Raw genomic sequence first — 144,179 nt, 5'->3', positions numbered from 1 at the left:
GTGTGAAATCCTAAAGGACATCCATCTTTGCTCATGAGATTTCCATGTGCTAAGCACAGGGCTTGTAGATAGTATTCAGTAGATACTAGTGAATAGATAAATTGATTGACAAAGGAATGAATGAAGCTGACTTCCTCTTTTGGATGATAACCCTCTCTTTTGCTTTCTTCTCTATTTATCAGCTTTTTGGATGCTTTTTGATCCCATTCTGTCCAATGGAATCTCTTTCCTTCTTTCTGGCTTCCTCGAATGACATTTTCCATCGTATGACTCCTACATCACGGTGGTTAACAAGCCAGGAGTTTATAGAGACATTCTTCAAGAGCTTGTTCTTGAGAGTAGGGACCAGCCTGCTTCTGTAACAACATATGACTCTCAAGAGCCTCAGGGAAAGAGAAGAACACAGGAGGTATTTAGATCACGGCTCCCTTATGTCCTCTTCCTGGGTATCAGGAGGAAACACTGGTGACATAGTGATTTTTCATTCTCTTGAAAAGTTCCATGGCCAATTTCCCATTGTCCTTGTGCAATATCTCATGACTTTGTCTTATGCTATTTAGGTTAATGAAGACTTTTTAGTAATCTTGCAGATTTTTCCATTGGGTCATTTAATTAGCCACTCCTACCTGTTGCCACATAGATTGTTGAGGAACCAGGGCCCAAAAGCAATGTGATGAAAAAAGGCTAAACTTGAGTGGTAGAGAAACTGTTTGGAACCTAAGAAATTTTAGAACATTGAAGGCACTAGGCAGAGGGGTTTGGATTCCTGCTTAAATCTAGAACTAACTCTATCTAATGGGCTAGGCAGTAGAATTCTAGTGAGTGCTCTGCTTTCCAGAAGTTTGTGGGTGTGGAGGTGTGTGTATGCATTAGGAGTTCCTGTTGTGGTGCAAAAGAAATGAATCTGACTAGTATCCATGAGGATGAGGGTTCGATCCCTGGTCTCACTCAGTGGGTCAGGGATCCAGTGTTGCTGTGGCTGTGGTGTCATTCACAGGCGCTGCTCAGATCTCGTATTGCTGTGGCTGTGGTGTAGGCCGGCAGCTGTAGCTCCGATTTGACCCTCTAGTCTGGGAACTTCCATATGCTATGGGTGTAGCCGTAAAAAAGCAAAAAAAAAAAAAAAAAAAAAGGCTGGGATCTACTATCTTCGAAATAGTGTTCAAGGCCCTGGGATTATAGCAATGAATGAGATGACAAAATCCCTGCTCCCAAGGAGAATTCCAAGGCGTGAGTGAGTGCGCCTTTGGCCCACACACATCTCCAACCCTGAGACTTGCAGCTCTCTAAATCTGCTCCTGAAACACTCATATTCACCTGGATTTCCGCAGCCTCTCCTTCTACACATCAGGGCAGCATGCTGTCTGGGACAGGATGAGGCCAGGCATGAAAAGAGCTGGCATCTATTCTAGGCTCTGCACAGCTCAGCTGGGTCACCTTGAGAACCATGCTTACTTCCTGAGCCCCTGGTTCTTCATTTATGAAACAAAAGGGTTGGAACAAATGGCCTTCAGCTGTTGAGTTCTTTGGATACCTTTGCTATCTGTCTGCTGTGTCCCAGGCACCTTGTGGTATCTCATTAGAGTTCATTTTCTCATTGAATTCCCTGGGGAGCTGGTGTTGCCCTTGATTTGTAGATGAGGAGACGGAAGCCAGAGAAGTTGAGTGACTGGCTGAAAGCGACTTAGCAAATGAGTGTCAGAGCTGGGGTAAGACCCCCTAGACCGACTCCCCCGTTCAGTGCTCCTTGTAGTCAGCACAACAGACCCTGCACTGTTTTTTAGCCCTTGACCCACCATTCCTCTGCTCTTCACCTTGCTCCTGTGCCTGCCATTGGGGACCACGAGGTGGGTGGCTTTGCTGAAGAGCCAGGAGTGGAGGGAGATCCCATCAGCATTGGCTCTGAGACTCCTCCTGCCGTCGTGTTCCAATGCCTGTCTCTCCGCCTCATCTCACGCTGGTCACAGTGGGTCAGCAGTATCCATGGGGAAGGGAGAGCCCCAAGTAGGAACAGGATTTGGTGTTGTAAGCGAATCTGACACACACCCAATGACGTGCACCTTAGCTCTGCTCTGTAGTAATGAAGAATAATAGTAAGTTGTTACATAATTATGATTAGTGTTAGATTTTAACGGTTAAGCTAAGTACTGGTAACTTTAGAAAAAGAGCACCTGGCACACTAGGCAATTCTAATTGTACCCCCAAAACTCAAATACCTGGGACTACACCTGACCAAGGAGGTAAAAGACTTATATGCCGAGAACGATTAAACATTAATCAAGGAAATTAAAGAAGATGTAAAGAAATGGAAAGATATTCCATGCTCCTGGGTTGGAAAAATTAATATTGTAAAAATGGCCATACTGCCCAAGGCAATCTACAGATTCAATGCAATCCCTATCAAATTACCCATGACATTTTTCACAGAACTAGAACAAACAATCCAAAAATGTATATGGAACCACAAAAGACCCAGAACTGCCAAAGCAATTCTGAGGAACAAAAACCAAGCAGGAGGCATAACTCTCCCAGACTTCAGGCAATATTACAAAGCCACAGTCATCAAGACAGTGTGGTACTGGTACCAAAACAGACGTATAGACCAATGGAACAGAATAGAGAACCCAGAAATAAACCCAGACACCTACAGTCAATTAATCTTTGACAAAGGAGGCAAGAACATAAAGTGGGAAAAAGACAGTCTTTTCAGCAAGCATTGCTGGGAAACCTGGACAGCTGCATGCAAATCAGTGAAACAAGAACACACCCTCATACCATGCGCCAAAATAAACTCAAAATGGCTTAAAGACTTAAATGTAAGACAAGACACCATCAAACTCCTGGAAGAGAACATAGACAAAACATTCTCTGACATCAGCCTTACAAATGTTTTCTCAGGTCAGTCTCCCAAAGCAACAGAAATAAAAGCAAAAATAAACCAATGGGAACTAATCAAATTGACAAGCTTTTGCACAGCAAGGGAAACCAAAAAGCAAACAAAGAGACAACAAAATGGGAGAAAATAGTTTCACATGATGCAACTGACAAGGGCTTAATCTCTAAAGTATACAAGCAACTTATACAATTCAACAGCAAAAAAGCCAACAACCCAATTGCAAAATGGGCAAAAGACATGAACAGACATTTCTCCAAGGAAGATATACAGATGGCTGACAAGCACATGAAAAAATGCTCAACATCCCAGATTATTAGAGAAATGTAAATCAAAACTACCACAAGATACCACCTCACACCAGTCGGAATGGCCATCATGAATAAGTCCACAAATAACAAGTGCTGGAGGGGGTATGGAGAAAAGGGAACCCTCCTGCACGGTTGGTGGGAATGTAAGCTGGTACAACCACTGTGGAGAACTATATGGAGGTACCTTAGAAATCTATACATAGAACTACCATATGACCCAGCAATCCCACCCTTGGGCATATACCCAGATAAAACTTTCCTTTAAAAAGACACATGTACCCATATGTTCACAGCAGCACTATTTTTTTTTTTTTTTCTTTTTAAGGTGCACTTTCAGCATATGGACGTTCCCAGGCTAGGGGTCAAATCAGAGCTGCAGCTGCCGACCTATACCACAGCCACAACAACACAGAGTCTAAGCTGTATCTGTGACCTATGCCACAGCTTGTGGCAACACTGGATCCTTAACCCACTGAGCAAGGCCAAGGATAGAACCCACATCCTCATGGATACTAGTCGGGCTCTTAACCCACTGAGCCACACCAGCAACTCCTAGGAAATTCTTTACATTCCTCTTTCTCCTCAAGTTTCTTTCTTATTAGGTCACACCTTTCCTGATTGTGTGTTCTTCGGTGGTAGTTCATTCTGTTCCCTGACTGGCTGTTTCATGACCTGTAAAATGGGTACCACAATGCGTTTTCCTGGGATTTTGGTAAAAATTAGATCGCATCTGTGGAAACACTTTGTAGACAGGGAAGTGCCGAATGCATGTTAGTTATGGCAGGAGACATATGTGCTGTGCTGTGCTGGAACATGAGAATGACGAGGACATGCGCCTGGCCTGGAAAATGCTCTTGTCTCGAAGCCCCTGTCGTTGTGGCCAGGCTATCTTTGACTTGAGTGTTTTAGTTGCCTCAGGTCACATAGTTTCCTATTTCTCTCACCTCCCTTGGTTAAGGTTACACGAAGAGCAGATGGAGCTGATTTAAGGGAATATCTTCTTTCCTCCTGTGCAAAACTCCAATCTTCTAGGGTAGATTTTCCTAAGAGCAGCGATTGAGGGTACAGCACAGAAGCACAAGCAGAGGGGATGTGGATGTGAGCCGCAGAGGGGGAGGAGGAGCCCCTGGCCTGGCCCAGGGGACATATGAGCAACCAGGGACCTTGACTCACTTTGCCCAGATGTAAGGGGTGAGACGGCCCACTGTCCACTCATAACCACCTCCCTTCTTCTATTATTCAGAAAGCGTTCGATCTGAGCTGAGCTCTGTTACACCCCAGTGTGGCTTTTCAACCGAGTTCTGGGATGTGATCAGCAGGGATGGGGCGACTTCTGGATTGTATCCTTAAAGGGACGAGGTCTTGACTCAGTCTCTTCCCCTTTCCATGTGCTGGAAGGTTGGCATCCTGGTTGGATCTGTAATGGTGAACTTGGATGATAAAATGGAAGCTGCCTGCTGAGAATGGCCGAACAGGATCAAAAGGGCCCGTGTTTCCAACACCACAGGGACATCGTTATTAGCAAGGGACCGCTTACACATGGCCCATCACACAGGGGAGAAATATATCCCATTTTGTTTAAGCCTCTGTTATTTTGGCGTTGGTTGCAGCAGCTGTCTCTTAATCAGTCCAGTGAGAAAGGGAACGTGTGCCCCGCTGAAGAGAGGCACGTCCAGACACCATGAGAACCACTCGATGAGGTCGTTGTAACTTTGGTGGAAGAAGCTCAGATGCTGATATTGAAAGATATTCTGTCACTGCCACAAAATAATTGTTGGGGAAGTTGGTAACCTCTCTATGCCTGTTTCTTCATCTGTAAAAGACCAACAATAACAGACAGAATGATACTAGCTTCTGACATTTTATTGAGCACCCAGCTTGGTTTGAGTTTGATCAAGTGGAATAAGAGAGTTTAATACATAATACAAAGGTGAGTTACTTTCAACTTTGTTAGACATACAGAAGCATTATCATTTGATTTTTCCCATACTGATTTCTTGTTTGCTTCAACTACGTAGGGGCATTGACTTTTTCTGAGGTTTTGAAACTCCTGTAAGACCTAGTTCAAAACTGAGCACATAATGGATACTTAATGAATACGTGTTGAAGGCCTAGCTTCTTTTTAAGTGGGTTACTTCTAGTCACAGAATGACGTTTAATCTTGATTTAAACAATTTTAATTGTTATATACATCACATAAAATTTGCCATTTTAATATTTTTTTTGTCCTTTTTTTTTTTTTTTTAAGGGCCGTACCTATGGCATATGGAAGTTTCCAGGGTAGGAGTTGAATTGGAGCTGTTGCTGCCAACCTACGCCACAGCCACAACCACACCAGATCCAAACTGCACCTACACAACAACTCGTGGCAATGCTGGATCCTTAACCCACTGAGCAAGGCCAGGGATTGATTCTGAGTCCTCATGTACAATAGTTGGGTTTGTTACTGCTGAGTCACAATGGGAACTCCCCATTTTAATCATTTTTAAGTGTACAATTCAATGGCATTACATCCATTCACATTATGTAACCATCACCACTCTTCATTTCCAGAATTTTCCTATCTTTCTAGATAGACACTCCATGCCCACTGAACGTAACTCCTCCCTTCTCCCTCTTCCAAGTCTCCAGTGAATTAACCCTTTCTGTGTCTATGATATTGCCTACTCTAGGTACCCCATATTATTAGTGGGATTGTGCAGCTTTTGTCCTTTTGCGTCTGGCTTATTTCACTCAGCATAATTATCTCAGGGTTCATCCGTATTATGGTACATGGCAGAATTTCTTTTTTAAGGCTGAATAATATTTTTTCCCATGTAGATGCCACATTTCGTTTATCCATTCATACATTGACGGACACTTGGGTCCCTTCCACCGTTGGGCTGTTGTGAATGGTACTGCTGCAAACACAAGTGTGCGAGTCTTCATTTGATGTTAAGGCAGAACCGGGACCTCACATCGGGAGTGGACCCTGGTGTTTCTCTGGAAGTGCTGCTGCACTGGCACCTGGCCCCGGTGTTCCTGTTGGAGGCATGCTTGGAATATTGGAAATGCCTTGTGGATGCCTAGGCATAACATCTAGTCCCTGGCACAGCTGTGAGAGTGTTCAGTGTGCTGCTGTCTCCCTACTTTGCACGGAGGGACTCAAAGGGATGGAGGGAGGAACACGGGGAGGGTGACATTGGCAGGTGAGGGCTCAATGCGTGTTTATGCAAGCTGTTTTCTCTCTGTCCATTCCTGGCTTTGACGTCTCTAATCCCATCTTGGTGCCTCAGTTGGCTCAAGAGTCAGAGGTTGGTGACTTGGAACCAGAGGTCAGGCTTCCATCCCCTGGTACTGGAAGTGCTGGATGTGTTTGGCTGATAATCCTTGGGCCGCTGGCTCCCTGCTGTAGAAGCAGATGCTGATGACTGAAGCTGTGTTACGGCAGAAGAATGCCTGGGGAATGTGGCCATTACTCTGACTTCTGAGAAATGCAATCGGGAGGATTCTCACTTGGGTTGTTGAGCTCCAAAGACACAGCTCCCCAGGCCTGTGGGTTGTACACTGGCTGCCAGTGAATTTTAGAATCCATGTCAACAGCAAAAGCACTGCTCGGCCCTGGAGTCTCTCAGTTGATCCTGCTGTCTGTGAGATCAGATTCCAGGATGATGGGATTTTGAACATCTCTAAGTCTCACACAAAGTCAGATGAGGACAGTACAGGCAGATGTTCTCATATGTCCTTGGTTTGGGGATCTGTCCCTTTGAGTTTCAATCATCTAGTAAAAATTCAGATCCTTTTATGCATTGTGGTTGTAAACTTTCTGTGTTGTTGGCTTGCTTGAATGTGGAAAAGGCCTAATAGGATACCTTAAGAAGAATAAGGATGGTGGGCTACTAGGGAAAAAAAGGATTTAAATTTCATTTTTTGGTTAACTGTAGAAATATGACATTTTATGGAATAGTATAGCAACAAACCCAGTACCTGGGCTCCAGTGCCCTCATTTGTTTTGCTTGCTGGGTTTCTAAAAAATTAGCTGGCTAGCTCTTTCCCTCCCTCTCTTTTAATGTTTTAATACTTTTTTAAATTGAATTTTACTTGAGTAGAGTTCATGTACAATGTTGTATTAGTTTCAAGTGTACAGCAAAGTGAATCAGTCATACATATAAACATATCCATTCTTTTTTCTCACAGAAGTTATTACAAACTATTGAGATTTTCCTGTGCTATAAAGTCGATTCTCATTAATTATCTATTTTATACAGTAGTATGTATGTGTTATTCCCACCCTCCCAATTCTTCCCTCTTCCCCCCCCTTTTTTTTGTCTTTTTTTTCTGTCTTTTTAGGGCCACACCTGCGGCATATGGAGGTTCCCAGGCTAGGGGTCCAATTGCAGCTATTGCCTTCGGCCTACACTATAGCCACAGCAACGCAGATCTCCAACTGCACCACAGCTCACAGCAACGCTGGATCCTTAACCCACTTTGCAAGGCCAGGGATTGAACCTGCAACCTCATGGTTCCTAGTGGGATTCATTAACCACTGAGCCATGACGGGAACTCCAGTTTGTACCTCTTAATCCCCTACTCCTCTACTGCCCATGGCCACTTCCTTCTCTCATATTTCTCTTTCTCGTTTTTAATTGACAAAGATATGCATGTTGCCTTAGCCTGGAAACAGTGTTTGAAGAAAAGCTTAAGTGCTCCTGGTTCATTGGGCGGTAGGATGACAAGGTGGCCAGAGTGAGGGAATTGGAAGTGTGGAGGTTGGGAGGAATGGGAAGCAAATGTAAGTGTTGTGATTTCCCATGGACACAGAAGGTGGCTGCTGCATCAGGACTGGACCTAGCCAATTTCTCAGCCCCACGTGGTAGCTCTGGACAAGATGGGCAGAAACACCACACCCTGGAGCCGTCCCTTGGGGCATGAATGAGGAATACATTGATTTGTTGGCTCTCTTCCATTTCCTGTCTTCCTACATGGTGAAGTTCACCTGTATGACATGATTTTTGCTGGACTTACAATGGGCATCTCCTGACCCCTTAGTAGTTGCAGAGAAGGCAGCCCTGGGGTGTGGTACTTGGTCTGGAGCTAGAGATGCTGGCCATTTACTTCCTCTGGTGGAAGCAGCATGTCACAAGGGCAACAGGTGAAGGGGGCAAGCATCAGAGTCTGGGAGAGAGCTGGAGCTGGAGAATCCAAGGCAGCCCCTAAGTTGTGTCAATTTAGCCTCCATAAACTTTGACGCGATACCAAAGAGTATGCAATAAATAAGTTTCCCTTCCATGGCAGACCTTCAAGTCACGTCTGTAGTTGGCCACGACATGGTACATGTACCCAACTTTCATCTACGTTGGTAAGATTGTATCCATTAGGATAAGATTTTGCTGCTTATGGTAAACTCCTCAAAGGTCTGGCTTAAATAAGGTAGAGAATTATTGTTCTCTGTCTTATCAAAGTCAGAGAAAGGTGGGAAGGCAGGAGGAAGAGAGACATAGAGCAGGTTCCTGGTTATCATTCTGTTCCATCATACTTAGCATATCTTCTAGCCTCAAAGTTGCTGGATGTTTTCAAAATAATTACTGGAACTCCAGCCAGTACCGGACCCAAAAGAAAAAAGAAAGAACGAAAAGGCTGTGATCTCCTAGCTGTGTTAACCTCACAGAAGCTTTTTCTCAGAAGCCCTGCACATCATATGCAGCTGTAGCAATGCCAGATCCATTAACCCCCTGTGCTGGGCTGGGGATCAAACCTGCATCTCCACTGTGACCTGAGCCACTGCAGTCAGGTTCTTAACCCACTGTGCAACAGTGGGAACTCAATTCTTCCACTTTCTTGATAGTTTCCATGAAGCACAAAAGGTTTTAATTTTGATGACGTCTAAGTTACTTAGTTTTTCTTTTTGTTGCTTTTGCTTTTGGTGTCAGATTTAAGAAACCATTGTTTAATCCAAGATCATGAAAATCTATTCCCATGTTTTATTCTAAAATTTCATAGTTTTAGCTTTTGTATTTAGGTTTCTAAATCATGTTGAGTTAATTTTTATATATGATGTAAGGTTGTGGTGAAACATTTTAAAAGTCATTTTTTTTAGAAAACAAGACTTTTTTCATTACATTTAAGTGTTATACATCTTCTCTTAATTTTAGTTCCTTTTCCTTCAGGAGAGATTTCTTCATTCATTCATTCATTCACTCACGTATTTAGCAAGTATTTATTGAACAGCTGCTTTGTGACAGGCTCCAGTCTAGAGGAACGCAAAAAGGAATCAGGAATAGCCTCTATTTCCAATGAGCTAACAGTGAAGAAGGAATGAAAACAAGGCCACCAACAATTAGTAGCTGCTATGGCAAAGGAGGGACACTTAATTCATCCTGAGGAGCTCTGGGGAATGTTTCTCTGGAGAAAGAATGGTTGACTTGAGCACTGACGAATGAGGTCAAGTTTGTCAGATGGAAAAGTGCCTTGGGAGAGAGATGACGTTCTAGGTAGGGTGAAAACACCTGTAAAGAAGGTCTTGGAGGAGTTCCCATCGTGGCTCAGTGGTTAACGAATCTGACTAGGAACCATGAGGTTACAGGTTCGATCCCTGGCCTTGCTCAGTGGGTTAAGGATCCGGTGTTGCCGTGAACTGTGGTGTAGGTTGCAGACTGGGCTCGGATTCTGCGTGGCTGTGGCTGTGGCATAGGCCTGCAGCTACAGCTTCAATTGGACCCCTAGCTTAGTAGACAAGAACTTGAGGTTGTCATTATGTGAAGTAGCATGTTGGGGGGACTCTTACAATTCTGGCAGCAAAAGCCAAAGGTGAGTAGACCCTGTTCCTGAAGGCCTTTGCTGTTATGCAGATGAGAAGTTATGAGAGGTTCAGTTAATTCAGAAGCAATGCTCTTTGCCTTCGAATGAATGAAAACTGGCATTCACGACAATAACTGTGACGATACAAATACCTGTGTTTGCTTTAAAGTCTTCATTATCCGGAATAAAAAAGACAGAAATCCTCTGGGATACAACAGAGTTCTTTATGTGGAAACATTATTGCACCACAAGGGAACTTCTAGGCTTCTATCTTTAACTAGTTTTGCTCCCAAAAGGTCATTTAGGTTTCCTGACATCCCAGAAAACCCACAAGCTGACCTGTGTCCAAAATGTCTGAGTGGGAGTGGAAAACATGATTAAGAACATAGAGTCAGGAGTTCCTGCTGTGGCTCAGCAGGTTAAGGACCTGACGTTATCTCCGTGAGGATTCGGGTTTGACCCCTGGCCATGCTCAGTGGGTTAAGGATCTGGCATTTCCACAAGCTCCAACATAGTTCATGTACGTGGCTCAGATCCAGCATTGCTGAGGCTGTGGCATAGGCCAGCAGCTGTAGCTCCAATTCGACCCCTAGCCTGGGACCTTCCATACGATGCAGGTGCGGCTATAAAAATAATAATTAAAAAAAGAATATAGAAACAAACAAAACCCTAAACGCTTCCAAAATGTATAGAGACAAGGAAAAGTTAATACTTAAGCATTTGCTACAACCCCCCGCCCCCCCAGTAAAAAACCAAAAAACCCAAAATCATGAAATCCCTGGGATATATGTATAAGGCTGTAAAAGGCTTAACGGCTCAAGCAGCCCCACTGGGTGAAATTGGAGCAGGGGCGTGGGAGAACTCACAAGATGCCCCTCGTGTTTTACACCACGAAGCTCCATCTCAGCTAGTGATTCTCTCCATTCCCAAGGAACACTTGCTTCCTTTTCAATCTTCAAAGTATTTATTTATTTTTGTCTTTTCAGGGCCATACCAGTGGCATATGGAGGTTCCTCGGCTAGGGGTGTAATCGGAGCTGTAGCCGCTGGCCTACGTCCCAGCCACAGCAACACCAGATCCGAGCCACATCTGCAACCTATACCACAGCTCACGGCAACGCCGGATTGTTAACCCACTGAGCAAGGGCAGGGATCCAACCCGCAACCTCATGGTTCTTAGTCGGATTCATTTCCACTGCACCATGATGGGAACGCCCTTAAAAGTATTTTAAAGAGAGAGAGACTCAAGGAATATTTCAGAATGTTGAATTGATGAGCATTGATGATGGATTAGACTTGACCAGTGAAAAGGAAGAGAGGCCTAGGGTTATGGCTTCAGGGAACTGAGAAGACAGGGGTGCAGTTTGCTGAGATGAATTCCATTAGGGGCATAAATGAGGTTTGTAAACATCCATCACATCTTAGGTAAACTTGGGCCAAAGCTTCCAAAAGTTTCAGAGAAGTTTGAGTGTACGACTCTCCCTACAAAGTCCAATTCAGCTTCTATTTGAGCTCTTCAATAAGCAGTTTCTTCTCCTATTGCTAACATGTTATGAGATCAGGCTCCTGTTCCTTTCCCTTCCTTCCTCCATCCATCCCTCCCTTCCCTAGCCCTTCCCCTATTCCTTACATTTTCCAATACTCTTGCAAATCTGTGTTGAACCAGCCTATTGCAAGCCAAGCCAGAGAAAGAAGGAACCCAGGACTTCCCAACACTGAGTTTTTCCTCCGTGTGCGGTGGTTCCTCTATGTGTTGCAGAGTTTACCAGGAGATATAACGGAATTTGCTTTCCTGCTGGTTCCCTTGCTAAGAGCACTGCATGGAACAAGCAGACGCCTCACAAGGAGGAAAAGCTGTTGTCAGAATAGGAAATGGGGATAATTGGCAGGCTTCCTCCATCTGCCAATGCTGCCCTGAAAACAAGCCTCCTTAGAGCGCAGCTTTTCCTGCAGTGCAGCTGTGGCTCCCAGCACGCTGAGTCTGTTTTCTGGGAATTAGAAACACGTTGATCTGAGCCGTAAATGCTGATGGCTAAAAACAGTCCAATTGCATTTGTCATCTGATGGTTCAGTTGGTGGTGCAGTTGGGGTGGGGTGTGAGCCAGCCATTTGCTGTTGCTTTTGCTTAGCTGTGACCCCACTTTTCAACAGCAAGATAATGGGCACATGCGTTTTATCCTCGGGGGATGGGAGAGTTGGTGCATGTCTGCCTCCTTGGCCAAATGCAAGCTGTTTGAGGCCAAGGAGTGGAATTCACCTTTTTTTTTTTTTTTTTTTTTTTTTTTTTGGTCTTTTTAGGGCCGCAACTGCAGCACATCGAAGTTCCCAGGCTAGGGGTTGAATTGGAGCTGCAGCTGCTGGCCTACTCCACAGCCACAGCAATGCCAGATCTGAGCCGTGTCTGTGACCTACACCACAGCTTATGGCAATGCTGGACCCTTAACCCACAGAGCAAGGCCAGGGATTGAACCCAAGTCCTCATGGATACTAGTCAGTTTTGTTACCACTGAGCCACCATGGGAACTCCAGGAATTAACTTTTGTGTTTCCCATAGCACCTGAGAAAGAGTAGTTCAAGTTATTCACCTAAGTGCCTCTGGGAAGGCAGAATCTGGGCTGCATCCTGGACCCTCTTTCCCAGCTCGCTCTCAGGTGAGCTCATGGGGTTTGGGGGCGGGCCTCTTGGCCACCACTTTCCCAGGATCCCTTGAGAGAGCAGACAGAGAACTGCCTCCTCCTTGGTATCTGAGGGGTAGGGCTGAGGGTGGCTACACCGGGGAGAGCCTGCCTCTCCTGGGGGCCTGGGACAAATGCTGACATTTTGTAGTTGCCCAGAGGCTGGAGTTGGAGAACGCCTGCCTATAGGTATCGGACTCCCACCTGGCGATCCCAATGATGCCAGAGGGAACACCCCCCGCGAGTGGTCCTGATTTGCTGGCTTGCTCACTGAAGGCCCACCTTCAACCCTTTAGTGGTTTGCTCATGTGCCGGAACCCACAGAAACCTGACTTGTCTGCTAGCAGGGCTGGGGTGGAAACACGGGGCTTAAATTCATGAACAGCAAAGAAAGAACCCCAGCTCTGGATACAAAAGCCAAGATAATTGGCCCAGGTGACTCTCTCCTAAGCAAAGCTTTACCTTTGAGACAAGGTAAGAAAGAACTTTAACCAAAAAAAGGGGGGGGGGGGAGTTCCTGACGTGGTGCAGCGGAAATGAATCCGACAGGAACCATGAGGTTTCGGGTTCAATCCCTGGCCTCACTCAGTGGGTTACGGATCTGTGTTGCTGTGAGCTGTGGTGTAAGTCACAGTCGTGGCTTGGATCCTGTGTTGCTGTAGCTGTGGCATAGGCTGGCAGCTGTAGCTCCGATTAGACCCCTAGCCTGGGAACCTCCATGTGCTGCAGGTATGGCCCTAAAAGTTTGAATAAAAAAATTAAGAAAATTCTTGATTATCCTTAGATGTATACATTGCAGTTACAGTTTCTTGCTGTACAGTGGGAAAAAAAAAAGACAAAAAAAATGAATATATAACAGATAATGTTTTATCAATATCAATTACCAATATTACATTCCTTTGGCTTGAAAGCTTGGTTGTAACAGAGATTTTCTTTGTAGGAGATATTTACTGAATAGCACAGATAAAGCTAAATGGAAAGAAAAAGAATTGGTTAATCTAGATGACGTATATACTAATATTTCTTGTACTATCATTGTAACTGTTATGAAGGTTTTATGTTTAAAAATAAGAAGTCAATGAAAAACTTGGATTAAATAAAACATCTTCACACACACACAAAAAAAGAAAATTCTTGAGATGAAATTAGAGCTTTAAGAAGGCTTTCTGGAACTAAAGAACTGTGGTTTAAGAAGAAATTTAGAGAGTTCCCAATGTAGCTCAGGAGTTAACGAATCCGACTAGGAACCATGAGGTTGCAGGTTCGATGCCTGGCCTTGCTCGGTGGCTTAAGGATCTGGTGTTGCCGTGTGCTGTGGTGTAGGTCACAGATGTGGCTCGGATCCCATGTTGCTGTGGCTCTAGCGTAGGCCAGCAGCTACAGCTCCAATTAGACCCCTAGCCTGGGCATCTCCATATGCTGCGGTGCGGCCATAGAAAAGACCAAAAAAGACAAAAAAAAAAAAAAAAAAGAAAGAAAGAAATTTAGTAGATGCATTTAGAGCACCTATTACTGTTTAAAAGAACTTGGGCTGGGAGTTCCCACTGTGACTCAGCAGGTTAAGAACTCGGTATAGTGTCCATGAGAATTTTGGTTAGATCCCTGGCCTATCTCAGGAGATTAAGGATCCGGCATTGCCAGAAGCTGCAGCGTAGGTCACAGATGTGTCTTGGATCTGGTGTTGCTGTGGCTGTGGTGTAGGCTGGCAGCTGCAGCTCTGATTCCACCCCTAGCCTGGGAACTTCCACATGCCACAGGTGTGGCCATAAAAAGGGGGGAAAAAGATTGTTTAAAAAAATTAAAATCTTATGCTGAGTGTGACAAGGGATGCAGTGATAACTGAGACTGTCCTTTGTTCAAGGAGTTAACAATCTATTAAAAGAGGTTTCTACATAACTAGACACAGTGCCGATGAGGATGATAGAGGAACTTATATGAAGTAGAAATAAAGTGTTTTCACACTTTAGAAGGAGCCATTAGTTCTAAAGGGCAGATGGGCAAAGCTTTGAGGAAGGAGTGCTCTCAGCTGGGTGGTGTCATGTGGGAGGTCTCAGCTGGGGAGGCTCAGGGGATGGGCCAGCAGGACAGTGGGGACTGAGCTCTGGCAGCAGAGCCGTGAGGCTGGAGGGGTGCCATGGCGATGAGATTGGGAAGCAGTGACGAGTCAAATCAAGGGTCTTGGATGTGACAGCTGTGGTGGTAGATGAACAAAGCAAAACGTTGGCCACCCCTGAGCTGTTCCAGAGAGCGAGAAGCAGCAGCAGGACCTGAGTTTGGCTCAGGCATATTCAGGGTTAAAGGCTTGTGGTCTCTCTCACTGCTGTGAGACCTGGGAGGCATCACTGCTGGTGGCCCTTCTGTACTGGCTTGGCCAGAAGACAAATGTCCTCAAGACTAGGAATCATATACAAAAAGGGTGTTTGGTACATCATGGTCTCTCAGTGCAGGTCTGCTGCCTGAAGAAATGACCCAGAGGAAGGCTTGGGTATGACAGAGTCAGGGTGGAGTGGAGATGGTTGAGGCTGAAAGTAGCTCGTCTAAGCTTCCTGAGTCAGCAAGAATTCCAGTCCGGATTTGAGCCTAGAGCCCTTTTTGTTTGTTTATTTGTTTCTTTTTAGGGCTGCACCTGTGGCACATGGAAGATTTCAGCCTAGGGGTTGTAGGTCTGAGCTGCAGGTCTATACCACAGCCATAGCAACTCGGGATCCAAGCCGAGTCTGAAACCTTCACCACAGCTCATGGCAACCATCTTTAACTCACTGAGCAAGGCCAGGGATTGAACCTGCATCCTTATGGATACTAATCAGGTTCTTAACCTGCTGAGCCACAACGGAAACTCCCAGAGCCCACATTCTTTCTTTGAAATGCCCTTCTCCATGGAGAGCAAGGCCACCACAGAGGGCTTGTAAAACCGGCCTGTGTCACTGCCTTCAAGGAGTTTACCATCTGGCCTCTTAAAACTGGAAGTTGGCATTCAAAGCAAAAGCTGCCACAGGGCTGTGATGCTCATGGGTTCAGAACAAGAGCAATCCCTGAGACAGAGGCTGTGGTGATGGGGGGGCTTCCTGGAGGAAGCTGACCTCCCTGTGGACTTGGCTGGAGAGGGAGTTTCAGGGTGGTGGATGCCATGAGGTGCACCCAGAACCCCCTTTAGGAGCAAGGGCCTTACTCCTCCAGCTGCTGGACGAGCTGTAGGAAGATGGCTCTTGGCAGTTGCCTCTCGGTCCTCTTCCCCAACTTGGACATCTCGGAAAGTTATCTCTAGCCCTCAAGCTCCCTATGGGGTCCGCTGAGGACCTCCTGGGGCTGCATCACAGCTCAGCTTCCCCCTCTCCTGTTCCCCTCCTTCCACAGAGTACTTCCTAAGAGACATCTGCATGCTCATCCTTGTCTCCGTTGGCTTCTTGAAGAGCCCCACCGGTGACATTTGGGTTCAGATGATGCCTTGTAGTTTGGGGCTGCAGCTGAGTCTACATGATTTAGCCCATGCTCTGGGTACCATGTGAAACTGAGACTCCCTATTGGAAGTGCTATCTTAGAGGCTGTGTTGATGGGAACCTGGAATATAAGGTTGGCTGGGGCTTTAGTTGCCCCTTTAGTGCTGTACAAACACACACAAGGGTGAGGTTTGGTTTTGGTTTTGGTTTTTTTGTTTTTTTTTGTTTTTTTTTTTTTGTCTTTTGTCTTTTGTCTTTTGCTGTTGTTGTTGTTGTTGCTATTTCCTGGGCCGCTCCCGCGGCATATGGAGGTTCCCAGGCTAGGGGTTGAATCGGAGCTGTAGCCAGCGGCCTACGCCAGAGCCACAGCAACGCGGGATCTGAGCCACGTCTGCAACCTACACCACAGCTCACGGCAACGCCAGATCATTAACCCACTGAGCAAGGGCAGGGACCGAACCCGCAACCTCATGGTTCGTAGTCGGATTCGCTAACCACTGTGCCACGACGGGAACTCCTCCTGGTTTTGGTTTTTGTGGCTGTGTCTGAGGCATATGGAAGTTCCCAGGCTAGGGGTTGAATCAGTACTACAGCTTCCAGCCTATGCCACAGCCACTGCCACACCAGATCTGAGCCACATCTGTGACTTACACCACAGCTCACAGCATTGCTGGATCCTTAACCCACTGAGCAAGGCCAGGGATTGAACCCACATCCTCATGGATCCTAGTTGGGTTCATTACTGTTGAGCCACAGTAGGAAATCCCCAGTGAGTTTTCTGAGGGGCTCTCTGCCCCTTCCCTGGCTAGGTGTTGGCCAGCTGGAAGGCCACAATCTAGCAGAGGACAAGCTCCTACAGCAGAGGACACTCTGACCGTCCTTCTGTAGACACTGAGAATTTTGTGCTGGAAAGGATCTGGCCTGGTCTCATGGAGGCAGGGGGCTTGTTTCCCTATTTCTTCTGATTTTTAGGGCAGTGAAGGAACTGGTGTGCAGCCTTTAATAAGGAAGTCACAGGTTCAAAGCTAAGTTTTAGAAGATGGGCTGTGTGTCTCTGGCGCGTCCTAGCAGCAATGTTAGAAAGGGCAGACTGGGGGCTGGGAGACCCATTTGGATGCTCTTGTGATCTATCCAACCAACCAGTGGTGGTGAGGAGCCGAGCTGGAAGGGAGGCAGCAGGACTGGGAAAGCAGGGATCAATTGAGACACATGGGAGGCAGCGCCTGTGGGAGGTAACAGTGGCTGCAGGAGAGGGAAGTCCAGTTTCAGCCCCAAGGGAATGGTGGCTGATAATACCATGATAAGAAGCTAGGAAGTCGGTTCTCACAAACCCTATGAGACAGGTTTCAAAAATAGATCTGGTTTCAAATTCTAGCTCTGTTACAACTAGCCATGGGGGAGCCACTGCATAGGCAAGCCACCTCATGGGGACTTCTTTGTTGTTTTTCCAAAATCTAAGATGACAACAACTACGTCATAGTTTCTTCATTGCAGAGTATAAATTCAATGAGAAAATATCAGAAAGTGTTTATAATAGGCGAGCACATATCACTCTCCAATGGTGGTGACTGGGTAGAGACTGATTAGCACCATTTACAAGGTTGTAGCTCGGAGATGGTCCTGTGGACGCATCACCTGGAGCCCAGTTCTAGTTGAGCTGCTCCATAGGGAAGACCTATGGACACCTCACCTTTTCACAGGTCACTCTTCAGTCTTTTGATGTTTTAGAAATCTGTGTATCCCCAGCACAGAAATGAACCAACTTAGAAAACAGTCTCTCGTTTTTCAGAGTTGATGCAAAGGACAAACCTGAATCCTATTGTATGCTCTTTCATAGTTAAATAAGAAAGAGAAAAAAATCTTACATACTCACATGCATACATACATATTTACATAAGAGAAAAAAATTCTTTCATACTTACATAAGGTTGAAACTATTTTATTACCATTCTAATAAAAGCTGAGATTTTAGTTATTTATTGAAGTATCATTGACATAGAACATTAGCTTCAGGTTTACAGTGGAATGATTTGATCGCTGTATGTATTGTGAAATCATCACCACAATTTTTCTAGTTCACATTCATCACCATGAATAGTTATATGTGGTTTTTTTCTTCTAAGAACTTTTAAGATTTACTTTTCCCAACCTTCACATATGTAAGACAGTATTCTTTTTTCTTTTGTCTTTTTGCATTTTCTTGGGCTGCTTCTGGGGCATATGGAGGTTCCCAGGCTAGGGGTCTAATCAGAGCTGTAGCCGACGGCCTACGCCAGAGACACAGCAATGCCAGATCCGAGCTGCGTCTGCAACCTACACCACAGCAATGCCAGATCCCCAACCCACTGAGCAAGGCCAGGGATCGAACCGCAACCTCATGGTTCCTAGTCCGATTCGTTAACCACTGTGCCACGACGGGAACTCCAAGACAGTGTTCTTAACTATAGTCATCATGTTGTACATAACATTCCCCCTGACTTAGTTACTTTTTAACAGGAAAATTGTGCTTTTGACCCCTTTCACTCATGTTACCCACCCTTACCTCTGGCAACCATCCATCTGTTCTGTTTCTATGAGGTTCTTGTTTTTGTCTTTTTAAGATTCCACATATGTGAAATCATATGGTATTTGTTTTTCTCTGTCTGCCTTATTTCACTGAGCATAATGTCTTAAGGTCCATCCATATTGCTGCAAATGGCGACATTCCACTCTTTTTTACAGCTGAAAAATATTCCATGGTGTGTGTAAGCATAGGAATAAATATACCACATCTTCTTTATTCATTCCTAGGACTCTTAGCTTATTTCCATGTCTTAGCTACTGTAAATAATGCTGCATTGAACATAGGATGCATGTATCTTTTTGAGTTAGTGTTTTTGTTTTCTTTGAATAAATACCCAGAAGTGGAATTGCTATATCATATAGTAACTCTATTTTTAATTTTTTGAGAAGCCTCCGTATCGTTTTCCACAGTGGCTACACCCATTTACATTCCCCACAAACCGCGTGAGGGTTCCCTTTTCTCTACATCATCGTTGACTTGCTATTTCTTGTCTTTTTGGTAATAGCCATTCTAACAGGTGTGAGGTGATAATCTCCTTGTGGTTTTGATTTGCATTTCCCTGATGATTAGTGCTATTGAGCATCTTCTCATGTACCTGTTGACTACCTATATGTCATCTTAGGAAAAATGTTCAGATCCTCTGCCCATGTTTTAAATCAGATTGTGGGTTTTTGTTTTTGTTTTTTTTTTTTGGTTTCTTTGGCTACTATGTTGTATTGATATCTTTACATTTTTTGGATATTAGCCCCTTAGTTATATGATTTGCAAATGTTTTTTCTTATTCAGTAGGTTGCATTTTCACTTTGTTGATGATTTCTTTTGCTGTGCAGAAACTTCTTGGTTTGATATAGTCCCACTTGTTTAGTTTTGCTTTTGGTGCCAGATTCAAAAGATCATTGGCAAGACTGATGTCAAGGAGCTTACCCCCTATATTTTCTCCTAGGAGTTTTATGGTTTCAGGTCTTACATTCAAGTCTTCAATGCATTTTGAGTTAATTTTTGTGTATGGTGAAGATGATGGTCCAGTTTCATTCTTTTGCATGTGGTTGTCCAGTTTTCCCAATACTATTTATTGAAAAAAACTATTCTTTCCTCAGCATATATTCTTGGCTGCTCTGTCTCAAACTAATTGATCATATAATCAGTTTATGTGTTGATCTAAATATCTATTTTTATGCCATAAAATGCTATTTTGTTTACAACAGTTTTGTAATACAGTTTGAAATTGGGGCACGTGATGTCTCCAGCTTTGTTTTTCCTAAGATTGCTTTGGCCATCCAGAGTAGATTGTAGTTCCATACAAATTTTAGGATTGCTTGTTTTATTTCTGTGAAAAATGCCATTGGAATTTTGATAGAGAATCTATTGAATTTGTAGATTTGGGTAGTGTGGACATTTTAATACTTATTCTTCCAATCCATAAATAAGTAAAATCTTTGCATTTATTTGCATCTTCTTCAGTTTCCTTCATCAGTATCTTAGAGTTTTCAGTGTACTGCTCTTTTACCTCCTTGGTTAAATTTATTCCCAAGTATTTTATTCTTGTTCTTTCTTTCTTTCTTTTTTGCTTTTTTCACTTTTTTTTTTTTTTTTAGGACCACACCCGAGGCATATGGAAGTTCCCAGGCTAGGGGTCCAATCAGAGCTACGGCTGCCAGCCTATGCCACAGCCACAGCAATGCCAGATCTGAGCTGCCAACCTACACCGCAGCTCATGGCAACTCTGGATCCTTAACCCACTGAATGAGGCCAGGGATCAAATCCAAGTCCTCATGGATGCTAGTTGGGTTTGCTAATCACTGAGCCACGACAGGAACTCCTATTCTTTTTTAAGTACTTGCAAATGAGATTGTTTTCTTAATTTCTCGTTCTGAGGGTTCATTATTAGTGTATAGAAATGCAGTTTTCATTTTTGTACATTGATTTTTGTATTCTGCAACTTTACTGAATTAATTTGTTCTAACAGTTTTTTTTGGTGGAGGCTGTAGGGTTTTCTATGTATGTCATTTGTAGACAGTTTTACTTTCCAATTTCGATGCCTTTTCTTTTTCTTGTCTAATTGCTATGTGGATTAAAAAGTGGCAAGAAGTGGGCATTCTGGTCTTGTTCCTGATCTTAGAGAAACATATTTCAGCCTTTCAATATTGAGCATGATATTAACTATGGGCTTGTCACATATAAAGCCTTGTAGTATGGTGGGGTACGTTCCCTCTAAACCCACTTTGTTGAGAGTTTTATCAAAATGGATGTTGAAATTTGTCGTATGCTTTTTCTGCATCTATTGTGATTATATGATTTTTATACTTCATTTTGTTAATGTGGTGTATCACTTATTTGCGGATGTTGAATCATCCTTGCATCCCTGGAGTAAATCCCACTTGATCAATGTGTATGATCCTTTTAATGTATCATTGAATTCTGTTGGCTAGTACTTTGTTGAGGATTTTTGTGTCTATGTTCATAAGAGATAAGGACCTATAATTTTCTTTTCTTCAGGTGTCCTTGTCTGGTTTTGGTATCAGAGTAATGCTGGCCTCCTAAAAATGAGTTTGGAAGTGTTCCCTCCACTTTTCCTTCTCAAGCTCTTTTTTTTTTGGAAGAGTTTGAGAAGGATTGATATTATTTCTCCTTTGAATGTTTGATAGAATTCCTCTGTGAAGCTACCTGATCCTGGACTTTGGCTTGTTGGGAAGTTTTTCATTACTGATTCAATCTTGTTACTAGTAATCAGTCTATTCAAATTAATTTTCTAATTCTACATGATTCATTCTTGGTAAGTTGTATGTTTCTAGGAATTTATCCATTTCTTCTAGGCTGTCAAATCTGTTGACATAATTTTCATAGCTGGCATATAACATATCTTTCATGATCATTTGTATTTCTGTGGTGTCAGCTGGTCTTCTCTTTTCTGATTTTGAGTCCTCTTTCTTCGTGAGTCTAACTAAAGGTTTGTCAACTTTACATTTTCATATGTAAGGTTGAAATTATTTTTGTTATTTTAATAGCAGCTGAGATTTTTAAAAGGGGGTTAAATGATGATGACATTTAACATGATTAATGACATTTATTGTTTACTTAACAAGAAAAGTTCAACAATGTTATTAAGGATCAAAGCTCTTTCCAACTTTCTGCTGTCCTATTCTTGTTGGGTTTTTGTTCTTAGGCTTGTTGCCTCATGGTTGCAATAGGGTTGCCATAGCATAAAGCATCACATCTACACCCAAGATAACAAAATGGCATGTTGCAGCACCATTGAATTCTCAGCTAGATATCTTTTTTATCAGGAAAGCAGAAAGTTTTCTAGAAGTTTTAGCAGGGTTTTATTGGCCAAAATTAGATCACACAGTGACCTTTAGGGATTAAAAAAGGCCAAGAAAGCAAAAATTTAGCAATGAGGAACAAGATTGCCTGATAACCAGTGGGAGATTTTAAGCAGTTGAGATTTTGAAATAACATTTTTGGCAACTTAGAGTCCTGGTTTAATCTGGTGATTTATCATTTAACTATAGATCAGTAGACATTTTCATGGATAAGCAGACAGTCTTTCTCTGTTTTCTAGCTGATAAGAGAACTGAAAGACTGTTTTAGAAGAAGACATGTTTTTGCCTTTTTGTTTTCTGAGGACCTACAGAAGCTTTCATTCCCTTGCTTTTCATTCCTTTTTCCCTCTGTTTTTTTTTTAATTTATTATTATTTTTTGTCTATTGTTTTGTTTTTTTAGGACTGTACCCATGCATATAGTGGTTCCCAGGCTAGAGGACTAATTGGAGCTGTGGCTGCCGGCCTATGCCAGAACCTCAGCAATGCCAGATCCAAGCCTCATCCACGACCTACACCACAGCTCACAGCAGTGCCAGATCCTTAACTCACTAAGCGAGGCCAGGGATCGAACCTGCAACCTCTTGGTTCCTAGTCACATTTGTTTCTACTGTGCCATGATGGGAACTCCCTTTTCCTCTCTTTTTAAATTTCCATTAATAAATAGTAGATCTCTCCAACTACATAATGACTAAAAATGACTGGTGGACTTGAAGATTAGACTTTGTTGTTGCTTTTTAAATTTATCTGTGAGTGCAGCAGTGAGCTCAGTTGCACAGGAAACTGAAACAACAGGAAGGAGGACAAAGAAGCCAACTCCACTTTGTGCAGGAAGGGGCTTATACAATCATGATTAGCAGCTGCCCCTTCACTGCCCTTGGGCCTGATGGCACAGCCTAGGATCCTTCTTGTGAAGAAAAACTTTCTTGACCCTTCATGGAAGATAAATATTCACAGATATTTACAGTAGTTTAATCATCAAATTCCTTGTTATAACATGAATTTAAAAATTGTACATTTGGGAGTTCCCGTCGTGGCGCAGTGGTTAACGAATCCGACTAGGAACCATGAGGTTGCGGGTTCGGTCCCTGCCCTTGCTCAGTGGGTTAACGATCCGGCGTTGCCGTGAGCTGTGGTGTAGGTTGCAGACGCGGCTCGGATCCTGCGTTGCTGTGGCTCTGGTGTAGGCCGGTGGCTACAGCTCCGATTCAACCCCTAGCCTGGGAACCTCCATATGCCGCGGGAGCGGCCCAAGAAATAGCAACAACAACAACAACAACAAAAAGACAAAAGACAAAAAAATAAAAAAAATAAAAAAAAAATAAAAATAAAAATTGTACATTTGATGTGAGATTCAGACTGAGCAGAAAAAAAAGCTCTTAGAGTAACTTCAAACACCTCTGTATTAAAAAAAAACTAGTGAAATTAATGACAAAAGTTTTTTTTTTTTAGAGAGAGTCACATTTTAAATATCTCAATTCAAATAATCTACTGAAGATGGATAGTGGTGATGGGTGTACAATGATGTGAATGTGCTTAACGCCACTCGATTGTACACTTAAAACATGGGTGAAATGGTAAATTTATGTTATGTATATTTTTCCATAATAAAAAAAATCAGAGTTCCTGTCATGGCTCAGCAGAAGTGAATCTGACTAGTATCCATGAGGACGCAGGTTTGATCCCTGGCCTCGCTCAGTGGCTTAAGGATCTGGCATTGCCATGAACTATAGTGAAGGTCACAGATGCGGCTTGGATCTGGCATTGCTGTGGCTGTGGTATAGGCCAGCGGCTACAGCTCTGATTTGACCCCTAGCCTGGGAACCTCCATGTGCTGCAGGTATGGCCCAAAAACAATAGAGGAAAAAAAAATCTGTAGTCTTGTTGATGGACCCACTCCAGTGAATGAAAGAGTTGTAAAAAGAAGAGCAAATAATTGTGTGTCAGTGGATGTTTTCTCTTTCCACTCAGTACAGAGCTTGACCACAAAGTGTTCTCCTCCTGCCCTGTGGAGCTGGGTACCCAATGGCATTCTCTCCATTTGGCCCATCTCCCCAGCACCTTGGGTCTCAAACAGAATTCAGTGCCTTCAGTTCACCTGTGCACACCTCTTCCTCCTCCCACCTTCCCTGTCTTAGAAGCCCTAACAAGCACCTGAAACCTGGATGTCATTCTTGAATCTGACTTTTCCTTTACCCTCCACTCCAGAGCAAACACCACTTCAGGTTAATTCTGTCTCCTCAGTGTTGCTTGTTCTAATCTGTGCATTTCTCTTTACCTCCATAGTTGCCACTTGAAGGTGAAAAGGAATCAGGAATTCATCTCCAAATGACCTCCTAGCATCCATTCTGCCTTCCAATTATCCTAAATGCCTGGAAAAAAAATCAAGGTGTCAAATAATTTTTTTTAAATGCATTTTATTCTGGTAAGACTACTTAGAAGATCTGTCCTCTTAATAGATTTTAAGTGTAAAATAGTACCATTACCTACACATACAATGTGGTAAGCAGATCTCTCAAATTTGTTTCTCTTGCTTTACTGAGATCTATTGATTAGAATAGGTTTATAGGTAATAGCTTATACCTGGTGATTAGAAATCATTTTCTTAACCAAGATAGACGATTGGTTGGCTTTTCTTTTCTTTTTTTCTTTTTACAGCCATTCCTGAGGCATATGGAAGTTCCCGAGGCTAGGGGTTGAATCAGAGCTGCAGCTCCCACCTACCCCACTTTTACAACTTGGCAACACCATATTCATGCCACGTGTGCAACCTACACCTCAGCTTGCAGCAATTCAGGATCATTAACTCACTGAGGGAGGCCAGGGATTGAACTCGCCTCCTCATGGACACTGCATCAGGTTCCTAACCTGCTGAGTCACAACAGGAGCTCCCATGTTGGTTTTCTCTGTTACACTATCAAATTGCTTAGCAAATTTTACAAAAGTGCTCAGCCATATTTTTTGCCAGATAGAAATGAGTGATATTTAAATTTCTAACCCTTCTTAGTCTTCCACAAAATATTCACACGCACTCCTATTTAGTACAATAATATTAACACCATGAGACAGAAGAATGGGGGAGGGGAGGTCACATCTTCAGAGCAAGTTTTGGAAGATGGCTTTCTTACACTAGTGTGTGAGTTGCCCAAATTGGCAAGGTTGTTTCAGTTTTGTGAATTCACTCATTAATCTTACTGGACATATGTGTTTACTGGGCACTGTTGGGATAGAGATGGGACAAATTCCCCACCTATGAGACGTGCACAGCCTCGTAGCGGAGACAGATTGGAAAACCAGATGACTTAGACAGTGAAGTGCTAAGAATCAAGCAAGGTGGTCTGGAGTCATTAGGGAGCGACATTCCATGGAGCCTGGGAAAGCTTCCCAGAGCTGAAAAGTAAGAACGATCTGGATTTGAGATCCAGTGCTGACTCCAAATCATACACTTTTTCCATTTCAGCTAAAAGTATAGGAGATGTGGCCAGCACTGGGTTTTTTGAATCCATTATTTTATTTTTAATTTTATTATTATTTTTTTTTGGCCATTTCTGTGGCATATGGAAGTTCCTGGGCCAGGGATCGAACCCACACCACAGCCACCACCTAGGCTGCTGCAGTGATAATGCCGGATCCTTAAACTGCTGCGTTACAAGAGAACTTCTGAAATCTCATTATTTTAATTTGCATTTCCCTGGCTGTCAGGTTGAGCATCTTTTTATTGACCTCGTGAACTTTCTCTTCTGTGTCTCGTCTATTTTTTGCCATTGGGGAAAAATTCTTAATGTTGAAAATAAACTCTGAGGCAGGCAGGGCGCTTGTCTGATGCTGATTGTAAGATTGATTTCCTAAGTCCTACACACATCTCCTGACAAAAATAAGCGTCAGGATGTTTTCCTAAACACCCCATGCTTCCTGCCAATATCTGTCTTCCCTCTGATAGCTGGGCTTCCTCTTCTAGTCTGGTGGTTGCTGAGGAAGGTCAGCTGGACGTGATGGAATCCGTATGTGTGGTCACTGTCGTCAGCTTCAACTGCGTAGACGTTCCTCCTGTCAAAACTAGGGAAGAAAGCCTCCACAGATGGACAGAGGGAGTTATGCGTAGGCTTGCAAATGTGAGCACTGTGTGATGAGAACGGGAAGTTTTTGAGTGTGCAAATCTTAAAGAATGAGGTCCGATTTCATATGCGGTTTGAGAGAAATACCTAAGATAAACTACTATGTGGATTTGAGGATGACACTCATTTATGTAATAGAAAATGAGTGAATAAGCAATGAGATCCTGCTGTAGAGCACAGGGAACTATATCCAGTCACTTGTGATGGAACATGATGGAGGATAATGTGAGAAAAAGAATACATATATAGATATATATATGTATGACTGGGTCACTTTGCTGTACAGTAGAAATTGACAGAACACTGTAAATCAACTATAATGGGAAAAATAAAAATCATAAAAAACCAAAAAAAAAGTATTACCTGCGACCTCAGGTGTCATTGTTTCATCCCGGATAAACTTGAGGTCTCAGCCTTTACGCTGTCTTGCCTGATGGCAATCGGAAGGGCTCTCCAACTGTGCCCTGTGTCCTGACCTCTTGGAGGCCAGAGGACAGAGCCACTGAGATGCAGGGCAAGGGGATCTGGGACTTGGAGCCAGAGGCACCTGGGTGGGAGTGTTGGTTGAGTCTACTCTTCTTATTAAATTTGATTTGATTTGATTTGGCTGTACTCACAGCTTATGGTAGCTCCTGGGCCAGGGATGGAAACTGAACCAAAGCTTCGGCAACGCCAGATCCTTAACCCACTATGCCGGCCAGGGATCAAACCCAAGCCTCAGCAGTGACCCGGGCTGCCACAGAGACAACAACGGATCCTCAACCCACAGCTCCACAGTGGGATTCCCCCCCCCTTTTTTTTTTTTGCATTTTTAATATTCAGTTGTTTCTTTCTTTAAAATTTTAATGATTTTTATTTTTTCTATTATAGTTGGTTTACAGTGTTCTGTGAATTTCTATTGTACAGCAAAGTGACCCAGTCATACATACATATATATATATATATATATATATTCTTTTTCTCACATTATCCTCCATCATGTTCCATCGTAAATGACTAGATATAGTTCCCAGTGCTATACAGCAGGATCTCATTGCTTATCCATTCCAAATGCAATAGTTTGCATCTATGAACCCAGACTCCCCATCCATCCCACTTCCTCCCCCTTGGCAACCACAAGTCTCTTCTCCAAGTCCATGAGTTTCTTTTCTGTGGAAAGGTTTATTCTAGATATAAGTGATATTCATATGGTATTTGACTTTCTGACTTCACTTAGTATGAGAGTCTCTAGTTCCATCCATCTTGCTGCAGATGGCATTATTTTGTTCTTTTTTATGGCTGAGTGTATTCCATTGTGTATATATACCACATCTTCTTAATCCATTCATCTGTCGATGGACATTTAGGTTGTTTCCATGTCTTGGCTATTGTGAATAGTGCTGCAATGAACATATGGGTGCATGTATCTTTTTCAAGGAAAGTTTTGTCCAGATATATGCCCAAGAGTGGGATTGCTGGGTCATATGGTAGTTCTATATTTAGTTTTCTGAGGTGCCTCCATACTGTTTTCCATAGTGCTATATCTCCCTTTTTAATTTTACTGAAGTATGGTTGATTTTCAATGTCATGTTTAGTTTCTGATGTAAAACAAAGTGATTCAGTTATACATAAACATACATATCTTTTCCATTATGGTTTATTACAGGATATTGAATATAGTTTCCTGTGCTATACAATAGGACCAAGTTTATCCATTCTATATTTAATAGCTTGCATCTGCTAATCTCAAACTCCCACTCTATCCCTCTCCCACCCTCTCCCCCTTGTCAACAAGTCTGTCCACACATCTGTATGTTTCTGTTTCACAGATAAGTTCATTTGTGTCATATTTTAGATTCCACATATAAGTGATATCATGCTGTCTTTCTGATTTACCTCACTTAGTATGATAATCTCTCGGCTTTCTTCTCTATCCATGTTGCTATGAATAGTATTATTTCATTCTTTTTTTATGGCTGAGTAGTATTCCATTGTGTATATATACTGCATCATCTTTATTCGTTCATCTGTTGATGGACATTTATGTTGCTTCCATGCCTTGGCTATTGTGACTGCTGCTGCAATGAACACTGGGGTGCATGTATCTTTTCAAATTGGAACTTTGTGTAGCTATATGCCCAGGAGTGGGATTGTAGATCATATGGTAACTCTGTTTTTATTTTTTTAAGTAACCTCCAAACTTTTCCAGTGGCTGCACCAATTTACATTCTAATAGTGTAGTAGGGTTCCCTTTTCTCCATACCCTCTCCAGCATTTTTTTAAATAGACTTTTTAAAAATGATTTTAATTTTTTTTCCATTATAGCTGGTTAACAGTGATGGCCATTCTGACCAGTGTGAAGTGATACTTTTAGCAGTTTTGATTTGCATTTCTTTAATCATTAGGGATGTTGAGTATCTTTTCTTGCCTGGCTCTGCTCTTTATCTGCCTGTTTTGTTAAACAATTCTCTCCATCTCTCTGGGCCTAAGTTTTGTCACATGCCAAATGGGGAGAGTGCTTCCCTAGCCCACTGAGCTATTTTAAAGACCAAATAATGTAATTGCTATACACATGTTAGGTGTGCATGTATTCCTTTTCACTCTTTTTTTTTTTTTTTTTGTCTTTTTTTTGCTATTTCTTGGGCCACTCCTGCGGCACATGGAGGTTCCCAGGCTAGGAGTCCAATCAGAGCCATAGCCACTGGCCTACGCCAGAGCCACAGCAACGCGGGATCCAAGCCGCATCTGCAACCTACACCACAGTTCACGGCAACGCCGGATCGTTAACCCACTGAGCAAGGGCAGGGATCGAACCCGCAACCTCATGGTTCCTAGTCGGATTCATTAACCACTGCGCCACGACGGGAACTCCCCTTTTCACTCTTTTTTCTTTTCTTCACACACTGCACACACAGTCAAGCGAAGAGCCTTGACTGTAGTTGGTGCTTAATACTTGTGTTCTGCTTGATTACATAAAGCAGTGGTTCTCAAAGTATGGTCCCCTGGCCAGCAGCATTAGCATCATGTGGAAACACATTAGAAATGCAAAACCCCAGATCTACTCAATCAGAAACTTGTGGGCAGTGCTCGACCTCCAGGTGATTTTAATGCTTGTAAAAGTTTAAGAACCACCGAAAGAACCTCCTTCCTGTTGTGGGCAATATAGAATGAGATTCGGTGAGATTAAAAAAAAAAAAAAAAAGTGTGTTTTTGTCTTAATGATGAAAAAGCTATTTAAAGCAGGTGACTTTCATCTACCATCAGGTTTTCCTTAAAATAGTGAATGAACTGTTTCAAGCATGAGAATTGTTTCCTGTTACCCTTTGAAGAAAAGCTCCCACATTTAGCTTAATAATATGGGGTTTGAGATAAGCTATCTGGACCTGGATAGTCACTGCACTGGAGCTGATACATTCTTACACTCTTTTCTTTTTCTATAAATATTAACAACAGAACTTATAAACTAATGGATGCTACACAGACTACTTAACTCTGGGAGATTGGGACCTGATGATATTTTGCCATGCTATTATTTCTGATTAAGTGTATTTTAATTTAAAGCCAGAGCCCTTTGCCTTTGTTCATAATCACACTGATGAAACATAATAACGTGGCCCATTCACACACTTCTGCATATCAGTGAAAATCTTGGTGCTCTACATGCATTGAAAAGCTTGCTCCTCTGACCAAGAGTTTAATCATTGTGGCAAGTCTTTGTCAAGCTCATTTCTCATACACCCTAAGTGTATCTTTTAATTATACAGTTTTTGTAAGAGGCATTAATGAACAGTTGTACCTAATGGATATATTGAGTATTCATATTATTAAATATTCCTACGCTTATGAGAAATGCATAAAAACTCATCAGTACCTTCTGATAATCATTATGAGCTTTTATTTTTAGTTGTCTACCTTTCGCTTTTGAGAAGGAACTTGTTTAACTGTTTCAAGTACAACTGATTCTATATGCAAAATACATTAGGATAGGACCTGATACTGACCAAAGAATTTCATTTCAGTGAATTTAAAAAAACATGAACTAAGTAATCATTAAAAAAAATAATTAAAACAATTTAGGTGATACAAATAAACTTTATTTAAAATTTTTTTGATTTTTTTAAAGTTTTATTTAAAGTATGGTTGATTTACAATGTTGTGATAATTTCTGCTCTACAAAGTGATTCAGTTATACATGTACACACATCCATTCTTTTTCAGATTCTTTTTCATATAGATTATCACAGAATATTGCTCTATAGCAGGTCCCCATTGGCCAGTCATTCCATATACCACAGTGTGCCTATGCCAAACCCAAACCCCAGTCCATCCCTCCCTTCCTCCACCTGTCTTCTTTGGTAACCCTAAATTTGTTTTCAAAGTCTGTAAGTTTGTTTTCTTTCTGCAATTAAGTTCATTTGTATCCTTTTTTAGATTCCACATATAAGAGATACTCATGTTTGTCTTTCACTGATTAACTTCACTCAGTATGATAATCTCTAGGTCCATCCATGTTGCTACGAATGGCATTATTTCATTCTTTTTATGGCTGAGTAATCTTCCATTTATATATGCACTACAACTTTATTCCTTGGTCTGTGAACATTTAGGCTGTTTCCATGTCTTGGTTACTGTGAATAATGTTGCAATGAACATTGGGGTGCACGCATCTTTTCGAATTAGTTTTCTTCCAATGGATACCCAGGAGTGGGATTGCTGGATCATAGGGTAGTTCTAGTCACAGGGCTAGTTTTTTAAGGAACTTAGATAGTGTTTTCCACAGCAGTTGCACCAATTTACATTCCCACCAACGGTGTAAGAGGGCTTGCTTTTCTCCACTTCCTCTCCAGCATTTGTTTGTAGATTTTTTGATGAAGGCCACTCTGGCTGGTGTAAGGTGGTACCTCACAGTAGTTGTTGTTGTTGTTTGCTTTTTAGGGCTACATCTGCAGCATATGGAAGTTCCCAGCCTAGGGGTTGAATTGGAATTACAGCTGCCAAACTACACCACAGTCACAGCTGCTTGGGTTCTGAGTTGTGTCTGCTACCTACACCACAGGTCACATCATCACTGGATCCTTAACCCACTGAGCAAGGCTAGGGATCGAACCTGCATCCTCATGGCTACTAGTTGGATTTATTTCCACTGTGCCACAAAGGGAACTCTTTTTTTTTTACCATCTATCTGTCCTTCTTTGGAGAAATGCATATTTAGGTCTTCTGCCCATTTTTGATTGTGTTGGTTTTTTTGATATTGAGCTGCTTGAGCTGTTTATATATTTTGGAGATTAACCCCTTGTCGCTTCATTTGCAAACATTTTCTCCTTTTTGTTGGTTGTCTTTTCATTTTATTTAGGGTTTTCTTTGCTGTGCAAAACCTTTTAAGTTTAATTAGGTCCCATTTGTTTATTTTTGTTTTTATTTTCATTACTCTAGGAGATAGATCTGAGATATTGCTGCAGTTTATGTCAGAGAGTATTCTGCCTATGTTTTCCTCCAAGAGTTTTATAGTATCTGGTCTTATATTTAGGTCTTTAATCCATTTCAAGTTTATTTTTGCATATGGTGTTACAGAGTGTTCTAACTTCATTCTTTTACATGTAGCTGTCCAGTTTTCCCAGCACCACTTATTGATTGAAGAGACTTTCTTTCCTCCATTATATATTCATGCCTCCTTTGTTGTAGATTAGTTTACACCCATAGGTACATAGGTTTATTTCTGGGCTGTCTCCTGTTCCATAGATCTATGTTTTGGTGCTAGTACCATACTGTTTTGATGATGTAGCTTTGTAGTATAGTATAGTCTAAAGTTGGGAAGCCTGATTCTTCCAGCTCTCTTTTTCTTTCTCAGAATTGCTTTGACTATTTGGAGTCTTTTGGGGTTCCATACAAATTTTAAAATAGTTTTTTTCTAGTTCTGTGAAAAATGCCATTGGTAATTTGATAGGGATTGCATTGAATCTATAGATTGCCTTGTGTAGTATAGTAATTTTGACAATATTGATTCTTCCAATCCAAGAGTATGGTATATCTTTCCAACTGTTTGTGTTACCTTTGATTTCATCAGTGTCTTAATAGTTTTCAGAGTATAAGTCTTTTCTCTTTAGGTAGGTTTATTCCTAGGTATTTCATTGCTTTTGATGTGATGGTAAATGTGATGTTTTCCTAATTTCTCTTTCTGATCTCTCATTATTAGTATATAGAAATGCAATCAATTTTTTTGTATTAATTTTGTATCCTGCAACTTTACCAAATTCATTGATGAGCTCTAACGTCTGGTAGTGTCTTTAGGATTTCCTATGTGTAGTATCATGTTATCTGTAAACAGTGTTAGTTTTACTTTTTCCTTTCCAATTTGGATTATTTTTATTTTTTTTTTCTTCTCTGATTGCTGTGGCTAGGTCTTCCAAAACTATGTTGAATAAAGGTGATGAGAGTGGAGATCCTTGCTTGTTCTTGATCTTGGTGAGAATTCTTTCAGCTTTTCCCTATTGAAAATGATGCTATTTAGCTGTGGGTTTGTCATATGACTTTCATTATGTTGAAGTGGTTTCCCTCACTCACTTTCTGGAGGTATTTTTTTCTCCCATACATGAATGTTGGTTTTGTCAAAAGTTTTTCTGCATCTATTGAGACATCATATGGTTTTTATTCGTCCATTTGTTAATGCATTGTATCACACCAATTGATTTGTGGATATTGAGAAATCCCTGCATCTCTGGGATAATCCCACTTGATCATGGTGTATTGTATTGTTGGATTCAGTTTGCTGGTATTTTGTTGGGGATTTTTGCATCTATGTTCATCTGTGATATTGGCCTGTAATTTTCTTTTTTTATGTGGTATCTTTTCTGGTTTTGGTATCAGGGTGATGGTGGCCTCAAAGAATGAGTTTACAAACTTTATTTTACACTTCATGCAGCAGTTTCCTTTTTGAAGAAATGCAAAATGGGGCAGAAGATAATATGCTTTTAGAGGATAAAAATACAGAACAAGGATGAGAGAAACAGAAAATATCTAACTGGCTGGGGCTACAGAGTCAACCTTGTTTGGGGTGAGAAGGCTCAAAGTTGGCCTGCTGTTTGGGAATTGATTGGCTGCATCCATATTGCATTCCCAGTCAAGAGGAACATTTGCAGGAACCAGAAAGTTATCTATCTTTTGGTTTGCTGAACTGGCACACCTGGCAGGAGGGGCTCCATCTTGGGCCTAGAAGTTTATTGTTGAAAGGATAAGTTAAAATTGCTAACAAATGTGAGACTGTTAAGTGTAACAGTACCTACTAGATGTTGAGTCTATAGGATGCCATAGAGTTGACTGAAGTTACTGACTTTGATTCTTATAAAAACACTAATGGGGCAGATATTATTGTTCCCAAATGGCCACGTGATGTTTGGCACTGGCGTATCCAATAAATATGAGGATGACTTGAAAGGAAATGTGTAGCAGTTTTCATAAAACGCCATCTGAGAAAATGGAGTACCCAAATTGAGTGTTTTATATGCTTCTCTCTTTCAATTAATATCCTCAGTTAAGCTGACCTGTTTGTCAAACCACATGGGTGTGCTCTGTGTGTCTAAGCTTGCTCCTGGTCTGGGGACTGACGAGGTGCCATGCTACAATGAGGTGAGATGGAGAACTCGTTTCCCAGGGCCCTGGGCATTCAGAATTGAACCAAACACACAGGCAGCAACAAAGTTCCTGAAAGGCAGGGCAGCAAATAGGTTTCAGGTTCTTCCTTCATAATTTACTCAGGTAGTCTTTGGAGGTCAACACAAATAAGATAAATTAATAGTTTGAGTGAACCCATGAAAACTTAAAAATAACTGTCTGCTAGGATCTTTTCTGGTTGGTAATACTTTTTTTTGTGAAAGAAAAAATGGACATGGTTATTAGAAAGAATGGGAAGATATTTCTACTCACAAACATTCTAATAGAAGAAAGCCAAATTGTACAGTAAGAAAATGTTGGGAAATATTCTTGGTGGGTGCTGCAACATCAAAAAAATATGAATTGTTCACATTACTTGTATTCTGACAAACCAATTAGATGTAGAACCACCTGGACGTAGCTAACACCAAACCTTTTATTTTAAGCACAAATATATTTCATTCTTTGGCGCTTTCTTGTGCTGAGATTATTTCCTAAATTCTTGCTTGATTTCATTGGACAGATGAGTAATAACAGACTTAAGTAATACTTATTTATCCTTTTGAATATTATAAAGATTTGTAGGTTTCTAACTTCTCCTAACTTTTATTTGGTCCAATCATCTGACACAAAACTGCTTTTCAAAGGCCATGTCTGGTTCTTAGGTGATGTGATCTACCACCTGTTAGGCCCACAACAATGCTACATTTGAGCATCTTTGGGCCTTTATCAGCTTCAGAAGCAGCTCCCTGATCTCTAAGTATTTATTCTAGTCGTCAGAAGAAATTGTTAAAACATGCCAAGAACATGAGAAAATGAGATGACTTTTGGCTTCTCATCTTTGATTCTGCTCCTGTCACACTAGGGACATGATATTTGACTGCCAGATTCCTTTCTTCCAATTATGTGCCATTGGTGGCAGAAATGTGATATTACAGTCCTGAAACGAAAGCCTTCTGTTACCTTCCCTTAAGCAAGTATCATCATGAATTCCAATGAATGTTCAGTTCTGTCCTTGGTATTTCACAGATGAGTTTGCCTAGGGCAAAGATGAGGACAAGGAAAGGCTTATACCTCAACACTGTAATCATCTTTCACTGAATTTCTCTGCTTCTCTATCTTTCCAAAATTCTTTTCAAAGGTCAATAATACTCTTTACCACAGTAAAAGTGAACAGCCTTATCAATCACTAACTGACTGCATCTCAGGTCCTCACTTTTTGTGTTCATTCTACTCAGTTTATCTAAATCAGACTTGAGATTCAAGAGAATACCAAGGAAATTTTATGGAACACTGAGATAAAGTATCAAAAGAACATCATGATATATGCCTAAAATCCTTTAAGATAACAGTGTGGGTTGAATGACACTATGACATAGCTTGTAGACACTATGTGCAGTTTCTGGGTTAATCCACATGAAACTCATTTATGACATGTCTCCTACTCCAAAATACCAAGCAAGAAAAATTTAAAAGCTCAACTTTTGTTAATAATTGGTAGTATTTTTAAAGGTTCAAAAATAAATAAATGTCAGAGAGGTCCCACTGTGGCACAGAAACGAATCTGACTGGTATCCATGAGGATGTGGATTCGATCCCTGGGCTTACTCAGTGGTTAAGGATCTGGTGTTGCCGTGAGCTATGGTGTAGGTCCCAGATGTGGCTCAGATCCCCTGTTGCTGTGACTGTGGTACAGGCTGAGAGCTGTAGCTCTGATTTGACCCCTAACCTGGAGAACTTCCATATGCCGTGGGTGAGGCCCTAAAAAGCAAATAAATAAATAAATGTCATATCTTACTACAAATCACAAGAAAAGTTTACTCTGAACTGCTGTAGTCATATCAACTGAGTAGCATTCAAGAACTTACAGAAATGGGCTCATTCAACCCACACTGTTACTTTGCGTTTCGTATTTTCTGCCTTTTCATGGCTGATGGGGATGACAATGTGGCATAAGGCTAGTCCATATATGGAATGAAAAAGGACAACATCTAGAGTCAGATCGGGGACTCTGATGCAATCTTCATAACTTTCTGCCTGTATGACTTTGGGCAAGTCATTTAACTGCAAGAAATCTTTCATAGGGATCTTGTAAGACTCTAATGAGAAGAGAAAGTTCTTTGTAAAGCAAATATCTCACATTCTACTATACAAAAAAATCACATTTTAATATACAGAAGGAGCTCTGTAAGTGTGGCCTTTGATTGTCACCGTGAGCAAAAATTGCTGATTACCACTGAGGAAAGCACGTCGTATGACCTATGGCATAATTAACCTTTACAAAGAGGCTTATAACGGGACCTTACTATATTTTTAGGTGTATTTGAGACACAGGAATTACATTTTTCCCCCTAGTTCCTCCAATTAGTCAAGGCTAACAGGTACAAAGCAGTTCCTATATGCCAGGTAGTGTACTAAGCACTTAACATAAAAAAGCTCATTTCCTCCTCTGTACAGCCCTGGGGGCTCAGTGCTAAGGTTATGCCCCTTTTACAGATGAGGAAACCAGAGCGCACAGATGAGAGAAGAATTCATAATCACGATCATGGCCGGAATTCCATCCATGGTCACTGTATTCATCAGTAGTCATCGAATCCCATATATTTTGATGTTTTTCTTCTAGTCCCATAAATCAGACCCCTAGAGAGGCTATGATGGGATACTAAAGAGCTTTCCAGGACTTTGGGGGTAAGGAGGAAATGCTATGACACTGATTATCCCAGGTTCACAAATTCCCTAACACAGCCTGATGATTGTTAGACTGTACTGGCAGAATATGCCACGTCCACCGCTGCCTATTAAGTTGGAGAAAGGAGGCTACAGGACTTTCCAAAGCCTGGGGTGGAGGGAGGACTGCAAGTGCCCAGAGTGTGTGCCTGGGGAGCCGCCCACCACGACTCTTGAAATAGTTATTGCACGAAAACGGCTTGTAGAATATTTTCCAGATTTCCCAACCGCAGTCTTCACCCTCGTTTTGGCTTCAGCCATCAAAACGTGTGGTTTGGACATGAACCTGGAGTCAGTCATCTTTCTAGCACCCTATGCTTCTCTCTGCCTGCTCCAACATAGTCGGTTCTGTGTTCTGTTCCTTTATAGAATTTCCTAGGAGAGTCATCGCGTGAGTTGCTAAATCTGGTAATACCCAGAGGGGGTACTTTGTGCATTATTTCTACGGGGTCTCTGATACCCTAGCCCTCAACGGGAGTGACGCATTTGGGAAATTAAAAGCAAAGTGGCAGCTGCCCGGGAAGCTGTCCTGGAGAAGGTCCTTTTATTATACCTCATGGGCTGCTTGTTGGTGCATCAAGCCAGCCGAGGCCAGAGCCGAGGATGGCTTCAAAGGCTGAGATTAAGTGGCAGCAAGTTTATGCAACTACACCGTGTGTCTAAGCAGTAGGGGCCAGAGCCATGTATTAGTTTATTTGGGCCACGATGGTCAAAAAACTGTAACTGAAAAGTACCCCACATAGGAGAGAGATTTACTCCAACATTAAGTTTTCCTTAAAAACAGAAACACCCTTAAAACCCTGCTTAAAGCACTAATACAGTTAATGAAGGCAACGAGACAGAGTGATGAATCTTATTTTGCCAAGTGATCTGAAAGGCCCAAGGTGAAAGAGATGTAGAAGAAAATAATGGCACAGTGTAATGATCTTCTGCCACCTGGATTCTTTAAGATCCCTCCTCCGCCCCCACCTCCCATTTCTATTGTTAATTTTTCAGCTGATCTCTATTTTCTTTTTTTTTTTTTTCTTTTTGCTTTTTAGGGCTGCGGGTGCAGCATATGGAAGTTCCCAGGCTAGGGATCGAATTGGAGCTGCCGCCTACATAACTATGCCACAGCAACACCAGAAACCTGACCCACTGAGCAAGGCCAGGGATCCAACCTGCATCCTCATGGATGCTAGTCAGGTTCTTTCCCACTGCACCACAATGGGAACTCACGGCAGATCTTTCTTTTAACACCATTATCACCCCCAAATTCCATATAACTCAAGACAGTAATTTACTCTCAAAGGAAACACACCTGCCACTTTATTAATAACCAACTTTTTTTTTTTTTATTAGAGCAGATACAGTTGTGAAAACTGTACATTATACATTTTGGTTTCAAGGATTATAAATAAAGGAACTCACAGGTAGGGAGTTCTTTTTCACAGCAAGAAACTTTAAATAAACAAAGTCATGTTTTATTAAGTACATTGGCAGACTTCATGTGCTGTCCAAAATGTAGAGTACAGTATAACAACCCATTAGAAAGAGCCTTTCATGTAAAATACAGCTGTGCACATTTTAGAAAAATACCCACAATTTGAGCTTTGTTTTAAAAAAGCTTATAAATCATACATATATTTATAAATGGAACCAACATGCTCACTTTATAAACATATCCTTTATAATCTGTTACCCATTATTTCCAAAGCATTACACATTTGAAATAAACACTTAAGATTAAATATTTTGTTTTATTTTTTTAAAAAAATCAGCTTTCCCAGCAGTAAAGAGCTATGGGGTAAGGAAGGAGCGGTGAGTATTGGGACTGACACAGGAACTTGAATGTTTCTTGGGTAAAAACGTACTTCCTAAATTTAAAAGTCAAAGCAAAATGTAAAAAATAAATATACAAGTTGTAATTTTCATTTGCTCTCTTTCTGCTTTCTTCTTTGTTCCACATTGGTCACACCCAGGAGTCTCAATGTATTATACTTCTGCAAAAAACACCACTGGGGACTCGGCATTCAGTCTGCACCTGTGCTAACATGGGAACTGTCTCTTCTGCATTGAAAAAGTAGCAGACAAGGTCAAAAGAACCTGATGAAACCATGCAGATCATGAAGATACTTAGGATTATAGCTCCCTCTCCTCTGTGTAATGTTTTCCAGAGATTTAACAGATACCTTTCCTCCCCTGATTTTCTTTTTAAAGAACTATTTTTATAAAGACCATGTAGTTTCCCTAAATAAGCATGCTTCTGAGTAATAAAGAATAAATTATAAAACAGCCAAAAAAAATCATCAGATTATGTCAGAATAACAAAGGACTGCAAAAGACAGACACTTCAACAACAAGGTCTAAGCCTTTAAAATGTCAAATAAAATTACAAAAAGGACTTGTTGAAAGACACAGAAGGCATAAAATCGAGAAGCGTTGATGTAACAAAGCTTTATGCTCTACCTGAATGTATTCAACAAAAATTTAAGTTGGGAGAAAAAAAAAAAGAGAAGAGCAGTTATTAATAGCATCTTGCTTAACTTTCATGGGAATTAACATAGCCACTGACAAGATTTTATTTGGTTGGAAAAGTACGTCAGCAATGAAACTGAATCCTTTGAACACCGATAACTGCAATGCATGCAACATTTTGACTATACTTCTTAGAATTCTGTTGTCTCTCAGTTTGTAAAATTGAGCACCTCCTAAGTGCATACGTATATCGTCTCAGTAGTGTTAAAAATGTTTAAAATTAAATTTCTTAGGAAGGTAGAGTGCCTTCAAATTTGCTAACATTTTAAAGATAAATAGCCTTTTACAGGTCTAGGAAGACTCAACGACATGAAGAAGGATGTATTGCTCTGAAAAATCAACACATTTTCTCTAGAATTCTCCCGTTTCTCTTCCTCGAGACATGTGCTTCCTCCAGCCAGGACCGCACGCACGCTGAAGGTGACTAGACATCGGATTTAAATCAACCGCAGAAATGAACATAGTCGTGCACAAGCCAACGAAACGTTTTCTCCCGGGGACGTGCCAGGAGATGGGAAGCAGCAGGTCATGGCATAAGACTGGTGAGTGATGCTGCTACCTATTTCTTCTAATGAGAGAGGAGTGAATGCTGGAAGCCCGGCCGCAGCAACACAATCCTTCGACTGCATTCCTCCAGCAGCCGTTTGTTTCCCCAGCTCCCTACTAAAGACGTCAGATGGTAAAATAGTCAGGCAGCTGTTGACTTCCATCAAAAAAAAAAAAAAAAAAAAAAAGAAAGAAAGAAAGAAAGATGCAGCTCCATACATTTCCAGTTTAGTCACACTCCGCTAGGACAGATGGAGTAGCCAATGCCAAGAACTTCGCCCGATGGGGCTGCTTCAGCAGATTTTAAAAAAGAATGATTATTAAGTTTTGCTCTCCGACACTGGGCTGCTTGCTTCAGCTCCCAGAGGACCCCAAAGCCACAAAGCATTCCCGGGGGGTGGGGGGCGGGGACCCGAACAGGTCCTCTGGCTGCATTTTCCAAGTTTCATCTCTCTCGAGATCCCATCCTAATTCCAAGCCTCCTTCCCCGTGTCTGAGTCTGCCCGGGGTGTGCCATTTAAAGGGCTGATGACACCACTGTGGAGAACTGTGGGCTAACACCATTAGTTGTCATGACTTCACTGAAGGGTCAAAACAGTTACATCATTAAGTAACTATGTTGAATCGCATTCGGGCGCAGCCAAAATTAAAGTGAAGGACAATACGTGGTGGTTTTTTTTTTTTTTTTTTTTTTTTTTTTAAAGGTCAATTTGAATATGGGAAGAGATGTTCTATATTGTGATTTTTTATGGATAAATTAAGGCTATTCTTACCTTTCCTAATTCCAATCAGGTTAGAAAGTGAACAAAAAGAATGGCCAACCCGATATTCAACAGCATGACGAGGACGATCATAACTGAATTAGGGCCCTGGAAGCAAAGCAGAACAAGTGTCACTTTTCCGTGTCAATGGCAATAGATAAAATTCGTTCACAAAAGCAATGGCCACAAACATGAAAAACAAAACAACCCGACACAGTTGTGGTAAATACGGCATGAATTATGACAGCGGATCCAAAAGGTATAAACTAAAAATAGCTATGCTGTATTTAGATGGAATCATCTCTGAACTTTCACTTAAAAAGGAGACTAGTCTGGATTAAACCTACAACATGACTTAAAAAACAATCTAGCTCATTCGCCTGAAAACACGGGGCAACAATCTGGGTGAGACAGAGCTCGCCGTAATGGCTTTAGAAACAGACGGGAATTAGATACGCATTTTTGGTTAAGGTGTAATTGGGGTGAGGAAGAATCGTTTCCTCATAAGGGCAGTCAGAACAGGAGAGTGAAATCTGTAGGATTTCCTGAGGCCACTCAGGAAGGGTTTAGGAAAAACTCAAAATGCGGTTCTCTGACTCTTGCTTCTCCTGGTCTTCTTTTTGGATATGTCCCCTTCCTTAAAGCAAAAATGGCAAGTGGGAAATTGGACCCTGTCAGAAATTATGGTGCAGGTTGCATTTTTAATTTCTCTGCTCACAGCCACAGCATCCGCGAAATCAAGTTATAGTTTAACAAATCACAGAATCCTATTCTGGTGAATACTGCGATAATAAATACTACACAGCCCAGGGCACCCAAACTTGACTTGTTTCAGACAAACCAACCAATGAACCTTTTAGGACCCATCTTTTCTCATCTGCCACTGTGCTCAGCCATCTTTATCACAAAGATGCAACTCTGGTATTTCCTATTATAACAGTGCCTCATGCCTTTTTTTTTTTTTTTTAAAGGGCTGCACTCATGGCATATGGAGGTTGCCAGGATCGGGGTCCAAGGAGAGCTGTAGCTGCCAGCCTACACCACAGCCACAGCACGCCAAATCCGAGCCACATCTGCAACCTACATTACAGCTCATGGCAACTCTGGATCCTTAACCCACTGAGCAAGGCCAGGGATCCAACCCACGTCCTCCAGGATGCTAGTCGGGTTTGTTAACTGCTGAGCCATGACAGGAACTCCACCCGTCGCTCCTTCTTAAGTAGCATCAAGTGTTCTAAAACTTGCCTTATGAGGGATCCGGGGTAGGTAGTTTTATTCTCATTTCGCAGATGAGGAAACAGTTGTACTATTATATGAATGTCCATTGAGACAACGGAGACTGTGTCACTGACTTCTCAAGTATTGTTTTAGAGTAATTTGCGGGTGGGACTGGGGGGTGGGGGAGGTGAGCAAGGGACCTTGGACCTGTCATTGCTCCAGTGCTCATGTCGCAGGGTCCAGAGTCTGGCTCCCACCTTCAAGGAGGCCTCCTTTCCAGAGGAGGGCACAACCTCCCCAACAGAGGTAAGAGGGCCTGTTCTTCCTCGATCCTAACAAACACTTCCCACTTGATTGGCATTTCTAATTAACTGCCATCTCCCCGCCTTGACTGAGTTCCCCAGGGGCCCTGGCCTTGTTCACCACTGTGTGCTCTCACACAAGGGCTGCCCAAGTCATTCATACAGGCAACCAATACTTAATGAAAACCTGTCTTTTCCAGGTGCCATGGTGTGGTGGTGGAACAGATACCGTCACTGTGTTAAGTGAAGAACCAGGTGACTGATGATAAAATCAGGGTTTGAGGAGGAATCAAAGTGGGTGCCCTTCCTATAGGGACTGTTAGGAAGAAGGAAAAGCCTGGTTCCTAAACCCCAGGCAAATGGGAGGAAAAGGCACATTTAATTCTTCAGTGATGATTAGTCCCATTTTACTGAAAACTGAGAGGGCAAGTGTCTTGCCCAAGGTTACTCAGCCAGTTGGAACAAGTCAGAACCAGGAGTAAACTTTAGTTTGTTCACTTCAGAGTTCCATGTTGTGTAGCTATTAAAGCCACAGGCCTTAGTTTAAAAAATAATTTCCCATTAACTATTTTTTATGATTTTTATTTTTCCATTATAGTTGATTTACAGAGTTCTATCAACTTCTACTGTACAGCAAAGTGACCCAGTCATACATACATTTTCTTTTTCTCACATCATCCTCCATCATGTCCCATCACAAGTGACTGGGTATAGTTCCCTGTGCTGTACAGCAGGATCTCAAAACTGCATCTTCATCTATATCATATGGGTCCAGAGTATCAGAAAAACATCAAATTTTGATACTGACCAATGGTTTGTTTAGAATATCTGTGTTCCAAGTTTACAGAAGAGTAAATAACCTATGTAACTGCTCCATAACAGCTAACTCAGAACATAGGAATAATGTAGGAAACTCCTGCAACTTGGGCAGTAATTTAAATTTTTTTTTGTCTTTTTAGGGCCACACCCGCGGCACATGGAGGTTCCCAGGCTAGGGGTCTAATGGGAGCTACAGCTGCTGGCCTACGCTAGAGGCGCATCAACTCGGGATCCGAGCGACGTCTGCAACCTACACCACAGCTCAGGGCAACGCCGGATCCTTAACCCACTGAGCAAGGCCAGGGATCGAACCCGCAACCTCATGGTTCCTAGTCAGATTTGTTTCCGCTGCACCACGACAGGAACTCCAAGACGATTTTTTTTTCAAAGATGATCTTTTAACATTAAAACTCCACATGGAGGAGTTCCCGTCGTGGCGCAGTGGTTAACGAATCCGACTAGGAACCATGAGGTGGCAGGTTCGATCCCTGCCCTTGCTCAGTGGGTTAACGATCCGGCGTTGCCGTGAGCTGTGGTGTAGGTTGCAGACGCGGCTCGGATCCCGCGTTGCTGTGGCTCTGGCGTAGGCTGGTGGCTACAGCTCCGATTCAACCCCTAGCCTGGGAACCTCCATATGCCGCAGGAGCGGCCCAAGAAATAGCAACAACAACAACAACAAAGACAAAAAAAAAAAAAAAAAAAAACCTCCACATGGAGATTAAGGAAATGCTATTGCTATACAAACTTTAATTAGATTTTGCTCATGCATATGTTAAGAATTTGGGGATCATTTCAACTGTTTTGGGCCAGTGGATTTCACGTGTAATTCCCCAAGAAAGGGACATGAAGAAGAGGAAAAGTAATAAGGTCAGAACAATATGATGCAGACTTTGGTGCCTTACAGTGGACCCTGGGAAAGCAGAATAATAAAAGTACCTTCAGTATAGCTACCTTCAAAAACCAAGGGTGTGTCTGACCCTTTAACTCCCATTTCATAAATCCTTATAAAGTTCTCTGGGTTTATCTAGCTTTTTTGAATTGTTTAGTATTTTAGGTGTGTGTGTGTGTGTGTGTGTGTGTGTGTGTGTATTGACACACACTCACTTTCTACTGAACACGTATTCCTCCCATATATATTCTAATACACACATATATTTATCTTACCAGTACCAGCTCCATTTATGAAGCTATTTTTAAAGATGACTCACAATGGAGATGAGGGGAAACCACCAATAAAAGGCGCAAACAGCAACCAGGTAAAAAATAAATTCTGGCACGCTACGTTTCATAGGCGTGTATCAAGACATGACCTCTGTGTTCTTCAGCTACCTAGGCTGGTACAGGATGGCAAGCTTTAAGGTGCCGTCTCGTAAATATGACTGTGGTGGCCAGTTGTAGCTTAAAATAGCAAAATGGAAAAAAAAAATCAGTCTTGCTTTTCAAGACTGACTGGGACAGGTGTAACAAAAGAAGCTGTGGCGTCTTGACTGGAAGAAACTTTCAGGCAGTTAGAAAATAAAGTGCAGGCAGTCAAAACGTGGAAAGAACTTCTCCCTCGAGAAACGTTTTCATTTTTTTTTTCTTGAACAGACTATCACTCATTTAAAATTATGAATTTTCTGAAGTTAGTACAGTTTGTGTTAAACCTACACTTTTCCAAAAACATGCAAAGAGCAAAGTTTAATTAGTATGTATTCATTGTATGTGTGTGTGGTTCAAACCTGATTTAACAAGGACACCTCAGGTTTTCCAACAATTACAAAAAAAAAAAAAAAAAAAAAAAAAAAAAGGCGGGTATAGCCCAAACTTGGAAGCTGATCAGAGTAGTTACTAAGAAAAAAGAAAAAAGCGCAGTTTTCGGGAGGCGTTGAGATTCCCAAAGAGAAAGATCCTTCACTAGTCTATTTGATGATAAGGTTCGAAAGCTACTGCTCTCTTGCCTCCTACCCGAGACACCTTATTGCAGAATCCTACAAACATGCTGGTATCACATAGCATTTACCCTCCTGGGACATGAGTCCACATGTACCCCCTGCCCACAGGAGTCACAGACTGGAGGGTGGTTTTAAAGTAATCCTTTCTTTCTCCTAAGTGTTAGCTTGTGTCCCAGAAGATTCTCCGTGTTTCTAGAGATCAAGATCCAGAAGATGGGTCAAAATCCACTGGAATATTTATGAACTATTTCTGCCTCCACTAATGTTGAGGCAAACTTAATGACAACCAGAGCTGTTTTGAACACTTTCTCCATGCCGGGGGCTGTGCTAAGAACTTTCTAAGAATCAACTCAATTGTCATAAGACTCCTGTGATCCAGGTACCAATGAGAAACCAAGTCACAAGCAGTCAGGAAACCTGACTACGGGTACACAGCTGCTAAGTAACACAGCTGGGATTTGAACCCATGCAGTCTGGCATCAGAGGTCATACCCTTCCCCACTAGCCTATACTGTCTCAATAAGCTGGGTGACTGAAACTGCAGACTGTTTGGTCAGCCACGCTATGAATGGTGATTCTGACTCAACGTCTCTTGAAGTTGCCCACAAAGAGCCTGGAGGGATTTCAGTCTGGAGTTCCCTCAAATGTCTGCTTTATTTTATTTTTCTTTCTAGGGCTGCACCTGCAGCATATGGAAGTTCCCAGGCTAGGCTAGGGGTCCAACTGGAGCTGTAGCCCCCGGCCTACGCCACAGCCACAGCAACGCCAGATCCGAGATGCGTCTTTGACCTACATCACAGCTCGTGGCAACGCTGGTTCCTCAACCCACTGAGTGAGGCTGGGGATCAAACCCATATCCTCATGGATACTAGTCAGGTCCTTAACCCGCTGACAGGAACTCCCTCAAATGTCTGCTTCAGAGTGAATGCTTCTATGGATTTCCAAGTTTTTATTTGCAAACCTCTAACTTACACATGTCTTTTTAATCTTAAAATGGTATGCAGTGCCCTTGTATTCTACAGGTCATTCAGTGAATACCTTTAGGCTGATTTTATCACATCCTAACTCTCTGTGAAGAAAACTGTTATCAGGGGTGAAAGGCAGCTTTCTGTTGTTCTTAGGAAGAGAAGGTTAATTGTTAGACTCGTCACAGGAAGGGGCCACCTTGGTCCTGATGGAGGCACAGATCCACCGCCTCCTTCCTCCCTGGAGGCGTGTAAGGGAACCTGTGAGCTGCGTGCCTGCTAACTCCAAACCAACTGTTCTGCACGTAAATAAAACAAATGCTGTTTCTAAGCACAGAGGCTGTGAATTTACCAGACACACCTATTAGCAACGTTTTGCAGAAAGACTATTACAGACCAGAGCTGGACAACTCACCTAATGGGAGGGACCTTGAGACATAGGCTTCCCGTTGGGGAGTTCTGGCCATCACCTGAACCCCACTACTGAGTGGCCAAAGGTACAAACAATCTGGCTTTGCATTGTTTGAACTCCCCCCTTGTAAGTCAGGCAAAAGAATACTAATAGATACGTGAGGCCTATTTACCTATGGCTATAAATGCTAAAAGCCACATGAAAAGTGACTTATTACATTTAAAAAATTCAGTTATCATACATATTATATAGTTCGGGATATAGACATATCAATGCTAAAATTAAAAAGTAAATGCTTGCTAAACCGAGTCTCAAAAGTTATTGTTTTTAAAACCATTTATCTATAATATGGAGGCTGACTCTCAAAAAGTTAATCATGTTAATCTGATTTATATTTAGATAATTTTAAAAGCTGAGAATTTTTAAAAAGGTAGGAACCAGTGTTAATAGATACTAGCAAAATAAACCTAAGAAATCTCAAACAATTAAAAAATGAATTTCAACGTGTAACACTCTATGAGTAAACTGAACAGACAAAAGAAACTGACAATCGTATTATATTCTTGTTGGCCAAAATAATGATCCATACCTTTATGCAAATGTCTCTGAAATTACTAGCAAATACTAGGTCTGCTATGGCTGTTTCACCAACTTACAGTGTTCTAAAAGCGTATGACTAGGTCAAAGAATCAGTCATTTGTTTTCAATCAAAAATCACTCAGCTTCAGATTTTATAAATTCTACGGAATATGATAAAATACAAATTCCATATATCATTAATGAATCTCACTGAATGAGGACATAGACATTTATCAATAACTGAAAGCTTTCTGGTTGAATAGCAATAACCTTAAATGCTCAAGACTGATAATAAAAGTAGCATGTACTGGAACACCGACATTTTAGGAGCATTCCCACTCTGAGGAGTTAGAAGACCAAAGTAATTTTCTCCAACAGTCGAAAAATTTCCGTTCTCATATGGGAAAGAAAAATGTTCTGGCTGTAAAGCCTGGCTCTTAAGTAATAAGTCTAAACTAAGTACTGATGAGACTAATTCACAAAAGCTAAAAAAGCTGCTCTTTTTTCTAAAGATGCTGACTGCTGTGGGGGCGGAGTCAAAGGCAGGTTAAGAACTTAGCAAAAGGCAGAGAAGCCCTCCTGGCTAGAGCTCAGAGAATGGCTGGTCCCTGAACTGAGGGCATTCCTTTCTAGCCATCAGAGTTAGCTACTGTTATTGACCTCATGTTTGTGTCCCCAATCTCCGGACTGATACACTGAAGCCCTACCCCCCAGTGTGATGTTATCTGGAGGTGGGCTTCTGGGAGGTAATGAGGTCATGAGGGTGGAGCCCTGTTGATGGGATTAGTGCCCTTCCGAGGAGAGATGCACAGAGTTTGTCTTCCTCTCTCAGCCGTGAGGACACAGGGACAGCCTGTGTTCTATAAACCGGGACGTGGGTCCTCACCAGACGCTGAATCTGCTGGTGGCTTGATCTCAGGACTCCTCAGCCTCCAGAACTGGGATAAATGAACGCCTCCTGGAGCCACCCTGTCTACGGTAGCTGAGTTACAGCAGCCAGAGCTAGTAGGACAGCACCATGAAGCTTACCACCAAGTGCTGCAAACGCTTGCTGAATGTGATACGATAACAAGCTGGTCATGTCCATCTACCTGCGAGAAGTCTGAGGGTGGCCCGGGGGGTGCGGAGGAATTTCTGCCCTGAGAGCCCTTCATTGGCTCAAGCAACAGGTGCTAAAATGAGCCCTACTCTGCACAACCTCGTGCTCCTCAGGACTTTTGCTAACCTGGTCGCCACCTGAAAAGAACCAGCCGGAGGAAAGGGAGAGGGGATGCTCAGGCATGACTTACTGAATTGGCTTCTTTTTCCAAAGAAGGGCACGAATCATTGCTTGCTGGATTCTTTGGTATAGCAAGTTCAGACTTCTTAGCTTTTGGCTCAGCTTTGCTTTCTTTGGCAACTGGTTTTGTCACAGATTTAGGGGGACTCCACTTGTTGGGCGATGGCTTGTGCACCAGCGCCGAGGAAGCCGGGCTCGACGCTGCTTCCTCCTCCAGGTCTTCCGGGGGGTGCTGGGGGGCGTTCAGTTTCACGTAGTAGCCGTGGTACTGGGAGTGCAGCTCCCCGTTACTGGGGTTGGGGACATGGTGGCGGCCAGAGTACTTGGAGTGGGGCACGACCACCCCCGTCTCCTTCGAGGGGGCCTTGGACGTCAAGGGCTTGTTGACCATGGCTGTCACCTGCTCCTCGACCGCGCTCCTTTTGTCTCTTGCCCCCAAGCTGGGGTTCTGCTTCTTGGCGGGCTTGGGGGACGGAGAGCGACCTTTTTTGGGACTTGGCTCCGGAGTCGCTGGGGGGGTCGTGCCTTTGCGGTAAAAGTGAGGAGATTCCTTTGGTGTAGGTGGCTTTTCCAGGACCTTTTCTTCTGGGTTTTCTTTAGCATCTACACCTTCCTGAAATCTCTGCTTGATATAATCTGGGCCTGGGGAGAAAATGGACAATAGAAGGGAACGTGACAACATGAAAAGAGGGCAGGAGGGCTTGTTTTCCATGGCTACTTGTATATATTTGTGCTAAAGGAGCTTAGCTGTTCCTCTTTTTAATTTTTTTTTGGGGAGTGGGGTGGGCCATGCTGGTGGCATGTGAAGCTCCTGGGCCAGGGATCAAACCTGTGCCACAGCTGTAACCAGAGCCACAGCAGTGACCATGCCAGATCCTGAACCTGCTGAGCCACAAGGAAACGCCTCTTCTTTTAAATACATTTACGAGGTTTTTGAGCACAAGGATATTTCATTTGCCAGGAGCAAAGATTCTTTATCGCTGAGCAAGTTTTCAAGTTAATATATACCGATATTTATATTTTTATGTTTTGATAGCCATCAAAAAGTCAAAAACAGTTCTGACTTCCTGAGTAATCGCACTGTTCCTTCTTGTTGGCAGAATATGGAGGCAGAGTTTATGTGGATGGAGCACTGGTGACACCACCATAATTAACCTGCATGTTCAAATTACACGGTATCACCAAACACAAAGTATATACTCGGAGGCAAAAAGGAACTGACTCGTATGTCTAATACTTACTGTGAGACCATTTCAATGTATACAATTAAGCCTTAATAAAATATTCACCCTGTAGGAGGAGAATGTGCCGATAACGGTTTTAATGACCCTTCATCAAAGGATCATTTAAACTTCCTAGTTAGGAACAACGCGGGAGGTTTGGGTTACACTGTACAAAACAACTTACTCGGCGTCCGTTCCCAGCCTGGATGTGCAGCAGCAGTATTTCTGTAGGCATCAAAGTCAAGGTAAGGTAGTAGACTCAGGATTTTTTTTTTTTCTTTTTCTGAACACTTCAGAATTGTTTTAACGATCATATGTTACTTTTAAAAATAGAAAAAAATTTCTTTTAAGAGAAAAAGACCTGGAACATTGTTATTTTATGGGCAGATGTTGAGGTAAGAAGAGGAAACGCAGCACAAGATGATAGCCACAGTGAGAGTGTGGGGAGGCCGATGGTCCAGAAAAGGACCTCTGGGGCTCTCAGACACGCTTCAAGGCTATGCCCTTCTTTCTAGGCACATCACCCTTCAGCCCCTTCCCAGTAACAGGTCCTATACATCCTTCGGCCACCGCTCCACCCGCCAGTCACTTTTCATCTCAGAGGAGGAGGCAAGGTCACACGGTCCAGCTGCCCCTCTTCTCATAAATGCGCAAGTGGTAACAGCATTCAAGGGAGAAATCATCCACCAGCTTGCTTACAGCGGCCGACCAGCTCTTGTCGATTCCAGCTGCTTGCATCTGTTCACTTCCCTTCCTGCCCTCCTCTCTCACCCCTCACCCCGGAGAGGGTGAAAAACAATTATCCTGAATTGTTAAAAATACAAACTACCTCCAACAACAGATGAGTGGATAGAGAAGAGGTGGTGTGTATGTATGTGTATGGTATTTGTCCTCCTCTAACTTCACTTAGGAAGGTGATTACACACACACACACATACACACACACAAAAAATGGAATACCACTCAGCCATAAAAAAGAATGAAATTTTGCTATCTACGGCAACATGGATAGACTTGGCATTACACTAAATTAAGTCACAGGCAAATACTCTATGATGTCACTTCTATGTGACATCCAGAGAATACAACAAACTAGTGGATACAACAAAAAAGCAGACTCACATATAGAGAACAAGTTAGTGGTTAATGGGGGGGGGGAGAGGGGCAAGATAGGAGTGGGACAGACTATTGGGTGTAAGAGGCTCAAGGATGTATTGTACAACATGGCTGGAATATAGCCTATATTTTGTAATAACTAAATGGTTTAATGTAAACCTTTAAAAGCTGTATAAAATACAAAATTTCAGGAGTTCCCGTTGTGGCTCAGTGGTTAACAAATCCGACTAGGAACCATGAGGTTGCGGGTTCGATCCCTGCCCTTGCTCAGTGGGTTAAGGATCCGGCGTTGCCGTGAGCTGTGGTGTAGGCTGCAGATGTGGTTCAGATCCCAAGTTGCTGTGCCTCTGGCGTAGGACGGCGGCTACAGCTCCAATTCGACCCCTAGCCTGGGAACCTCCATATGCTGCGGCAGCGGCCCAAGAAATGGCAAAAAGACAAAAAACCCTAAAAAACAAATAAAAATTTACATACTGCTTATAATTGCTCTTCCTATGGTGGCCTAAATAGTAACTTACTATTGTGAGACTGCCATTTATCATACAAGGTATTTATTTTCCAAAATATAAGCCTTGCCTAAGTCTTAGGAAGCAGCCATTACCGTGATTTACTGAGGTGGACACAGCTGTGGCAGCTGAAAAACCAAAAGTCACACAGCTCCTATGTATCCATAAGGTAAAATATAATGCAGGAGTTCCTGTTGGGGCTCAGCAGAAATGAACTGGACTAGCATCCATAAGGACGCAGGTTTGATCAGTGGCCTCGCTCAGTGGATTAAGGATCTGGCATTGTCATAAGCTGTGGTGTAGGTTGCAGATGCGGCTCGGATCTTGCATTGCTGTGGCTGTGGCACAGCCGGTGGCCACAGCTCCGATTCAACCTCTAGCCTGGGAACATATATTACATAAAATGTAACATGTTAAATCCAGCAGTAAGAATTCCTGAGGACTCACATTTATAGGTCATATTCAGGCCCCAAAGCATAATAGCATTAACTGACATTGCATTCTCCTGAAGACAGAGCCATCATGCCCCAGGGTTCAAATGTCCCCAAGAGGTCAAGATCACATGCTGACAATTGGGATTTCTAACCTGATTCAGTATCCCCCTTTAAAAAATTGGCCATTTTCTTTTTTTTTTTCTCTCGTCTTTTTTTTTTTTTTTTTTTTTTTTTTTTTTGGTGTTTTTGCTATTTCTTGGGCCGCTCCTGCGGCATATGGAGGTTCCCAGGCTAGGGGTCGAATCGGAGCTGTAGCCACCAGCCTACGCCAGAGCCACAGCAACGCGGGATCCAAGCCGCGTCTGCAACTTACACCACAGCTCACGGCAACGCCGGATCGTTAACCCACTGAGCAAGGGCAGGGACCGAACCCGCAAACTCATGGTTCCTAGTCGGATTTGTTAACCACTGCGCCACGACGGGAACTCCTTCCATTTTCTTTTAAATCCTTTGTCAAAAATGGCAATACGTCATCCATAAAAAAGAACGAAATAATGCCATTTGCAGCAACATGGATGGACCTAGTGATTATTCTACCAAGTGAAGTTGGAGGACAAATACCATATGATGTCATTCACGTGGAATCTAAAATATGACACCAATGAACTTATCTTTGAAACAGACGCACCGACATGGAGAACAGACTTGTGGTGGGGGAGGGGTGGACTGGGATTAGCAGGTGCAAACTATTCTATACAGAATGGATAAACAAGTAAATGTATGTAGATACACTGTATATGTATGTATATGCATATATATGTATAATGGAGTCACCTCACTGTAAATCAGCATTGTAAGTCAACTATACTTCAGTAAATGATTAAAAAATGGCAGCATGAATCCTTAACACAGAGAAAGATATCTCACTTGAGAAAAAGAGGCAACTGCAATAATTCAAAGGAACTGTCTTTCTGAATTCTTCCTTTGTGCTGTGACTGGAAAACACCACCAAGAGAAAGCAGCAACAGCACCAGAAAGATGCTCTTCATTGATAGGCTTGCCCCCACTTTCAAACCCCCCCGAGAACATTTACAGGGGTCTGTCCTGCAAAAGCCCCGGACCTGCTGCAGATTTTTATACAACTCTCCACTGCAGTGTGTTGTTGACATGTTTTCCTCTTACTGTTCTACCCAAGATTTCATCAGACTTGGTTTTGTTTGTGCTTCACTGTTATTCAAGCTAACTGCATCACTGAAACACCCAGCTATGAGGGGTAGTCAATGCTCTGTGCAAGGGTAATTAATCGTCAAGACTCTTAGAGCCAATGGGTTTTTCATTTAAGCCACCTAACTCTGAAGTGCAAAATACAAAGTACCTTGAACGTCTTCAATCTAAGGAGTAAGTGCAAAAGTTACTTTTGCAGATCTTTCTGTCTTAAGATTAAGGCACATTAAAAGCTAATGTTTAACTTAAATGCACACACACAGAAAAGAATGGGAAAAAATAGACTCCGGCAAACATGACTAGTTACATACATTTTTCAAGTTGGGATGAGAAGATAGCCACTGAATCATGAGAAATAAAGCTGTCATAAGGCCTATGTGCCTCATTTTGAAAATACGAGGCCAAAACAGTGAAGCTTATAAATTTAGGATTTATCTGGGTGACCACTTGTCTTACCTATGTTTACTGCAGAAAGCAGATGAGAAGCTGAAATGGGAGCTGCTCTGACAGATCCCAGCAAAAGTGACAGCTGCCAGCAAAGGATGAGACTGCTGAAATACTAACAGCTATAAGAGATCATCTGGGAGGAAACTCAAAACAACTCAGTAACAGTGGGGTCCAAAAAAAATTTTTTTTATAAAATATGATCCTCTTTAGTTATCTGGAGAAAGAACAAGGAAGTATGATACCTGAATACAAAGCACAATTTTCAAATGCTTTTTATAAAGAGTAAATAGAACTCTCCCTACCTCTTAATTTATACTATCACTAATAGCAAGCTGAGAATGGTTTGGCCACTGAAGAATTTTGTATTAATGGACTTATGAAGCTATAATTGAGTGCATTTATTATGTTCATTAACTCTCAAATACCAGTCTGGTTTAATCGCTCCTTTAGATCTTTAGAAATCTCATGCTCCTTTGGACAGTTTTCCTGCCTTAAATGTCTTAGGAGGAGTTCCTGTCATGGCTCAGTGGTTAACGAATCCGACTAGGAACCATGAGGTTTCAGGTTCAATCTCTGCCTTGCTCAGTGGGTTAAGGATCCAGCGTTGCCCTGAGTTGTAGTGTAGGCCCCAGACTCAGCTCAGATCTGGCGTTGCTGTGGCTTTGGTGTAGGCCGTCAGCTGTAGCTCCAATTTAGCCCCTAGCCTGGGAACCTCCATATACTGTGGGTGCGGCCCTAAAGCTAAAAAAAAAAAAAGTCTTAGGAAAGGCATTTCTCATTTGTGCCCGTCTCCTAAGACACAGGTTTCAGGCATATTCATTCACATTTATATACAGGGCTTCTGATGATATCCAAAATCTGCAGAAGTCAAAGAATTTACTAGAATGGTGGAAATATTCCAGTACCACCTTCCAGATAAAAAACCTCCTAGCTTTATTATGCATTAAAACTGGGGTGGATAAGGGAATAAATATATTCCAAAGCAGTGGCTCCACATTTGCTGCCTATCAGAGGTATCTGGGGTGTGATTCCCAGAGACTCTTAGTTAAGTATGAACTGAAGCCTAGAAATCTTGATGTTTAAACAAACACTCCAAGTACAGGCATTTAAAAGCGTGCTCCTCTACATACTACTATATATAAAATAGATAATCAACAAGGACCTACTGTATAGCACAGGGAACTCTACTCATTACTCTATAATAACCTACAAGGGAAAAGCATATGAAAAAGAATGTGTAGGTGCACACACAAACACAAAACTGAGTCACTTTGCTGTTCACCTGAAACTAACATGACAGTGTAAATCAATTACATTCCAATGTAAAATAAAAAAATAAAAAGTATGTTGACTAGAGGCAGACCTCACTCCAGCCTTCCTCAGCTACATCCAGTTGGAAATGGTTCCAACATGGCATAGCCAACTGGGGAATGGCCAGCTCAATGAGGGGATACAGTCCGATTTTCCAGAGTAAGACTGAGTGCTTTTAAAACAAGACATTTAATATAATGCAGAGGGCAGACATTTTTCCTGGACAATTTTCTTGAAAGGCACACGTTGTGCCTGCTATTGTTCTGTGTAGAAGTATGTGTCGGCGCTGCAATGCCAGCAGCGTAAAGCTGATGAGATGCAGTAATTCATTAAAAAAGACTAGCCTGAATATTCCCAAGGGGGTAAATCATAACAAGTGTTGAGGGTTGTTGCGGTTAGCATTTTTCGTTTGTTTTCACAAGACAGTATTTATGAATCCTAAGGGATTCCCCCCCGAGGATTCATATTGGGAAGAATTCAGACACAGGTCACCTGCTCACTGACATGCCACACAATACAAAACAACATTCAGCACACGTCATCCACCCACATGGAAAAGTTATGTGTTATAGTTGGCGTGAGGGCTCTGGACAGAGAGGGCTGATGGAAACAGCAGGGTAACAGCTCGTTCTTCCCAGGTGGGCCTCGGTGAAATGGCTGTGGGCAAGGGGAGCATCAGAAAGACCCCTCAAAAAACATGTCTACGAGGGTCGTGCTGACGGCAAATGCCGTGTGGCAACAGCAGAAGTCCTGAAATAGAAATTAGATATTTCCTATTTCCTTAGCAATGCGGTCCTGCTGTATAGCACAGGGAACTATATCTGGTCACTGGTGATAGGACATGACAGAAGATAATATGAGAAAAAGAATGTGTAAATATATGTATATGTATGAGTGTAATATATATATTATAATAAATATAAATATAACACACACGTATATGACTGGGTCACTTTGCTGTACAGCAGAACCTGTCAAAACACTGTAATCAACTATAAAAATTTTTTTAAAAAGCTAAAAAAAAAAAAAAGAAATTAGATATTTTCCTACAGAGACTGTCAATCAGTAAAAGATGACCAGATTGGAAGATTTAAAAACAATGACATAACTGATAGCAGGATCACTTTTATATTCTCTTTGTAGAAGGCTCCTTTCCCCCACAGGACTTTAGAGGCCCACCAGCAACAATACGGCAACTTCTGTTTACAGGGCCCTGGTGCACTTCTCTGGAAGCCGTGGGACATCAGCCCAGGGTCCTGCTTGTGGCAGGCACTCCCTCCACATGTGTGTGGAACCGAATACACTGGAATGAACAAGTGGTAAGAATAACCAGCAGGGAGTTCCCATTGTGGTGCAGTGGTTAACGAATCCGACTAGCAAGCAAGAGGTTGTGGGCTCCATCCCTGGCCTTGCTCAGTGGGTTAAGGATCTGGAGTTGCTGTGAGCTGTGGTGTAGGCTGCAGACTCGGCTTGGATCCCGCCTTGCTGTGGCTCTGGCATAAGCCGGTGGCTACAGCTCCGATTAGACATCTAGCCTGGGAACCTCCATATGCCACAAGAGTGGCCCAAGAAGTGACAAAAAGAGAAAAAAAAAAAAAAAAAAAAGAATAACCAGCAAACCAAACCCATGAATTATTAATTTCACCTTGACCAGTGGATTATTCTGTTTCCCTTTTTCTATGAAAAAAATTCATATTTGGAATTTGGGGTTTGGAAAGAGAGTTTAAAAGTCATCTATTCCAAGAGACTTCTTTTTTCTTAACCCCAAATGTTACATATTAATGATAGGCACAGACAATTCTTAAGACTTCTAATTCTTACCAGAAGTCTTCACTTTAAGTCATCAACATACTGTATGCATGTGCGTACACACACGCTATTATATACTGAGTACTTTGTCACCCCCTCCCCCCAAATCCACATGTTGAAACCCCAACCCCCAATGTGATATTTGGAGGTGGGGCCATTGGGAGGTAATTCAGGTTAAGTTCATGAGGGCGAGAGTTGTGATGAGCTTAATGCTCTTATAAAAAGAGCAAGAGGAGTTCCCACTGTGGCACAGTGGAAACGAATCTGACTAGGAACCATGACACGAGGTTGCGGGTTCGATCCCTGGCCTCGCTCAGTGGATTAAGGATCCGGCATTGCCGTGAACTGTGGTGTAGGTTGCAGATGCAGCTCGGATCTGGCATTGCTGTGGCTGTGGTGTAGGCTGGCAGCTGTAGCTCCGAGTAGATCCCCTAGCCTGGGAATCTCTGTATGCTGCCGGTGTGGCCCTAAAAAGAAAAAAAAGAAAAAAAAAAAAAGAGGAAGAGACACCCGAGTTCTCTTTCTCCAGGTACATGCATGTATGAGGACACAGTGAGAAGGCAGCCAGGTGTGGGCCAGGAAGGTGGCCATCACCAGAACCCAACCATGCTGACACCCTGATCTTGGACTCCCAGCCTCCAAAACTCGGAAAAAAATAAATGTCCATTGTATAAACCATCTAGTCTATGGTAGCTTGTTACAGCAACCCATGGTGACTAATACACATGTTTACACACAGGAAGACAAAGCCTGACGAGGGCGTTGCCAAGGCTACTACCCCCCCAAGAGGGCTCTCAGTAATACATTTAACAGAGTCTCTTTTTAATCTCATGACCAGCCGCCTCCCACAACTGATAAACATCACTTAAAATATGAATCGCGATGGAAAGGAAATCACAACCGTGGGGCAAAGAGTCAGACATAGAGTTTTCCAATCATCCTTCCCCTGTGTCCGAGTCCCCACTACTTCCTTAGTGACCCATCCAAAGTCTCGTCTCAGCTTTCCTGGCTTAGAAACCCGGTTTCATCAGCACTTTGAAGTACAGCCATCCCTTGGGGCCGACTCACATGACCAAGGCTCACAAGACTGATGTATAACTCCAGAAGGCCAGTTCATCAGTTTACAACGAGCAACGCACACTTCACAAAGGCCAGGAGCTTGCACGGATACCACCTGGGCAGGCTCGCCCTGCTGGCAGACCTCTAAGGGAAGCTCCACCAAAATTAGAAGGTTACTGGTGAATGTGGAATCAGGGCGGGAGCACGAGATGAAGCAAGTATCTGATGGCATCGGGCTGAGCTAGGCTGATGTGCCCATTTCCTCATTCGGATCATCTTGCCAATAAAGCCATACATGGTTGGCTAGAGCTCCCTGCATCCTTCCCCATAATAGAAACGTCCTTGCCAATGCAACTGCAACGCTCCAAGGTTTTGGCCACAGCTTTGCTCTCCTCTGGAAGGTGTGTGGATGGGCACTGCCAATGTCTGCCTCTGTGACTCTTTTTCTATACCGCTGTGGGTGACCCAATCTTCCGAGGTTTGAATACACAGTCAGGTTGCAAGGAAATCTTGCTGTGCTATAGTGATGCTATCACTTAATGGTCACTTGGGATATTTCCATGCAGTCTCCTGGGCTCATGTTAGAGGTGAACTCTCAGAGGGCGACCTTATTTCTGAGTTCTAAGGGGACAGCTCACTGTGTCACTCATACTCATGGCAACTTAGGTTTCTGTGTACGGAGGCAATCATCCACAAGCACATTCACATACATCTACTTGTATGCTTTTCATGATCTGTGACAACTTAGCCCTTTGGTGATGGAGCCATTCCCACTCGGCTGTGTTTTTTCCTTAGTTTTTAATTGAACTATGGACTAATACTTTTTTTTTTTTTCGTCTTTTTGCCTTTTCTAGGGCCGCTCCAGTGGCATATGGAGATTCCAAGGTTAGGGGTCGAATCGGAGCTGCAGCCACTGGCCTACGTCAGAGCCACAGCAACGCTGGATCCTTAACCCACTGAGCAAGGGCAGGGATCGAACCTGCAACCTCATGGTTACTAGTTGGATTCGTTAACCACTGCACCACAACGGGAACTCTGGTTTTTTTTTTTTTTTTTTTTTGGTATGCATTGTGAAATGATCACAGTCATCAAGCTAATTAACATGTCCATCACCTCACAATTATCTTTTTTTTTGGTTTGCAGAGACACTTAAGATCTACGCTGATGGTCCATTTCAAGTATATGGCTCAGTATTAGCAGCAGTCATGATGCCATACGTGCCATCTGCAGAACGTGTTTGTTCTGCATAATGGAAGCTTTGTGCTTTGTGACCAACATCTTCCCATGTCCCCCCCACTCTTCAGTCCTGGTTTTATTCTCTGCTTTTCTTTGCTTTTCCTTCCTTCTTTCTTCTTCCTTTCTCTCTGCTTTTCTTTTCTTTCCTTCCTTCTTTCTTCTTCCTTTCTCTCTGCTTTTCTTTTCTTTCCTTCTCTCTTTCTCTCTCCCTGCCCCCGTTCTTTAGGAATACTACAGTTTTAGAGTAAAAGCATAGCGTGGACTAAGATGGGAAATATCACAAAATACTGCCAGCTCCTGAATAGAGGAAACTTGCCGTGAAAGCGTTCAAAATGGAAGCCATGGCAGACACCCTTTTTCCCAGGGTTAACAACTTCTATGCATGACACATCCACTCCCAACAAAGGAAACATTTATATCTGAGATATGTAAATGAAACAAGCAGCCTGACTCAGAAAAAGTACTTGAAAGCCCCTTTAGAAATGTCATCTGATTTGATCACCCCGTAAATGCAGAGTGGAAAGCCTGAGTTCTGCTCTCATGAGAAGACCAGTAATAGTACAGAAAAGGCTTTCTATACAGTTGCCGAAGGAAGGGTTGGCTGGGGGTCAAAGGGGATTGCAGCCGCCCCGCTCGGCTCCTGTCGCCAATAGTCCCCCTGTCATTTCGTGCTACTGTGATGTATTCATTACTGACAGACGGCGTGCCTGTAAGAAGCTGTTTTTGCTAAGAAAGGGTGGAATTACATTTTCCCACAATATTTCCCCCCCCTCAAATGCCTTCACACCATAAAAGGCTTTTAAACCCATTTAGTCTGGAAAATTGAGATGACCTCCCATATCAATTACCTCTTGTTAACACCTAGTAGAAATCTACAGGGACCCTACTCCCCAACAGAATTAGCCGCAGAATCAAGAAATTACCATCTGCGGACAATGGTAAGTTTGTTTGCTTCCCAAGCTGCTCCAGCCCAGGGCTGCTTCTGGAAGCTGCACAGCCTCCTGAGTGCTAAGCTGCTCCCACTGGCATCGCTAAGGGGAGGAACAAGACATCCTGCCTGGGTGGCTGAACCTGCTCCCCAGCCCTCGTACCCTGGCACAGGTAGTTGGCCCGGACTTAGGTCCAGGGAAGCGTGAGTTTCCAGGCAAGTGTTTATTCCTACTGCAAAAAAATGGAAAATTTCCCTTTCCTAAGCATACACACACATATGTATGACATGGTTTAAATCCCACCTAGAGGTTCAGCAAAGGTGCACATGAAAGAAAAAAGCCTATCATCACTGGTTGCCCCCCTTGGAGTTGAACTGGTGGTACAGAAGTCACTCTGGTAACTCAATCAGTCAGTAACCAGACGGGCCCATCACCAAGTTCTCACTCAAAAACATTGAGTCTTGTTAACATGGCCTTTTACTGTCTTCAATCTTGGCAGCAAAAAAAAAAAACAAAAAAAAAAAAAAAAAAATCGTGTCATTTCCTTCCTATTCGCCCATTTATTTTAGCCAAGTTTCTAGCTCTTCTATGGACTCATGCTCTTCTGTTCACTCTGACTTACCTTGTTCATGCAGTCACACTAAGGCCCTGAGAGCTCCAATATTGTCTCACCTCATTAGAACCAAACAAATACTGAACACATCCAGTTGTGCAGGGTGCTAGTTATCCAGCTTAATTTAACAGAAACCAATAGGGAAAAAAATCGTGCACCAAGAAAACATAAATTTCAATATTTAGAAATTTAGAACATTTATTTTGCTCTCTTCGCCTAGAAATCTGTTTCTAAAACAATGGAGAATCATTTTAAAAAGATGTTAAAGGCAACTGCCATGTTATTAACACCGGTCTATTAAAGAAAAGGATGGAGGAGTTCCCATTGCGGTGGCTCAGCGTAACAGACCCACCTGGTATCCATGAAGACACAGGTTCGATCCCTGGCCTTGCTCAGTGGGTTAAGGATCCAGCGTTGCTGTGAGCTGTGGTGTAGGTTGCAGACACGGCTCAGATCTGGTGTTGTGGCTGTGGTATAGGCTGGCAGCTGCAATTCCAATTTGATCCCTAGCCTGGGAACTTCCATATACTGAGGGTGCAGCTCTAAAAAGACCGGAAAAAAAACCCAAAAAAACCAAAAAAACAAAAAAAGGATGCAAACAGTCTAGTAGGAAACCACTAAGAAGTTAGTTAAATATTTAAACCTATTGTAAATATTTGTTTATTGTTATTTTATAATATTTGAGAGGGAGATTATCTGGATTGATTTTTGTGTGCGTGTTGTCACTTTCCCTTCTTCTACCATGACATGCATTCTCTTCTTAATCTGTGCAGATCCATCTGTCTTTAAGTGGTATACTTATTTATGTCCTAGCCACAATCCTTAAAGGTATATTTAAAAAAAAATTCACAGTACTTACTGGCTCTTCTCTTACTGTGATTGTCATTGATGCCTCTGACTTTTTTTTTTTTTTTTTTGGCCATGCCCCCAGCATGTGGAAGTTCCTGGGCCATAGATTGAACCTGTGCCACAGCAGCGACCGGAGCCACTGCAGTGACAATTCTGGATCCTTAACCTGCTGCACCACCATGGAACTCCAAGGTGCCTCTGATGTTTGAAATAGTTGTTTTAGCATCTGCACTGGTCCCAAACACACTAGCATGATTTCTTAGCTACTTCTTTTAGAGCCTTGTCCTGTTGGCTGCGCTCAGCTCAAAGATGGTTGCTGGGGTGGGAAGGCAGGAAGGGAGGGAGAGGCACTGGGGAAGCAGCCAAATCTTCAGCACTAATACTCAGATGGCAAACATGGGTTACTGCATGTTCCCACTGGTTTTGCAGTACTGCTGAAATGCATTAAGCAAAGACCTTTGGGTGAAAAGGAAAAGACACCAAATGGAAACCAGAGGCCACACCTCTGGCGAACAGTCCTACCTGGCTGGTAGAAGTCAGGCGACAGCTCCTTGGCCACAGCTCTGGCGATGTCGCACTCCTGGCGGGCGGCCAGTGCGGCCTGGTCAGCGGCGTCAGCTTTGGCTCTGGCGTGCGCGGTCCTACAGGAGCACAGAGGGCGGGTCAGCAAGGGTGGCGCCTTGTTAATTACACAAGCGGGGCAAACAGTCTATCGGGAAGGTGGGGCCGGGAAAAGAAGTGCTAGTTGTGATCCCGGCCCTACACTGGGAACGGGAAGTTTTACAGTCATTCTGCTATGAGCCCTCAACGAGGATAATGCGGATGAAACCACCTGTGAATTGCCTCAATCCCTCTTTCAAGGTTAATGAAAGTATAAGCGGATGGTGTGCAGCTTAATGCAAAGCCTGGTGCTGAAAACTTAAGAGAATCAAATTCCCTGTTGACTGTGGCTGTTAGCATATCCCACTCCCTATCCCCGCACCCCCAACCATGGAGAGTAGAATAAGAGCCTGTGAATTAACATAGTGTTCACGGACTTAATTTCTATGGTAGAATCAATACGAGAATTGGACTAAGAAAAGTCCGCCCAGGGGTGTGCTGGTAAAGGAGCTCTCTAGGGGAAAAGCAGTAAAACTCTGGTTTGCAGCACTGACGGTTGGTTTCCGTAGTAGACAGACTCCTACCATGGCCAGTGAAAGCGACCAGAGGGACGCTGCCGAATATGCAGCTGGGAACATGTGCGCTTGGGGTGGGGGTGGGGGTCCCCGCCCCCACTTGGTGGAAGCAGACCGGGTGCTCTGCTTGAAGAAATGTGCTGGGGGGGGGGGGGGAAATCCAAGGAGTCCATTTAGTTGCTGCTCTTTCAGCACCTCTCTTGCGTGAAACCAAAGGAGGCTGAGCTAGAGGGGAGGAAAGGGGCCTCTGTCTTCCTCCCACCTTCTTCCTGGCCCCTTGTCACTCACAGAAACCTCAGATCTTTCTAGAAGACCAGGGCTAGCGAGGAAGCAGCAGCGATGGGACTGAACTTCCTCCGGCTAGATGGGAACTGATGGCTGCCTGCCCAGGAAGAGAGGACCTGGAGGGCGAGACTTCGGGCTACCCCACTTCCAAAGAAGACCCTGTCCAGTTAGTGCTTAGATGATGATCAGGGGCACCTAGTTCTTATAATTTTATGAATTTTCTATTTTCTTTTATGAGCACTAGGCAGGGCCCTGGATAACTAGTAGTAAAAGTGTAAGAAGGGTCTAAAAGAGGGGCTTGAACTCATTCAGAGACAGCAGGAGAGGAAAAGTTGGGGAGCCACATGGCACCCTTGTCTGGTTTGTGGCGGGGGGGGGTCCCTGGGACTGGACTGCAGGGAGAAAAGGCAGGGCAGATGGGGTCTGACCTGAGACCATGGGCTACCTGGTAAAAGGCCTCAGAGTGAACCCCTCTGACCCTATGTAGTCAGGGGTCCATTTCACTCCTTGGTGAGACCTTGCTCAGCCTGGAGGCTGGAGGCACTAGAATATAAGTGTCATGGAGATTTTTTTAAATTGGGGGGGATTTTTTTCAGTTTTCATTTTTGGTCCTCTACTATAATCCCAAGGCACAGAACACATAATATTTATTGAGGGCCCCACTTTATAAATAAAGGAATGAATGAAGCTTCCTTAGGAACAGCTGAGTTGTCCCTTGAAAATGAACAGATTGACAAAACGACAGAGATGGCAAAAAGACCAATGGTTTTGCCAAGGGTTCGGGGCCAAAGTGGGTGAGGGATGAACAGGTGGATCACGGGGGATATTAGGAGAGTGAAACTACTCTGTATAATTCTCCAGTGGGGGAGGGGGGAATACATGACATCAGGTATTTGTCAAAACCCACTGAACTGCACAGCACAGAGTGTGAACCCTCATGTAAAGTACAGATCTCACTTAATACTGATATTCTATTTATTTATTTATTTATTTATTTAGTCTTTTTGCCTTTTCTAAGGCTGCTCCCTCAGCCTAAGGAAGTTCCCAGGCTAGGGGTCAAATTGGAGCTGTAGCCACTGGCCTACACCAGAGCCACTGCAATGCAGGATCCGAACCACGTCTGCAACCTACACCACAGCTCACTGCAATGCCAGATCCTTAACCCACTGAGCAAGGCAGGGATTGAACCCATAACCTCATGGTTCCTAGTCGGATTCGTTAACCACTGAGCCATGACAGGAACTCCCAATACTGATATTCCATAATGGCTCATCAATCATATCCAAATGTACCCACTAATGCAAGATGTTAATAATGAGGGTGACCGGGTCTGGACAGAGGAGGCACAGGGGAAACTCTGTACTTTCTGTGGAACTTTTCTATAAACTTAAAACTCCTCTAAAAAATAAAGGTCGACCAAATAAAAATGAATGAATCAAATTCAAATCATCAAAACTGTTGTTTATGAGTCATGGAGGGTGTTTCAGATGACCCCTATCTATAGGGTATGGAGATAAAATCAAGAGGGTAGGAACATATTCCTAAAAACCCAGCTTCAGGGATCCGGCAAGGGTGCTTCTGTCCCATGTGTTGTGCCTGAGACTCAATGGATGCTTCTGTTGTGTTCTTGCAGCTTCTCAGAATCTCAATCTTTTTTTTTTTTTCCTCTAGAATTATTTTCCATTTTATCTGCTATTCTTAGCTGGAGCCTAATTATGTCTGGGTACCATAATTAATGAAGCCACAAGAGTACAGTTATCCTGCCCTCTAATAAAATCTGCTAGCCCTTCAATGATAAATTTACAAAACTCAATCACAACTTATCACCATGGAGTCACATAAAATGGCAGTAGTACTTCCACCACTTTTTACAACAGGCTCTACTGGAGAACAGACAAATGCAGCTTAACCTCTCCGCAAATATATTTTGGTAGGTCAGCATCAATCAAGCTCCAACCCTTTACTTTTTTTTCCCCTTGTTCTTTCTTTGTAAGACCAAACAAGGTGGGGGGTGCGTAACTTTCCATCTGGAGCCCCTCCCTGTGTGAGTGCTCCTACAGCCCGCAAGATGAGTTGAAACTACATTCAAACCTCAGACCAGATGTCTGCTCAGGACCTTCTGGAAGTCCTGGACCTGATAACAAGAAACAGAAAAGGGCAGGAACCCATCTGAGTTTGCTGTCATCAAAAGCGCTATGCGGCTGGGCCACTGCTGCATCTGAATTGGGCATAGGGAAAAACCTGGGCTTATCCCAACTCATGTTATTTCTGTGTTCAAGTTCCAGGCTCCAGAGTAACAAACGACCCATTTAATCAGCCATCTGGGAAGATGTGCCATTGTTTATGGGTTGAAGGGAGCAGGGTTCAGGCTAGTCATTCTGGGGAGGCACAAACAGCTCAGCGGATGCCATGCTGCTACAATGTAGCTGGTTACATGGAAAACATACACACATACAAGGAACAGGCATGCCTGAGGGGCTTGTCATTTATTCCAGAGACTGCTGACATCCTAATGGCCCTCATGAGTCTCCCAATACCCTAATTAGCACACAGACTTTCTCCCATCAAATGCAACAAAACCAAAGTGAAAAGCAACATCTTTCCGCTAGGCTCAGCTACTGACTTTCTTTTAGCATTCTAGTTCTACAAATAAACCAAAGTTTTAACTTGGAGTTACTATTTTTGGGTGAAGAAGTACAGAGAGGCCTCAGTAGCTGGCCAGGCTCACACAGCAGCTAGGTGACCTCCGCCTGGACTTGAGCCCTGTAAGGTCACTCATGCACAGCCGAAACAGTCAATGCGGAATTTCTAAAAGCCAGGCACCGCCTGTACTTACAAACTGCATTGCAGCTTGTTTTCCCACCAGTGATTTGATGAGAATCTGAGACTACCTTTTTTCTTGAGTGATTAAAACAGTGCTTCATGAGCGCTCAAGTCAACTTACTTTGCACAAAAGTTGGCTTTCTCACTTTTTCTTGAACATAATTACGCTTTTACCAAAAAAGCATATAACCAACACATTGACCAAGTCCAGCATATACTCCTACTACTAATAAGGTATGTGCAGGTCCCTTCGCTGTCTGTCCCAACTTTGAACTTTCAATCTCTTATACACCTCTTCGCTGAAAGAGCTGATAAAGGTTTTAATCTAGACTGGACAAGAATTTTTGCGAAAGGTAAAACTGTATACACTATTTGTAATTTTCTATTTGTACTTTTTTGCGCATTGTCTTCCCCACAATAAACTGCCTCAGAAGACATGCTGATTTTGATGCCTGTTAAAATTTGTCACATAGTTGGTCAAAGTTAATTTTCTGCTCTGTCTGAAATTTTCAATGGCAGAGGCTATCATCTGACTGGTTCAGGGGCTGCACGTGTGATTTGCTTTGAGGTCCACATATTTAAAGAAAATCACTCGCCAAATTTAAAGATAAGAGCAACTGCACATCAGAATCCAAAGCTCAGTTAATGGCAACCCCATTCTAACAGGTGATCAAGCCGAACCCCTGTGAGTCAACCTTGACACGTCCCTTTCTCTCACACGCCATGGCCATGGTCAGCCAAGGTGCTTGGCACTAGCTTCAAAACACACCCCAACCCCATCTCATTCCCGTCATTGCTCCTGCCCTGGTCACATCACCGTCATCTGCCACCAGGTTACTGCAGAGGCAGAACTGACCTCCCTGCTTCTGACCTTGCAGCTGATCATCCTAGTTCCCTTCCAGTGCTCTTGACATTGACAATAACCAAAATTCTCTCCTGGGTTATGGCATTGCATGCAAGAAAATGAAAAAAAAAATGATCTGTTAGCCTTCCTTTTGGACTGTGACATTTATTCACTTATCAGAGACCTAGATTTGCAAAAACCAATTATCCTGTGGACACGGTTGTAGCCCTTTCTAAAAAATCATTCTGTTAAGCAAGGAATCCTCGTGATGGGAATGAGAACTCAGTGGTTCCATAGATTGCGGCCAAAAAGCAAAAGCATGATTTCTAAGTTCCTGTACCTGAAAGAAAGCTGGTCTTTGAATACTGATTTATTTTTCTGCTAAGATTAACCTGACGAGGCTCAGCATATCCTCTTCCTGCTAAGGCACGTGTGGGGCCCATAGCCGTCTCTCAAAACTTCTTTCAGTCTTTATACACCCGTTTGTTGGCAGAGCTGGCACAGATTTTAATCTGCAATGGGCAGTGATTTGGCTAGAACTCTTCAGCGAATTTGGTTTGGGGAGACTACTTCTTATGGGTCCAAAACAGTTTTTTTGTTTTGTTTTACGACAGGACCTAGACTAGTAACTTCAAGACTGTGTTCTTAGGTCTGGGTAAAAACATGTTACATCATCAGCAAATAGTTGTGTTCCTTCCGTTCATTGCTCCCTTTCCTAAAGACATTATCAAATTATTTAGACATAAAATGTAAATGAAGGGGCATGGTGTCCCCATTGAAATCTGGTATTTGACCCTACAAGGTCCCCAACTCTCACAGAGATATGTGACACAGGCTTTGAAAGTATGGGTAGCTATGGGAGTTCCCGTCATGGCTCAGCAGGTTACAAACCCAGCTAGTATCATGAGGATATGGGTTTGATCCCTGGCCTCCATCAGTGAGTTAAGGATTCTGCATTGCTGTGAGCTGTGGTGTAGGCTGGCACCTGCAGCTCCGATTCAACCCCTAGCCTGGGAACTTCCATATGCTGCAGGTGTGGCCCTTAAAAAAATAAAGGCAAGAAAGTAAGGGTAGCCAGGGAGCATGTTGAGGCCAGTCTAATCACAGATCACTTGTCTGTGAGAGCAGACATTAAGCCACATCACCTTAGCGATCTGAGATGCCTCCAGAGCATCATAATTCATATTCTGCCCTTGGCTTTTTATCAAGGGATGGTAGAAGGATGAACCAAGATATCCAAGATAGGATGTGAACCATGATTCATGTGAAGAAGGTTTACTTAGCTTTCGTGAGATGCTGTTCATTACGTGTAACCTTGCCATGTTCATAAAGATCTAAGTGATACATTCAGCTTAAAGTTTAGTGCCAGGAAAAATCTGGTCTCTGATGATACGCTGGTGTGCTTCCTTGCATCATACAAAGAGAACTACAACATCTATTGTTTCTCTTTTTGTTACAGTTACCAGGAAACCTGGAGTAAAATTATCCTCAATCTGTGTGCATGGCTATCTTCTCTAGCGACATGGCTTTTAACATGCCTTGGTATCTGGAATGCTATTATGTATGTGACTTATAATGCCCTGCCAATCCTTTTTAGAAATTGGCAGGAGATTGAAAACAATTATTGGCTCAATAAACTCTTACTATTGTAAGTCTTCTGAACGTCAGCCCTTCGCAGTGCATGGATGCTTAGGGATATACGTGATAACTTGGGGGCAGCAGAGCCTACTGTTCAGCTTTCTTTATAGAATTTTTTTCTACATCCAGAACACTTTCAAACTTGGAAAATAAGTCATCATTCTCAAGTACTTTACAGGCTCTATTCCCTAACATTTTATCAAACTTAGTAAGCGTAAAGGCTATATTCTCTACAAAGGCCAGGTCAAAAGCACATTTTTAAACATTTTCTGGAATATGCCAAATAACTGGCCATCTTCTACTTTATCCTAAATTTTATAAAATTGACCTTTTGATGTAATTTAGGCATTGAGAAAAATCTGATGTAAAAACTAAGGGATGTTTAATTCTTAAAATCATCATGGAGAAGTCCTGTTTTTTTGAAAAGTTTTTTTTTTTTTTTTTTTTTTTTTGGTCTTTTTTGCCTTTTCACCTTTTCCAGGGCTGCTCCCGCAGCATATGGAGGTTCCCAGGCTAGGGGTCTAATTGGAGCTGTAGCCACCAGCCTACGCCAGAGCCATAGCAATTCGGGATCCAAGCCTCGTCTGCGACCTACACCACAGCTCACAGCAAGGCCGGATCCTTAACCCACTGAGCAAGGCCAGGGATCAAACCTGCAACCTCATGGTTCCTAGTCGGATTCGTTAACCACTGAGCCACGATGGGAACTCCAAAAAGTCTCTTTTAATGTGGGTTATTCTACAGTTCAAAAATATTACTACTAAATAAGATTAAAACTTCACTTTGAAACATAACCACCCACAACTCACTGAATGGGAAAAAAACCTTTGCTCAAGTATCTGATAATGGGTTAGTATCCAGAATATATAAAGAACTCCTATAACTTTAGAACGACAACAACAAAAACAATTAAAAATGGGCAAATGCCTTGAATAGACATTTCTGCAAAGCACATATACAAATGGCTAATAGGCATATAAAAGGTGTTCAACATGACTAATCATAAGGGAAACACAAATCAAAATGATAATGAGATGCTACCTCACACCCACTAGGATGGCTACCATTAAAAAAAACCATAGCAGTTCCCATTGTGGCTCAGCGGTAATGAACCCACAGCATCCATCGTTTTAGTTCTGCAAGGTGAAGAAGTTCTGGAGACTGGCTGCACAACAGTGTGAGTGCACTTAACACAACTGGACTGTACACTTAAATGGTTAGGATGGTAAACTGTATGTCATGTGTATCTTACAATTAAAAAACTTAAAAACTATAATCACCCATGAACGAGTATTTCTACAACATCCTCGGTGCCCAGAGGAAGTGAGGAGAAAAGACCAAAGGTTAGGCTCCCGGATGGAAAGTCGCTTCACTGACCTCAGCTGGGACAAGGGAAGTCTAACAGTGGTTAAGAAAAGGAAAAATCAAGGGCCTTTAAGGGAAGAAATGCCATAACCCTGAAACATGAGGGCAGCCTGCACATCTGTTTTGCCAGCTGGTAACATAAAGCCCGGCAGAGAAGCTGCTTTCAACACATATTGGTGGAATAAATAAATATATAAGAAGCAGAGAAACATAAAAGATGTAACTCCAAGATTTCTAAGTTGGTAGCCAGGTGAATGGCCTTACCACAGAGAGAGACTGTACAGGTGGGAAGGGGAGACAGTTTGACGGTGATGACAAGGGCAGTGGTAGATGAGCAGGGTTTGACACGACATGGGCATTTCTAGGTGGAAATACAGGCCTGCAATGCAAGGTGATGGTCAAGGTTAGTAATGCGAATGTGGGCATTGTGATCACAGACGGTGAGTTCACATGAGGTGAATGAACCCATCAAAGAAGTGAGTCCAAAATGCAAAAAACCAAGGATGGAGACAAGAGTCTCCTGGGGCCCTGCTGAAGGAAACAAGCAAGAGGTGATCGGTTGCATACAGGTAGAAGAAGGTGGACGTCCAAGAGAACCACTCAAAGTTCTTGCTCTTGGATAATCCTGAGCTCCTTTTAGGAGTTAGATGGGTCAGACGTCAATGTGTCTCTCTTTTGGGGCAGCGGCACTGACTGGCTGGTTTGGGGGCTGTTAGAAGACCAAGTGCAGTTAAGAGTCTGAGAAAAGGGAGTTGGCTCCTCAGAAATGAATCTGACTAGCATCCATGATTCTTGACCTTGCTCGGTGGGTTAAGGATCTGGCATTGCCATGAGCTGTGGTGTAGGTCACAGATGCAGCTCAGATCCTGTGTTGTTGTGGCTGTGGTGTAGGCCAGAGGCTACAGCCTTGATTCAACCCCTAGCCTGGGAACCTCCATATGCTGTGGGTGTTGCCCTAAAAAAAGATACCCCCCGCCAAAAAAAAAAGGGCCTGAGAAAGGGGTGACTTGTCAATCCTGCCAAGTGCAGGAGCATGGCGAGGGCTGAGAAGAGGCTGCTGAATTGGGGGAGGGTCTTTGAGAAGGCAATCCTAATACCAAGGCCGCTGTGGAAGCCACACGGAAGGGGTCGGTGAGGAAGGAGCAGAGGAAGCAGAGGAAGCAGGTGTGGGCCACATGCTGGTGACTTCTAACCCAGAAAGGAAGGCGGAAATTTGGACAGTAACCAGAGGGACTCGCTGGGCCAAGGGAACAGACATTTCATGTGTATCAGTGAAAGCCCATCCTGTTGGAAAGTGGGATGAAAGATGCTCAGACAACAGAAGAAAATGAAGAAGCTTTGAGAAGGGGACAGATGTTGGAGTTTGGTCCTACATGGAGCAAAGGAAAGGAAATTGGGGGAAAAAAAACCCCAAAAACAAAAACAGAACAGTGATGAGTTGATGCAATGTTTTAAAATTAAAGAATCCTAAGCTTAAAAGAGACAGAGAGTGCTGTGGACTATGGAACCAGACTGACCTAGGTTCAGATCCCAGTTTAACACATCCTGGCTGTGTCCCTTTAGCCTCAGTTTCCCTACCTGTAAAATGGGGATGGTGTTACCTTGTAGAGTTGTGCCGGATCAGGACTGATTTCTATGAAGTATTGCATTCTAATGCAGAGGGCGTATTTGGTTGATAAATGGCCATTACTGGTCTTTGGCTGGAATTCGGGGCTGGAAGGGAAAATCAGGGACTTAAAGAGGTGAAGATTTGGAATCAGCACTGTATAAAGGCTCTAAGGAATGGAAGAAAGGAAAGTTGGAATTGATGAGCAGAGCTTGGAGGACCTGATTTCAGGTCTACGGGATTCTCTACCTTCCTCGGGAAGGGGCCTCTTTTCTCAGAGAAGGAGAGAAAGGAACCTTGATGCAGGGTAGAGAGCTGAGCAAGGAGGATGGAGGTGTAACCGTCACAGAGCTGTGGTGGATGCTGGACCAGATGAAATAAAAAGGGTCAAGTTAGGATCCCATGTTATGTGAAGGCAACCTGATAACTGTCAAGTCCTGTAAACACAGACTATTACTATAGTTTTCACTGTTGGGTTTTTAAATTTTTTTAATTTAATTTTATTTTTTGGTTTCTAAGGGCCACAGCTGTGGCATGTGGAAGTTTCCAGGCTAGGGGCTGAATGAGAGCGGCAGCTGCCAGCCTACACCACAGCCAGAGCAACACCAGAACTGAGCCGTGTCTGTGACCTACACCACAGCTCATGGCAATGCCAGATCCTTAACCCACTGGGCAAGGCCAGGGATTGAACCCGCAACCTCAAGGACACAAGTCAGGTTTGTCACTGCTGAGCCACAATGGGAACTCCCTTTTGATACTTTCTAATTGAATGCTTCTTTCCTATGGCAAATTTCACAGAAACTGCCTTATCCTGACTAAATCTGGTGCACTACTTACTAAATCTGATGTACTTGCATCTTCATGTCAAGGCATTAGCCACTGGGTAATAAAAGGTGAGTCAAATTATTTTAAAATGGATGCATCTGACAGGAAATGAAACTAGATATAATCTGGAGTACATTTCTTTTTGGTGCTGTAACAGGAACATCTGGATGTGCCTAAAAAGAACTTGGCGACCTTTGGACCTGAGAAGACCCTCTGGGTAGTGATGAGAACTGTCGCGTCAAATGCTGTTTTTACTTCACGTCAGTGTTGTCAGGCTTTTTGTCCTTCACTAACGGTCACTGTGGGCAGAGATTGAAGGATGACTAAGAGTTAGAGCAATTTAAGACTATCTACTGGGGAAAACAGCCGACCAGCTGTGACAGTGACCAGCTGACCCCAGCGACTGGGTCACAGGCAGAGCTAACTTCCGCCACTGCTGCAAATGCCCATTCGACACACACTCGGGGTGGAGGGGGCCCTCAAGCAATTCCATTTCATCAACACTGAGACATTAAAAAAAAATTAAGCACACATCATTTCATGCCTTAGAAATGACATAAAGCATCCAGAACACCTCCTTGAACACCTAAATTGAAACACAGTCTCTTAGGTAGTAAAATATCCATTTTGTAAATTACCCCAAATGGCTCTCTAAAGATCCCCCATCTGTCCATTATTTACCACGTCGCTTCGATCTGTTGAGACCTGCCAAGATCCTGACCAATAAAGGCCTCCGTTCCTCTATTGTGCATTTGATGCTGAACAATGAGAATGAGAACTTGCTCGGGACTGGCTCTACAAAACCATTCTGAGTCTTAAGCTCTATCATATTCAACAGACACGTTTTGAAATTGCAGAGTTGATAACAGGACTGCTTTGCAAGGAAAGCCAAATCAGTAGGGGTGCGCTTACTCTCTCAGCATTTATTCACTTTTTGTTTCCTTGCAGGATCCGTGATTCAGTTATCCTATTTAGTTCACATCTGGTCCGTGACAAGGGATCCCTCCTTCCCTGGTTCAATTAAGAAATCCTTAGGAGTGGTTAAGGTACCTGACTAATATCCATGAGGATGCAGGTTTGATGCCTGGCCTCGCTCAGTGGGTCAAGGATCTGGTGTTGCCAGAGCAGTGGTGTAGGTCACAGATGAAGCTCATATCCCACCTGGCTGTGGCGTAGGTCAGCAGCTGCAGCAGCTCTGATTCGACCCCTAGCCTGGGAACCTCCATAGGCCACAGGTGCAGCCCTAAAAAAAAAAAAGAAAGAAATCCCTGACTGGTTTCACTTTAAATCTATAGTCTTTTGTAACAGATATTGGGGATGACAGTGAAATGAATACAAAGGATTTGCATGATTTACATTCACCTTCTGAGTTTGACTGACTCTTCAAAGTCCTGCTTTACCAGAGAGATTAAAAGGCACAATTACAACTGAAGTCCCTCCCCTTGCGGTCAGACAATTATTCTCCCTTCTGTAGGGGTTTAAGAATCAGAGAGACCAAGGAACATAATTCAATTGAGTGGGATGAACAGGCAGAACCCAGGCTGCCTAACCTTTAGGGCAAAGCTGGGTGACTACGCTGTGAAGAAATTTCTGGACCACTGTCCCTAGATTTTGTTTTGGCAAACATCCTGCTATTTATCTCATCTTTTAGTTGTAAGATTTTCTTTCTGCTATAAATATTCCTCATAGTTCTATCTTCTTAGATGCAAGCTTTCTCTGTATTTTGAGTCTGTTGCCCTCCTTATTTCTCTACTCAACTATCTCTAATATAATAGATTTTTAACTTCTACTGAAAAATGCAAATTTTGAGCTTCCTTTTCCTACATATTTTTAAAACCAGTTTTGGCTGACTTTCAAACGAAAAACAGCTTAGAAAACATCTTACTAAAGACTATGGGAGAGACTTGGTTTTCATCAAGGTTATTCTTTGGCAGGAACATTTTAGGTGGTGTTAAAAATACTGCAGATTCATCTAACTCATAGTTGCCTTCCCCAAATCACCAAATTAGTAATTAACGCCTCCGAGTTTAAAAGGAAATATTAGAAGATCATCCAGTTCTTCCTGAATTCTTAAAAAGTTTTCTTTTTCCTCATGAGAAACTTAAAAAAAATGGCTGTGATTTTATCTGTTTTAAGCATTTGCTGTGTTAAACTGAGAACAGAAAAAATTTACCCCATACTCATTGGACAAGATAAGAACTTACCCAAGGACATGGAAAAAAAATGGAGGCAGAAACAAATACATAAACCAGGGTATCTAGTTTTCTGATGAGGACTTTCGAATAAAAGTAACATGTGCTACAACTGGGGGGCAGGGTGGCAGAGGCAATTTTGAAGGTGAATACATGCATGCTGAGGTAAAAATACACGCTTCTCTGTCATTAGAGATGGTGGTGGACAGAAAAGAAACTCATGGACTTGGAGACCAGATTTGTAGTTGCCAAAAGGGAAGGGGAGGGAGTGGGATGGACTGGGAGTCTGGGGTTAATAGATGCAAACTATTGCATTTGGAGTGGATAAGCAATGAGATCCTGCTGTGTAGCACTGGGAACTCTATCTAGTCACTTGCGATGGAACGTGATGGAGGATAATGTGAGAAAAAGAAAATGTATGTATGTATGTCTGACTGGGTCACTCTGCTGTACAGTAGAAATGGACAGAACACTGTAAATCAACCATAAAGGAAAAAATAAAAATCATAAAATAAAAAAAGAGATAGTGGTGGAAAAGCAAGGCAGAATTCAAATAAAATGGGTAAAAGAATCAAGTTAGATTCTGGTTCAAATCATAGGAATCTTTTCCTTGGGTCCTGCTAGATTGCCAGCGTTCTGCTTCAATATGACAACCTTACAGGACTTATAACACCTGGAAAATTCTTTTTTTTTTTGTCTTTTTAGGGCCACACCCGTGGCATAGGAAGGTTCCAAGGCTAGGGGTCGAATCGGAACTGTAGTTGCTGGCTACACAGCAACGGCAGCACAGGATCTGAGCCGAGTCTTTGACCTATACCACGGCTCACATCAACGCTGGATCCTTAGCCCACTGAGTGAGGCCAGGGATCGAACCCATGTCCTCATGGATACTAGTCGGGTTTGCTAACCACTGAGCCATGACGGGAACACCATACCTGGAATATTCTTGACCAGGTACCTGCTGGCTGCCTGGATATCCATGCTAGACACATTTCACTGAATTTTTTAACCTTTATTTTTCTTCATGGTGGAATTAACTGATGGGGGGGGGGGCGGTGCCTGGGAGGCCTGGCCTGTGGGTGGGATGGACGGACTCCTGTGGCACCACTGGGGATGTGGGGTCTGCCTTCCCGGGCTCCATTCCTGGGTGGCAGATGAATGGAACTGGCCCTCACCAATTTGAGATTCAGACAGAGTCCAAAGAATGTCAAGAAGAATTCCAGGCACAGAGGGCATGCTGCACATCCCAAGAACAGGGCAGAAATTCAGGCTGGGATGGGCCCTTAGGAAGGGATTCCCTTGGAAGCCCAAGCATTCAAAAGCTACTGACCATCAACTTGTAACAGGGAAAGGAGGACTGAACTTTGGAGGGTCGGGAAGGGTTACCTGCCAAATCCCAAAGCCTGTCTGTCCCCCAAAGCCTGAGTGTTAACATAAAGGTCCTGGGCCTTACCTGCTACTTCGCTGGCCTCTGGCAGCTTCTCTAAAGGTCTCTAGGTTTACCTCGCAGCACAGGCTATGGTCTCCAAATGAGATGTCCTGTATGTGCTAATAAATAAGTTTTAGGCAGTGGCAGGAGTACTGAAAATAGCTCTTTCCCCTTCTCTAACAGAATCGTAGTATCTACTGAAATGACAATAGACTGGGTGACAAAAAGATGTGCCCTCGCCTTATGGCTACTTGGAAACAGAAATGTGAAAATCTGGAGTTCCCGTCGTGGCGCAGTGGTTAACGAATCCGACTAGGAACCATGAGGTTGCGGGTTCGATCCCTGCCCTTGCTCAGTGGGTTAACGATCCGGCGTTGCCGTGCGCTGTGGTGTAGGTTGCAGACGCGGCTCGGATCCTGCGTTGCTGTGCCTCTGGCGTAGGCCGGTGGCTACAGCTCCGATTGGACCCCTAGCCTGGGAACCTCCATATGCCGCGGGAGCGGCCCAAGAAATAGCAACAACAACAACAAAAAAAAAAAGACAAAAAAAAAAAAAAAAAAAAAAAGAAATGTGAAAATCTGCTTGCACTTAAGGCACAGAACCTCAGAGTCATGAGAGGCTCTGGGGGATTCTGGTGGAAACCTGTAAAGCAGATTCATAATTCTGAACCCAAATAATGCTGCAGCGGACATGGTGGAGTGTGATGCTTCCCTTCTTCACTCTGCTCTGGCACGAAGGAGATGAGCGCAGAAAGCCCTCCTATGGTTTCACAGGGACTCCCTTTGGGTGGACCAGTTACCCTGCAAACTACAGGACATCAAGGAAAAGAGAGGCCTATGAAAGCTGATCACCACGACTGGAACAAGCCCATCCTGAAGGGGCCTCCATTCTTTGGCAGATGTGGGAACCCCTCTGCCTGCAGCCAGGGCCTTTCCCATGGCAGAACTGAATGCCCTGGAAAATGGCATTTGCTCCACTGCGTAAGAATGAGAATTGAGAAGCCTCTTCCCATGGAAGACAAGGAGGCTTGAAGCTGGTGAGCAGCTGGCTGCTCCACATTTCTATTAGGAGCTTTTACTAATATTCCTAATATCCTGCTGCCCTTCATCTTCCTACAGACATGTCTCCAGGTTTCAGATCACTTGTGAATTTGTGTTCTCTGAAATAATCACCCCTGGCCTGTCTCCTTTCACTGCTGTCCACATCCTCAACTCGCAATCTACTCCTAACATGTGCTACCTCAAACAAAATCTCAACATAGTTAATGATTGTTTTTTGGTGTGGTTTTTTTTTTTTTTTTTTTTTTTTTTTGTCTTTTTAGGGCTGCACCCAAGGCATATGGAAGTTTCCAGGCTAGGGGTCGAATCAGAACTGCAGCCACTGGCCTACACCACAGCCACAGTAACGCAGGATCCGAGCCAAGTCTGCAACCTACACCACAGCTCAGAGCAACGCTGGATCCTTAACCCACTGAGCAAGGCCACGGATCGAACCTGAGTCCTCATGGATGCTAGCTGGGTTCGCTAACCGCTGAGTCATGACAGAACTCCCCAACATACCTAGTGATTTATCAACTTCTAGAGATGCTTTTAAATTATTTGCTACTCTGGGCAGCACACATAATTTTACTTAATTCTAAATCTCATGCTTCTTTTTCTTCTCTGACATATTTCTATCAACCACATCATCATCCTGGTCTGACCCCTCGGCAATTCTGGTGGAGTAATTAAAGCTTTTTTCCCCTTTGAATTCCTCTCTGGCACATGAGCACTGTTGGCAACAGTTAATGGTAAACATGGAACTTCTCCGCAATGTGTTTCTGAGACGTCACAGTCACTCACAGTAGCTCAAATGAGTGAGGCTGCATGGCCAAGTGAAATAAAAAAACCTTGGTTCTCAAAGTCTTTAATTTAAAGGCTGTAAGATGATGAATCCCTTATATCATTAAAATTTTCTAAAGCAGTAGTAAATGTTTGCTTGGTAGGTTTAGTATGATGGTGGGTTTTGGCAGGAAGAGTACACAAATATACATAAATATATAATATACATACACCTTAGTATGTATATGTTCCATGTGATTGAAATATATATCTGCACCAACAAATGCTAATTACTGTTGAGTGGGTGAAGGTTTTTTTTTTGCTTGCTCTAATTTGGGGCGAATATTTAACCGTACTTACTCTCCTATAATAAAATGGTTTTTGGTTTTGTTAAATCCCAGGGAACATGACAGTTTGAATCAAGAAAAACTAAAAATCAACCAACCAAACAGAGGGTTCAGGAATGAATAAGTTAACCACAATATTAGCTACAATTCTTGAACAGACTGTCACTGTTCTGGCATCTAGGTAAGTCAGAGCTGCTTGTGTTTTTAAATTCTAATTTCATTATGTGCGGTACCAGGCTCAAAGAAGGCTTTATTATAGGGTTATTAGGTAATTTAACCCAATTTGTGGGTGAAAAATGTCTCCTTTGCCTGGAAAACATAATTGCAATGGTACTGTCCTTGACTGCTGGTGCGAAACCACGCAAGCAGAATTCAGGGACTGGATCTGAAGTTTAAAATCATAATACAGCACATCTGAAGTAGCCGTCGAAGCTGCTGAGTGTTTTAACCAGTCTTCTCTTCCACGCTCTGGGCAGTTATGCTGACCTGAAATTGAAGTGATGAAGCAGGATCCCAGGGTGTCCTATCTGCTGTTGCTCTCTGAGCCTGTACAAACCACCTCAAAAGCCCCTTTTCCCATCCCTTAGCCATCCCTTGGCAAAGATTCCCGCTCCCTGCCATTTGCCACTTGTTCTGGGCTATTTTAATTCTGGACAAGCTGTGGTAGTAGGCTATATTTAAATTGGCCTGCTCTGCGAAGAAACATGGCAAATTCACGTGGCACCTTTTCCCGTTTCGACACACTCCAATTGTGTGCCGGCTTTGTACGAGCTGCCTGCGTGAGTTTCTGTGTCACACACGCTGGCTTAGCTCCCATTCCCGGCTTCTCAGGTGTTTACCCCCGCAAGAGGTGCAGCGGGGTGGACTTCTGGCAGCGATGACACGTGGCAGGGACCCAAGAGCAGTCACCCCCAACTCTGAGACACAAACACAATAACGAAAGGAAAGGAAGAAGATGCCTCCAGCTCCCCGGCTGCGTGCGCCTGAAATATCTGCAAAATAATTTCTCAAAGGCTGAACCGCAGATGCGAATTTCTATAAAACGAAATGCCTCTACCAAGAGAGCCTAATGGGAAATTGCATGGCTGTCAAAAGCCAGCTCTCTCAAGTTTCTGAGCTTTTAGAAGTGGACATTCTAAGACACTTTTGGTTCTAACCTCTCTCGCAACCGCTCCCCCCATCCACTGCCATAGGTTTACATACTTCTGTGCTAGACAGAAGGTGTACATGCTTCCTCGAGTCAAACTGTTGCTTCAGAGAAGAAGAGGCTGGAAATGCCCCCCTAAAATCATTAAAAGTTAAATAAAAGGTCAAAAACCACTTTTCTAGGGAGCTGTTGTTGAGGTCTTGCCAGCTTTCACAGTTCAAAGCTAGCCGAAAGCTAGAATCTATTATGAAGATCTGAAGACAGTTACAGTTTTAAGGAAATATTTTATTTTATTAAGGAAATATTTGCCAAGCCCAGGACTTTTGCCTTGAGACCTTACTGTACAAAGGCTGGGGTGGACATGTTCGTTTTGCTGGCAGGGGCATTAAAATCGGAGTAGTGATCTTTTTCTTGTAGCCCCTCTAGGGAGCTGCAGTACAGAAACCAGGATTTCTGCCTATTTACTCTGGAGGTATTTACTTTAACTACTGGAGCCACCAGACTTTACCTGCAAACTGCCAAGATTCTACTGCACATTTTGCCGAATAAATCTGACTGCCCAGGCAGGTAGTAAATAACAGACGGGGCTTCTGTTTTTTGGAATGAGCCAGAAAACCAGCTTAGAAATGTCACGTTAAAAAAACATGCACCCACGTAGACTGGTGAATTAATATGAAACCATTTTTAAATGTCCCTAACAAAGGAGGGGCCCATGGCAAGACTATCTGGTTACATGCAGTCAGGGCTGCAAGCTTTCAAATTTATCTGCCTAGTAGCAAAACAGGCACGAAGAAAATGGATCTGAACGGAGATGCCCGTTTTTACTAGAAGGCACACAAGTGTTACCGAGGATCATTATGTTCTGAATATCAGGCAAACACAACTCAAAATAAATCCCACAGTACCCTTAGTGCTCTAAGCGTTTCCAAATTCCAGTAGAGAAAATGCCATTTGGTTTGTCCCCAGTGTGTTCCCCCCCGGGCTCCCTGGTGTTCTTTCAGGTAATAAAACCACCTAAATCTTTTTAGTTTTTTCCCTAAAATGCTGTCCAAGCTCATTCGTAAAAGGGAACGTGGCAAAGAAAACAAGTGGGAGGGGCCACTCTTTCACCATCACCATGCACAACTATTTCGAGTAAATCACGCATTTACAAGTCTGGATCAAGGACCTGCCATGGGATTGCTGCCAACGGGAGTATAATTTTGGCTACATCACCACAGATAATGGGAGCATAATGTCCCTAAAGGACCCTCAGATCCTGGAGTGTGACTGCTCTCACAGCCACCAGGACGGTCCTCACACAACCAGGAATTGAGGGGGCTTTTCTGCACTCCCAGCTCCCAGAACACAGGGACGGAAAGGTCGTGGTCAGACAACTTTTTAGGTCAGAATCAAGGCAGGAGAGACCCATGTTGGCTTTTAGAAAATAACTTAAATGATGATTATTATTTTTAGGGCCACACGTGTGGCATATGGAAGTTCTCGGGCTAGGGGTTGAATAGGAGCTACAGCAACGCCAGAGGCAAGCCGTGTCTGCAACCTATACTGCAGCTCACTGCATCGTCAGATCCTTAATCCCCTGAGTGAGGGGGTCAAATCCACCTCCCGAGTTAGTGGATTAGTTGGGTTTGTTTCCACTGAGTCACAAACGGCAACCCCTATTCGTGCTTTTGAGGACATATTTTTATTATCTTCCTTATTAACAGTTCAGTTTTGATGATATTGTGGCTTCTCTGTGATGATTACCAACTAACACACAGACAGATCATACCTGCTCCAAGATTACCATAAACAAAGGGCTTAGGTGTCATTATTTCTAGGAATCACAGAGTACAGGAGAAGAGAAATTACATCCCATTTCTTTAGGAGCCTGGGCGAGGAGCTAACATTAAACAGACCAATAAAACCACAGGTGGTAGGTGCTGAAAGTAAAGGGGCACAGGTCAAATATCTGGGTTTGGGGCAGGGGCCCAAAGATGGGTGGAAAAAAATGGGACAGGAACCCAAAGTTTATACCAGCCATGGGCATACTTCACACAACCTGAACTAGAGGCCAAAAAACTGAGGCTGAGAGAGTGTGAGCAGGGAGGTGATTTGTGAACGCTGCCCTCTGTAGCCTGGAGGTCAGCCCCAGCTTTTGGTCATCACACGATACGAGAGGACAACATACAAAGGAGAGGTGCAGACTCCTCTTAGTTGAATCAACAACCGCTTATCTACAGAGCATCACCACTGGGAAAATGCAAACACCTGGGATATATTTACTGTGTTACATGCAGCCAGCCGGTATTGATGATGATGATGATGATGGTGATAAGTGCTGTTAATATTTACTTGGCAATTCTTTTTTTTTTTTCCCCTATCTTTTCTAGGGCCACACCCGTGGCATATGGAGGTTCCCAGGCTAGGGATCCAATTGGAGCTGTTGCTGCCAACCTACACCACAGCCACAGCAATGCGAGATCCGAGCCTCGTCTGCGACCTACACCACAGCTCATAGCAACGCCGGATCTTTAACCCACTGATCAAGGCCAGGGATCGAACCCACAACCTCAAGGTTCCTAGTTGGATTCGTTAACCACTGAGCCATGACGGGAACTCTGCCTTTTTTTTTTTTATTACGCCAGGTTCAACTTGCATTATCTCTTCTAAGAACTATACGTGCAACAGCTCCTGTAATCCATGCTGGGTCACCAGCTAGTGAGTGGTGGGAACTAATGAGAACTGAAGGCAAGAACTGTGCATGCAACCCTCCGCCCCATCCTACTCAGGTTGATTTTTCCTTCAGTGGCCTTTCTTTTCCTTCTGTCCATGAACACTTGGTGTTCCCCATCACCTGAATTACTAAAAGATGAGCATCTTCTTCCAGATATGCTTTAATTTAACATGTATATTTCTCTCTCTGCAGGAGCCGATTCTTGTATATCATAACCTTTTCAGGATAAACAATTCTTGGTTTATGTATTTTTGGCCACACCCACGGCAATGTGGAAGTTCCCAGACGGGGGATGGAACCCATGCCACAGCAGTGACTTGACCTGCTGCAGTGACAATGCCAGATCCTTAACTGGCTGTGCCACAAGAAAACTCCAATAATTCTTGGTTTAACTGAAAGTATAATGGATACTGTCAACTAACAAGTGATTATTACCTGCACTAGCTTTTCCAACAGTTTTGCTCCAAGATAAGGGATTTTTTTCTTTTAACATCTCCCTTAGACCTTGGTAGGATGTTGGGGTGCAGCTGCCTTTCCCTGGGGTTTCAGTGGGTGACACATGCCCTTAAAGTGGGCACTGCATGCCCATGGCAGTGGCATACGAAGCCCTCTGCTTCAGGCCCCCCTGAAGTCACCATGCCATCCATCCTGGTCTCAGCCATCTGCCACCATCTGGAGGCTCTGGTTGGTCCCTCCCCACCGACTGCCCTCGACGTGTCCTAGGTCTCTCAGCATTTGCGACATTTGTTGGCACCGAAACCCCGATACCCTCAATCTACGGGATGCTGTTACAACCGCAGCATAAACGTAATCCTTGGATTAGATTAGCATAATGGAAACTGCCCGGTCTTCCTGGACTTGCTCTGGAAACATAGACACATTATTTAGGATTCACAGACTTCGAAAGTGCCAAGCTAAAAATATCCCTCACGTCATACTGGAACACACCCAAAGTGGAGTTTCTTGCTGTCTGTCTAATCCCTTCCTATAGTGGCAACGAGCCTGAGTTCTAGAACCAGACTGCCTGGATGTGAATTAGCTTTCGCCACTCACCAGCCAGCCTGTAACGGGGGGCACGTTCCCCTGCCTGGTTACACCTTTGTTTCTTCATGTGTAAATCGAGAACAGTGGTAGAACCTACTTGGCAGCGTGATTATGAGGATTACAGATGATAAACATAAAGCTCTAAGAGCAGATAGTACGAGCGAGGCAGAGAATACTCGACATCATTAGAGATAATGTCTACCTGTTTAGTTAACTGAGTAACTGAAAGATACATTGTCTCTAAGGAAGCAATATGTATATTCAAATGGCTCAACAACAACAACAAAAATTAAAAAGAAAAAACAAGGAAAGCCTCCCTCTTCTCTTGTCCCTTACTCACCCTGGTGCTAACCCAGCACAGCTAACCAGTGTTGCTGTTTTTTTAAAAAGATGTTTCCAGAGCTTCTTTAAGGATATGCAAGAAAATAGGAATAGAAGTCCCCATTTCCTCCTGTTCAACATAAAAGCAAGCAATACATATAGCATTTCTGTACCTTCAGGAAATGCAACCAAAAAACAGTGACCCAGCAAAGCACTGGGCATGATATTGTGCCAAATTACTGTACCCCTTGCCTTCCATGGGGAAGGACAGTGGGGGCAGCTCCCCCAGTGAAGCACGGCAGCAGAGAGGGGCTGGGGGTTCTGGGCAGAGGACCCACTTTTGTGTCCTGGTCCCAGCATCTGCCAGCTGTGCGATCCCAGGCAGCTTACTTACAAGTCTTGGAGGCCCAGCATGTGTTGTCAACAATGTTTGTTGGGCTATAATGACACATGTCAATCTGAAAACACACACAGACATAATACATAGTGTTACCTGCGGTGAGAAGCCACCAAAGCCCATAAGGCCACTCCTTCTACTCTGCAAACATCAGCAGGTGAACATGGACACCATGACATCTCTACTTCCAACCCGGTACACGGCCAGCCAAGTGACATGCCCTGTCTAGGGTCGCCAAGGTCTACTTTTCCTGGAGGAGCAAAGAGCTGACTGGGGTGCGCTCTGCACCTTAGATCGACCTCGTCCAACTTTCCCAACATGGACCCAGTTTCCCAGAGAGCGGTCCTACAACTGTGTCAACAACATTGTTTACCTGCCACTAGGCTTGAGGTCTAAGAGATGAGAAAATAAACTAGGAAGGCGAGAGCAGAAGATGAAACTGTAGCCTTTGGGGCTTTTCACATCCTCAGGAACAGCCAAGCGTGTTGGGTCCTCTAAGAGCATGGCCGCTGGGCCCTGGCCCTTCTGTGCTCCGGACACTGGCTGCGGCTGGGCCTGGCCCTTCCTCCGGGGTGTGGGCACTGGTCAAGGAGAAGCTCTGCCCAGGGATGGAGAGAGCTGGGGTCTGTTGCTGATTTCTTACTCTTTAGGACCAGTGGCCTCTCACTTCCCTGTGATATTTCAGCTGCCTCCTCTAAGAAAATGAAGGAGTTAGAAACGAGAACTCGAATTCAATCTTGTAACAAAACTGAACACACTTTCCCTACCCGGATAAAAATCAGATCAAAGTGCCTGTCTTGGGCATCTACCCAGAGAGAACCATGACTCGAAAAGGCACATGTACTCCACGGAGTTCCTGTTGTGGCTCAGTGGTTAACGAATCTGACCAGGAACCATGAGGGTTCAGGTTCAATCCCTGGCCTTGCTCAGTGGGTTAAGGATCCAGCATTGCCGTGAGCTGTGGTGTAGGTTGCAGACGCGGCTCGGATCCCGAGTTGCTGTGGCTCTGGCGTAGGCCGGTGGCTAGAGCTCTGATTGGACCCCTAGCCTGGGAATTTCTATATGCCGTGGGAGTGGCCCAAGACATGGCAAAAAAGACCAAAAAAAAAAAAAAAAGAAGAAAAGACACATGTACTCCAGTGTTCACGCAGCACTATTTGCAATAGCCAAGACATGGAAACAACCTAAATGTCCATTGACAGAGGAGTGGATAAAGAAGATGTGGTACATATATACACAATGGAATACGACTCAGCCATTAAAAGGAAAGAAATAACGGCATTTTTAGCAACATAGATGGACCTAGATATTATCATGCTACATGAAGTCAGTCAATGAGAGACCAACATCAAATGCTATCACTTACATGTGGAATCAAAAAAAAGGATACAATGAACTTCTTGGCAGAACAAATACTGACTCACATACTTTGAAAAACTTATGGTTTCCAAATGAGACAGGTTGGGGGGTCAGGGGATGTTCTGAGGGTTTGGGATGGACATGCTGTTGGGTTTGGTTGTGATGATTGTTGTACACCTGTAAATGTAATAAAATTCATTAAGAAAAATAAATAAATAGACTAGTGTAGTAAGCTAAACAAAGAAAAAACCAAAGTGCTTGTCTCCATCTCTTTGGCTTTCCCCTGCCTCCTATGGACAGCCCTTCCATAAAACCTGAGACCTCCAAGGTCTGAAGACCCTAAAAAGGTAAAGAGTCTAAAGTTCCCTTCAACTTCAAGAGTCAATATTCAAGTATCATGGTAGCTACACGTGTATTTCTAGTGAAATTCGCTTATTAGAACTTAATCAAATCTAGGCCTCCTTTTATGGGTTTTTAATTTTTTTTTTTTTTTTTGAGTGATAACCATCTTGCTACTAAATCTGTTGAATTACTTTTCTTTGGTCCGGAAAGTTTAAGGTGTCTGTTTCAAGTAAGAGAGGTGAAGAACATACCTTCTAACTAAAACTTTCTGATAACTTGATTGATAAAAGCACCCTAAAATCATGGCCTGTGCAGAGCAATCAAATCATCTGTGGATGGTGAAAAATGAAGTCGTTTTTCTTTTACAAGAACACAGATCAGAAAGTCTACCAACAGATGTTTATGCATATGAGCATAAAGCCCAAACACCCTCAAGGATTCATGGCTATTTTTATAAGTGAATCTCTAATGCTAGCCACAGTCTTCCAAACACCCTGTAATCTTCTAATTAAACCTGGAACTATTAATCATTATATCAACATATTTTGCCAAATCTGGAAAGGAAGAAAGACCTCAGAGATCATTCAGTTCTCACTAGTTTATGCAAAGGAGGAAACTCAGGCCCGGAACAGGTCAAGTGGCACCCCCCCCCCAACACACACACACACTCAGATCTACACCAGCGATTTGATGAAGCCAGCCTCCCTCGTGCCAGCACCCATGGGGACAGCATGGCAGGAGGCATGCCAAGAGCCACACAGGATGCAAATATTCCTAATGAACTAGGCAAAATGGATCACTTCACCAGCGATGAGGCGGTGACACCTGGGGACGTGCCATCCTCCTGGGGCTGTTAGAACACACTGTGTCCAGGGACAGCACTTTCAAGTTTGATCGCCAAGAACTGGACCATGCTTCAGAATGTTAGACGCCGTCTAAAGATTTGTTTTTAGTCGATTATACTACAAGTGCCTTTTCCTTTCTTACTAAGGATGAAACGTAGGAGAGGGAGGGAGAGGGAGGGAGGCCAGAGACTGGAGAATGGCAGGTGGACAGGAGAGGAAGATGGCAGAGCAGCCACCAGTGTGGGCTTAACACAGCACAGCGTGACTAAGCAGTAAACAGCCCAGACTGAGGTGTAACCCTGACAAACCATTCTAAGTCCCTGAAACGCCAAAGTTAAAATTTTAATATGTATAGCCTACTGTAAGGTGTGTGTAGACACACACATATACTCGAATGATAATAAACATTTAACGCTACCCTGCCCACTCCTGAACGTCCATATTCCAGGAACTCTGCGAAATGCTGGATGAACAGAAGAATTGTGCTGGTCTCTTCCTCCAGCCCTTCAAGGTTATTATTCTCTTTATGATGCATAAGGAATCGTGCTCCAGTAGGTGATGGTCTGGCCAAAGTACACAGCAGAATCAGAACCGCCCCTGGGTATGTTTAATGAAAAAGCCGGCGCTCTTTCCTCTCAGATTATGCTATCAGCTGAAAATAATTAAAATGGGGTGGGGGAACCTGCCAACTTGTGATAACTTTGCTTTTTAGATTGGTTCTTGTATTTAAGTCATCCATAATCCTGAGAAAATGAACTTCCACAAAGTCGATCATTCAGATAAAGTCTCTGTCAATTCTGCGAGCTACAGATAAAACTCAAATTGGACATTAAGGAGCATCCTAAACCAGCTCTGCTTACCATGGTCCCCCCGGATCAGAAAGTTACGAAGTGGTTGCTTTGGGAGTTCCCGTCGTGGCGCAGTGGTTAACGAATCCGACTAGGAACCATGAGGTTGTGGATTCGGTCCCTGCCCTTGCTCAGTAGGTTAACGATCCGGCGTTGCCGTGAGCTGTGGTGTAGGTTGCAGACGTGGCTCGGATCCTGCGTTGCTGTGGCTCTGGCATAGGCTGGTGGCTACAGCTCCGATTAGACATCTAGCCTGGGAACCTCCATGTGCCGCGGAAGCGGCCCAAAGAAATAGCAAAAAGCCAAAAAAAAAAAAAAAAAAGAAAGAAAAGAAAAGAAAGTTACCAGCGGTTGCTTGGGCATTTAAGGCTCGCCTTAATATAGCAGGAGCAAAACCCCTACTGATCCCTCTGTGAGCCAGTCTGGTTAATGCAGCCGAAAATACGAAGTGGACAGATGTCTTGACACAATTATTTCAGGCGAACAGACCCAGTCTTAGTCTCCAACACACTGAAATAGCCCCCACTCTTCTTTGGAAACAAGTGTTCACGGACCAGATTCTAACTGGAGTTTGGTAAGAACATTCTGTTTTCACGTGACTTTGGAAAAGATGCTCAATGGTCTTCTGAGGTCTGGAATCCAAGTGTCCAGCCCTGGCTCCCCATGCCAGACCCATCCTTACCTGTCCTGTGCAGCCTGAGGGACCTACGCTGACCCTGACCCAACCTAGCCCACAACTATCTCCTTAAATTCTCACCTGGATGATCCTAGGTCATGGGATCAATCTTCCTAAACACAGTTGGACTGGACACTTCCCACACCTTCCCCTTTTCTTTTCTTTCTTCTTCTTTTTTTTTTTTTTTTGTCTTTTTTGGGGCCAAATTCGAGGCTTATAGAGGCTCCCAGGCTAGGGGGTGAAGTGGAGCTGTAGCCGCCAGCCTACATCACAGCCGCAGCATTACAGGATCCCAGCCACATCAGCAACCTACAGCACAGCTCACAGCAACACTGCATACTTAACTTACTGAGCAAGGCCAGGGATCGAACCCGCTCCTCATGGATCCTAGTCGAGTTCGTTACCTCCGAGCGACAATGGGAACTCTCCCACCCTCCCCTTTTCTTAGAACCACTGATGCTGCTCACCACAAGCCTCTCCTCTCACCATGCCCAGCAGCAGCTGCCTTTGACATCACAATGGACTGGGAGAAGGGGAGAGGCTACACACAGAGGGCCAAGCTGGCCCTCAGAAACACGTCTGCGAAGTTATCTACTCCAAGTGACGTGAGGACGGTTCCTGATGTCCCACGGTTCCCCCTCCTGGAAGGTTCACTACGTGTCAGGTGGTACCCAAGATCCATCTCCTGCATTAGCTCATTTAATCCTTCCGATGTCCCTCTGGGGAGAGCTCCGTAATTAGTCCTATTTTTACTGATGAAGAAATCAAGGCTAAGAGAGGTTAAAAAACTTGCCCAACGTGGAGTCAAGACTCTGTCTGATTCCAAAGCACGTGTTCTTTCCACACTGCAGGGCCTTAAATGACAGACTGTGATTCTAGATTTTTCCTAGTCTAGACTTTTCCTCCAAGATTTGCCTATCCAAGACCCCAACTGTTCTCAGGGACGATGTGTGAATATTTTATTCTAAAACAGAAGATCCAAAGGCTCTCTGCCCAACCACAGCATGTATTCCACTATCAATAAAGTTTCGATTTTTTCTGTGTCACCAGAAGAGCGAGGTCAAGAATATTCCTGCTGTGGTGGGTACCACATTGTAGAAACACATTTTAAATGCAAAACTTTAGAATGTATACATGCACATTGAAATAGTACTGCCAGATGTTACTAGAAGCACTTCACTGAACTGCATCTCGGTTTTTTAAAAGATAGTTGAACACAACATTGATTACAGCCCTGCCTGTGATATGGGGTGTTGGAGGCAACCTAAGTGTCCAACCCTAAGAGAATGGTAAGTAAACTTGGGCGCACACATACTCTGGAATACCACGCAGCCCCCCAGAACTGATGGCAGCATGGATAAAGAAGTTCCCAGGCTCGGAATCAAATCAGAGCTTACAGCTGCCAGCCTATACCACAGCCACAGCCAGACCTGAGCTGCATCTGAAACCTACACCACAGCTTGTGGCAATGCCAGATCCTTAACCCACTGAGTGAGGCCAGGGATCAAACCCATATTCTGATGGATACTAAGTGGATTTTTAACCTGCTTGCTGAGCCACAAGTGGAGCTCAAGCATGGATAAAATCTTAACACACTGTCTTGAGGGGAAAAAAAAACTCAAAAAACAAAAAACAAAAAAAAACCAACTAAAAATTATATTAAAATGTTATTAAGCTATTAAATAGAATTATAAAGAAAAGGAAATGAGCTGTGAGAATTGGTGCCATTCACATAAACTAAACAAACAAACAAACAAACAAACAAAAAACCTATAGAAAATTCCACTCTTCCCTTTATGCAGAATCAATGGTACATAATAAACACTGGTTACTGAGTGCTTCTAGAGGGAACGGGAAAGGCCTGGTGAACAGATAAAGGGGGAGACAAGAGGAGGGCCTTGCATACAGAAGGCCAGGACCTGAGGAATGTGACTACTTCAACCTTCTACACTAAGGTGTTCAGCCGAGGAGAGGTGTGGATGGGGGGTGGGGGGTGGAGAGAGACAGAGAAGAAGTCAGAGCATGGATACAAGTAATGAACCCAGCGCAGAGCTTTGCCTCCACATGTTCGTTTTCATCTTGAAGGTCCGTTTCGAAGCAGTATTAACACTCCATCTCCATCACCAGTTTGCGGGACCTCCAATATACGCAGGTGCAAAGTCATATCCCACCCCGAGCCCCACCCCTGGACAACCAGCCTGGACCAGACCCAGTGTGTGGGCTTGAGTACTAACATAAACCGATGATGGCATTTGTTGGTATCAGAATTGAATCCTTGGATTGATTCTGATTAAAAAAAAAAAATGCTCTCTTTTTATAAAGACACAGACTGGCAGAGAGCCTAAACACTGCAGGACACGGAGACCAGGGAAATGAAGAGGTGCACTCATGGCTGGATGTGACTGGATGTTCCCTTCCCTCCCCTCCCCCTGCACCCAGTGAATCCAGGGGTGGCCACACTTCTCCTTTCCTGGGACCCCAGCCTAGGAAAGTTGTCCTGTCCCTTAACCTCCTGTGGGGAGACGCGGGGACGGTGGGGGAAAAAGGCATCGGCAGCCAGGAGTGGTGAATGAACTCCTAAACAAACTCTCCACTGACACATCACTAAAAATAAGTCTGCTTACATGCATAACACATTTTTGGAAAGGTCCACTGAACTCTCTCTTTTATCCTCTCTGGAGACTTGGCGTTTCATACTCAGCTTTGGAGGAACTAAAATGCAGGTGCAACAACCCTGAACCTGGTAGGTGGGAGATTCTGAGGTCTGCGATCAAGACACATCTTCCAAGAAGCTAAGGAATTGCAGAGAGCGGCCTCGTGGATCAGCTGCTTGTCCGCATCCCGGTCAAACGCTGATAAGGCTCGCTTGGGCATTGCCTTATTTAGTCAGGCTGCGGTGCCCAAACACCGGTGCACAGTGACAACCGCGCATGCTATTACCATCTTTCGCCTCTCGGCCATTGGTGCTGACACACCAATTACAAAAAGTGTCTCCATTATTTGAACAGCCTCTTGCCTTTCCCGGCAGCAACTTTCGACAAAGAGCCATCTGTAATGATATTACAAACAACCCTGAACCTGTTTATCGGGCAAAAAATTCTCACAAGGAACAGTGAAAATTAAATTCTATTTCTTAAGGTTTTTCACCCCAACACTGAACAAATTATAATGGTGAATGTTAGTACTCTATTGGCTTAACTGCTATTTTTGTAGTGTAGCATTGTATGTTCCTCTTCTCTATTTGGCTAAACTGTTTTTATTTCATCAACTAGTATTACTATTCATAATAATATAATATTATATCAGACCTCCTGGGGGGCTGTTATGCAATTATATATAATATAATAGTTATACATTATAATATATAATATAATAAATATTATATTATTTTTAAAAAACAGGCTTAGTAAAGAGACATATCAGAAGTCAGTGGGTTTTCTCAGAGATCATTAATTTGGTGTCAGTAATTTACTCTTAAATTGCCCCATATATGAATCTTGTGTATCTATATACACATAAACCACTATATGAATTTAAATTAAATTCTCTGCAAGAAGTTTAGCATATGAGCAGTTTTTTGTTTGTTTGTTTTTGTCTTTTTGCCATTTCTTGGGCCGCTCCCGCGTCATATGGAGGTTCCCAGGCTAGGGGTCGAATCAGAGCTGTAGCCGCCAGCCTACGCCAGAGCCAGGGCAATGCGGGATCTGAGCCGAGTCTGCAACCTACACCACAGCTCACGGCAACACCGGGTCCTCAACCCACTGAGCAAGGCCAGGGATCGAACCCGCAACCTCATGGTTCCTAGTCGGATTCGTTAACCACTGCGCCACGACGGAAACTCCCATATGAGCAGTTTTAACTGCATTTAGGATGAGGAAGCACATTATGTACTGATATAGAATGAATTCCATTATGTATTGCTAATTTTAAAAAGCACAGTGTACAGAGCAGTGTGGAGTCCAGGTATAATCCTTAGTATACAATTTCAAGACCTAAAAACCTTTAAAAACCCAAACTTGCTTTTTGTCAGTTTAGTGCCCAAACTTATTTGACAGTAATATGTGAATACAATTGACATGAGGCTATTTACAATTCTTTTTTTTCCCACTTGGGGTGACTATTCGGTTTCCCTAGAGAATTCATTTCTTTTATTACTCAGCGCTGCTCAGACCTCCTGGGGCTGTTATACAATTTATGCTATATGCACCATACTGCTTTTCTAAAATCCAATAAATTCTGAATTTCGAAAACAAATCTAGACCCAAAGATTCTGGAAAGCAGTTATGAACTTGTGGTATGAAACCATCTGCATCAAAGGGAATAAATGTATATGTATAACTGTATGAATAACTACCAGGAAAATTTTACAAAGTACTAATAACAACCTGGTCACCTTCAGGGAGAATTGGTTATTAGCTGGAGTCATGGGTGGGAGGGAGATTTTATCACCTGTATCTTCTTGTAACTTTCAAAGTTTGAACCATGAACATGCATCAGGTATTCAAATAGTAAAGCAAATTTAAAAAATGAAAATCACCAACTATAAGCATACAACAAGAACTCAAACTATTTAATATATACCCTGTTAGTAAGTCTGGTAGGCAACCCTTCACGCCCACTGTCAGTGGATCCCTTTGACCAAACTTTCTTGGTCACCATGAACTCTGGTTTCTCTTGATTCTCATCGTAAACATCCCTAGGTCTTGATGCCTTCCTCTTCCTTTAAAATACTGTTTGCAGTTTGTTTCTTCCAGGAAGCTTCTGTCTCCCTAACTCACCTGTGGCTACTTCAATTACATCTGTAAACTCACTAAAACTCATGTAGTTGGCCAGATACATGCTTACTTATTTGTCCTATCTTTTCTATTATACCAGAATTTCATGAAAGCAAGGATAAAATATTTGGCTTTAAAATATTTACTTAGTGTTCCGTAGTGGTTGTACCAATGTACATTCTCACCAACAGTGTAGAACGGTTCCCTTTTCTCCACACCCTCTCCAGTATTTACAGACTTGTGGTTGCCATGGGGAGGGGGAGGGAGTGAAACGGCCTGGGAATCTGGGGTTAATAGTTGCAACATACTGCCTTTGGAATGGATAAGCAATGAGATCCTGCTGCATAGCACTGGGAACTATATCTAGTCACTTACGATGGAGCATGATAATGGGGGATAAAAGAATGTATACATGTATGTGTGACTGGGTCACCTTGCTGTACAGTAGAAAATTGACAGAACACTGTAAACCAGCTATAATGGGGGAAAAAATCATTTAAAATAAATAAATAAATAAAATTTTTACCTAGGAGTTCCCTGGTGGCTCTGTGTGTTAAGGATCCAGCATTGTCACTGCTGTGGCTTGGGTTACTACTGCAGTGTAGGTATGATCGCTGGCCCAGGAACTTCTGCAGGCCATGACCATAGCCAATTTTTTTTTTTTTTAAACCTGGCACAGTTTTTCTTACATGGATGGTTACTTATATTGTGTGTCTATCTGGTCTTCCTAATAAGCCTTCCAGTGCCTGCCCAAATAGTAAGCGGTAAATATTAGCTAAACTGTATTTTTGTTTGTTTTTTTGTTTCCCTTTTTTTTTTTTTTTTTTTTTTTTTTTTAGGACTGCCCCTGTGGCATATATAAGTTCCCAGGCTGGAGGTCAATTTGGAGCTATAGCTGCTGGCCTACACCACAGCCACAGTAATGCAGGATCCAAGCCATGTTTGCGACCTACACCACAGATCATGGCAATGCCAAATCCTTAACTTACTGAGCGAGGCCAAGGATCAAACTCGCATCATCAGGGATCTGATTCGTTTCCACTGAGCCATGATGGGAACTCCCAATATTAGCTAAACTGAATTAAACTTAGAAAACAAAAATTATTTCCCAGGAAAACTTTATAACGAAAAGAGGATGGAAAAAAAAAAATCAAGGCAGGCTTCTGAAGACTCAAATACCGCCAACAATGACAATTAGAGGTAGCGCCCTGGGCTGACAGGGAGTGATTCTGAATTTACAATTTCTGAGTGCTGATACCTGCGCTGATGGTGGAGAAAACTCAGTTACGTTCTGTTGCTTTTGCCCACAAAGGAAATGGTCTAATAAATAATGCCAGTTAAAAATCACATTTGTTCCCTGTAGTGCTAAAGAAACAATTTATCTAATGCTCATGAGTCCTGAGGACCTAAACTAAGAGTCGAAATCTTTAAAAATCATGGGCTACTAAATTTAAATTTAATTACTTTTTTAAAAAAATTGTATTATAATTGATTTACAAACTACATTTAGAAACAACCCAAATCCTTATCTTAGAATCCTTGACATCACTTCAAAATGATTTTTGTAAAGGTCACCCAATTGCATTAGTACATAAATTCAATTTAACAATTAGTCCAGTTCCTCTTTTTTAAGATGGAAAGCAGAGACTTTTGAAGAGGAGTCAAATTTCATCCAGCAATGTCAAATTTCTCTCTATACATTTCATCCAAATGCACTGTTTTGTAAGCGGTAACTAACCTTTGCATTCAAAACCATTTAAAAAAAAACTCACCCAAATTAAAAAGTATATTTTTTCTCCTTTGAAATTCATCCTACTAAAGAAATTCATTTTTAAACCATATTGGTGTAATCACAAAATAAAGACAGGATGTCTAAATTGTTTTCAATACAAATAGGTACTTTCTTTTCTTTTTTTTTTTTGGTCTTTTTGCCATTTTCTTGGGCCGCTCCCGTGTCATATGGAGGTTCCCAGGCTAGGGGTCTAATCGGAGCTGTAGCCGCCGGTCTACACCAGAGTCACAGCAATGCGGGATCCGAGCTGCGTCTGTGACCCACACCACAGCTCACAGCAACGCCAGATCCTTAACCCACTGAGCAAGGCCAGGGATCGAACCCACAACCTCATGGTTCCTAGTCGGATTCGTTAACCACTGCACCACGACGGTAACTCCAAATAAGTACTTATTTTAACTGATGATCCCTGAATTTGTTTCAAGCCAGAAGAACCTTGGTAAGAATTCTAAGGCCCCAGTCTCACTTTGTAGATGAAAAAGCCAAGCCCAGAGACATCCCTGTTTACTAGAGATGTTCGATCTGCTATGCGCTGTGAGGTGTGTTATTATTGAGAACTGGCTGGATGTTTCTAAAGAAACAAGGACATGTGTACAGCCTATTAGCTACTGAAACAGAGGTCTGCACCCAAGGCCAAAGGTGGAGAGAGGAAGATAGAGGGACCTAGAGAAGACGTCCTTGGGGAGGGTGGGTTCGGCGGGGACAGGCTTCATCCCCCGACCCCAACGGCCTGCTAAGCCTCCTGACACCCTCCTTGGCTGAATTTCAGCTGCCCCAGCACTTCTGCCCTGTGGGCCTTTTACTTGTTTGACTCACCTGAAGGCCAAGGCCTGCTGTTGAAAACCTATTTCTTCATTTTTTTTTTTCTTTTTTCTTTTTTTGGTCTTTTTGTCTTTTTAGGGCTGCACTTGCAGCATATGGAGGTTCCTAGGTTAGGGGTCCAATTGGAGCTGCTGCCACCAGCCTACACCAGAGCCATGGCAACGCCAGATCCGAGCCGTTCCTGCAACCTACACCACTGCTCATGGCAACGCCAGATCCTTAATCCTTAACCCACTGATCGAGGCCAGGGATAGAACCCGCAACCTCATGGTTCCTAGTCCGATTCTTTTCCGTTGCACCAACAACGGGAACTCTGAAAACCTATTTTTTGACCATGCCTAATGTCAGCATGCGGTAGGCTCTTTTGGAGGTGGGGTGGGGGTGGGATAAAGGAGAAAAAGACAGGGTTATTGCTTTGCCAGGCAAAGGGGGCCACAGCAGGCTAATGCCTTAAAGACTGTGCCCCAGCAGTAGGCTCTTTTATGGGCTCTACAAATGACATCGGGGGGAAAAAAATGGGCCAATCCAGAAAGCAGAAAAAAATGGGAAACAGGAGAAGGAAGATGTGAGCAAATGGCAAGGAAATGCAAGAGGCAGAAGGTGAGAGACAGGTGAGGAGCAAGGTGGAGCTCAAGGAAATGCTTTATGAGGAAGGGGGAACAAAAAGAAAGTTGAGCCCATGGACGGTTTTCCAGAGAGATGAATGTGTGTCATTTTCAGTCAATATTAAATCAACAGAGGTCATGAAACAAGAGACTTACATAACTGTAGTTAACAGTCTTAGGTTATTTGAATAATCTTTTGTTTCTGATAAGAGCTCGTAAATATTTTAACTGTAGAGAACTGACTTGGCCTCAAACTATGCACTTCTTTTGTGCATGAAGTGGAGATATGACCTAAGAGCATGTTGCCTGGCAAATAGGGACTTGCTCGGGGGAGTAGATGAGCTACCAGAGAGGAGGCTACTGTGCAAACTCTGAAAGACATCAACAAACCAATCCAAAGAAAGCCATCTATCCTGAAACCATAGGATCCATTAAACTGCGCTGCCATCAACAAGGGGAAAATGCATGTTCTACAGAAATCGTATTTGAGATGATGATGCAATAGTTTAGTTAGATCCGGTTTTCACGTCTTCCCAGGATTACGAGGACATAAATGACCCTCGGGGTCTACCTACTACAGTCATGGCAATGGGTGTCAGTATCCATCACAAATGTGCCACCAGCTACAACATGGTCCTCTTTAGAGAAAGATGCTAACACGCATCTGTTTAGCAAGAAGAGTAAGATGCTCTGGCAGATTTACAATGGCAATTAAAGCGTTTAAAAAAGGGAGCTAACCCCAAAGGCATTTAATTGAAAAATGCACAGAAGTCACAAACCTTCAGGAGCACATCAGGAATTGAGCACATACAATGGGCACCCCTTCTGCTGCTCCTGCACTGCTTTTGTGCCCTTTTCTCATGCTCTTTGCTCTACTTAGAGCCCCCCGCCCCCCATTTCTGCTGCTGAAATCCTTTGAGTGGTTCAAGACCCTAACCCCCTCCCCAGCAGGCCTTGCCTGATGTTCCCACAAGAGTAAGTCACTTTGCTCTTTTAAACTTTATCCAGAGCAGAAAAAATGTTCTGGGAAACAACAACAACAACAACAACAAAAAAACAATTCTATCAGGGCGCTTACACTTCACCTTGCATCACAGGGACCTGGTGCGGGCCACCACTACTGCACAAGCTGCTGGAGAGCCGGGATTATCTCGTGCCCTCTTCTGAACGCCCAGCAGGGTTCATTCGCAGAAGCAACAACAGTATTCACTGTGATAAAGGAAGTGGTCTGGGTCTTCCACGAATTTTCATAATACGAGTGGGACACAGGTCTGTCCTGACTTCTCCTCAGGTCTTTCCAGGATTGCAAGGAAATAAATGACCCTCAGGGCCTAACATAACTGCAGTCATAACTCTCTATCCTTCTTTTTCACTTTTTTGGCTGCCCCGTGGCATAGGGAGCTCCCCTGGCCAGATAGTGAACTCCTGTCCCAGCGCTCCCAAGTCACCGCCTATCCCGTCGCACCACAGCGGGAACTCCTCCATCTTTATCCCTCTAATGGCATTCTGCAATCAGCACATGTATACCCAACTTTTCTAAGAAGGCAGCTTGTGGTTGTTTCCTTCAAGTCTAAGCAGACACACTTAGAAAAGGATATTAATGAAGAAGTTTTTAATATTCTTACGATAGACAGACCACTTTTTTTTTCTTCCATCGAACAGAAGAGCAATAAAGGGAGAATCTCCTACCGAACTTTAATGTTATTTTTCTCATACTTTCAAGTCTGGCTCTCTTTTCTGAACAAGTTGACTGAAGCAGCGAGAGGCAGGAATGCAGAAATGCAGGTGGGGGGTGGGGAAGGGTGGGCAACTGTCCTGCAGAGAGAAGTCCAATCAAAGCCTCTTCAGCAAGGCGAGGCCAGGACAAAGACACAGGTGTTCAGTGCAGCGCTGTTTCAACTTCCACAGCAGACAAACACCACGGTGAGTTGGGCTGGTCTGGGTTCCCAAAAAGGAACCTGCATCACACAAACATGTCTTTACCTCCGAGGCTAGCACCCACCCTGGGGTGGGTTCAGGCACCTCACACAGAGGCCTGGCCGGGGACACCACAGGTAGGAGGGTTTTTTTCACATTTTAGGTGATGGATCAGGAGAAAATCATTCACCCTATTCCAGAATTGGCTGAGACTCCCTCAGCCCTCATTCTCAGAGACCTAGGACTGTCAATAAACTTGCACTAACCCAATAACTGACCATGTGTATTCCTTGAATGTCATTACAGCCTTGGATAGTGCCTCAGGCCCAATGATGCAGCAAGAGGACAACTTCACCAAAAACCTCTCTCTGCACCCGATAGTAAGGCTATGAGCTCACACCTGCTCAGCACTTGCTGGGGCCAGGCCCCGTTCCAAACATATGCATCGACTCACAGGAGGCACTACGAACCCTCACGCCCATTTCATGGACAAGGAAACTAAGGCTTGGAGAGGTAAACCTGTTTGCCTGAGGTCATTTGGCTGAAAAGCGACAAAACCAAGACTTGTAGCTACTCTGATTCAGATGTCTGGGCTCTTTTTTTTTTGCTTTTTAGGGCTGCACCTGTGGCATATGGAGGTTCCCAAGCTAGGGAGCTATAGCTGCCGGCCTACACCACAGCCACAGCAATGCCGGAAACTTAACCCACCAGGAGAGGCCAGGAATTGAACCTGCATCCTCATGGATCCTAGTCAGGTTCTTTAACTGCTGAGCCACGAAGGAAACTCCTGATGTCTGGGCTCTTAACTCTGATATGGTATCACAGAAAGATTTCAAAAGAATTCTCTCACCTCTCTGGGCAAAAAACCGGTGGTCAGGTTGAGGATTTAGGTGTGTTGTTTCTCTTCTTTCTCCCTTCTGAAATTCTCTGCGACATAGCCAGCTCACATTCTCCTCTTAGAGTCTAAGTCACTAGAGCTGACCTATAAGCCTCTCCTCCCAGGGCCAGGCTGACCAAAAAGAAGGGATGGACTTCCTTGGAGCTCAAGCTATGGGTCAGAGCCAGAGGCTCATCACCATCTCTGAGATACTTCTACCAGAAATAGGATAGTTTGGGCCCAAGTGTTGGAAGACACTGGGGGACGAGTGGACACCCATACCCCGCCAGTGGCCAGCAGCCCCTGTGAGCCATGGGGCTCTTGTACAGCACAGCCGGGGGTCCCCCACAGCTGTTAGGGGCCGGGCTCACCTCTGCTTTCTGAAATTGGGCCCAAGGCACAATGCTGGCCTCATTCTGGCCTGTCCTGGGGGAGCCATAGGGGTGGCAACCTGCAAACCAGGGGGAGCGCCTTTGAACGTGGGAGTCGGTGGAGCCACTGGAACCAAGAGCCACGAATCAGGTGCAGCCAAGTGGCTGGAACGGGAATTCCGTGAATGGGCTCCAGAGCCCAGGGACTCACCTGTAATCTCATTTCTCACCACAGGAGAGAATGTCCTCAGAACGTTCTGGCTCTGTGGGTACCTCTCTCAGGCTGAGCACGGAGACCCACCTTATCCACCTCTCCAGCTTCAGTTCTAAGGGGAGCCTCTGAATGCCTTCCAGGTAGATGGGAGAGGAGCCAAGATGAACTTGGCCACAAGGATGAGCCAGGGCCAAGGGCAGGCCTGGATGGATCTGCCCTGATGTGCACACCATGGAGCCTAAGGGAGCCAGGAGGAGCAGCGGGCAACTCTACACCAACCTCTCTTTTCCCAAGAACTCCCCCTCGTCCTCAGAACAAACCTCCTTTCTGGTGATGCTCCTACCTACTGCCCCAACCTCCGGGTAGTGCTTATTTAATTTCCGGCTCCACTGCTGGTTGTCTACACATCCATCTTTGCCACTTGGTTCCACATTTCTGGAAGGGTGGGGCCCTATGGTTCTCAGGTGGATTTCTGCCAGGGCACCAACTCTCCCTGTGGCTCTGCACAGAGTATGCCACCTGGAGATAGTCAAAATGATTTCACGATTGATGCTAACATCCAAGAGTTATTATCCACTTTGCACTTCCATTGATGACCTTGTTTAACCTTCACAAGAATCCCGTGAAGGGGCTATTCCATCCCCAACATGCAGCTGAAGGAGCCTGAGACCTGCACAGGTCAAGCCACTTGCCCAGGACCCATCGTTGGCAGCGCCAGGACCTGAACCGGAACTGTGGCTGCGGTGTGTGTTCTTGGCCACTCACAGCTTGTACCACCTCTCCGTGCCCCCGAACTGCACAGATATAAATGACAATAGCATTTTTGCAGGGAAGAAACAAAAGAGAGCTCTTCATCCTGAATGCTTTCGCCCTTGCACTTCTCTCTGCTTGGAAAAGCTTTCTCTTTTCTGTTCCTGCGAACGTCTCTTCTCCAGAGCTGCCCCTTGAAGTCTCTCTTGGGTCCCCAGGTGTTTAAGAACCCTCTGCTGGGCTCTCCTCTGCTGTACTGCATCCTGTAATAGCTGCTGCTCTTCCCCTCAACCTTCTGCCCCTGCCTATGAGCTTTCTGAGGGCAAGGGCTGTCTTTTCACCATGCTCAGCATAGAAGTATTCAAAGGCTATTGGCTCTATCAGTTTATTTAGCTAAGCCCTAGGAAATCACTGTCACAAATCACAAAGGACCTTTAGTAATGAATGATCATTTCCATTAAATGGCACAACGGTTATGCAGTAATCTCCGTATAGGGATTCAGAAAATACACATAATATATGCAGTATTGAGCTGATAGAGGAACTGTTGGAAACCTGATTTGATCTTATCTTTTTACTGCCAGTTCTAAATCTCAAAGGAAGAATACCAATTGAAAGGTGACAAACCAATCAAAACCAAGTATTTAGAGGGCCTATGATGTCTTGACATCTGTACTAGGTGCCATGCAGGTTATAAACTATATAGCATGTATGTTAATAAGCATCGAATAAGCCTCTAAAGTTTAAAAAGAACCTAATTATGACGATAACTTTCTTTCCAAGTGTATAGTAAAACTAAACATTTTATTCCAGGTACAACCCTCAGAATCCTTATTGAAAATGGCTCTAGCTAGTTTTAGATTTGTGCCTCATTATTTGGAAAAACTTTCAGTAATTCTGTCAGGTGTTACAGCTCATTAGTTCAGTATTTATTAATTCACCTTCTAAAGAGTATTTACAATTTAAGTGAACAGAATTTCATACTAATCAGAGATGCAATGAATGCGACAGAAAAATTAAGAGAAAAAAAAAATCCTGAAAATGTCATAAGAAAATCCAGTTGTGCACAAACTATCTTAAATTCCTAAAGGTCTTTACACCTATTTAGCGCAGGAACTGTAAATATATCAATTTGCCTACAAACTTCATTCTTTCCCTAAAAGATATCCCTTTAAAAATTAAAAAAATTACTTAAGTATAATTGATTTATAATGTTGTGATTTCTTCAGTATAGCAAAGTGATTCATATTTTTTATAAATATATATCTTTTACATATATATATCATTTTTATATTCTTTTCCATCATGGTTTACCACACAAAGATGTCCTTTCTTAACCTTCATGGTTTGAAAGCTTAAACTTTTACATTTCTGGCTAATTTAGAGTCCTCACAGAAAAAAAAATGATAAAGCAGGATTCAACAGAATCCATGATTTTGAAAAACCAACTTATACCTGAAGAATTTATTATATAAACAGCTCTAAATTTTGATTCACTAAGGTGCTCATCATTTCGTTAAAAATATCTTCTTTTTCCCCATAGTTCCCTGTTTTACAAGCAAAAAGAAAAACAGCTGACAGACTAGAGCCAGTAACCAGTTTCTTGTTAATGGAAAAATCAGACTGCTCAGCAGAGACCCCTGCACCGCATCAAGCCCACCAACACCTGACTATTTCTAGCAGGAGGGGTGAGTTCCCAGGTAGGTGGGCAGACCCCATCAAGAAGGCCCTTTTAAACAGGGACCTGCCACTGCTCAGGATTTGCAGGAAGCCTGGACTGGGTTCCTGGACAAGCCAGCTCTTGGAGTCCAGGCAGATTTTTCTACTACAAGCCAGAGAGGGGAGCAAACAAAACCAACCTGCAACGACTTAGAGAGGGCACCAGAGAAAAGAAAAGATGTAAGTGGTACCACGGCACATCATAAGCACAAAACAGACCTCCTCACCCCTTTGGTTTTGATGCTAGCTGAACCCCAGTGCTCTTTCCAGGATTCCTAACTCACCCCTTATTCTCTGCCGTACCTAATTCTATGTCAGGAAAATGCCTATTCGTGTCCTCCTACAGGTACACCCTGGATCATAAGGTTTGGAGCCTGAAATGAGCCACTGCAAAGTTTTCACACTAGGAAAGTGAAAGATGCCTTTTCTAAGCATCACAGGCAAAGAAAGTCATGGATATTAATTTCCTCTTTGTATACGGACTTAGTCAAAGATATCAGGCAGCATGAGGAGTCAATGAAACCTCTGACTAGTGTATGGCTAATCATCTAATACTGCGATGACTAGTCTCTTAATAGACTGAGTGAAAAAAAAAGTTTTTGCTAATTTGATTTGAGACAATGGAATCACACAAATAGAAATGTTAGCTATAACCACAACCAAACCTTGCTCTGTACTTTTTCGGTTTATCTTAGTATAAAGTAATCCCCCTGCTTCTTTCTACATATAAAGTTACTAACTCTGACTCTTATAAATTTCTCTACCCTAGCGGTTACAGCTCTGATTGGACCCCAAGCCTGGGAACTTCCATATGCCACAGGTTCAGCCCCCAAAAAACAAAGACCAAAGAAAATAAATAAATAAATAAATAAATAAATAAATAAATTTCTAGGATCTAGGCGTTTGTGCCAGATTGATTTATTCAAGTCCTGATGGTCCTGTCCCAGCTTCTGCTGCTTGCATCCACATGGAGCACGGCAGCTAAAATCCGTCTCCTTGGCGGTTGTTTTGCTCATGTTACTAACTTCCTCAGAACTCTGAAACCCTTTCCACTTGTGTGTTGCATAACACCTGATTAGTGCTTTTAGGATCCTTGAGTAGTCAGCACCCCTTATCTACTTGTTCTCTTCAAGTCCTGCCATGACTCAGCTGCAAAGCGAAACATGGCGAGTCCAAGCTTAACTACGCTGGAGGCTGGTGCAAGATCCAGAAGGGGGTGAGGTACAGTTTCCTACACACCCTTGGAAGACTTCTCACAGGGGGCTGAGGCTCCAGAGTCTGAAGCTGACCACAGGGCTCTTTCCAGGGTTCCTAGCCTCCGACTTTCCTATTATTTTGTCTTTTCTACAAACCAACAGCATCCATTTCTAGGACTGCCCTGCCTCCCCAAATGTACAAACATCGTTCTTCCTGGTGGAGGGATGACGGTGAGAGGGAAGTGTGTGCCCAGGAAAGAGCCTTGCCTTTGGTTTCTGTTGGCCACGGGACTCATTAGGGAGATCAATACAGAAGGTTAGATGATTAATAAGGATACGAAATGAACAGCAAGAGTCCCTCCAGCCAGCCACAGGGACAGTCCTGCCCACGGATAACAGGCACTGGTGCCCTGGTGATCTGGACTGCCTTTAAGCCTTTGCCTGTCCCTTCAAGCTGTGAGTCATCAGTCACCCCTCTCCCCCCACCTGGCAAAACCTCCCTTTGCCTCTGTGACACGTCAGATCTCTGCTCCCTTTAAAATGCTGTTTAAGGCTCCAATTCTTTATGAACTCCCTCCAGACCAATCCCATCTGGCACCAGACACACCAGTTATACCAAGAACCCCTCTTTACACACGCCGTCTGGTTTCCCCCCCTTTTACCCATCACCGGGCATTTCTTTAGGACCAGAATTCACATACGTACATGTTTACACAGACTCTGCTGTAGAAGAATGCTTGAGACTTGTTTCTTTTCTTTCTTTTGTAGGCTCACGCCTACTTCCCTTGAAATATCTGTAAGGTCTTATTATTGGCCCCAAACACGGCGGAGGCTCTGTACAATTACAAATATAGCAGCTGTAATTTAAAGAAAACTTTTAAACCGTAAAGTCAGGAACTGAAGCTTAACGCTGCAAAATTAACACATGACTGAAGATTCCAAAGCCAGAGGAGAGAAAACTTTTAAATAAGCCCTTTGCCCTTTTTGTTTCCTTTCTGGAATTACACATGAGTGACTGCTCCCTCTATAGCCACATTTAATCATCCCAACAATGGGTTGAAAGTTACTCTGATTTAGAGAGGGGTGAGAAATAACATCATTTTGAAAAATCCTTTCACTGTCAAGTTTATACATTAATATATTTTTTTAATCAAATATTACTAGGATATGTGGCCAAGTAAAAAGTTCTTGGAACTGTCTTATGGCAGTCAATTTATTCCTTTTAATACCTATAAGAGTGACCATTTAGATATTTTAAACTACTTGACAATCTGCATGGAGGGGACAGTGCTAACAGCTGACCGACTGAATGATTCTGTGCTATTATTTTTATTTTATGTTTTCTGTCTTTTTTTTAGGGCTGCACCTGCCACATATGGAGGTTCCTGGGCTAGGGGTGGAATCAGATCTGTAGCTGTCGGCCTACACCACAGCCACAGCAATGTGGAATCTGAACCTCGTATGTGACCTACACCACAGCTCATGGCAACGCAGGATCCTTAACCCACCGAGCGAGGCCAGGGATGGAACTTGCATCCTCATGGATGCTACTCAGATTCGTTTTCCACTGAGCCACAACTTGGGAAGTCCTGTGCTATTATTTCACTGGTCCTATGAGTACAGGTTACCTCCTGCCAACTCTAAGCTTGAGTGAGTGTTTGTGTGTGTGTGTGTGTGCTTGGGGGAGTGTCAGGCTCACAATTCCTCTCTCCCCCTCCAGGGCTAAGCACCTAACAACAGCTAACATCTAACAACATCTCTGACACGATCCAGACTGGGTATGTTAGGGGTGCTTCAAAACACTTTCTATTTTGGTGGGACATTTGTTCTCACAACCTTGTTCCCAACAGGGTACATGGCAGGACATCTTCCCTTTCAGTCCACCATCGACCGCAGACAAATGTGGAGCTGGAAATGGAAAACGTCAGTGACGTCTCACTGTGTTTACTCACAGAGTAACTTCTGTAAGAAGCATTGATGGTAGAGTTATGTGAAGTCAAGGTTCAAACACAGGCAAAAGATGGAGTTCCTGTTGTGGCTCAGCAATAACAAAACCCCACTAGAATCCAGGAAGATGTGGGTGGGATCCCTGGTTTTGCTCAGTGGGTTAAGATTCTGCGTTGCAGAACTCGGCTCGGGTCCTGCGTCGATGTGGTGTAGGTCGGCAGCTGCAGCTGATTCCAGCCCTAGCTTGGAACTTTCACATGCTGTGGGTGTGGCCCTTAAAAAAAAATAGGCCAAAGAGGTGAATGCACACAACAGTGGAAACCCAGACACGGGCTTTCTGAGACCACCTCGGCCACCTTTCCACTTCCTCACTCCCATTTCATTGGATAAGAGAGATCTGGAAAGATTACTTGTTTCATCTTTGAAATGAATCACCCATATGCTGGGAATGAATGAACTTTTTTGCTGACCTGATTCAGGGGCATCACAATATCACACACACACGTCTTAATCTGCCTCTGCTCCTCACTGACCACTTCCAGTCCATCAATTTCTGCTAATTTTTAAAATTTTAATTATTTAGTTATTTATTTGCTTTTTAGGGCCATACCCACAGCATATGGAAGTTCCCAGACTAGAGGTTGAACCAGAGCCACAGCTTCTGGCCTACGCCACAGCCACAGCAATGCCAGATTCATGCCTCGTCTACAACCTCGACCACAGCTCATGGCAATGCCAGATCCTTAACCCACTGAGCAAGGCCAGGGATGGAACCTACATCCTCATGGATACCAGCTGGGTTCATGTCCACTGAGCCACAACAGGAGCTCCCAATTTCTGCTAATTTTATCCCTTGCTTCTCTACCATCCCTGCCCTCGACTGGGTCTTTGTCATCTCGACTGACTAGGCCTCCAGCCTGGTCCCACTTAAACCCATCTCAGAGGCAGATGGTTCCCTGCTCAAACTCCTTCCAGGACTCCCCTAGGCCACTAGTAGAAAATCCAGCTCCCAAACCTTCACAATCTCATTTCATCTCATATCTCAACAGGGCAAACTTCAGTGTGCCTGAGAGTGATCTGGGAAGTGTGAAAGATGCAGACTTTGGCTCTCACTCTAGGATGGGTTAATTCAGCAAGAGGTGGAAGATCAGGCATTACTTGGCAGCCCTGGGGGTGGATGGACCACACCCTGGAGATGCGCTGCCCTTCCTTATGGGAACCTTTACTCCGCATTGCCTTCATCAGGCAGTTCATCTGGAGCATCCTTGCCACCATGTGCGTCCTGCCTAACCTCACGCTCCATAGCTCAGGCTCAACCCCGTTCCCTTAAGCCCCATGTCTATCTGTGTTCCTCCTCCTCCTGCATTTTCATGTGTTTTGATATTACACTGACATTTTCTGTTTATGTCTGTCTCCGGCACAAGATTCATGGCTGTTGAAGGAATCATGTCTGTTAAATTAAAGTGGCAAAATGCAGAGTACGACTAAATAATACTGCTCCTGGACAGATCTGCCTACAGATGGTATGTGGGTTAAGAAAAACACTGCAACTCCAGTTCTCAAAATCTAGTGGAGGTTAAAAGCTTGGGCTCTGATGGTTATGCTGTCTACGACCCTGCCTAAATAGGTGGTCTACTTATTTTGGGACCTCCCTATGCCTCGATTTCCTACCTCCTTGGCATTGGGGGGGGGAGGGTTAGGTGAGACAACAAATGACAAGTTCACATCCCAAGTCAAGGTACCAAGGACAAGACACGTCAGCTCTGCATGCATGTGGCCAAAGGTAGCATTCCACCTGCTATATTCTCAGACCAAAAGGGGAAGGGTGCTTGCCCTAATGCAACGTATACACTGGGGAACTGCTGAGCAGTGTCTACGCTGCTTTCATATCTGGAGACATTGCCAAAAAGTTAACTAACGGCTAAACAGCTAACGTGGGTGTCTCTGAATCCAAACGCTGCTAATGAGATGCTCCCTACCGTCAAAAATCATGTGCTATAGACTCCACGTAGAAAACGTAATTAAAATTATTGAAGTATTTAAAATTTTTATTTTTATTTAAAGAAAGCATAGTCATCTTCCCTCAGCATTATAAAATTCTTACATTCTGTTGCTACAATTCCTATTGTCAAAGGTAAAATTACACATTCGAAGAGACATTAAGTTTTCTTAATTTAGTCTGGGCCTGCTATGGATCTTGGAAGTGATCACAAAAAACTGTAACAGTGGTTAGGCAAAGGAAAGGGACCTGAGAGGAGGGCGGTCCAGGCTGAGGAAGCTGCGTGTGCAAAGAGCACCGGAAATCATCTGCAAGGAGCTCACCTCGGAGGGGTTAAGTGCTTCCGGGTGAGCCCCTCCAATCTGCAGCCCCTGCCTGGCTCACAGCCCCTGTCATGCTGCACAGAACCCGCCAGCATATCTGATCTTAACAACAGGTTTTGTTTCTTATCCCTTGGGCCTAGTGCCATGTTTGGCCAGGGCTAGCACGAACTAAATGTTTGCCAAATGATGATTCTTGAGCATAATGATTTCTGGGAGTGATATTTTGTTCCCGTGTGTTGCCAAGAAAGAAAACAGGCCAAGAGATCTTGTTCACCAGGTAGGTCCCTTGAGCACAGATCTTAGAAAGCAGAATTTCACAAATCCAAGAATAGACATTCTGATACCCGAATTGCATTGTCATAAGGCAAGAGATTCCCAGGCACTTAACGTGACAACTGCTTCATTTGTATTTCTTTAAAAAAAAGGGGGAGGGGGGTGGGATCTAGTATCACGTACATGGAATTCCTCTTTGGGGGCATGCCTCATAGATCTATTTGCTCCTCAGGGTTGGTTTCCAGGCACTTTACATACAGGACCAATCGTTCTGAGTTCCAGGGCCATGGTCCCTTTTGTCTTTGGGGCTAGCATCACAAGATACAAGAAATCAAAAATCCAAACTCATCTTCCCCTCTAAACCCGCACCTTCCTCCCTGGTCCTTGTCTCAATAAACAGGACCAGCATCCATCCAACTGGCCAAGCCAGAAACTTGAGTCACTGACTCCTCCCTTTCCTGGTTCACGGCACATCAACCACCCATCACGTCCTCTCCAAGTCGGCTGGGGAGGCTTTCAAGCATTTCCATCTTCTTCTCTCCACTGCTCCGCTTAGCTAAGCCTATGGGCTCTTACCTAGATGACTCGTTAGCCGATTACTACTTAATCTCCAGTTTTACTGCCTGTTCCTTCCACTTCCCAATCTCTATACAACCTGCAAAAAGAGTGATCTTCTCTAACGTTTGATCATGTCATTCTTCTTTCTGAAATTATCAATAACTCTCCTCTGTCTTTGGGATAATGTCCAAAGTCTTCTTTATGTTGATGAGCCCTTGCTTACTTCTTCACCTCATCTCCCAACACCCCCCACCTAGCACCCCTCTTTCCAACCACATCAGACACCTTGCAGTACCCCAAATACACGTGGGCCACTGTCTTTTGCACCAGTCTCCGCCTTCTTCCGCAAAATATCTATACGTCCGTTGGTTCCCGGCTGGATACTACCTGCAGAATCTCACCTACCATTAAGTGTACAGTCAGGTACATGCTACCTAAGCTCACAGCAAGGTGCTAATCGTCCAATCGGTAACTGCTGTTTAAATCTGTCCCAACCAGACTCTGTGATGCAAAAGACTAGGTCCTAATCGTAATTTTACATTTACATAGTATGTCATTGGTTAACGTAATAAAGAGTGATTAAAATTAGCATTTCACTGAGATAAGAACCAAACCTTATAAAATGGGCTGGTAACCAAGTGTCTTTCTGGGACTCCAGTCCAGATTGCTAACTAAAATTTTAAGTGATGACAGTTAAGAGCTAAAGGTACCACGCTTTCAGGGCACTTGTATCTTTGCAAGGTCATCTGTCAGTTGGTCCATAGTGGAACTGATTCTGAAGTCACTGGGATGAGGAGGGGGTGGGAACGAGAGACCAGGGCTAGTGATGGTGGGTGAACTCCATCATGACATCCTTACTCTTGAACTCTGGCTTCTATGGGATATTTCCTCAACATGTTTTGACTAAGAGGTTCCTCCCATGAACATCAAACCTTTCCCTTAACAGATGGAAGTAAACATATGAAGTCTGGAAATACTAATTCAAAAAAGCTCCCAAATCAGTGTAAAAAAAAAAAAAAAAAAAAAAAATTTAAACTGACAGGGAGCTCCAGGCCAAGCAACTGAGATCAAAACTTGACTGACTCCATACCATAAAATTGAGCAAAATTTTCCTCTTGTTTAAGTTGTTTCAAACAAAAACATAGCACCATTACTTGTTCACCTCTGGCATAACTGATTGTTTTTAAAGTACTAGAAAGAGAATTAATTGTATTTTACTTGGCTTGAATAAGTTTCTTTTGGCGCACAGGGAAATCCTAAGAAGATTTGACTTCAAAGAGCTGTGCTGGTTTGGAGGCAATCTTGATTCCTTACATATTAATTAAATTCCTGATAAAGGAGCTTATTCTGAATGGGGCATATTATACAAAATAAATGTGAGACGCCAACTGAAGGAGAAGGGCACAATTATTAAAAGCTTATTAGGTTTTATTCTCAAGAGGCTGTTGGACTAAAGCTGAGGGACTTACATAAATACCTTTGGCATTTGTTGGATCCTGTTCCTAAACACAATGTTCATATTTCATCTATAATAAGAAAAGCATCTCAAAGATTTGCAAGGCACTAGTCTTGCGAGCGTCCAGCTTGGTGTCTTGAGTAAAGTGAGATTGGCAGAGTCAGCTTAATCCATAATGGAAAGTTGTGAGCGGGCTGCTTTGGCTGCCTGGCAGCTGCGGCTCCCGGGCGTCTACCTACTGGCTAAGGAGTGTGCAGAACCCGACCATGGGCCCCCAAATGGAGCTTCTCGGGGCAAAGCAAAGAGTCCATTCGGAGCACATGAGATGGAACCTGAAAGCAATCGCACCTTCATCTTTCCAGAAAACATGGGAGTTGGGTAGTTTCCGTGACAATGAAGCTAGACTGCTGCCTTTATTCTTCATAGTTAACAGAATCGGCAAAATGTTGTATTTCATAACCCAATGAGATGGAATCTGCTGAAATGTGAACGGTCTTGAGCACACTCAGATTTTTGCAGTTAAAACAAGGCCAACATGTGTCCCAAAAACCTAGCTTCTCATCACCCTGGATTGTTTTTTTTTTCCCCTCCAGGCTTCACGGCTGGTTTCCACCAAGCAGGTCTCTGCGGAACTGAATTACGACCTCCTGTCCCACTGACACCACACAGGGCACCTGCTCTCTGCCCTCCCTCTTCGGTCGAAGTGGAGAGCCATGCCTACATGATTCAGGATTTCAAAGGGAATGTTTTTAATGGCTGATGAGTCTAAATAACTGTGCAGTCCTCCCTCTTATTCTGGCCCCAAACTGAGTTTCACTAAACCTGTACTGCTTTGACCTAGCTGTTAATCATTAAAACCCAGAATCACCTCGGTGCCTCCTGGTTTCTGAATGGGCCTGGCCTCTGGAGGGCTGGATGGAGAAATTTTTCAAGCAAGATCTCTGGGAACGAGATAAGAATGTTTCTAAGGTTCTCACGAGACAGTGTGTTCTCAGGTCACGCGCAATGGCCTGTTAAAGCCACGAGGTGAGGTAACGTCAGAGCTGAAGAAGAGCGGGTGGCCAAGGGCTTTCTCTGTGCCCCCGGGTTTGGCCTCTGGAGCAGCACTGTGTCCCAGCTCTACCCCTTGCCTGGGAGCAGGACAGGGCTGATGCCTGGCTTATCTCGTTGGTTTCGGCTGCCTGCTCTGCATACCCACCGAATTCTCCAGGACCCACTCGGCCCATTAAGAAGTCCTGGGCTGGAGTTCCACTGTGGCTCAGTGGGAACAAACCCACCCAGTATCCCTGAGGATGCAGGTTTGATCCCTGGCCTCACTCAGTGGGTTAAGGATCCAGCGTCGCCATGAGCTGCGGTGTAGGTCGCAGACATGGCTCAGATCTGGCACTGCTGTGGCTGTGGTGCAGGTTGGCAGCTGCAGCTCCAGTTGGACCCCCTAGCCTAGGAACTTGCATATGCCACGGGGGCAGCCCTAAAAAGACCAAAAAAAAAAAAAAATCCCGGGCCTCGTGATGCAAAGAAGCCTGTCTTTCTTTTGACAGCCTGGAGAAGAATGTGAGGAAATTAGAGCAGGTGCCTCATGTTCTCCCACAGGAAACGGGCCATCTTTGGTAAAAAGAAGCAATGTGTACTTAAAACGTTTATGCGCAGGAGAGAAACCATAACACACGTAGAGCATAACAGTGACCCTCAGTCATGTACCCAGACAATAGGAAGACGGAGGTCTTTGCTATGAGACACTGTCTTCAGAATTGGACCCCAGCCTAGCTGGATGTTGTTAACACATGGGCCATCTCTTTGCCTGTTGGCTCTTCAATCTTAAAAAGTGTTAACTGCCTGCTGACAGTATACTGACTCCACACAGTCTGAGGCTGGGAAAGGGGCAAGATACACACTCAGGTCTGCACACAGGTGGTCCAGCTCGGTGGACTGAACTCCTTTTCCTTTGGCGCATCCCCATTTCTGCTCCCCAAGCCTGCCTTCCCTTCCTCCCTCCATCTTCACCTCCCTCTCCGTCTGGCTTCTTGGTCTTCCATCGCTGAGCAGGCTGGGAAGTGGTACACATGGGATCAATGCTTTTTTTGAAACACTGACTCTCTACCTAGCGATTTACAGTTTCAAGTCCCATGACACTCTCTCATTCAACCCTCAGAACAACTCTCCTGTGAGGACAGAGGCAAATAGCAATCCCACTCCCAGTAAAGTTTCTGCACCCCAGGGCCTGACTGTTTTAACCAAGACTCTGGAATTTGTTCGTAGAAGGGCTAGCCATAGCAGGTGGAAAAGGATGACAGGAAGCAAAGGTAGATATAGAAGCACACACAAGACAAAACTAAAGAAAATACCCAATGCTCTCCTCAGCCATAAATTCCCACATTTTAGGTGATTTTCCCCTAAATTTCCTTACTGATCCAACAGCCTCTTCATTAAAATGACTTATGAGGCACTACAAGGAATTCACCTTCCTGTGAAAAATCACCTATGATAATAGCAGAAAATTAGCCAGAGCCCCAGGAGAAGAAACCAAAGAATTCACGGAAAAGGTAACCTAAAATTTTTTTAAAGATATGATATGGCCACTATTACTACAGAAAAGACAGAAGATAAACTGTAATAATACTGATTTTCAAAAAGAGGAAGAGAATCCTTTTGTCCAACAGAACCTCAAATGCCTTGCCCTTCACAATATCTTGGCAGCAATTAAGCCTTTTCCTAAAACTGATGGTAATAAGCTTAATTTGGATCCATAACATGCATGACTCATGGTTGACTCTGGGCTTCAACTGCTAATAAGCGACGTGTGAATCAAGTCAAGAAAATCTTGTGAGAGACAGCTCTACTGAATGTTATTATTTGAGCTACAGAAAACGGACCAGAAAAAAAATTAAAAAAAAGAAATGGCCGGACAAAAAAAACTTTCAAAAGGAAACAAAAAGCTGCATATTCAGCAAACTTAGATTTTTAAGATAATAAGCTCTTATGTTCTGCCTTATCACACATTTTGTTGATGTCGACTACGGAGCATGAGCCAATGTTATCGTGGTTAGTAAAAAAGTGGATCTCTGGAGTTCCCGCTGTGGCGCAGTGGTTAATGAATCCAACTAGGAACCATGAGGTCGCGGGTTCAATCCCTGGCCTCACTCAGTGGGTTAAGGATTCAGCGTTGCTGTGAGCTGTGGTATAGGTCGCAGACGTGGCTCGGATCTGGTGTCGCTGTGGCTGTGGCGTAGGCCAGTGGCTACAGCTCCGATTCAACCCCTAGCCTGGGAACCTCCATATGCTGTGGGTGTGGCCCTAGAAAAGACCAAAAAAAAAAAAAAAAAAAAAAAAAGTGGACCTCCTGGAGACGTCACATCTGTCTATGTCTAGGAAGCACTGGCAGGTTATCCACTGGACCAGCTCACGCCTATGAAGAATGGAATTAACAGTTCAGTTTAACCAGAAGTGCCAATTCCCTGGCTATGCTTGAGTTCTGACACTTTAATGATGTTGACTTCAGTGGCGAAAAGGTACCTGTAACACATACTTGTGCATCTTCAGCGCTTCCTTGACTGTTGTCAGACTGTAAGATGAAAAATTGTGAGGGCTGTGTTTCCTGCCTGAGAACTGCGGTTTAAAAATGTCCGGCCAAACGGAATTAGAAGCGCTGGCGGTGCTCATACCCAAAGGAGTGAGAACTTAATTCACTCATTCATCAAATATTTACTAGAGCTCTTCTAAAAGTACCCTGATCTAAACTAGCTGCTGGGAATAACACAAAAGTGAGCACAGCTGCCTTCAGGGCCTGGCTCTCCAATCCAGGTGGGGAAAGAGATACTAAACAAACATACGGAAATACAATGAAAACTAGACTGGTGGAGGGGGGCAGATTTGGACTTGAGAGGGGTGGAAGGAGGGAGGGACAGGAAAACCCTCTGTGCAGAAGACACTTTATGCCTAAACTGGAGTGGGGGAGCAGCCCAAGGGCTCTGAGGAGAGGGAGGGCTGAGCAAAGACTTCCCTGTGGCTGAGTCACTCTGGGCATGGAGTAAAGGGGGAGAGTGGGATGAAACTGTAATGTATCTTTTTTTTAACAGCTGCACCTGCAGCATAAGGAAGTTCCCAGGCCAGAAGCTGAATGGGAGCTGCAGATGCTGGCCTGCTGCGTGTGGCCACGGCCAAAGTGTGGCAACACCAGATCCTTAACCCACTGAGCCAGGCCAGGGATTGAACCCACGCATCCTCACAGAGATGACCTTGGGGGTCCTTAACCTGCTGAGCCACAACGGGAACTCTGTTATCTTTTTAAGAGAGAATTATGGGAAATATATTTCTTCTGTAAGATTAAAACAACAACAACTATGTCATTTTACTATGTAAGTCCAAAATCGGCAAGCATGGAATCTAAGCTCTAGTTCTGCAAACGGATACAGCAAGCTCACCCGATCCCTTGATCTTGAGGTCCTTCACGTGCTATCTGGCTGCTTCCAATCCCCCTGCACAGCTACACCTGTGCCAAGCACAGCAGAGCTGGGGCTGGGCAGGGGACAACACAGGGCTCCCTCATGACATTCCCCTGTCTAGGCGCTGCCATTACCACCTGAAATGGCACCAATGGTTGGGGAGAGGCCGGCCTGTCTCATTGCTGACACTTCTCAGTGGTGCTGGGAGCCTGCCCAACTAACCACCCGACTAGCTTCAGGGAGGCTGGCCAGAGTCAGCTAATGATGGCCACGAACACACTCTATGCTGAAGAGCCCCTTGGTTTTCTTTCTTCTGATCTATCTGATCCAACAAAACTAGCAGAAGCAAATGCCCCCAGCTCTCCACTGCTTTAGGCCAGAGTTCTCCCATCCTTTTCACCACACTTCTTCCACCCTGTAGCAAGATAACGATCACGGATAAGGCCCAGGTTCTACAAAGCTCTTCTTTGGTCCACATTCCTCCCTAAATGATCTCTTCGTTTCCAAGGGCCGCTTATTTGCTGTCTCAACCAAAGGCCTCACCTGCAAATTCTTCCTTAAAATATTTTTCTCAGGCAACAGTCATTTGAACAAGCTCTCCTAAGGAATCACTGAAGAGTTAATGGAGTAAAAAAAATGACCAAATGAGAAAAGTGACTGCAACGACAGGGATAGTGAGGGGATCCTGGGCAGAGCCCCAGTCTCTGTCTCTGGAAACAAGGAGCTTGAAATGTTCAGAGATGCTCCCCTTCCTTTGGAGCATTTCTTAAAAAGAAAAAAAAAAAAAACACTTTTCCATGGGATGGGATGATTTTTACCCTCAGGACCAAGATAAGAGGGAAACAAAATACTTTGTTAAATCTTATAAACATATACATTTCGAGCTGGTGCAGACATCTAAAGAATGCTGTGGCTATGGCAGCAAGTGACAAAACAGTGTAAATCAACTATAATACAAAAAATTAAAATCTTAAAAAAAAATGCTATAGGGAGTTCCCATGGTGATGCAACAGGATTGGCGGCATCTCTGGAGTAGTGGGACGTAGGTTCGATCCCTGGCCCAGCACAGTGGGTTAAGGATCCTGTGTTGCCGAAGCTATGTACGTCACAACTGCAGCTCGGATGTGATCCCTGGCTCAAGAACTCCATATGCCACGGGGCAGCCAAAAAATAAATAAAATAAAAATTTCAAAAAGCTACAGGAGTCAGCAAATTATTAGCATCCTTGACAGTTTTAACTCTGTAAGTGCTAACCTGCTAATCAACAATCAGTTATCTACTAAGTCTACTGTGTTCTTTCTATCCTCTGCTAACTCTTCTGTCATCCTTATATTCCCTGATCTATAAGACTTAAGCAGGGGCCCTTTATAAGCCTTCAGAAACAAGCCTCCTGGGGGAACTAGGAAGATACACCTCTTCAGAGAAGCAAAGGAAAAGACCCCCAGATCTACCATGTTTTCCTGAATCTCTGGGCCAAAGTTGGTTGGTTCCATGTCTCCTGATTTCCCTGAGGAGCCATTATTGGCAAGTACAATTATTTTCCCTCAAAGCTACCTTGAAGCTTTGCTTCAAGATAAAACACGGTGAGGGGTAAAAGCAGATCCATTTCCTTGGGACTTCAGAAACAAGCAAACATCTCTACAGCCTAAGAAATGACAGTGAGAGAACAACAACAAACACTATCACGGGAGCAGGAGTTCCCATTGTGGCGCAGCAGAAACGAATCCAACTAGGAACCATGAGGTTGCGGGTTCAATCCCTGGCCTCGCTCAGTGGGTTAAGGATCTGATGTCGCCAGCAGCTGTGGTGTAGGTCGCAGATGTAGCTCTGATCTGGCGTTGCTGTGGCTGTGACATAGGCAGGCAGCTACAGCTCCAATTAGACCCCTAGCCCGGGAACCTCCATGTGCCATAGGTGTGGCCTTAAAAAGACAACAACAACAACAACAACAGACAAAAAAAAAAAAAAAAAATGCCCCAAAACAGGGGAGAAAAATGAAATGATCCATAACCATTAACCCATCATCTTCCTTTGCTGCTGATGGTGAATGTGTGATTTTGACAGCGGCCCGCTGTCAGGAGTCTTACTTTCTAGTTCTTATTCTGCCAATTACTGCAGCAGGGGAAGGGAAAGAGTGTCACTTTATGTTCTTAAACTCTGGATATTTTTAAAAACAAAAAAGAGGAAGTTCCCTCCTGGCCCAGTGGGTTAAAGATCCGGCCTATAGCATTGCCACAGCTGTAGGGTGCAGGCCGCAAAGGCAGTGTGGGTTCGATCCCTGGCCCCGGAACGTCCACCATGCTGCAACATCCACCACGCTGCGTGTGTGGCCCAAAAAGAAAAACAAATGAACAAATGAAAACATTAACAACAAGTGCGAGAGGGGCCAGGAAGAATAGAGCAGGTACTTGAGCATCATCAAGAGCCATGGTTTCTGACAGTGATATAGCTAGATGTTCTGCCCTCAGGAGGCAAACCTTGATAAAAATCTTTCTTTTCTCACCTTATTTAAAAAAAAAAAAAAAAAAAAGTTTTTAAAAGCATGTTGAATTCTAAACTCCGAGCTGTTATAACTCAGTCCTTCAGCAGCTTTCTAGAAAAATAAGTTGCCAAACCCTTTTTATCTGAGGGAGTCGTTAAAAGTGAGGAATCTGGGAAGAGACTAAAACTGTGAAAGTAAAATACAAAAGGTTATTTGACTATTTAAACTTTTTTTGGCCTATCCTGTCATCTAAATGGTATTTTGCTTTATTATGGTAAGAATGCTTAACAGGAGATCGACCCTAGTAACACAATGCTGAGTGCACAATACAATAGCGTTATTCCCAGGCACAGGAGTGTAGAGCTCTCTAGAACTTATTCATCCCGCTTACCTGAAACTTTATACCTGTTGAACAGCAACTTCCAATCTCTCCCTCCCTCCAGCCCCTGGCAACCACCGTTTCACTGTTTCTGTGAGTTCAATCATAACAGATATCGTGCTGAAGTGGAATCCTGCAACGTTTGTCCTGGCTTTTTTCCCTCAGCACGAGGAAATGGGCATTTTTTAAACAGCTAAGTGAACTCTTTAAGAAGTAGTTTAACTAGCTAAAAGAACGAGCTCTCAAGCTAAATATTTGGTGATCACAAACTACTACAAGGCACTACTCCCAAACTACATACTATGCCCCCATAAGTCTTTCCACAGAGGGAACGTGGCTAGGACTTGGATAAGAGTTTTATGACACTGGCATAATCAGAGATCTCTACATCCTAAACACTTCCCCGTCATGATGTAGGTTCCTCCAAGTTAAACTAATCATTAACTTCAATAATTAAATCAAGCATAGGAAAAGTCATTTGCGAGAATGTCCCGCATAGGTTTATTTTCCAGCTGCCAGGATTGAATTACCTCTAGTCTATCAGTAGGTGGAAATAAAATGGAAGAATCCAAGACTGCATTTCAAATCAGAGGCTGGGGCCTAAGGAAAGTGTATCACTAGCTCTATTTTTTTTATTTTTAGCTTTTTTTTTTAACTGCCACACCTGAGACATATGGAAGTTCCCAGGCCAGGGGTCCAATTGGAGCTGCAGCTGCTGGCCTATGCCACAGCCACAGCAATTCGGGACCTGAGCCATGTCTGGGACCTACAGCAGAGCTCACAGCAACGGCGGATCCTTAACCCACTGAGAGAAGCCAGGGATCGAACCTGCCACCTCATGGTTACTAGTCAGATTCATTTCTGCCGAGCCATGGTGGGAACTCCTGTATCACTAGCTCTAAAAGTTAGCTGAGGGCCAGGGAAGCCAGTGAGATGAGATGTGCCAAGTACAAGCAAAGTGAAAAGCAAGTGAAAGCCACCCTTCGGGATCAGAGAAAACCACGATCGAAAAGAAAAGATGCTCGGCAGAGAAGAGGGGAAGAACTTTCTTGCAAGTTTATGCCAATTACTAAGCAACATTAACTTGAAAAGGTGCTCAGTAGGGGATAAAGATGGAAACCGTGAATACCTTAATATATATCTAAAAATAATGCAAAACGCAGGACCGCCTCCATTTTCCAATTAGTGTTTCAGACACTTGGAAGTAAAAAGTAACCATAAAATAGGAGTTGTTTTTTTTTTAAAGAAATTTCAGACATCTGAAACTATTAAGTTGAACCATGTGAAGTCACCATTTTTTATACATCCAAAAGTTCAAACATGAGAAATTTCACAGGGTTCCATCAAAAAAAATAGATGAATTCAATGCTGATTTAAAAAAAAAAAAACAAAACGACTGAAGACACGCTAATATTTCGTGGTTTCCAAAGGAGCTTTACTTCAATGGAGAATATTACTGAAGCAGGAAAAGGATTTTTAATATTCTACACTAAATGTATGCCTCAAATCGCACAAAACTGGAGCCAGTCAGTACTTGCTTAAATAAGCCTAAGAATAAAAGTTTCCATGTATAAACCATCCGTTTTCTTTTTTGTCTGACACGTGACATCCATCCCTAGTAAAATTCTATTCCCAACAGAGTTCTCTATCCTCCCGGTTGGATGCCTGAACCTGGTTATTAATGCTAAAATTTTAGGCGCATAGTCTTTCTGTGCCCACATACACCCCACTTTTCAATCTATTATTCACCGCTTTCTCCTACTCACTCCAACCCTTCTCTACTGCTAGCTCTTTCAACCTTGGCACACTGACAGTCCCATCTGTCCATGTCAGGCTCTCCCCACCCCAGTCCTTTTAATACACCAGTGATCTAATCTTTCCTGCACAGAATGGGGGGGGGCTTGCTGAGCCTCAGTCCCTCTGCCTTTTCTCATACAGAGGAGCTCTGGTGTTTAAAGAAATGCCTGCTGGATTTTGTGATGTAACTTTCCATCTATCTAGATCTTGGTGATTTTCTCAAAGTCAATTTCACCTATAAGGCATCAATAAACAGAACTGAATATTATAAATTAGGATAATTTTCCAGTGGGGGAGAGTTATACACACACACCTCCGATTTTAATATTAGAGGGACTAAGCTACAGGTTTCCACATGAATGGATATTTTCTTTCCGGTGCACAAAGTACTGTGCTCTCTGTGACACTATTTCAGAGGTACTTTTTTAAGATAACTTTTGGACTCTGGGAAACGGACACAGGTTCTGAGTCAACTCCATCACATTTAGTACTAGAGAAGCAATTTACAGGAGGAAGGGGACCTCAGTGTGTCTTTAACATTTTTTGAGGATGGAAAGTTTCCGAAGAGTGCAGGCATATTTCTGATTAATTCTAATGGGCTTAATAATTTTTCACCTGATTCCGAAAGTTGCGGATGGAAGGTATTTGGTGACGTCACCAGAGGACTGACAGACACATTATCTGATATTCCACTGTTTGGAAGGACCCGGCCAGAACCACCCAGCCTGCGTTTACATACCTTGAATTTGCAATTTCCACTTTGGTTCTCGCCATGGCAGCTGCCCTTTGCGCGCCTTCGATCGCTCTGTCCACCTTCTCCCTAGTTTTTGTATTTCTTATTGGTATAAGCTGCTTCCTTATTCCACGGACCAGAATATTATTTTTGTATTTGCCCTCTTCCTTGGAGCCGTCGGGAAACACCGTGCAGCCGTACCCGTGCCTCTTGTTATTCGCCCACTCGCCTTCGTACTTCATGCCGTTGGAGCGCTCGCTGATGCCGAAGCCCGTGCGCTTGTCGTTCTTCCACTCGCCCATGTAGGTTTCCGTGGTGGTGGCGTCCACGTGGTCCTCCACCGGGCAAAAATCACAATCTACATCGCCGAAGCTGATCGTGGAGTTGGCATCGCTGGAGCTGATCCTGCTCATGGCCGCGTCGCTGCGGACCGAGCTGCGCTTGCTCGAGATGGAGGACTTGGACTCGGACTTGCGCAGCTTCATGCTTCCCAGGAGGGAGCCCCGGCGGAAGAGGCCACCCTTCTTCTTGCCGGCGAGCTCGGCGTCGGCGTGGAAGTTGAGCACGAAGCCGCCGCGGGTGCCGGCCGGGCTGTCGGCGGCGGCCGCGGCGTCGTGGAGCACGCTGCCGTTGCTCTGCTCGCTGCGCAGCGAAGCCAGCGACGTGCGCAGCGGCGAGCGGATCACCGTGGCCATGCCATAGGGCACGCTCTGGCGCACGCCGTAGCCGTGCCGCATGCCGCCGGCCCACTGGCCCTGGTAGGTACCTTCGAGAGACCGCAAGAGAGCACAGCGTGAGTCCGGGGCCGACGACGGGGCACGCGGTCGCCTGCGAGCACCCAGCGCGGGCGTGCACTTGGAGTGCTCAGTGCGCAGGCCTGGACCGCCCCAGGTCAAACCCCATGCATTTACAAGTCAACTTTAAGAGATGCGTATCATCCCTTGGTGAATTGCCTCCCTGAAAGGCTGGGTCTAGGCCTTTTAGGCAATGGTATATAGACTTTCTGTTCACACCTTTGGTGGATAAAAAGTGTGCACTGTCTACCTTTAGGAAAACTGACCTAAGGCCAGAGGGAAACTTCCACTCCTAACATCATGGAATTCATCTCAGAGCAAAGGTGTGCTTGACAGTGTCTATTCAAACTTCGTTGACTTTTTTTTTTTTTTTTTTGCCATTTCTTGGGCCGCTCTTGCGGCATATGGAGGTTCCCAGGCTAGGGGTCGAATCGAAGCTATAACTGCCAGCCTACGCCAGAGCCACAGCAACTCGGGATCCGAGCCGCGTCTGCAACTACACCACAGCTCACGGCAACGCCGGATCCTTAACCCACTGAGCAAGGGCAGGGATCGAACCCACAACCTCATGGTTCCTAGTCAGATTCGTTAACCACTGAGCCGCAACGGGAACTCCTCCTTGACACTTTTTAAGATCACTTTTTCAATGATAGCCTACTCCTGAGAAGGCCTAATAATCTCTAAGCTAAATCTAAATTTATACAGGCTTTTCCAGGAGACTTTTTTGCTTTTCACTTAAAAATTATGCAAGTGTTTCAGATGAAAACCACTACTTTCTAATAACAAAGAGAGTGATCATTAGAAAATGACTTTTCTCCCCTGAAATTAACACATCAAAAACCTCTCTTAGGAAGGCAGTGCCACAGTGGAAGATGAAATGAGTTCTATTTGGGAACTGTATTTTAATTGTACTAATTCGCTGAAAAACTAAAGACTCTGGGTCTGGCAGTGTAACATTCCAACAAGCTCAAAGACTTAAAATTATTAGTGATCTGAATACTTGGGACATGATGGTCAAACGCATTATCCTACATTTTCTTTCTATCACATTTACCATGTTCTCTAAGGGTAGGGAAATATTTAATATTTGATTAATATTTAAGATAATTATTTGGATTTGAGCAAACCTTTTTGAGCTAAAAGGGATTTGACTAATAGAATATATATATATTCTGAATATAAGTGAACCATTATGAAAAAAATGGGGAATTTGTTTTCGTATTTTGTACTTCCAAGAGAAAAGGTCAAGACCAGTCCCATATTACTTGCTAAATTTGCTTTTTAGGACCGCGCCTGTAGCATATGGAGGTTTCCAGGCTATGGGTCAAATCAGAGCTACAGCTGCCAGCCCACACCACAGCCACAGCCACACCAGATCTGAGCCACGTCTACAACCTAAGCCATAGCTCACGGCAATGCCAGATCCTTAACCCACTGAGCAGGGCCAGGGATAAACCCATGTCCTCATGGATACTAGTTGGCTTCGTTAACTGCTGAGCTGCAGCAGGAACTCCTACTTGCTAAATTTCTGCTTTCTCCTGGTCATTCTCCTTGTGGTTTCCCTAGCTTCTGCCACTGGTCTGTGAATCACATCATGAACTAGAAGCACTCTAAGGGCAGGTGCTGCCTTACATGAGAACACAATGTTTCCAGACTCTGGGCTATGTGTCCTGTGGTCTGTAGGTGTTTGGATGTTTGATGAGTTTAAAAAGCTGTGGTGGCTAAAAAGCCTGTACTCTTTACCTTTAGAACTGACATAAGGCCAGAGGAAAACTTCCACTCTTAATGTCATGAAATTCATCTGTGCTTGACAGTGTCCATTCAAACTTTTTGACTGCAGATCACTTTTTCAGTGAATATTATGCTTTCTCAGGAATAGGATAATCTCTACTCTAAAGCATTTGTTTTCAAGTAAATTTTTCTGTTGCATAAATTAGCAGACATTTACAAATTAATCTGGAGTAGCTTTTTAAATGATCTTAGAAGGAACTGAATATTCGGATTAGAGAATTTACAAATTCCTTTTCTAAATCAAATCCATTACCTTTTAATTAAGGGCAAATTTTAACTTAAAATTCCCCCAAAAGAAGCTATAGAGAAATTTTGAGATGTAATTACTTCTGTATTATTCCTAATTCACAATAGCAGAGGAAATAAATCATGATTACAGTCTGTCTTGACTCCTTTCAGTTCCTGATTATATAGAGCTACCCTGCAGTCATTTTTCATTTTATATTGCCACAAAAAGATGTCCATTGTATGGGACACATTTATTTTTAATATACTGAGCAGTTCTGCTCATGGTTTTATCACCGTGTTAACAAGGACTGATTATTTCATTCACTTAAAAGTCAAAGCCATAGATGGCTCCCAAATCAAAAGTTTTGACTAATTTCAATACTGTCTCATCCTGTTCATTTTGATATATTTATGGTACATAAATAGACAATAGCAGGGCAATAGTGAAATACCAATGTCTCGGGACTTCCTGTGGTGGCTCAGTGGTTAACGAACCCGACTATTAATCATAAGGTTGCAGGTTCGATCCCTGGCCTCAATCAGTGGGTTGAGGATCTGGTGTTGCCATGAGCTGTGGTGTAGGTTGCAGATGCAGCTCGGATCCCATATTGCTGTGGCTGTGGTGTAGGCCAGCAGCTGTAGCTCTGATTGGACCCCTAGCCTGAGAACCTCCATATGCCTTGGGTGCGGCCCTAAAAAGACAAAACAAATAAAAAACCCAATGTCATATTCTGAGTAGGTCTTAACATCTTAACTTGACATTTAAGAACTTCTGAGCTGAGTGGGCCATGACTTTCTCAAAAGGATAAACCCAAAGGGATAAGATGGTCAAAGAGAACATTTCAGGTCAAGAAGCTTTCTACTGAATACTAACCATCTCCAAACACTTTAACAGGGAAGAAGACTGATAAGGAAATTGCAACTGACTTTCCCTTTGCCTAGAAGATAAAACCTTAAGTTCTAAGATAAAAGTTATACAACCTGACTTACATGCATTAAAACAAAGCACTTTCTTTTGAAATATGTTGTTCATTTAAACAAGGAATGCTAGAATCACATCCAACTTTTCTACATAATGACAATTTTGCTAGAACAACTTCCAAACATACTGTTTGATATCAAGAAGTAGTTACACTTTTCGGACTATCAACCATACTATCTTAGGAAATGCTTAACTGGGGGGAAGTTAACAGCTAGTTTCCTTAAACTGCTGTCTCCAAAAGTGAGACTAGTATTTAGAATTTCCAAGGATGGAGGTATTGCTTGAAAATCTAAATGGTTTAAGGCAACAGAGATAATTAGAAAGTTTATGTTGCTGCTTAACTGCTGAGTTGAGAAGACAGCACAACAGCATTGGCTATATTCCCATCCTCATCTGCTGAGGAACAGTATATATATATATATATGGAAGGGTTCCCCCACAGAATTGCTAGAAACCAGTTTACAGTCAAAGTGTGAGTGGGTCATCTGAAATTTAAAATAAGTTGTTTAGTCAATGAACCTAGGAAAAAAGGGCCTCCATTTCTTTCTGAAGCAGGTGGGTTCCACCTCCTCCCTACTGCTCAAATAGTTCTAGTTAGTTCCTCAAATATGGATGCATAGTCCACAAGTTTAAAGATTATGTTTATAGGTTTTGTTTTCAATCATGCTCTATGATTTTTTAATCTGGAAGCTGAGATTCTAGATATGGCCATTTTTACTCAACAAGTTTGTGGTAGAAGGTGCCCAGTTCAGAAATAATTCCCATCAAATTCAGACTTCTTTATGTCAAATCCATCTACCTGCTATGCATGGATATGTGCATATGCAAGTATTCATATTGTGAACAAAACAATGTGTCTTCCTAGACATTTTCAACAGTTTCACAATCGGTGAAAAAAGGAACTAGAGCAGGATGGGAATTTGCACAAAATATTCTAGGCACCTAGACCTGGATTTCATGAGTACCATACTGATTTATTTGTAATTAACATTCAGGGCTATTTCAGCAACACTTACACACAAATCACTAACAAGTTAAACTGAGTGATATTCGTCAATGGAACTACTACTTCCTTCCTCTTCTAGTTTAATGTCACCACAAAAGTACACAGAATCAGATTTGCTCTAAGTCTGACAGAGGGTGGCTAGGGTCAGACATGTGGGGGTGTAGAGGCAAAAAGTAAAATTAGGGCAAGTGATATTTCCTTTTTGGGTCAAAATCCTTGTATGAAATAAATTATAGCAATACACCTTCACTTAGGGCCCCTCCCCCACTTTATGATTAAGGACTATCTAACTGATTGACACATCAAAGAAAGAAAACACAGTAGCAATTCAATAGTGATTTTTTTTTTTTTTTTTTTTTTTTTTTTGTCTTTTGTCCCTTTAGGGCTGCACCCGTGGCCGTTTCCAGGCTAGGGGTCTAATCTGAGCTGTAGCCGCCGGCCTACACCACAGCAACAGCAACACCAGATCAGAGCCGAGTCTGCAACCTATACCACAGCTCATGGCAACGCGGGATCCTTAACCCACTGAGCGAGGCCAGGGATCAAACCTGCATCCTCATGGATGCTAGTCAGATTCTTTAACCGCTGAGCCATGATGGGAACTCCAATAGCAATGTTTCAGAGAGGTTTTTTTCTTTCCCCTTTCTAAATGATAGCAAGTTATATCTATACATATATATGTATAGATATATATTTTTTTTTTGGTAGAAAAAGCAAACCACAGTCCTATCATGATGCCAAATTTTGAGGCTTCAAAAAAATTCTTTTAAAAGTTAGTCTTAAGACAGAAGGCTGATTATCCATAAAGCTATCCTGGACACTTACTGAGCTTCTACAACACATACGCAGATGACAGTTACTTTTCTGATTGCTAGGTATAATGAATATACTAAATCAAGAGATTTTGTTTGAGTAGTAACGTTAATTTTTAGCCTTCCAAATACTGAGGTAAAAGAACCATCCATGGCCTTCTTAAAAGCTTATAAAAAAAGGCACACATTTGAAAAATAAATTTTGCCTTCCACTTTTGATCATGAACTTTTGGTGATGTTGGAGACCTGCAATAAAAGACAATCACAAGCTAACGTGTTTATAGGGATGTCACCCAAGGCACCCTATGCCCATTCAGAACATTTAAGGGCCCTAATTAACTACTGTGGAACTTGAAACCCATGCAGCCCATATACAAGTATTAGACAAAGTTTTTTTCCCCTTTTGAATCCATGAGAACCATATCCCTTATTTATACTGTAGGCCAAAAAGATGTCCTTTTTAGCAAATCCTGCCATTCTGCCGTTTTGCATTTGAAACATGGCCCAAGTGTTCTGAGTAAGTGAAGTGTACAAACTGTATAGGCTTTTTATATAAACAATGGCCTGACTGGGGTTGCAGCGGGCTGCAGAAACTTTTAATTGGATCCCTTTAATATCCTTCAGCTCTGAGCTGCATAATTCCAAAATGTGACATTGCTTCCTACAGCCCTTTTCAATTAAGTATGATTTTATGTTTATCATCAGAAAATGTATTTTGCCAGAGCAGAAGCCATTCATTCTCCTCAATTTCTCACACAAGAGAATTCATTTTCTGATTGAAAAAGAAGGGGAATTCTGCCCTGTTATACACACAGTTTCCTTCACAAATACTGTTAAATAGTAAAATAAGGTGAATTTTGCTCACAGCCACCATTCTGTTTAGGTCATACACTTTAGTCAAAGTCAGTGATTAAAGTAATGCCATTCTCACAAGGAGCTGTTACCTTAGCAATATAGAAATACATCTTTCGATTGTATTTTTTAAAAAGCAGACTTCATTTCTAAAATGTTTTCCCAATTTGTCCAGAGATCTTCAGATCAACAATGACTGCTTTCTTTTGATAGAAAACCAATGCTTTGAAGAAACAAACAAAAACAGGAAGAAAACCTCACATCCTCGGAACACCACCTGCAGCAGGTGGCCTCTCCACTCTCATAACTAGGATGTTTCCAGATGCACCTCAGATAAGGAACAGTCCCCCAACATCCTAGTTATGGGGTTCTGGCTTCTATCTTTAGGCTCCTAGAGGACCAGAAGCGAAATACGACTCCACGTGAAACCAATCCGGGGAGCTGTCGGCAGCGACCGCCAGCCTCACCAGCCCAGGGCGTTCTCTCTAACTCCACGGGAGTGGCGATTTCAAACCCGGCCCGGAGAGGGAGGGGTCAGGAACGTAATGTGACGGGCTCAAGTGACAGCGTCCTCTCTCCAGCCCAACCCTCCCGGGCGCGCTCCCTCCCGGTGGCAGTGCAACGCTGGCACCGGCCAGGTATATTCTCGCCTGGTTCCCCCGGGTGTGGACACACCGCCCGCTCCAAGAACCGGGTCAGAGCAAAGCCTCGCGCACCGCTCGCGTCCCAACGCACCCTCCCGGGGAGGGCGGGCGCGGGGGCAAGATGGGAGGCTTCCCCAGGTGTTTTGGCGGGTTCCTGGACACGTGCGCCTCGCGTCCTCCCCGCTTCCCCGCAGTCTGGGCAAAGCCCACCGCACCGGCTCGCCCAGCAGCCGAGCCGCCTGCGACGCCGCTCACCTCCGTCCCCGTAGGTCTCCACGCCGTACCCGTCCTGCAGCCCGTTACTCCAGGTACCCTCGTAGCGAGCGGGGGTGCACAGGCTCTGCCGGACCCCGTAGCGCCCCTTGAAACCGTGTGACCACTCCCCCCGGTACATCCACTTGCCCTTCGTCTCCACCCCCAGCCCGTGCCGCTTGCCCTGCGCCCAGTAGCCCTGGTAGGTGTTTCCGCTGGGCCAGGTGTAGCCTCCGACCACCTCGAAGCCGTGCGACCAGGAGCCCGAGTATTCGCCCTGGCCCTTGGGCCCCGTGCAGATGCCATGCCCGTGCGCCTTTCCCTCCTCCCAGCCGCCGCAGTAGGTGCCGCCATCGTCGAAGTCGAACCTTCCGCCCGTCATTCGGGGGCAGCCCCGGCGCGCTCCCCGCGGGGGCACGGACGCGGGCAGAGCTGGGCACGGCAGGGTGTAGCTCGGGGGTGGGGGCCCGGCGGGCGAGCTCACGACAGCGCCCCGGGCAGCTCGCGCCGCCGCTCGGCTCCAGTCCGACGCCGCCCCCGTCCTCCCCTTTTCTCTCGCCGCGGCCGCCACCGCCGCCTTCCTCCTCCTCCTCCACCTCCGCCGCCGCCGCCGCCCCGGCCAGCGCCGCGCGCGAGAGGACAGCCCAGGCTCCGGAGCGGACCTTCAGCTGCTCCCGCCCGCCCACGTGAGCCGGGCACCGCCCCGCGCCCGCCCCTCGTCCCCTCCCCGGGCGCCGAGGCCCGGCCCCGCGGCGCTCCCCCCACCTCCCCCGGGCCCTGCCCCCAGCCCCTGGAGCCGCCGCTTCCCCGGAGGGAGGGCGCGAGGCCGGCCAGCGCGCGTGTGATCGCGCAGCGGGATGCGGGTGGGAGGGCGAGTGCGCCCAGGGACGCGCGCGATTCCCCGCCTGGAGGTGAAGGCGCGGCCGGCTGTGTGGGGGCCGCTCGCGGGCGGCGGAGGCCCGGGTGTTTCGGGTTGGGGGTTATCCATGTGGTGAAGCGCCTGTAAGTGCGGACACGTGTGTATTGAGGGAAAACTCCTAGGCTCGTCTGCCTGGGGTTTGTAGTTGCAGCCTTTCGGCATTCCAACTTGTGTACTGTGGCGTTCGTCATGCTCAGCTGTCGCCGTGAATGAATATCTCCCAGATAAATGTATGCATGTGAGATAAATCTGCGACAGCCTAGATATAATTGTGCAGAATGTTCTTTTACACCTACCCATCTCGAAGCACATGTGTTTGCATTTATTTAATGAAGATACAGGGGGAGAGCAATGCAGTTGGAAAAAGTACCGAATACATTGGTGAGTTTTTTGTTTGCAATAATGAAGAGGATGTTTTTAATCTGTCTCTGCAGGGATTTAAGGTAATTGCTTTTACATCAGAGCCTGCTCCCTCTAATGCCTCCTTTATTCTTCTAACAACCCTAGAAATTCTTCAGCCCTGAGCTGTGTACCCAACAGGCAGACGGCTCAGTCTGTGTATATTGTCTAAGTGTCTGGAATGTACACCTGGTACCTCTTCTCTGGCATCCACAGTTTAAGAAAGTAAATAGGAGCTTTCAAGGAGGAATATGGTAAGTAAAACACTGCTCTAAACTTACAGAGAGTCCGTGACCTACAAAACCAGGGACAGGTGTCAGCTGATCTACTTTCCAGCTACAACACTGCTTTGTTGAACTCACTTTAGAGAAGTCTTTTAAACTTTTAAACCTCTATTTCACCATCTTCCAAATGGGAGTAACTGGATTTACATAGTTCACTTTCTATATTGGGTAATGATTGAATATATGGTGGGTGCAGCATAAAGCCCAACATTGGAGATTTGTTAATAGGCAAGTCGAAAAGTCAGTATTGCCTCTGGGAGAAGCAGGCACTGGTTTCAACCTCACCCTTAAAATACAGCAGAAATTGACAGAATGTTTTAAATCAATCAGAATAAAAAATTTAAAAAACACTATTAAGAAAAAACTTCACCTTTTTATTTATAACACAAAATCTGCATACATAGCTGGGAATTCTCAGGAATTCTGAAGTCTTTCCCAGGAGCTCAAAAAAAAAAAAAAATCTTGCTGAAACTTAAAAAATGTATTACATATATCCAAGAAAAAAATGTTAACCAATTCATGTTCAAATAATAATGTATTTTCAATTAAAAGAAAAAGAAAAAAGAAAATAAAATATCCATAGGCGAACACTTCTCTGTGGTTCAGAGCCAGGGGGTCTTAGGTTGGCCTCTCAAGGACACTGCTTTGCAGAGTGTTCGTGGTATTCCTTAAGCTGAGAGGCTCTTGGATGACAGAGCGAGGACCAGAGGCTGCCAAAGCTTCTCTCACTAGGTTTTGATAAGCAGATAAAAATACAAGGGCAGGTGTCAGGGAAGGCAGCAGGGAAAAAGTAGACTAAACTTCACAGAAAACGAACTGAAACTGACCTCGCTCGGCTCTATCTTAGGATCAGAACTGGCCTTTCCTGCTTATCTGGCTGAAATACTGAAAAAAAAAAAACTCGGTTGACACAGAACCAAAGCACCAAAGAGAATTAGAAACCCTCATCCATGGCGCTGCCTGCAGAGTTGCCAGGAACAGTGCTTATCCTAGTGGCCTGAAATAATTAGGCACCTTGCTCAGCATCTTGTCCTGGACTGAGGATTGATTTAGGCCACTGGGAACACGAGGGCCTGGGATTTTGCAGCTGAACCGTAATTCCTTTTTTCTGTTACAAGGTAGACCGGGATCAGGAGCTAGTGTAGACAGACACATTTCCATCTATTTTTAGGGTTCTGTTTAATAGGAGAAACAGCACTATTGCTCAAGCCAACACATTTTTTTTTTCTTCTCGTTTTGAACTGGTTTTCTTCACAGGGCAAGCTTTATATCTTTGCATTGTTTATTTTTGACCCACACATATGTTAGGATCCATAGGTATGAACATTTAAGGGCTAAACTTTTGTTTGCAAGCATGGTGGAAATAGTTCATGCTTTTTCCTGTTCCTAATTAGCTCTCAGGGAAACGATGGATTCTTTGAAATATGCGGCACAGAGCAAGTCTCTGGCTTCCATAGTGGATGTGTCGTCCATCTCTGGTAGATGGATAAAGGATGAAGGTTGCTACACACACACACACACACACATCTGGGTTGAAAATGGAGATTTGGGGAAGTTAAAAGCTATGGCCATTTATCCCTTAATCTTTTCCTTTTGCCATTGCTAATAGACGTCTTCCTCGGAAAGACCCTTCATTAAAAGAAAGACTCCACCACCAGATATCTGCTATTAAATTTCAACTAAATCAGTCCATGGACTCTATGTCTTTTTTCTTTTATCTTTTTTTTTTTTTTTTTTGGCCTTTTTAGGGCTGCACCCAAGACATATAGAAGTTCCCAGGCTAGGGGTCAAATTGGGGCTGTCGTCCCGGCCTCCACCACAGCCACAGCCACACAGGATGTGAACTGACCTACACCAGAGCCCATGGCAATGCCAGATCCTTACACCCACTGAGCAAGGCCAGGGATGGAACCCTCATCCTCATGGATGCCAGTCGGGTTCATTACTGCTGAGCCACAATGGGGAACTCCTGCCACAGACTCTCTTCACGGATGAAAATTAGTACTGAAATTTTGGCAAAATAACCGTATAAGCCATGCTTCCTGCTGTCGTAGGGAATGTGTCCCTAGTCTCCCCGATGAGTTAACTGAGTAACGTCAGTGTTCAGGTTCAGCGGCAATGGTTGGGGAAGGAGAACTAGGAAGAGGAAGAGGAGCTGAGAAGAATGGCACAGCAGGTAGGAGGCCGTGAAATAATGCTGCCGATTACTAATTGTGGTTAGTAATGTCCTTATTTTCCCTCTTACTCTGAACCTTTGCCCTGGATAAGGGGGAGTTGAATTTAGCTTTAAGAAGGGATTAGTAAGAAGAGAATGTGAATGTTGGTTTGACAGGTGGGGTGGGGGAGGCTGTTAAAGCCCAGGGGCCAAACAGCCAAGCAAGCACTTGGTTTTCCTCCGCAAAACCCAGCCCTTGCAGGTTTCCAGTCTGAAACATTCCGTAACAAAAAAATAAACCATTTCCAGCGTGAATGTCTGGTAATGACCTGTTGGTGAGGATGTTTTGCTTAGAATTTTATCTTTTTTTTTTTTTTTTACATGAAGGTCTATTTAAAATTTTATTGGCGATTTCATTTTATTTACATATTAGAATGAGTTTCTGATTTTTCATATTAAAATTTTAAATAAAACTACAAATGACAAAAAGCTAATTTGGCGGTGTTTGTTGTCTCAAGTGTGTTTATTGATGCAAAATGTGTACGAGAACACGCAGAATTGAAATTACTTGGTTTATTACCAAAGTCACAATGACTCTTGCTAGCACATTTGTAATAAAGCCTTCGTAAACATTTAAGAAATGTGTCCACAATAAAGACCAAAGTTAAGCAATATGGCCATAAGCTTTGCGGACAACATCGAGTCAGAAGAGGAAGCAAATTACAAAATTAATGATCTTCAAAACTTTGAAGGAGAAGGTCCTGCAGTGGCACAGTGGGTTAAGTATCTGGTGTCGCTGCAGCTGTGGTGTAGTTCACAGCTGCGGCTCACATTCGATTCCTGGCCTGGAAACTTCCATATGTCAAGGGTGCAGCAAAAAAAAAAAAAAAAGAAAGAAATGATGGTATGCCAGATTCTATGCTAAATTCTCTACATATATCAATTCATTTATATCTCATAAAACCCCATGTGATTAGTACTAGTTTTCTAACCATTTTATAGGAGAAAAAAATAGGATTTAAGACATTTATGTACCTAAGATTATTCAGGGTAGAAAGGTGAGCTGGGATTTAAACCAAGTTTGTCTGACTCTCTTTATTACCATTTTTTATTGGAGCGAGTGTGAGAACTTCCAAATGGAGGAAGGAAGCAGGCTCGGTGGAGAGAAGGACTCTTATTTACTTTTTAGGAGAGCTGCCTGGATGATGGTGATACCGCTGTCTAGAGTTAAAGAAATGGAGGAAGAAGAGTAAATTACACAGCGTGGAAAGAGAGGTTCATAGAGAAAAAGATCCAGAAATATATCCCAGGGAAGATGTTAAGCAAGCAGTTGGGGAGTTCCTGTTGTGGCTCAGTGGGTTGAGAACATAACATAATATCCCTGAGGATGCAGGTTGGATCCCTGGCCTCGCCCATCGGGTTAAGGATCTGGCATTGACACAAGCTGTAATGTAGGTCGCAGATGCGGCTCAGATCTGGTATTGCCGTGGCAGTGGCCTAGGCCCCAGCTACAGCTCTCATTTAACCCCTGGCATGGGAATTTCCATATGCCAATATGCCACAGGTGCAGTCTTAAAAATAATAGCAAAAAATAAAAAATAAAATAAAAAATAAATAAAAGGGCAGGCAACTAGTAATGCAGCTCAAGAACTAAAAATAAATGAGTCAATAAGTAAATACAGTTGTCCTCTGTTATCTGTGGAAGATTGGTTCCAGACTGCTCCTCCCAATACCAAAACCCACAGATGTTCAAGTCCCTTATAAAACAGTGTAGTATTTACATACAACCTATGTACATTCTCCCATATTCTTTAAGTCCTGTGCAGATTACCTGTCATAACTAATATGATGCAATTACTGTGTAAATAGTCGCCAGCATGCGGCAAATCCAAGCTTTGCTTTTTGAAACTTCCTGGAATTTTTTTTTTTTTTCAAATGGGTTCCATCTGTAGTTGGTTGAATCCATGGATGTTGCAGCCCATGCAGGATAAGAAAAGCCAACTGTAATCCTTGAGTTTCTCTTCCAAGGGCTGTTTTTCAGTAGCCCCTCCCTTTGAGCCTGGTAGTATTCATGCAGTCAGTGGCCCACTTTTTAGGAAGCCAGAACCTTGCTCTGTGCTGTGTGGTTCAGAAAACCCATCTTCTCTAGGTCACTCCCCTTGTTCCTCCAGGTCTAACGACGTTTCTGCTCTTTCCTCACATGCTGTCACTTGCCATGGTCCCTGGCACCTTCATCCTGGCCTCACAGTTCATTGCCTTTCTCAGCATCATGGCCTCTAGTGGAAAATCCTCAGGCATGACCTAGCCCTTACCTTGACCCATATGTCAGCCACCTCTGACAACTGGAACTTGACTGTCCCTGTCTTTGACAGCATTTGCTGGCCCTTCCCATTCACCAAACAAGCCATTGATTCTTAGCAAAGTCTTCACTCCTTTGATGCTCCCTGTGTCCTCCCGGCCCTCCCCTCCCCTGCCCGGAGGCCCTCACGTACCCTTTCCACCACATCATCCTTCCCACAGTGACCTCCTGGTTCACCTGCCTGCCCAGCCACCAAGCCTAAGCCGCAATTTCTCATCCTCTGCTCCTAGGAAACCCCTTTGAGACATCATCACATTCATCAGTTGCCATTGCAAACCATGGGCATCAAGAAGCCTCAGACCACCTGCCCCACCAATCTCTTCCCAGGCGACTTCCAAATGCCTGTCACTGACCCCAAGCCCCTCTCAGCCCCAGGTGTTCCCACTTGTCCTCTCTCTCGTGGAGGAAAAGAGCTAATGCACGGAAACACCTTCCCTCTCTTCAAAACTTTCCATCGCTTCTCCTTTTCTTCCTCTCCCCACCTCCTGGTCCCAGAGGAAAAGATGTCCTTTTTCCTCTCCAAGTTCTGGGTCAATTCCTGCTCTCTTAGATATGTTTCCCTTTCTTTTCTTCCATCCAACAGAAGTGCTCATGGGTTCTCTGTGCTAAAAAACAGTCCAGGACTTCCTGTGGTGGCACAGTTGGTTAAGAACCGGACTAGCATCCATGACGATGTGGGTTTGATCCCTGGCCTCGCTCAGTGGGTTAAGGATCCGGCGTTGCCTTGAGCTGTGCTGTAGGTCATAGATGCGGCTCGGATTCTGGCGTGGCTGTGGCTGTGTTGTAGGCAGCTGTAGCTCTGATTCGACCCCTGGCCTGGGAACTTCCATATGCCATGGTGCAGCCATAAGAGGAAAAAAAAACAGTCCACATTTTCTGGTCCTACTTTCACCTCCAGTCTGTCAGTTCCTGAAACAGAAGACGTCCCTGAAAGAGTGGGTTACATTCAAGTCTTTCCTCCCTACTTCTCATTCTCCAGCCGCTGGATTTGGGTTCTAGCCTCACTGGTCTAGTGAAGCTTGTTTGGCCATTCGGGGCCTCCTAGTTGACAGAGACAAGGGCATCTCTTCAATTCGTATCCTGCTGTGAGTGGCAGCTGGGAATTTGATACTTACCTCCCTCCGCTTCTGTAAAGCCTGCTCCTCTTGCCTCTCCTCTCCTTCCTCCTTCTCACCATTTCAGCCATCTCTTTCCCTGTGTGTCTTTCTTCTTACCCCCTTTCTTTTTTTTTTTTATTTATTTTTATTTATTTATTTTTGTCTTTTTGCCATTTCTTGGGCTGCTCCTGCAACATATGGAAGTTCCCAGGGTAGGGGTCCAGTGAGAGCTGTAGCCAATGGCCTACACCAGAGCCACAGCAACTCTGGATCCCAGCAGTGTCTGCAACCTACACCACAGCTCACGGCAACACCGGATCCTTAACCCACTGAGCAACCTCATGGTTCCTAGTCGGATTCGTTAACCGCTGCGCCACGACAGGAACTCCTTCTCACCCCCTTTCTAGTCTCCTTAGGCTGTCTTTTGCTTCCCCCAACATTAGCTTCATGGTATTTAAACTTTGTATAATTACTGGATACTTGTTGGCTTATTTTCTACATCTAGGCAATCTTGCCCTAGGAGCTAATAGTCTAATTTAGAAATAGTCTAATTCTGATATAAAAACACACCAGCCAAGCCTTATTTGAGTCTCAAGGGCAGTTCTTTGGTTTCTTCCCATAATTTGTGCCCGTGGCTCTCTGCCTGCTCTTCCTGGTGGGCAGAAGTCCACCAGACCTAGCATATGTGTCGAATGGCGAGGCCCACAGGGGTTCAGGGAAGTTCTAACAAAGAAAAAGGTAATGACAGAATAAAAGGAGACTTGAAAGAGATAGTAAGCTTGAGATTGTCATACTAAGTGAAGTAAGCCAGAGAGAGAAAAGCAAATGTAATACAATATCACTTATATGTGGAATCTAAAAAAAATGATAACGAGTTCCCATCGTGGCACAGTGGAAACAAATCCGACTAGGAGCCATGAGATTGTGGGTTCGATCCCTTGCCTTGCCCAGTGCGTTAAGGATCCGGCGTTGCCATGATCTGTGGTCTAGATTGCAGACGCAACTCGGATCTAGTGTTGCTATGGCTCTGGCATAGGCCAGCCACTGCAGCTCAGATTTGACCCCTAGCCTGGGAACCTCCATATGCTGTGGGTGTGGCCCTCGAAAAGACAAAAAGACAAAAAAATGATACCAATGAACTTATTTACAAAACAAAAATAGACTTACAGACATAGAAAACAAACTTGTGGTTACCACAACAACAACAACAACAACAAAAGACAAAAAGACAAAAAAAAAAAAAAAAAAAAAAGGAGTTCCCGTCGTGGCGCAGTGGTTAACGAATCCGACTAGGAACCATGAGGTTGCGGGTTCGGTCCCTGGCCTTGCTCAGTGGGTTAACGATCCCGCGTTGCTGTGGCTCTGGCGTAGGCCGGTGGCTACAGCTCCGATTCAACCCCTAGCCTGGGAACCTCCATATGCCGCAGGAGCGGCCCAAGAAATAGCAACAACAACAACAAAAAAAGACAAAAAGACAAAAAAAAAAAAAAGAAAACAAACTTATGGTTACCAAATCGGAAGGCAGGGAGAGGGATAAATTAAGAGTTTGAAATTAAAATACACACTACTGTATGTCAAATAGACAACCAACAAGGACCTACTGTATAGTACAAGGAACTCTACTCAATATCTTGTAATAAACTATAATGGAAGAGAATGTAAAAAAAGAACATATATATATATATATATATATATATACATATATATGTATATGTATAACTGAATCACTTTGCTGTACACCTGAAACTAACACAACATTGTAAATCAACTATATTTCAACAAACTTTTTTTTTCAAAAAGAGGTAGTAACCTTGAAGACACATGGACTAAGTCTGTGCACTGAAGACCTCATACCTGAAGCAAGCCATAAAATGTATGCATAAGTGTGTGTGTGTGTGCGTGCCCGCGTGGGCATGCATCTATATATATGTACTTGTAGAAGCAATGCTGAGTAGTTATGTTGCGAGCCACACAGGAAGTCCTGTACATACCTGTATATATGATTATTGGGTTAGGTTTAGAGATAGAGAAGTAAGGCTCAGATCATGCTTTTAAGGGTATAAAACACATCTAAAGAAGCAAAAGATAAAGATGAAAAGTAATAAAGTGCATGGGAGACAACTGCAAGTGGAAAACAATCCCCAAGTGTGATAAGGGGCCCGAGGACATGGTGGTTTTGTAGGCTGCTGTGGTTGCAGTGGTTTCGGGGCTCATGGGTGCACTGGTTAGCTTTGTGGATAAAGGGGAAGGGACATCCTCGCAGACGTCTCTAAAGGGATGATTTTCTTGGGTTAAGATACACTGTTGGAATGAGGGGAATCCATGCCTGGGACTGGAGAACAGAGGAGACCTCCTGGAAAAGAGGTCCCTGGAATCGGAGACAAGAGGATGAGTTCATCTCTCTCATGTGCCAAAGAGAATCATGATGCTTTATTCTGAAGATATGGCTGAAAGGAAACTCAGAATTTGAAATAACACAAACTGGGGGTGGCCAGAGAGTATAAAAGCATTTCTGGGAGGGTTGTTAGTGAGATGGTAAAAGTTGTGAAAATCGATGCAATAACCTTTTCCTAAAGAGGCTGAATAAAGAGAGGAGGTACACAGTGTTGCTGAAAGCATAACTAAGGAGGAAGTAATTGCCAAAAAACTGATAGCTGAAGGAGAGCAGAAACCAGTTATTAGGCAGTAAAGAAATGTAAATTAAGGGGCTCCTGTTGTAGTCAGTAATGAACCTGACTACTATCCATGAGGACAAGGGTTTGATCCCTGGTTTTGCTCGGTGGATTAAGGATCTGGGTTGCCATGAGCTGTGGTGCAGGTTGTAGACATAGCTTGGATCCTATGTGGCTGTGGCTGTGGCTGTGGCATAGGGTGGCAGCTGCAGCTCTGATTCAACCCCTGGCCTCCTTTATGTTACAAGGATTTTCTTCTCCATGCATGTTCTGGGTGCAGCCTCTCTTCCTGAGGGGACTCTTAGAAACGGGAAGTTAGTGAGGAGTTTCTGTTGTGGCTCAGTGGTAACACACCTGACTAGGATGAGGATGCAGGTTTGATCCCTGGCCTCACTCAGTGGGTTAAAGATTGGATGTTGCCTTGAGCTGTGGGGTAGGTCATTGGCTACAGTGTGGATTCGACCCCTAGCCTGGAAACTTCCATATGCCTCTAGTCCATCCCCTGGGACTGGGAATGAATGGGAACAAATATTGGCCTGGGAACTAAGAGGGATTTTTAAATTTTTTTAAAAGAAATGCAAATTATAATTGGGGAATGAATGGTTCCAAGAGCTCTGGAATGGGATTCGAAACAATAGCCAATAACAGAAAAGGCTTCCCTCTAACTGAGTGACCTTGGGGCATGGTGGATCCTTGCCACGTGCCCCTGATGTCACCTCAGTGCACATACCTCTGAGCCCTACAGCAGCTGGAGGCTGTCTGCCAAGGACCCTCATCACCACAGTTTCTCTTGGAGGAAGATCTGAGCAGTGTATCTCCACGGCCACCCCAATGCAACCCTAAAAAAACCAACAAAAAAAAAACGAGTTTGGATATAGCCCCCAAATCTGCAGTTCGTTTGGGGTCTACAAATGGTTATCTTCTCCCTCTTCCCCATCCATTTGGAATTCCCTTCCTCCTAAGCGATCATGTAGCAGGTTCTGATGGTTTATCTGGTGGTATGACCCAAACCTTCATTCACAGATCTGAATCCTTGGTAAATCACGCCCTTCTCAGACCAAGATTTGCTGCGTGCCTGCAGTCATTTCTACCAGAGGTCAATGGAATACCAGGAAGCCCCTGGGTTCTCTACACATTCCTGTGTGTTCTGTTGTCTAAAAGCCTCTTCTTGCCCATCAGGATCAATTATTCTCACCAGTATGGAGATTCCTCTTCTCATCTGCTAAGCTATGGGCACAAGGAGTCAATGGGACTGCAGGCAGCAGCCAGAATTTGAAAGTTAAAGGGACTCTCATGCATCCTCTTGCAAGGGCACTGCCAACCCAAGACTCGGCAGAGCCCATAGTTGGTGCAATAAGTGAGACAAAGACCCTGAGTAGGTACTGGACGTGATGATAGGTAGGATACCCTTGCGTCCCCTGTTAGTTCCCAGGCCTGTATTCGTTCCTATCCCTGGGACTGGGAATGAATGGGAATGAATATTGGTCTGGGAACTAAGAAACATTACCCTAGTCAGGTGTGTTACCACTGAGCCACAACAGAAACTCCTCATTAACTTCCCGTTTCTAAGAGTCCCCTCAGGAAGAGAGGCTGTACCCAGAACATGCATGGAGAAGAAAATCCTTGTAACATAAAAGGAGGCTGTGTTGGCCTGTGCACTGCCCAGCTCTTCCTTCAAGAGGACTGGCTGCAAGCAGGGAGACTGGCAAACAGCCTCAAGCTTTGGATCCTGCAGGGTCTGTGTGGAGCCACGGTCTACCTAGACTGTCTCCAGCCAAGAGTGGAGCACAGGCGGGATTGCTAGAGCTGGACCATGCCTTGTCAACACAGGCCTCCTCCGACAGGCTCATATTTTCTGGGCTCTCGATTGACCCAGCTGGAACTTTCTTAGGGCTACACTGCCGTCTGAGTTTCTCCTGCCCAATCTTCCTTCCTTCCCTCTTTCCTTTCACAGGTTTGAGACCTGCACTGTGACCCAAAGGGTCTGCCCACCTACTCCTGCTTTCTTTGGCCTTTATCCCTCCCATGTGTTCGCCCCAGTGCATCTCTCATATATCTAATTCTGTCCTGACATCAGCTTGGTGGAGGCCCTGAACAGATACCCCCAGTGATCTTTCGAAAATAAACATGCTGACACACTTCCATTTACAGGTGGGCCATGGTCAAAGAGAGATGAAGGTCTGCTTTAGAACTTAATAAAATTGAATTGAGAATCAGATTTCATAGTCCTTAGAAAAGAATGAGGAAGCTCTCCATGTACTGATAAGGAAAAATCCCCAAGATCTATTAGGTGGGAAAAAGCAATATATAGAATAGTGCATGTAATATGCCGAATTTTTCTGTACTTCTATCTATGTAAAAACCTATAAGGGGGGAGGGGGGAGGGAAAAAACCTGTAAAGATACAAAGAAAAATAAAGGGGTAGGAGTGATAATGCTCACTAAAGAACATTTTGATTTTTTTTTTTAATTTTCTTAAAGTTTTATTGAAGTGCAGTTGATTTACAATGTTGTGATAATTTCTGCTGCCCAAAAAGATGAGTCAGTTATATATATATATACAACTAAATATATATATAATTGAATATATATATACACACACACATTCTTTTTCAGATTCTTTTTTTTTTTTTGTCTTTTCGCCTTTTCTTGAGCTGCTCCTGCGGCATATGGAGGTTCCCAGGCTAGGGGTCGAATCGGAGCTCTAGCCGCCGGCCTATGCCAGAGCCACAGCAACGCAGAATCCGAGCCCCGTCTGCAACCTACACCACAGCTCACGGCAACGCCGGATCCTTAACCCACTGAGCAAGGGCAGGGACCGAACCCGCAACCTCATGGTTCCTAGTCGGATTCGTTAATCACCGCGCCACGACGGGAATTCCCAGATTCTTATCTTATACAGATTATAACAGACTATTGGGTAGAGTTCTCTGTGCTGTACAGCAGGTCCTAGTTGTCTCCTTGATTTGTTTTGTTTTTGCTTTTTTTTTTTTTTTTGAGGGCTGCACCTGCAGCATATGGAGGTTCCAGGCTAGGTGTATAATCGGATCTGTTGCTACCAGCCTATGCCAGAGCCACAACAACGCCAGATCCTTAACCCACTGAGCAAGGCTCGGGATTGAACCTGCAACCTCATGGTTCCTAGTCGGATTTGTTTCTGCTGCACCCCGACAGAAATGCCACATGTTATTACTTTAAAATTAGTCCTTTATATGTGACTGAACATAACTGCCAGCTGGCATACGGCGTGGTAACGTATATATAACAGTGCATGGACCTGATAAAATTAAGGACCCTCTAAAACCTAGTCTCCCAAATGGAAAAAGACTGCCTGGGTCATCCAGTCGGTCTGAGTGATTTCTGACTCACCAACTGATTGAATAATTCATAGACTGTCTGCCCATGTGTGCCAGAGTGGACATTTAGAAGCTTCCAGCTGTATATGCCTGTGTCAGTCCCACCATGTTTGCTGGTCTGAAAGTTTTGCAACTTCTAGAAAGAAGTATATTCCACCATTTCCTTCTTGGATGTTATAGTCTCAGCTAAATTATGCCTCATTTCCATACCTCAGATCCATAATAAATGTTCCTTTAGTACAGATACAGTATCACCAAAGTACAGGGAAACATCCTTTGGTGAGCATTTTCGAATGCTCCCCTAGTAGAATCTCTGAGAGAAGCTCCATTATGCACAGTCTGGTAGCTTCCCCAGCAATTCTAATATATTTCTGAGGAAGAATCATTTCTGTAAGGCAATTTCCCAAACTCCCTTTTTGACAATCACCAGGGGACACTTGTTAAGTATCCGCATGCCCAGGTTTCTCTCTTGGTGAATTCTGATTCAGTGGGTTTGAGTTGGGGCTCAGGAATCTGTGGGGTTTTTTGTTTTCTTTTTAGAGCCACACCTGTAGCATGTGGAAGTTACCAGGCTATGGTTCAAATCAGAGCTACAGCTGCTGGCCTACAGCCTACACCACAGCCACAGCAAGTCAGGATCCGAGCCACAACTTCAACCTGCATCGCAGCTCACAGCAATGCCAGATCCTTAACCCACTGATCGAGGCCAGGGATTGAACCTGAACCCTCATGGATACTAGTTGGTTTCCTTAACCACGGAGCCACGAATTGAACTCCGGAATCTGTGTTTTTAATAACTACTCTGAGTCTTCAGGGAAGCATTACTGTAGGGTAATCCCCTCATGTGCACTACCTTAGATTCCATAAGCTGATAAAATAAATTCAAATTTGCCAGTTACTAGCCATCTTAATATTAGTTTATCTTTCTTGCATGAATTCTCTCTCAAGGTGCTTTGATCATTAAAACAATATCCTCATCATTTAAAGGGCAAAACTGGGAGTTCCCATTGTGGCCCAGTGGTAAGGAACCCAGTTAGTAGCCACGAGGACATGGGTTCTATCCCTGGCCTCGCTCAGCGGGTTAAGGATCCAGCATTGCTGCAAGCTATGGTATAGGTTGCACACTCGGCTCTGATCTGGCATTGCTGTGGCTGTGGTGTATAGGCCAGCAACTCCAACTCCTCATATATCTTGTTTTTTGTTTAGTGTCTGAGGAAACTATGAGTGCTTTTTCAGTTTGTGATCCTCTTTCATGACTTTTCCTAAAATGTATCATTCCTTTAGAATGCACTAGGTTAATGTAATCCATTAATTAAAAGACTTTAAAATGTTATGAAAAATCTTTTCTCCCTCTTTATAGTTATTTCACTGATATGAATATAGTCTTCAGAGTTTTCTTTTGTCCACTGACTCGCATGTATATACCGAGTGTGTTCTAAATGGGATGCCCTGTAGTGTGTATGATGTCATTAATGACCTGCCCTCATGGACTTTACAGTCTACTGCAAGGGATAGATAGTAAATCAATATACCATTGCAAGTTGATGTGCTATAGAAGAAAAATTAGTGCCATAAAAAAAGAAAGCCAGGGGACACTTTTGTTTAGATTGAAAGGTCAGGAAAGACTATCCCACTCACCTACCCATCCATCCGTCCATCCATCCATCCATTCATATATCCATCCTTCCAACAGATCTGTCTTTGTCTGACTTATTTCACTAAGCATTAATACTAAGTCCATCCACATTGTTATGAGTGGAAGAATTTCATTCTTTTTTGTTGCTGAGTAATATTCCACCATATATACATATGCCACATCTTCTTTTATGTTTTTATCAATAGACCTTATTATTTTATTTTTATACTATTTTTTTTGTCTTTTTGCCTTTTCTAGGGCCGCTCCCATGGCACATGGAGGTTCCCTGGCTAGGGGTTCAATCGAGCTGCAGCTGCCAAGCCTACAGCAACGTGGGACCCAAGCCGCATCTGCAACCTACACCTCAGCTCACAGTGATGCCTGATCCTTAACCCACTGAGCAAGGCCAGGGATCGAACCCGCAACCTCATGGTTCCTAGTCGGATTCGTTAACCACTGAGCCACAATGGGAACTCTTTTTTTATACCATTTTAAAGATTACTTTTCATTTACAGTTATTACAAAATATTGAGTATATTCCCCATGTTGTGCAATACATCCTTAAGTCTATCTTACACCCAATAATTTTACCTCCCACCCCACCACCCCTTTGTTGTCTCTCCTCCCCTCTCCCCATTGGTAACCACTAGTTTGTTCTTTATATCTGTGAGTTTGCTTCTTTTTTGTTATATTCACTAGTGTGTTGTAATTTTTAGATTCCAATTTTTAGATATCATATAGTATTTGTCTTTCTCTATCTGACTTACTTCACATAGCATAATGCCTTCCATGCCTATCTGTGTTGCTGCAAATGGCAAAATTTCATTTTTTTAAATGGCTGAGCAGTAGTCCATTGTATGTAGATACCACATCTTCTTTATTCACTCATCTGTTGATGTTTATTTAGGTTGTTTCCCTGTCTTGGCAGTTGTAAATAATGCTATGAACATTGGGGTGTATGTCTCTTTCCAAATTAGTGTTTCGGTTTTTTGAATATATACCCAGGAGTGGAATTGCTGGATCACATGGTAATTCTACTTTTAGTTTTTTGAGAAACCTCCATACTGTTTTCCATAGTAGCTGCACCAATTTACATTCCAACTAACAGTGTTTGAGGGTTCCCTTTTCTCTACATCCTCACCGACATTTGGTATTCGTGTACTTTTTGATGTTAGCCATTCTGATTGATTCGGGGTGATATCTCATTATGGTTTTGATTTGTATTTCCTTGATGACTAGGAATGTTAAACATCTTTTCATGTGCCTGTTGGCCATCTGTATTTCCTCTGTTTTTTTTTTTTTTTTTTTTTTTTTTTTTGTCTTTTTGCCTTTTCTAGTGTTGCTTCCTGTGGCATATGGAAGCTCCTGGGCTAGGAGTCTAATTGGAGCTGTAGACGCTGGCCTAGGCCAGAGCCACAGCAACTCGGGTTCTGAGCCGAGTCTGCGACCTATACACCACAGCTCACAGCAACGCTGGATCCTTAACCCGCTGAGCAAGGCCAGGGATCGAACCCGCAAACTCATGGTTCCTAGTCAGATTCGTTAACCACTGTGCTACGACGGGAACTCCTGCATTTCCTCTTTGGAAAAATGTTTATTCAGTTCTTCTGCCCATTTTTAAATCAGCTTGTTTTTTTGATGCTGAGTTGTACGAGCACTATATATTGGCTAATCCCTTATTGGTCCTATTCAGTAGGTTGTCTTTTTGTTTTGTCAGTGATTTTCTTTGCTGTGCAAAAGCTTTTAAATTCAATTAGGTCCAATTTGTTTATTTTTGCTTTTATTGCCTTTACTTTAGGAGGTGGATCCAAAAAATTATTGCTGTGATTTATGTCAGAGTGTTCTGACTATGTTTTCCTCAAAGAGTTTTATAGTATCCAGTCTTACATTTAAGTCTTTAATCCATTTTAAGTTTATTTTTGCATACGGCATTAGCAAATGTTTTAGCTTCATTCCTTTACATGTAGCTGTCTAGTTTTCCCAGAACCACTTATTTAGGACATTGTTTTTTCTCCGTTGTATATACTTGCCTTCTTTGTCATGGAATAATTGACCATATGTATGTGGGTTTATTTCTGGGTTCTCTATTTTTTTTTTTAATGGCTGCACCCATGGCATATGGAAGTTCACAGCCCAGGGATTGAATACGAGCTGCAGCTGCAACCTACACTGCAGCTGTGGCAACACCAGATCCTTTAACCCACTGCACCGGCCTGGGGATTGAACCCACACCTCCATAGTGACTTGAGCTGCTACAGTCAGATTCTTGACCCACTTCACCACAGAGGGAACTCTTGGTCTCTCTATTCTGTTCCACTGATTTTTGTGTCAGTTTCGTGCCGGTATTGTGCTTCTTTAATTACTGTAGCTTTGTGGTCTGAAGTCAGGGAGCCTAACACGTCCAGCTTTGTTCTTTTTTCTCAAGATTGCTTTGGAAGTTGAGGGTCTTTGGTGGGGCCATGTATATCTTAGGATTATTTCCCAAAAAAGTGACATTTAAGCTAAGCTCTGATGGATGAATAGGAGATAGCTTGGAAAGTAAGTAGGAGATCAGCTAGAGAAAACAACCCAGTGGTAGAAAGAGCTTGGCAAATAGAAGTAACTGAGAACAGAACAGTGTTTGGACTCACTGAACAAGGGAGAGGCTCTTGGTGAGAGGATGGAGGGAGGCAGGCACTAGGGCCTGGTTGTCATCTTATTCTAAGAGCTCGGTAAGAAATGATGACCATCTAGTCACTTCCCCCAGAGCTGGGGTCAGGCAGAAAAAGGAAAAGGGAAGAAGGTAGTATTGGAAAGAAAATATGAAAAGGGTGTTAAATACCAGCCCCTCCTTCTGGATTCTGAATCACACCCTGAAGCAAGATGTGACCTCCTCGGCTCAAGAACAGTGTTTTTCAAACTTGAGAAATGCACAAGTAGCTTTTGAAGGAAAACAAAAATTTATCCAGACCTCTTGCCAATAACTATATATATAATTATAACTATATATTTATATAATTAAATATATATAGTTATGTTTGTATAATTAAATATATATAATTATATATTTATGTAATTAAATACATATAGTTATATATTTATATAATTATATATACAATTATATATTCATGTAATAATATATAATAATATATTTTAATTATACTTAAATAACTGAATATATAATTATTCTTTTTAAATTAAGTTATGCTTCTATAAGCTATAAATATAATATAAATTATAAAATATAAATTTAATTATATGTTAATATATATTTATCTTTTATAATTAAAGTTATATTTTAATTATATACTTATATAAAGATATACAAATATATATACTTATATATAAACATATTTAAATATACAACTATTGTATATATGCACTTAAATATATAAACCATCAGATACAGTGTATCTCTGTATGCTTATAGTTTATTTACAACATAAAACCAATATAAACTGCATACCAATCATTTTGAAATTAACAACCTGAATTTAATGTAACAGGTGATGTTTTGATGAAATAAAGTCGCTGCTTGCATTGAAAAAAGTTACAGCACTGTCCATGGAGGCACAGCTTCTCCTGATTCAGCAAACGCATCCTGCTAGATGCTCTTGAAAAGTCCTCTGCAGGATTTCCTAGGAAGTCTTTGGGCAGAGCGCTGGCATACACCTTGGCCATTATTTGGTGGATATACATCATTCACATACTGGGTCTGACTCTCTTTTCATTAGTCAGAAACAATTAACGTAGAAAGACTCAATGGCAAAAAAAAAATATACAAGATGGCAAGCCTAACATTTCAGGTTTTGCTAAGAAAAATAATGAATTCGTGGGGTTCCCCAAAGCCATCAGTTGGAGGCTGGAACACAGGGTTTTTTACTGTGAACCCTGGTCTAGAGAGGATGTAGGATAAGATACCAGAGCAGTTTGGGGACATCTGGAAGAGGCTGCATGGGAATA

The 144,179-nt window shown here is 43.6% G+C and overlaps 1 protein-coding gene and 1 long non-coding RNA gene across 3 annotated transcripts; one reads left to right on the top strand and one right to left on the bottom strand.

Moving 5' to 3' along the window:
- On the bottom strand, window positions 37,749-125,995 carry JPH1 (junctophilin 1). 2 transcript variants are annotated; one of them, XM_021089189.1, is made up of 6 exons: window positions 125,365-125,995; window positions 118,007-118,766; window positions 61,052-61,170; window positions 47,784-48,415; window positions 40,278-40,373; window positions 37,749-39,795 (listed from the first exon to the last, which is right to left on the bottom strand). In XM_021089189.1, the coding sequence occupies exons 1-5, from the start codon at window positions 125,741-125,743 to the stop codon at window positions 40,293-40,295; spliced, it is 1,971 nt and encodes a 656-aa protein (XP_020944848.1). In that variant the 5' UTR covers window positions 125,744-125,995; the 3' UTR covers window positions 37,749-39,795; window positions 40,278-40,292. The 2 variants fall into 2 exon arrangements, with proteins under 2 accessions (XP_020944848.1, XP_020944847.1); XM_021089188.1 differs by having other exon boundaries at window positions 37,749-39,792.
- Window positions 41,594-44,393, top strand: LOC110260273. Its single transcript, XR_002343259.1, has 2 exons — window positions 41,594-42,040; window positions 43,772-44,393. It is a non-coding gene; the product is annotated as an uncharacterized LOC110260273 (long non-coding RNA).

This window comes from Sus scrofa, chromosome 4 (assembly GCF_000003025.6).
Source record: "Sus scrofa isolate TJ Tabasco breed Duroc chromosome 4, Sscrofa11.1, whole genome shotgun sequence".
Lineage (NCBI taxonomy): Eukaryota > Metazoa > Chordata > Mammalia > Artiodactyla > Suidae > Sus > Sus scrofa.
This window is presented reverse-complemented; position numbering and strand designations above follow the sequence as displayed.

Excerpts from the sequence above, each read along its gene's own strand:
- JPH1 (XM_021089189.1), bottom strand. The coding sequence starts at position 125,743 with ATGACGGGCGGAAGGTTCGACTTCGACGATGGCGGCACCTACTGCGGC. Across the intron at positions 61,171-118,006 it reads GTGGAAATTGCAAATTCAAG|GACCGCGCACGCCAGAGCCA; the intron begins GTATGTAAACGC and ends GTGCTCCTGTAG. Across the intron at positions 48,416-61,051 it reads GCCTGACTTCTACCAGCCAG|GCCCAGATTATATCAAGCAG; the intron begins GTAGGACTGTTC and ends TTTTCTCCCCAG.